The sequence below is a fragment of the Chanos chanos genome, chromosome 1, assembly GCF_902362185.1.
Source record: "Chanos chanos chromosome 1, fChaCha1.1, whole genome shotgun sequence".
NCBI lineage: Eukaryota > Metazoa > Chordata > Actinopteri > Gonorynchiformes > Chanidae > Chanos > Chanos chanos.
Genome location: NC_044495.1, coordinates 23,416,124 through 23,535,955, shown reverse-complemented (window position 1 = coordinate 23,535,955; position 119,832 = coordinate 23,416,124). Strand labels below are relative to the sequence as shown.

At 40.5% G+C, this 119,832-nt stretch overlaps 8 protein-coding genes across 12 annotated transcripts; 4 read left to right on the top strand and 4 right to left on the bottom strand.

The window, feature by feature from the left end:
• Window positions 1-4,079: 4,079 nt before the first annotated feature.
• On the bottom strand, window positions 4,080-5,843 carry mcat (malonyl CoA:ACP acyltransferase (mitochondrial)). The gene is made up of 4 exons (XM_030779010.1): window positions 5,257-5,843; window positions 5,009-5,096; window positions 4,699-4,916; window positions 4,080-4,490 (listed from the first exon to the last, which is right to left on the bottom strand). The coding sequence occupies exons 1-4, from the start codon at window positions 5,692-5,694 to the stop codon at window positions 4,080-4,082; spliced, it is 1,155 nt and encodes a 384-aa protein (XP_030634870.1). The 5' UTR covers window positions 5,695-5,843.
• Window positions 5,844-9,237: 3,394 nt separating this feature from the next.
• LOC115812606 (fibulin-1-like) lies at window positions 9,238-13,991 on the bottom strand. The gene is made up of 14 exons (XM_030775126.1): window positions 13,937-13,991; window positions 13,472-13,586; window positions 12,772-12,904; window positions 12,444-12,513; window positions 11,937-11,996; window positions 11,744-11,833; window positions 11,459-11,596; window positions 11,225-11,309; window positions 10,993-11,186; window positions 10,770-10,895; window positions 10,539-10,664; window positions 10,104-10,235; window positions 9,889-10,012; window positions 9,238-9,619 (listed from the first exon to the last, which is right to left on the bottom strand). The coding sequence occupies exons 1-14, from the start codon at window positions 13,989-13,991 to the stop codon at window positions 9,238-9,240; spliced, it is 1,830 nt and encodes a 609-aa protein (XP_030630986.1).
• Window positions 13,992-14,523: 532 nt separating this feature from the next.
• On the bottom strand, window positions 14,524-21,184 carry trim24 (tripartite motif containing 24). Its single transcript, XM_030773131.1, has 18 exons — window positions 20,750-21,184; window positions 20,324-20,442; window positions 20,071-20,218; window positions 19,677-19,809; window positions 19,381-19,497; window positions 19,144-19,258; window positions 18,875-19,021; window positions 18,669-18,783; window positions 18,116-18,507; window positions 17,555-17,737; window positions 17,376-17,496; window positions 17,209-17,266; window positions 16,957-17,092; window positions 16,584-16,822; window positions 16,333-16,465; window positions 16,115-16,189; window positions 15,852-16,007; window positions 14,524-15,299 (listed from the first exon to the last, which is right to left on the bottom strand). The coding sequence occupies exons 1-18, from the start codon at window positions 21,033-21,035 to the stop codon at window positions 14,982-14,984; spliced, it is 2,991 nt and encodes a 996-aa protein (XP_030628991.1). The 5' UTR covers window positions 21,036-21,184; the 3' UTR covers window positions 14,524-14,981.
• Window positions 21,185-21,861: 677 nt separating this feature from the next.
• Window positions 21,862-24,432, top strand: LOC115809005 (aldo-keto reductase family 1 member D1). Of its 2 annotated transcripts, XM_030770428.1 has the most exons (9): window positions 21,862-22,087; window positions 22,246-22,413; window positions 22,534-22,650; window positions 22,745-22,822; window positions 23,163-23,285; window positions 23,378-23,487; window positions 23,607-23,772; window positions 24,059-24,141; window positions 24,275-24,432. In XM_030770428.1, the coding sequence occupies exons 1-9, from the start codon at window positions 21,995-21,997 to the stop codon at window positions 24,315-24,317; spliced, it is 981 nt and encodes a 326-aa protein (XP_030626288.1). In that variant the 5' UTR covers window positions 21,862-21,994; the 3' UTR covers window positions 24,318-24,432. The 2 variants fall into 2 exon arrangements, with proteins under 2 accessions (XP_030626288.1, XP_030626298.1); XM_030770438.1 differs by lacking the exon at window positions 23,163-23,285.
• Window positions 24,433-26,319: 1,887 nt separating this feature from the next.
• Window positions 26,320-42,549, top strand: kdm5a (lysine demethylase 5A). Of its 2 annotated transcripts, none has more exons than XM_030787759.1 (27): window positions 26,320-26,752; window positions 27,411-27,488; window positions 27,934-28,056; window positions 28,275-28,445; window positions 29,104-29,307; window positions 29,845-29,923; window positions 30,650-30,741; window positions 31,000-31,158; window positions 31,380-31,499; window positions 31,790-31,948; window positions 32,088-32,269; window positions 32,552-32,714; window positions 32,953-33,072; window positions 33,198-33,392; window positions 33,729-33,910; window positions 35,045-35,169; window positions 35,340-35,490; window positions 36,093-36,207; window positions 36,441-36,796; window positions 37,437-37,575; window positions 37,757-37,936; window positions 38,160-38,879; window positions 38,971-39,099; window positions 39,260-39,404; window positions 39,650-39,870; window positions 40,106-40,543; window positions 41,587-42,549. In XM_030787759.1, the coding sequence occupies exons 1-27, from the start codon at window positions 26,606-26,608 to the stop codon at window positions 41,830-41,832; spliced, it is 5,139 nt and encodes a 1,712-aa protein (XP_030643619.1). In that variant the 5' UTR covers window positions 26,320-26,605; the 3' UTR covers window positions 41,833-42,549. The 2 variants fall into 2 exon arrangements, with proteins under 2 accessions (XP_030643619.1, XP_030643612.1); XM_030787752.1 differs by having other exon boundaries at window positions 36,090-36,207.
• Window positions 42,550-45,301: 2,752 nt separating this feature from the next.
• Window positions 45,302-52,315, top strand: LOC115812501 (sodium- and chloride-dependent GABA transporter 2-like). The gene is made up of 15 exons (XM_030775016.1): window positions 45,302-45,308; window positions 45,948-46,133; window positions 46,981-47,115; window positions 47,246-47,386; window positions 47,480-47,567; window positions 47,750-47,882; window positions 48,025-48,159; window positions 49,266-49,369; window positions 49,508-49,632; window positions 49,766-49,878; window positions 50,261-50,398; window positions 50,870-50,972; window positions 51,345-51,445; window positions 51,870-52,040; window positions 52,169-52,315. The coding sequence occupies exons 1-15, from the start codon at window positions 45,302-45,304 to the stop codon at window positions 52,313-52,315; spliced, it is 1,827 nt and encodes a 608-aa protein (XP_030630876.1).
• A 1,647-nt stretch (window positions 52,316-53,962) lies between these two features.
• usp15 (ubiquitin specific peptidase 15) lies at window positions 53,963-71,066 on the top strand. 3 transcript variants are annotated; one of them, XM_030774999.1, is made up of 22 exons: window positions 53,963-54,054; window positions 54,912-55,039; window positions 55,230-55,360; window positions 57,173-57,299; window positions 58,789-58,934; window positions 61,259-61,320; window positions 61,705-61,794; window positions 64,166-64,310; window positions 64,834-65,007; window positions 65,161-65,319; window positions 65,929-66,153; window positions 66,605-66,688; window positions 66,772-66,866; window positions 66,960-67,148; window positions 67,248-67,360; window positions 67,630-67,905; window positions 68,003-68,073; window positions 68,168-68,283; window positions 68,904-69,053; window positions 69,537-69,640; window positions 69,862-69,950; window positions 70,450-71,066. In XM_030774999.1, the coding sequence occupies exons 1-22, from the start codon at window positions 53,966-53,968 to the stop codon at window positions 70,678-70,680; spliced, it is 2,994 nt and encodes a 997-aa protein (XP_030630859.1). In that variant the 5' UTR covers window positions 53,963-53,965; the 3' UTR covers window positions 70,681-71,066. The 3 variants fall into 3 exon arrangements, with proteins under 3 accessions (XP_030630859.1, XP_030630867.1, XP_030630877.1); XM_030775007.1 differs by lacking the exon at window positions 61,705-61,794; XM_030775017.1 differs by lacking the exons at window positions 53,963-54,054; window positions 54,912-55,039; window positions 55,230-55,360; ... (1 more) ...; window positions 61,259-61,320; window positions 61,705-61,794 and having other exon boundaries at window positions 58,912-58,934.
• Window positions 71,067-80,557: 9,491 nt separating this feature from the next.
• On the bottom strand, window positions 80,558-94,785 carry ppm1h (protein phosphatase, Mg2+/Mn2+ dependent, 1H). Its single transcript, XM_030774907.1, has 10 exons — window positions 94,553-94,785; window positions 90,977-91,142; window positions 88,814-89,161; window positions 86,611-86,723; window positions 85,849-85,933; window positions 85,055-85,173; window positions 82,959-83,022; window positions 82,138-82,245; window positions 81,108-81,259; window positions 80,558-80,723 (listed from the first exon to the last, which is right to left on the bottom strand). The coding sequence occupies exons 1-10, from the start codon at window positions 94,783-94,785 to the stop codon at window positions 80,558-80,560; spliced, it is 1,554 nt and encodes a 517-aa protein (XP_030630767.1).
• Between the last annotated feature and the right edge of the window lie 25,047 nt (window positions 94,786-119,832).

The window sequence follows — 119,832 nt, the reverse complement described above, 5'->3', positions numbered from 1 at the left end:
GTTATTAATTCATGTTAAAACATAAAATTAAATAAAAACAGGTCAAGCTGTGCTTACGGTTAGGAGAGTTGTCTCAGGTCTTTTTGAAACATGTCTTCCAAAAATGACCTGGATACACACAGCTGGCCTAAAATATAAGAGCATATTAACATATGGGCTACATTTCGGCACGAAACCTTGTTGTAAATTAATTATTATTTAAATGATCTAAATTGGGCTGGTTAGGTTAGGGCTAGTGTGCCTACAGTTCATCAATGCTGTGTCCCCACTGGTACTAGTGGATGGAACTACATTTTATATCAAACCCGTAGCACATTACTGTAACGCTCATCGTTTTGGTACCTTGCAGCTGCGACTTAGACATTTTGTCCCATGAGTACTTTGTACGCTATCTACCTGTATAACTTAACTATGGTTTGTGTTACTACACAGAACACTATAAGCTCACCACACATTTTAGCGCAGTTGTAGTTTCTCACCATCTCACTATTGAAAAGCTCGATTAAAAAGCCTATTTCTTCAATAACTAAGTTTAGTAAAACTGATCACTAGATTGTAACCACTCGTACAAGTTTGTACGAGTGTACCTCAGCACAAAATCAATGAATGAACCGTATGACGCAGGAAGACAGAACCTTGAATTTCACGCCTTGCCACCCCTCACTGGCCGTCGTAATCACGACATACTAAGTGGTAATTGTGAGATATTAAGTCTTCATTTTAAAATACTAAGTCATAATTCTGAGACATTGTTAATTAACTCGAAATTGTGAGATATGTAATTGTAACTCTGATGTATTAAACACTACTTTTAAGCGGCTAATTTGTAATTCTGACATATTAAGACACAATTCAGATATATTAAATTATAAAGTGAGACATTAAATCGTAACTGTGAGTTACTAGATCAGTTTAGTAATGATAATTAATAAATGCAGCAGTTACAGAAAGGTGTCACAAAGAGCCCCCTTTCATGTTTTGTCATGATAGCACCGAGCGGCCTCCCACAGGGTTTTCTCCCTCTAGTGGATAATTAAAAAAAAAAAAAAAAAGGCACTATGGACTTCCTGGTAGTCAACAAAGGCGTGGTTGTGTAGATGATACTGCTGCTCCATTAGAGCATATACCTGTAAAGAAGAAGATTAAAGGACGCTGCTGTAAGTGTTCTAACAAAAAAGAATAAATTATGTATGTTCATATGAATCATTTGTCAGTTTTTAATGGAAATATTCCTGTTGCAGGGCGGCGTCCTCCTTAATCTACAACTCAAGCAAGGTGAAGTATTACTTTTTTTTTTTTCAATGCACCTGTCCTTTGTCTTTGTTGACTATGTCCTACACAATTCATGGCTACTGCAGAGCACAGCAAAGCTAGAATTGCTCATGTGTAAGAAAACATATGTCAATTTATCTTTTAATGGTCGACAGTTGGGTAATTTTTCATAGCCTGCTAAATATATCTGACTCATTCTGAATAGCAACATGATCTTGGAGATGACCTTTTGTTAGAACTGTTATTGAAAAGATGACATCATCACATTTGTTTTGATAAAACAGGAGAAGCCTGTTTGCTGCTGTATGAAGCTTTAAAAAACATCTCGCCTCACACTAAAAATGGAAAAGAGAATCCATCTTATTTTTATCAGTTTTCAAAGGAACAGCTGTTATATCCATTGTCATCTTTTTGTGTGTCTTATGTTAAATATCTTGCCTGACTAAATTGTGAAACTGAAAAAGTATTCTAAATTTATACTAGTTTCACTATAAATTTATGTCTCCTTTTACATTTGACAACCTCAGTAACAGGTTTAGCTAACTTTGACCTGTTTAACTGATTTGTTATGGAAATGTCTTATTTCCATAAAACCTGGCATCTAACGACATCTGGTGTATTGTGGAGTAATAGTAAACTTGTTATCGTACATATCTGAATAGACGTGTAAAATAGTGGACGAATTTCCAAATTTTCCACAATTTACTATACTGCAATTACTGTCTACGCCATACAGTAAGTTACCCTTTAGTCAGACTGAGGCAAAAACAGTTACTTCAACTGTTAAATTTGTGTATTAGTGAGTGATCTATCCAAGTCGGTATTTACCTCTGCTGCTAAAATAAATTGACAAACAAGAAAAGGGGAGGTTATGCTAATGATCGTCATGGGTGTTCAGTAAAACCTAATTATGCAAGGAAAACATGAGATCATCTTTTCATACACAGTGAACTCCACACCCAGTCTTTCTGGTCACATGACATTTTGTTTACACAGTGATATTGGTTTGTTGGAGTTTATAAAGGCACAGGTCATATGCACACAGACACACACAATGTGAGTTAGTTAACCATTACACATGCTCAACTATCCACAAAAGCCATAATAACAAATATGACTCAAATTGTTGTGGATTAAGTTTTGACAAAAAGAGTTCAAATAAATAAAATATATGAAGAAAAACACAGTAAACATCCCCTACACCTATACCTGCAACTGATTTAAGGATGGTGAGAGACCAATTTCCACTTTTGCTCTATTCAAGAATACATAATGGTGGAACAAGCAAGGACACGAAGAAATGGCATTTCTCTCCAGGCTGGACCTAGTGAGATGGATAATGAGAGTCTCCTTGAAAACAACAGAAGGTAAATCTTATTATTATGGTTGTTGTTGTCTTTATTAATAATAATAATAACAACAACAACAACAATAATAATAACAATAATAACAATCACCCTTTGTAGTCACATATGCTCAGAATGATATGACTCTTTTTTGGACACTGATGCACTTATTTATTGTCATTGGACTTGTTACCAGAGTAGTGCAACTCATTGGGCGTCAGCTAGCACAGATAGGGGATGAGCTGGAGTTCAGGTGGTTTGAGAAACAGACAAACAGGCGGCAGAATCTTCTGAATGGACCACCAAACACTTTTGCACAAACAAGAAGTGTTATCTCAGGGTAAGTGACCTGTTTCAATTCATTTAAACAGCTACACTGCACTCCGTGTCTAAGCACACAAGTAACACAATCTTGCCAGAGACAGACAATGACATTAACCTATCCTGTGAAGGGCTCTGTGTGAATCATATGATTCTTAATTTCAACAGCATTCTTGGCAACCTTTGGAGGGCCAAGATCAGTCCATCAGTAAAGACATCTTGGCTTGTTCCAAAGTTTCACAGTGAGATGTACCAGAAAGCGATGCAGTGGACAGCCTGGGTAAAAACACTTTTCTGACTCCTCCTCACTGTGTCCATTGCTTGAAATAATCACCATTAAAGATGTCGATATATTCAACAGAGAGTATGTTTTATGAAAATGCTTTTATTTGTTTTACAAAAACGGAGGACGGCAGATGTGAGCCAGGATACTAATGCTGATGCATAGTCTGCTTTCGCTGCCTATGTAACTTTTCCGTCTCTTTCATGCAGGTTTCTAACGTGCACTTTGCTGATTGGCCAAGCTGGACCACAGGACTGTTAGTCTCCGCCATGTTACTGGCCACTGCAGCAGTCTTTACTGCACTCTGGGATGACATAAAAAACTAATCATTACATCAAGGGGCCAAAAGCAGGTCTTTAGCCTCAGTATAATCAAACAGAGCCAAGGCAGATTTTTTTAAATTAACAACAATCATTTTTTTACCACTTTTTATTACTGAATCCTGATCCGAGTGCTGGTTCACATAGTAATGTGTTTTTGTATGTTGCAGAACATGTTTGATAAGGCTGTTGCTGGTTTACAGTTGGTTTTATGAAGGCTGGGTTGGTTGCTCAAAAACCAATTCCTACATCACTAAAGGAAGCTGGACCTTCATTTCAAAAATAATTTTTTAAGTAATCTGTGCAACAATAAAAAAGGGGAAAAAAAAGAATTTTGTCTTTGTGTATTTGTCTTGAAAATTAGAATATACTATCTTTTGCATTAAAAAAAACACATAATCCCCCTGGTATGTCTCTTTAGATCAAAAGTGAGGATGAAACCAATTTAGTCTTTGTGTTTTTTATTTTTTAAATCTGTACTTTGACTCTGTGTTCACACAAGTAAAAGTTTATGTGTAGTTTGACATATTCCATTCATCATTCACATGAGAGTACCACATCAATATGTGTATATTTCTTGAACGCCTTCTTGTTGCATTTCTGTAACGTGGTACCCAGCTGTTTCCCTGGACCAACCTCATAAGTGTGAGGAAAGTCCTTGCCCTGGCTTCTCTCATAGATTTCATGCAGTGTTTGCTCCCACTTTACTGGAGAGACCAGCTGCTTCGCAAGGAGCTGTCGCACATGTTTTTCATGCATATAACGTTTTCCATCCACATTTGAGTGCACTGCGATTTCTGGCCGCCGCACCTCAATCTGCTTCAGGACATGCTCCAGAGGCTCCACCGCTGCCTCCATCAGCGAAGTGTGAAACGCGCCGCTCACTGGGAGCAGCCGTGTACGAAGGAATTGAAGCCGTCTAGAGTTCTGCTGGAGGAAATCCAGCGCCTGATGAAGAAGAATTCAGTGAATGGCACTGTAAAGTACGACCACAATAATCACAGTCATCATCATATGTCTTGAACCTAAGATCAGCCAGCAAGAAGAAGTCCTCACTTTACTGACAAAACCTGAGGGTGTCAGTTTATTCCAACTTTATGGATATTTTGTATTTAAAAAATCTTAAGACAACACCAAATCACCCAGTGTGCCCTACCTCCTTATGTCCGGCAATGACTCGCCCATCAGGAAAGAGGTAGTTAGCAACAGAGCAAACAGGATTCGGGAGACCCAGAGACAAGCAATGTTCTCTGGCTTGCTGACAGGCTTGTTTATAATTGGCCTGGGGTCTTCCAATTACTGACAACATCCCGCTTGCAGACTGATCAGAAGCTTTTTGCATGGCTTCTGCTCTCACTTTCACCGCATAGAGAGCTAAGGGCAAAGAGAGGTAGAAGATACACTGCTAAAATCACATCATGACATAGGCCTACAGCACATGACAAAAGCACAGAGGAAAGTTGTACCTTCAGCAAAATCCATAGCACCCGAAAACACCAAGGCAGCAAACTCGCCAACACTGAACCCAGCTGCAGCAACACAATTTTCAATTGCCTGTGAAATATTAGTGAAGTGTCATTGCAACAGCGCGTTTATTACGCAATTTAAGATGCCACAATAGCCCTTCACATATGATTATCATGGCAATAAGAAATAAGTTTCTAAATTATTTTGAGATCAATGTGCAGACGCACAGACTTCAGGCATGTCTTACTGCCGGATTTTCGTGGTTCAGTCTCTCCACAGCAGCCAAAGATGTGACGAACACTGCAGGCTGGCAATGAACAGTCTTCATAAGGTCCTCTTGGGGCCCGTTTAAACACAGAGAGAGCAGATCATATCCAAGAATTTTCTGCGCAACGGAGAACATCTCCTTCACGTTGCCATACTGTAAAAGTCCTCGTCCCATACCCACAAATTGACTGCCCTGACCAGGAAAGAGTAGAACAGACACTTGGTTTGGAGATCTTCTAAGCCTCGGCTCCTCATCCTTGCTATCAGTCCCCTTATCGTTCTCTGTGCTGTCAGATACGGGATGCCCTACGTTGGATGGAGTCTGAACATTACTTGACAGTGTCCTGCAATGGGAAAATGCCCTGGTCAAGACCGGGGGCGCAATCTGCACGCACTTACGGAGTCTGCGAAGTCTCATGTTGTAAGTTTTCCGTGAGCACGGATCAGACACTCAGAGTAACACTCCGATCTGGCACAACTAACAGCTTGAAAACAGTCTTTATGTTTACCGAAAATCAGCCTTAATGGTGGTCCTCACGTGCGAATAACAATGACGAAGGTGGCATGACTGAATAAGGACGCATGTCTTTCAGTTATGTGACTTGAGCAACAGCAATCAATGTCCCAACATGGCCGACAAATAAAGCTTGTTCAAAATAAAAGTCCAAACGCATACGCAGCCTCCGAATTAAGCACCGAACCGAACAGATTCTGTGTAATTACAGATGTAAAATACAACTTTGTTACGAATGCAAACGCTCATGATTTGAAGTTGTGTCCTCACTAACTTTCAAAGAAACATTTTGCCTAAAGAAAATGTAATAAACTCAATCCAACTATAATGAATATGTTATTTCATTTGATGAACCTTTGTTCAGTTTCATTTAACCATTTTAATTAAATATGTAGAAAGCTGTTTGTTTGTTTTAGATTTTCAAGGAATTTAATCAAACTGACTTCTGTTTCCTCAGGTCCAATTTTACTTGCAACACTCTATAAAAGTCCTTAAACTAAGCAAAGTTTACTATCAGTTATTCAGTTATCTGATTCAGAATTTATCCCATCCCAATTTGAGATAGATTTGAGAGATGAAAACAACACTTGAAGAGAGAAAGAGAGAGGGAGGGGGATGTTACTAAGGATAAACTTGCTTTTTCATTTACTAGACACACTCTGTTCTTAGTAACATTTTGTGCAGCAAAGAGAGAGCTTGTTCTTCTTTGTCTGTAACCACCACTTAGCTCCAATAAAAGAAGACCCTCAACAAAGATTAATCTCTGTGTCTCTTTATTATTACAAAGACATAAAATCAACAGTGCCTAACAGGGGTCTTGTAAGAACCTGAAGCCATGCCCTGAAGCCACAAGTCTTTATTATTTAGCTCATGCAAACTTCTGGCTCTAACAATTAGTTACCAAGCAGCAAGCAAAAACCCCCAAAACAAAACAAACAAACAAACAAACAAAAAAACAGCGCATTTTATGGATTACACACATTAGGATTTCATGGCTTCCTTGTGAAACAACAATGTAAATTTGTTATCTGCTTGGCAAAAACTGTCTCTTGAAGGATTTCATCTGTAGGTGTTTTTTGCATCAAGCAGCCAGGATTCTTCACATTCCTGGCCCTCCAAGAAACAATTATAAACAAAGCAAGCCCTGATCAAAAAACATATTTTTGTTGTTTAGTTTAGTGTTGTGGTGATTCCCAAGTTTGGGATTTTTACATTATTTTATGCAAATGATCAGACATGAGAAACAACAACACTGTGACTGATTCATTCCATAATTTACTGAGACCACATTTTTCACCATGAAGTGGGATGTAGTGTCATAAGGACTTAACTGTTTCTACAGAAAAAAAATGAAAAGAATACTGTATTTGGGGATGGCATTTAGAGCTGATGTAGAGCGATGCTAATCAAAATGAGAGTAGCATATAATTCAAAACCATCATTATGCGATGAAAATGTGAATAGCAACCACGCTTCTGTACGAAAGTCTTCCATTCTTTGTATGATTCATCACCACTGCCAGGACTGTATCCACTGGGCCAGCTATGGACTCAACCTGACGAACCATCCCTGCACAAAGACAAAAGGGGATGAGACTGCCATTTAAACAAAGTATGGCATGACACTTGTCTGCATTATATGGTTATCAGCAAACTGGAGAACCGCTGCAACTGTAGCTACTCACCGGCAATCATGCCACTCTCAGAGCCTTTCACAATATCAAAGGAGTTTTGGAGGTTTCCAGGAAGAATTTCAAAAAATACATCAAAGATGGCCTCATAGTGAGAGGTGGGGTCAGCTGGTACCATAGTTCTCAAGAGGACAATGTCTGTGAGAAATACTAGTTAACATTCTCAGACAGACATGATAGCAGTATTTAACTTCTATATGTTACTGGATATTGAAAAAACAAATCTGAAAATAATTTCATTCTTGGTACAGCTTACGTTGTGGTCCAGTGAACTCCTTGGAAATAGGCAGGGAGATGGCTGTATGCAAAAAGAGTTGGACTGAGTACTTAGTACACTCATTGGACAGACAGTCTCTAACACACACAAGTGTATCTGAACTCTCAGGTCTGTGAGAAGACAAGAAGAGATTTTTTTTTACTATAAACACCAAATCTAAAACATTATATTCTGATACATATAACATGAGCACAGTTCCTATACCCATCACTGGAGACCAGACACTACCAGTGAAAAGTTTAAATTAGAGTCCAGACAAAACCAGTGCGGCAGTTCTCATGCATTTGTGTAGATAAAGCTAAGTGTTAAAATCAAAAGCTTATCCTGGGGACTAGCAATACATTAAAAAATTTAGTTAAAATGAATGGACAGACCTTCCTCATACTGAATATAAGACGTGTTTAACAATTATAAACACGGCTTAAGTCTGCACCCAAGGAAGCAAAAACAGAATAGATTTTGTGCAAATGTAGAGGAAAACTGGTCTCTAACTAGTGCATGGTCAGTCTACCCACATTTATGAAATGATAAAATGTCCATTGCAACAAACTGGCTGTTCACGCTTTATCTTTCTAATGTCATGCCAGATAAAATTCTGACAGACAAGTTTGGCAGTTTTTTTTTGTTTTTTTGACAGACAGAAAAGGTTTAAAAGAAGAGAAAATTACACATAGAAGTACTAGCTGTTTAGTAAATTTAGCCTCACACTACATTATAACATATATCACACTGTTACAGAAACTAATTGTAAGAACATCCTGAAGACACTTCTAGAAAAATTCTGTGTAAACCTTAACAACAATAACAGATGATCTACTGATTACCACCCAACACTAACAATGGATCTTTATTAGTTCTCCAAACAGTGATGCTGAGTATACTCTAAATCCCACCCACTCCCCCGAGAGACTCACTGAGTAGCTGTTAGCATTTACATATTCAGTTTTCACTTGATGAGCTGCCAGCAGGCAGGGAAGAGGGAACCTTGGTCTACATTGGCTTACACTGGTCACACACCAAGATCCACAGATCTGCATGCGCAGATTCACAGGATAGTGAGCTTAATTTTCAGTATTACTCATAAATGAAGAATGACTCTTTTCTGGATAGAACACATATGATCAAAGAAAAAATTATTTATATGTAGCTGATTTACAAAAATGAGAAAGCCACACAATTAAAATCCTTTGATATAAATGTAGAGTTAGTAGAGCTGCATTATGATTAAATACTCTGATATGAGTGCCAAGAGGTAGCTTTACATCAGGTCATTAATTCATAGGCACCAGTCTTTCTACAAGGCATTTTTAAATTCAAACAGTTATAGATACATTCAGTAAGCAGTTGTAAACAGAGCTTAGCCTTCATCAATACCAAAGAAAACAACACAAAGGAAACTAGGAAAATATAGATAAATTGAAAGAAATACATTCCACATTGTTGGGCAAATGAGGTCAATGCAAAGTGTTAACCTCAGGGTTTAGTGTGGTATCCTACTGTTGGCTGAGATCAGCTTCTCGTTGGTGACAAACACAGCGATCTTAGCCACAAACAAGCTAACTGTGCTGTAGCGCATCAGCCTCATCTCTACTGTTAGAAGGAAATCATGGGCTTTGGTAAGAGGCTTGCGAAGTACAATCACGCCCCCATGGGAAAGCCTATGAACACTGAAGAAGCCCTCATCATTCCCAGCAGCGATGGATAGATTGACAACATCACCAGGGACAGAGCTGGAAGGTCCCATGCGTAAGATATCAGCAGGTATGGGGATACTGGCGGGAAAAGTGAGGTTGTAGAAAGATATCTGCAACGGCTGGGACAAGCAATCACTAGCCCTCTCACAAGGCATGCGCTCACAACGACTGGAGAGATAGAGCAGGTGATGAAATGAACAAGAGACAACGTGAGTTTAAAAGGCAGACAATAAGGATAAACTTGCGTTTAGACAACAAACTGATTTTAAGCGACAATGGAAGAGAGGCACTCCCTGTCTGGTCCAGTCTTAATACTCTTTCAGCTAAATATATTTATAATTTCCACCTCTTCCAATTTGGACGACACTACATTAACTTGTGAAAACTTTCAGTAGTTCTAATATACATATAGGTAGCCAGTAACCTTTAATACTCACTGTTCTGCAGCACGATGAAAGTTGCGCGGGCACTCAAATGACAGACAGCGAAAGCTGCCTTGTATGTTGAAACAGCTCTGTCCTACAGCACAGGTGTGTGTCCCACTCACACACTCATCAACATCTGACCACAAAGACATTTTGCCAATTGTGTTAATTACACACGACCAGGCACAACAATGAGAAACAACAGAGGTAAATGTGTGCTTATTTACCCTGGCAAGTGAGTCTGTCAGGGGCAAGGATGTAGCCTGTTGCTGGACACGTGCATTTGAAACTTCCAGGTGTGTTCAAACACTGATAAGAGCACAGCTGCCTAATAGCTGACAGTGCACACTCATCAACATCTGTTGAGAGAATAAAAGAAATGTGCAGAAAGAATAAAAAAACTGTTAGTGTTAACAGACAAAAATTCCATTCTCACTTCTTTCATATTTTCATCTATGTCAGTGAGCAAGAGAGACCACAAACACAATGTTTTTCTCCTACAGGGATGGTTCACGCAGTCACCAAGAGTTACCCAAACAATAGGCTATATAATCATTTACCTTCATACAGACGATACATTTCAAACCAATTAGTAAGGCATGAATGGATATCCAGCCAGTTCAGTGTAGAGTCAGTGCAGAATGCAAAGAGTGTAAATATACCTTTACAGTTCCTGCCATCATTCGCTAGCCTGAAACCAGAGTGGCAGCGGCACTTATATGACCCAGGCAGGTTTTCACATTTGTGTGCACATAGCTGACTCGAGTAAGCTCTACACTCATCAAAATCTAGAAGGCAATTTGACAATTACATACATATCAATCTCTAAAACAATTGCATGCATGAAACAGAGGATATAACTTGAATATACTCAAAGTAAAAGAGACGCTTACCTCGACACACCCTTGAGCGGCTGTCATAGAAGAAACCAGGGCGACACTCACAGCGGAAAGAGCCTGGCAGGTTTACACAGCCATGACCTTCACAGATTCCCTTGGATTCCTCACACTCATTTATGTCTGAGAGTAAAAGAGAGGAGCACACCAACATATGAACTGGTGTTTAATTCACTTTTAAAGGGCTCACTGGGTTTCTGTACACATACTGAATGCTTACCGATGCAGTGGTCGCTGTCATTGCTCAGCTGGAAACCTTGTCGACAGCTGACTCCGGTCTTCAGGCAGATGTAGGAGCCCACTGTGTTGATGCAGGACTCGCCTGACAAACAAGGGCGGCTCTCACTCGCACACTCATTTACATCTGAGGATGTGCAAAATAAAGAGAGAGAGATTTGAGGTAGGGTGGAAGCAGTGGAGATAGCACAAGAGAAATATGGGGGGAAAAAAATCACTGGCACTGGAATGAGCCTGGTGTGTTCTGACACCTCAGCTCAGAGCCACAGTCATGGGTTCCTAAACTGCACTCATCAATATCTAAAGAATATTTTAAAAAGTACTTAAAATAAAAAAATACTACAAAAGATGTCCATGCCAAGTATTTCCATTTGAGTGTATAAATGGCCTGGCACCAAAATAAGGTTTTCAATCAAATGTCTGCAGTCATGGACACTACAGAGACTGACCTTGGCATTCATTGGTATCAGTGATCTTGTAGCCTCTGTCACAGTTAGCCTGTCTCTGACAGTGGAATGAACCCTCTGTGTTAATGCACAGCTCCCCCTCTGGGCAGTCATGGCCTCCAACCGAACACTCGTTGATATCTGAGAGGAAACGTTTGTGCCTCAATAAAATAGTGAACAGAATTGAACACTATCAAGGAACTAAATAAATATGTCCTTACATAAGTTAAAAGTGTTTACAGTTCTTCATTGAACATGGAAATTCATGAACTGCAAGTAAGGACACACCTTCACAGCTACGTCCATCAGTCTGGAGTCTGTAGCCCTCATGGCAGGCACAAGTTCCACTATTTAAACAGACCTGTGAGCATCTCATCGCTAATAACACAACATACAGACAACATTTACACAGTGATCAGACATTAAATCAAACTAAACTGCTTCCTGAACTGTATTTGAAGTACAAATTTAATCTGTTTACCTGCACACAATTTGGTTTTATCTGCATCTCCTCCATTTACAGTTGGTGCTGTACCACCAACTGTTAAGAAAAACAGGGACAAAATGTTGACAAACATTTTCCATTATCTCAATGCAGATTCTAGGGAGTGACATGTTTTATAGGCTTTCCTTGATATCGTATGATCTTACGTCTTACAACAAACGCAGCTGACTCCATCAAAAGTCATTAAAAGGACATGTGTCTGTAATCATTTATGCTCTGTGATACTCTGGTATGATCCAGTCGTACTCTCATTCTAAAGAGCAACAGTCAGATAATCCAAATACCATCCGAGACTGCAAAAGCGGCAAAATCAGGCCTTGAAGGTCATCCTGAACAATATACTTGAAGTACACTTAAAGGAGACTTCAGTAAACTCCTTTCTACCACTACTAATGTAGATATTAGCTTCTTTCAGTGGAGTATTCAGTGAGTGTTCATTACCCTTTGTCACTAATGTTGTAACATTTTTTTTGTCTCCAGTACAACATGAGTTGGCTACATCCTGGCACAGGTTGGTAACAGAGATATTCAGCTCACAGTGCAGACTCTCCACCTGAAAATGTATCCCCAGCAAACAGCACTCACAGCACATCTGAAATGAATGGAGTTGTGAAAAAAGAATAAAAGAAAGGTTCATCAAGACAAAAGCAAAAGAAAAGATGAGTCCCAGAGCTCAGTGAGTTACAAAAGTAAAGAACGCAGTCCATCAGTATCTCAAATTCAAGGTTAACAAACCAGAGAACTTTCAGTGTCTTTTTGGAATGTTATTATAAATGCACGACACAGATGAAGGTGTGTCAGTTTCACATACCTCTGCAGTCCTGTTAGAGTAGTAATCTCCATAGGACAGGACCTCACACACTCCCATCTCTTTAGCCTGGGTGATGCCGTTGACACAGGCCACATCTTGCACTGCTGCAATACAGCACTGCTCCTGAGCAATGCTATCAGTAAAGCGGTGCAAAACGATTTAAGTCGAAAATACCTTTTGAAATGTATGAAAACGCATAGGAAGATGTTATTTCCATATGCTAGCAATTACTGTGCCACATCTGTTCCAGGTGACAACTGGGCTGGGGAGACAGATCTTGTTTGACATTTTAGAACTTCACATAGACATGAGAATAGCCTATACCAAGTAGTTTGACCATTAGCAGATTTGGGACTCAGTGATAACTGATGCAGTTATCGTGAGGTTCTTCAGCCTTGTCAGCTTATGGTACTCGTGCATTTAATGATACAGACAAAACACTACCTGCAATGGCCTTTGGAAATATAAAGGAACATTCAGTCGCCTTCAATTCAAGTCCAAGTGCTTAAAATCATTTATCGAAATGCTCTTAGGAGAGGTAATCACCACTCCGTTTGTGTCGGGATCACTTAATTTTATTTTTACACTTATAGTAGTGTAATGGTTGGTTGTTTAAAACGCTTTTTTTATTTTGGTGCTTGAAGAAGTTGATAACGCGAGGCTGATGCTACAGTAACGGCGTCAAATCGACTTTTCTCACCTGCATGCGCTGGAACTGGCTATTTTGGGAAGATGAACGCAGTGGCGCCAGCGAAGACCATAATCACGTCCGTCCTCACAGCATTCCTTCACGATCTGGTGCTTAGACGGAAACTCTGTTGTAAATGTCACATTCACCAGACATGAAAATCTGATGAGTTTGCTTTTGTCTGTATAATCATGACTTGATTTTCAAATGTGAAATCTAAAGTTTTTATGTTAATGATTCAGGAGAAACTGGTGTCTATTTCCATTTGACATACTGCAGACATGCATATATTTAAAAGTAGGCGTACTGCTTATCGTTGTCATTAAAGACTGCAGGGTGTTGTTATACGCACAAACTGAACTAAAATTTAAACCAATATCAAATAAATGATGCCAAATAAAAATTTAAAGTTAAATAAAAATAGTAAATGTTTTTGAAAGTAACCAAAGTGGTCACTTGCAAACAGTAACACTTTACCTTGCCCTTCGGTAAGTCCATACAAAGAGATGAAAATTGTAACCCATGGAATCATTGCAATAAAATGTATTGTTAAACTACAGATCGCAACGAAGACAAGCACTTTTTGCATCGGTTATGAACCAGCCCACGTTCGTGTAGTGGTTGTTAACGCATGTTTTACGCACGCTAAGGAATTAACTGCACAGTACATGAGACTGAGGCAAGTGCTTGTGTCGTCTAGCGACTGTTGTTGCATTTATCACCCCGTGTCTTCGTGCGAAGGCTGTAGCATACTCAAGGTTTTGGCCTTAATCAGGCAACCGTGATACCACCCGCTGTCCGCAACAGGATGGGTGAAAGTAGGAACTCTAATCTGTCAAGGTGCTGATCAAACAACCCCAGTTTAGCTGGCCATCTCTAATCTGAATACAATGTTACATGTTAAAGAGCCGAACGTCATTCCGACTAATACACTCAACTTTGATTTCATTTACACTGACAAGGAACTCAGGAAACTGAAGATAGATCAGCTCTCCATAGGGGAGAAAATGAGCAGTTTACACCTACATTTAAGGAATTTATTTTTGGAGGTTGTCTTTCCAACAGTTTTCCATAAATATAAGGGCTGTACATATACATAACTGAAAATGATTAACTTCTACTATTAGACAAGAAGAACTGTAACCACTCAAATATGTGAAGACCTTTAATACTTTTCTTCTAATGTCTACTTCATCTTTACTTTCCCCTCATATTTCATCTCTATTTTCACCATTAAGTTCACCCCTTAATATTACATACAGAGAACATATAAAGAAAATGTTTTTTTTCCCCCCACAGAGGCATTTATTGGGCCTGTCACAACATATTTAAGTGGCTGTATTGCCCTTCTCCAGAATACGTTGTTACTAATATTTTATATACATTGTTATTGCAGAAAATGATTTAGCACAACATGCTAATCCCAATTCAAATAGTCGAGTGATGGAAAGATACTCTCATGCTTCTTTGCTGTTGTGTTGCTGTACAATGTGTAAAGGATCTGAGCTCTCCACACATGTTTTTACTCCCCAGTCTGTTCCTTTGACTCCTCTTCCCCCTTGGCTGTGCTTTCAGGACTGCTGTTGTCCTGTGTTTCCCCCTCTGTGTCTTTAGACTGGAGTGTTTCTTCAGGCTGCGCATCACTCGGAGGTTCCACAGCTTTCTCAGCAGGGGAAGCAGCAGGTGTCGGACTTGACGTTTGCTCAGGTTCTTCGGGTGCCAAAGGAGCGATACCTTCCTCTTTCACGTCGGGAAAGGTACGATCAGGATACAGGAGTTTCAGCTGCTCCTCAAAGAAGCTCTCCAGATTTGCTCCCACACTAGCCATCTCTGTGTCCTCCTGCAATAGCACATATACAAAGGTATACCATCATTCATTCAAAAATGGCAGATAACTGAGATAATGCAAAATTTCTTTGACGATTTGTGACAGCTGAAATTTACATCAAAGTTTTGCATACTGTTCAAGAAGAATTAATAACTGAAATAAGCTCGAGTCTTTCAAAATAACTCCCATGAAATGGTATATTCTTGTCTTGTATTCTGGTTAACAACTGTTAAACACATGACAAATTTTAATATTTAGATGGACCAATTCAACCTCATTAAAGACAGAATCTTGGCACTTAGTATCAGGAACACTTTCTTATTGCATATAAATTTCAGAAGAACTATGAATAAAACCTATGAAATACCCACGTTGTCTTAAACAGTTTGTCATTTAGATTCTCCAATTCTCTCGCGTCTTTTTGAAAGACTTATAACGCAAACATTATGTAAGTCCGAAGGTAAGCTACCTGCATGGCACAATTTTCTGAAAAAAATGTAGCAAAAATGGGTAAAATTCACTTGACTAGTGTATATAACATGAGTATAGGTTGTGTCATGCTACCTTGTGGAATGTTGCACAGTTTTTGAAAATGAGCCTGACATCTGCCACAAAGTCCTCCGTTCTCTTATAGGCTGGGCTCTGTCTGGACTCCAGCTTACTCTTCACAATGGAGAGATCCATTGGGGTTTTGATGATCTTACTGTACTCAGGCATTGACTGTGTATAAATAAGGAGTTTAGTTAGATTAAGGAACAGTCAGAGGAAAAAAAACTGACTTAACACATAATCATTAGATGAACCAAATGGCGTTACGGGTTCCTTACCGATGGCGTTACAGGCTCCTGAAAGTCAGTGCTAAGTTCATTGCAGTAAATCCGAAGTAATAGTCTTTCACATTTCTGTGTGAAAATTCAAAAGAGATGCAATTGTAAGGTAAATTGTGATTGTTGAGTGCAATGTAAACATTTATGAAAAAGAGAGATAGAGAGAGGAAAGGTGTGTGGGGAGTAAATGAGATCACGAGCATAAATGTTGTCCATACTCGTCTATCCACAGGTGTGAACGTCTCAGAATCTGGATCCTCCTTTACCACTTTGGACTCGCTATCCTTGCAGATATCATACTCCATTTCAGGTGAGATTAGGTCTCGACAAAACGTGCAGAACCACTCACCGCTGCATGCAGGCACAGACACAGGAAATAGGTTAAAACTACTGCGCAGTTTTACATATGCTTTGCATACACAATAAGCTTCAGAAAGCATTAAATCCTTTCCTGAGTTTTAAACCATACCTGGGGGATGCTGTGAGAGTGGGGATGTGACAGTTGAGGTGGAAGACTTTGGGACATTTGTCACAGCAGAGAAGCTCTCCTCCATTTTGACACACAGCACACCAGTCCTCATTTGGGTCTTCGTCAGGCTCTGGGGTCTTTTCTGTCGGCTGTTCTTCTCCAGGAGGGGACTCCTGTTGCGGCGTCTGAGACTGAACCCCTGTGCTGTCTGGAAGGCTAGCTTTTGCACTGCTGTGGACCTGACAGACCAAAGACAAATACTGAAAAATGTGTTCACCCTATTTGATGCTTTCTTTAGTTGCTGATTTCTTTAGCTTCCACCTAATGCATTAATTTCAGAACTTTCCACTCAAGACTCAGTGTAAATAATTACAAAGTGGACTTCGTCGTCATCCTCTGGCTCGTCCTTGATGACGATGATGGGGCCCGGCGATGCTCTTCGTCGTCTTTTTGTGACCGAGTTGGGCGGCGCGCCTTGGGGCTGGTCTGAGCGCTTCAGAGGACCAGACCTTAAACAAACAGGAAAACACAATGGAAAAAAAGCAGAAAAGACAGACTGACTGCATAGCGTGGGCCCGAAGCCCAGAGTTGTGACAGAATGAAAAGTGCATGTGTGTATATTTACCCTGCCTTTCCATCTGAGGAGGTAGCTGAGGACATGGGAGAAATCTGTACTCCTTGTGCTTGAGACAAAAAAAAAAAAAAAAATTAAAAAATCAACAATATATTCAGTTTAGCTTAGTGTGATGTGGCTCTAAAAGTAATTCAGATTCATCCAGCAAACATACTCACCAGTTCTGTCTATAGCAGTGGAAGGCAAGTGTTGTGGAAAACTGGGTCTTGATGCAGACAGAGACACAGACCCCATAGGCTCAGTCCTCTTATTCATGTATGCAGCATCCATCATGTTTCTCTATACAGACCACACAGAACATTTTACCACTGTTTCTTTGGGGTATCCAATAAAATACCTCCAAAATGTTCTGAACGTATTCTAGCTCTTTTTCTGTATCAACTACCTGATGAAGAGAAGATTGAGAATTCATGGTCCCTCCACTGGTGAGAGCTGCATTCTGTGAAAAACGTGATGTGCCCTGGAGAACATCAATGGGTTTGGGAGGGAAGTTTGAGCTGTTGATAAGTCCTCTAAGAGTCTGAGAAGAAGAGTGCATTAAATGTCAGTAAAGAAAACCGTTACTCTCAGTGCAATACTTAAGCAACAACTTATACTGCATTTTATATCTACTTATATTTGGAGATGCAATTTTGACATTTGTAACAACCAGCTAACTTCTCAGAATCAATGGCAGCAACTGCACAGACTAAACATTAAAATAGTACTTAACACAAATACTTGATAACTGGTGCCTCCCTATCTAAAACAGTGCCCTGTATCCCAGTTTCTGGGCTGTATCTCTCCTTTATTATGGTAAAATATCCTCTGTATTTATACTGCACTTATCTTTCGAGAAAGTCCACAGAGAATCACGGAAAAAAAGACACTCAAATCAAATCATCCCCAGTCCACTCACCTGATGAGGGAGTCCCGTGTTCTGTAGCACAGAGGTAGGACTTCGTGGACTTTGGTGCGGAGGGCCATATCTTCGGCCTTGCTGGGTCATGCCGGGCAGGCTCTGTGAGGGTGAGCCGCCCTGCATTGGCCTGGGTGGTGGCCCTCCTGGAAGTCGCATGTTCTGGTACCAGGACCAGTGGTTGGGTGGGAGTTGTCGGTTTGGATGCTGGGCGAGCTTCTCTACCTGCATCTGGAGTTGGGCCAGTGTGCTCTGTCGCTGCTGTTGAGACTGCCCGTCTGCAAAAGCCCCGGAGGGACCCTCAGGTCTCGGACCAGGATGAACGGGTTGGAAAGGGAAGCCTTGCATGCCACCTGGTTGACGACCTGGGGCCTTTTCCACCACCAGTGACCCTGAGGACCAGCAAAGAACAAAAGACATATCAGTATCTGGCTCACTGTTATCTTTATGTGCTGCAAACTGACACTGGTTAAGAATGAACTTATGGAGCAAAGCCAAGACACGTACTCATAGACTCATCCAGTAACTCAATTACTGACTCAGTAACTCTTACCAAGATCAACATTCGAAGCCCAGAAGCCAGAACGACACTGGAACCGAACTGAGCTCAGAGGAACGAATGAAGCGTTGCATTTTGCCCGCATGAGGTATTGTATTTGACACATAATCTGAAAGGGGAAAGACACGTTCAAACATAACTGTAACTGCCGACTCCACAAACAGATATAAACTTTGCAAAAATGAGAGATGAGCCCTTACCAATCGTTTACAATACAGAAGAGCAGTGCCACTATTACTGGCTGTTGCCCACTTAGTGAAGCTGATCACATGATCTAAGTGTTTGGAGAGGGAGGACACATCTTCTTGTTGTTTCTTAAGGACTGTTTCATGGTCTTTTGTGAGAGCCTAGGTAGACACAGCAATAATTATCACTGTGATCACACAAGAAGTGTGATACATTTCAAACACTATATACATTTCAGTATGGAGAGCTGTGGTATGAAAGACACAAAATTCTGTGATAATACCTCAAGCTGATTCACCAGAATTTTTCCCTTTCTGTTAATCTCCATTATAAGATTGCAAATAGACTTTTTAATCTCATTGGTGACAGCCTTTCGGTTTTCATCAACGTGTTGGAGCCTGAAAGAAAAGAATACATTTACACATTAAGGACATTTCATAAAATCGTTACATATTATCCTGTATAAGACCCAATTAATTGCATTACATACTGAGGCATGCTCTTGGAAACTCCACATTACCCGCTGTTTATTGTGTTAGACACGTCCTCTATGGCCTTCCTCTTTTCTTGGAGTTGGTGTGTCATATTCTCAAGATGTTCTCGGTGATTTCTGTAAGCATCCTCAAGAAACTGGTAACTGCATAAATAAGTAACACAAAATAGCACATGAGCAGACTAACTTATTTCTCTGCTTTGAAAAAAATACCAGTTACTCAACAGAAATTGAGTTGCAGCGATAATATGATAAAACACTTATGAGGAAAATTTCTGAGGAAAATTTTTGAGGATTATTATGAGGAAAATAAGATTCATTACTTGTGGTCCTTGTGCTTGAGAAGCTGACAGTCCCGACAGGTGAGACGGTCACAGGTCTCACAGAACAGCTTCAAGGGCTCTTGCTTGTGGACATCACAGAAAACAGGCTTCTGTGTAGAAGCTCCCATTGCCTCTGTAAATAATCATTATACAGTTTAGACACGTGTAACCACTGTCTGCACCCAGCGGCAACAATATATTGATATTATATATTGATATTGATAAGCAAATCATTTTGAAATGCAAAACTTCAGTTAATAAGATTTCATGAAGAATGTGAAATTCAATACAAAGCTTCCACATTAGCTTTATCATAAAAACATCAAACACTTTATCATACAAACATCATCTTGAATGATTATTGCATCTTTAACAAATTCTTTTCTAAAGGTACCTGGAGACATTTCCTCCCTCTGCCTTATTGTATGATCCCTGGTAAACTTCACCCGCTGATGGGCCTCAATGCAGGTGACACAAAGGAACTCAACACATTCCACACAGAAGCCTGTGGCCTCTGTGTTATCATCACAACTCATGCACACCTGCAGAAAAAAAAATAATGATCATGTGTTTCCATTTCAAATGATGTCACAAAATTAACCCAGAGTTACAAGAATCTATTAAACCATTATCAACTGTTGAACCACCTGACTAGTCTTTTCCACTGTACTGCTTGGCACCTCCATAGAGTCCTTTGCAAAGAAGTTATCCAGAACCTCAACCTCCATACACTCTTGATGACACACTGGACAACGGATCACGTTCACTGGAAAAAAAAAAAAAGAGAACAGAAAAATTACCACATAACTTGAAACCATTCATCCGGTACATCAGTGGATTCGCAGAAAGAGTAGGATGAGGGCAACTACACAGCCAAATGATAAAATACTTACTACAAAATATGAGCAGATTACGAACTTGTTTTTCCAGTTTACCAAACGATGGAAAATATTAAAGCTTAAAACCATGTGCATTCAAATCAATCCTAACCAACACAACATTACTTTAGCTGCTTATATCTGGGGGACCATTTCTACGAAAGTCGTCGTGGACATTCACTGTTTTAAACTTACGTGTTTTGGATGTGTTTTCGATTTGAAGTTGGTGGTTACTCCTTTGATCAGAATACAGCAAGTTTCTTGAAGGTGATGGGAGACATCTCTTGCAAAAAGAATGCAGGCAAGGCAAGAGTTTGGGTTCTCTGCTATGGAAATTCAGCTTGCAGACTGGGCAAACATCCATTGTACTTTGAGTAATTTGGTCGTTTGCATTTGCCTCTTGAACTGGCATGCTTTCTGCTTCGTTCTCCACAATAATAACAATATCATCAGCATTTACTTTCTCTCCGTTTCCCTCCATGTCTTCGTCGTTAAATACAGTTATCACTTCACACAATGAACCGAGAATACAGGCGAGACTTGTATCCGACTAAGGAGCGATAGATGACCGATACGCGTCTTTTTTAATGATGACATGATGAGTCCTCCATTGTACTATGATGCGGCCAAGTTAAATTAGTCCATGGATAAAAATTCAAAACACTTTTTATACTTCCCCGCAATAAGCTAAATGATTACATTACTATCTAAAAGACTGCTGATTCAGTCACCATGTTTAGGACCTATTACTAATATTCAGAGTCTCCACTGGCTAACGTTAGTTTAGCTAGCTATCACTCTCAGAAACACTGGTTCACTGGCTACCTGGACAAAACAGAAAAACGACCGAACAAAACACGATTTAATTGATTTATTACTCGTTAATTCTAACTGTTATCTTGGATTTGAGATACAATACAATTGTAAACTGAAATAAATACACCTAGCTGATGCAAACAAAGCAACTGACTCTGGCTAACCCAGACGCGTCCATACACATTTGATGATTAGGCCTCCAACTCGAGTATGGAAAGCAGTGGAGGTCAAACTTAGTGCTCAAATGCGTTTTGTTTTGGGGACAAGGCAAATGTGAGTGAAAGGCGGATGGGATGTCTAAAATTAGTGCAGTCAGATTAAACATGATCGATAGACACATATTGTACGAAAAGAAAATATTTTCTCTTGATATAAAGAGTTCATTGGCTAGCTTTTATCAGATCTCATTGTGGGGTCAATAACCTAGGGCCATGGATCTCAAGAGGCATTATTCATTAACTCTGACAAGGTCCGACCTTTTCACCTACAAACAGGAAGACATGTAGCCTGGAAGAACATTAACCGAACAAAGCCAGCTTATTTTGTCGTGCTTGTTACTCCAGTATCATTTTCATATAAATTGTCTTTGTGTAAAGGTATTAAAAGACCTTCTTAAAAGTGATCATGGAACTGACTGCTGAGAGCCATTCTATTCTCTTGAGTGATGGGAATAAAATCCCCCTCATTGGTCTTGGGACTTACGGGGATCCTCAGAAGGTAAGAGGTAGCTGTTCCATCTGCATTGTCACCATTTAAAAGCAACTTGTGCTCAGTAGCAATGCATGCCATGTCTACATAATTTATGTTTCCAAATGGATGTGAAATACAGCCTTAGGATTGTTGATTGCTGAATGGTTTTCTTGTTTTTTTGTTAGACTCCTAAAGGAACTCCATATGAATCAGTAAAGCTTGCAATAGAGGTTGGCTACAGACATATTGATGGAGCTTTGGTGTATTTCAATGAGCACGAAGTGGGGCAAGCCATACGTGAGAAAATCGCTGATGGTACTGTCAAAAGAGAGGACATCTTCTACTGTGGAAAGGTACATTTGTCTCCTACAAGGTTTGGCCCTCAGCTAAGCTGATTTGTCGCATAATGTTGACTAGAATGTAATGACACAGATGTTATTTGATGACTTTTATTTTAATACCTTCCACAACAGCTATGGAACACCTTCCATCCTCCAGAACTTGTAAGACCTGCATTAGAGAGAACTCTGCAGACCTTGCAGCTGGATTATGTGGACCTTTATATTGTTGAACTTCCCATGGCCTTTAAGGTATGACTATAATTTTGTCATTCCCTGATATGATTGCACCAATAAAGAAACAAAGTCCAAGTAAATGTGCATTTCTTGCATGATTTTCTTTCAGCCAGGAGATACATTCTACCCTATAGATGAGAATGGAAAGCACATTTATCATGAGACAGACCTCTGTGCCACATGGGAGGTAAAGCAATTGCATAAGACTTTAAACCTGAACCCTGAACAGACCTGGGTAGAGTGGATTATACCATAAAATTACAGCAAAAAGTAAATAATCGTGTAACTTTTTTAAATGTAAAAAACTATGTAAGACTGCAGTATGCAAAAAGACTTTATGTAAATAATTAAAAAATATTTTATGTAAATAATGTTTGCCTACAGCTCAAAGTTATACCTAGCAGAGCATAACCTGGTATGATTTAGTTTTCATGGTTATGTGTGTTGTGGTCTGTTGTGAACAACATGCAAGCCAACCTGAATACAAACACGTGTTCTGGCTCATTTTACACTCTTTCTCTCTCCAGGCTTTGGAGGCTTGCAAAGATGCAGGGCTTATAAAATCTCTCGGAGTGTCCAACTTCAATCGGAGACAACTGGAATTGATCCTGAAAAAGCCAGGGTTGAAACACAAACCTGTGTCCAACCAGGTAGTCTTCATCTTACCTTCTGAAGTTTGCATAATATGAGCGAGAACACATCACTGCAAGAGTATGAGCATGTATTTTTTTTCTCAACTCAGGTTGAATGTCACCCATACTTCACTCAGCCAAAGTTGATGGAATATTGTAAGCAAAATGACATTGTCATTGTAGGATACAGCCCACTGGGAACATCGAGAGATCCTTCTTGGTTTGTATATGCATATTGACCCTTATAAATTTGAAGAGAATGAGAAAACAAAAATGAATAACAATCCATCATTCTTTATTGATTCATTTGTTTGTTTCGGGTTTTTTGGGGGGCAATAGGGTGAATTTGAAAAGCCCCCCGTTGCTGGAGGACGAGCTTCTTGTTTCAATAGCTAAAAGGCATAACAAGACCACAGCTCAAGTGGCTCTGCGATTCAATGTTCAGCGAGGTGTGGTGGTCATACCAAAAAGCTTCAGCCCCAGTCGCATTAAAGAAAACTTCCAGGTAGGCTGGGTCTGTGTTCTGGGTAATTTATTGTTCCAGTCATGGGCAATTACAATACAGCTTATTTTTTGTTCTAGCCTGGCATCACCACACTTGATTCAAGTTATATATTCATTACTGAGCCCATGGCCGCATAAACTTAGTGGGCTTATGTTTGGCATTACCCTGAAATATGTGGTTTAGTGGGTCCCCAGGTTTGGAATTGAGGAAAACTGGTCTATGTCACAGTGTTGACTCATGACTCCAGAGGAATAACCAGTGGCCCATGTGGTTTTCTCTTTTGCAGATATTTGATTTCTGCCTCACTGATGAGGAGATGAAAGCAATTGAAGGGCTCAACAAGAATGTCCGATTTGTGGAGCTCCTTATGTAAGTAACATTAATAGCAATAATAGCAGTTGTGTTAGGTATGTAGATGGATAGATAGATAGATAGATAGATAGATAGATAGAAAAAATAAATGATCTAAGAGAGCAAAAATATTGTCGTTCTGTATTTACAGGTGGAGTGACCATCCTGAGTATCCATTCAGTGATGAATACTGACAAATTTAACCTGGGTACTACTGACACATTCATTTTAACATTTTACATTGCTACATTACATTGTCAGGTTACATCCCTCCAAAAGTACCAATAAAGCACATTCATTTGAATATTACATTTGATTTTGATAATCTCACGTCATGATTGTTTAGATATGTGACTTTTCTTGTTGCAATGATTCACAAGGGTTACTTCATACGAATATTAACTAAAATACATGTTGTTGTTTTTTTATTATTAACTATGAAGAAAGTTCCCTTTAAGGTATTACCAGGACTTGCAACTTCAGAAAATATACCTTACACAGAATAAGAGCCATGAAACATAAAATGTGTCATACAATATTTTTTAATATATTGGCAATACCCCACATTTCACAGGATTCAAATAAACGTAAGACTTTACAGTTTAGTTTTTAACCCCAGTTCTACGGTTGAATTTGAATCGATGAACTGACCCCAAACCTATGGAGCCTACTTACCATATTCACTACTTATTGTTCAAATTCAGTTAGAGATAGGTAGAGACTGAAACTCTGACAGTTAAGGTATTAAGGGGCAGAAAGTATATGTTTGAAAAATGAAGTTTGGAGCTACCAGATAGCAACAAACTGACATATATGTGGCTGAGTGGTGTGGCTGATAACTAAAGAAATTTAAGTCAAAGCGTTAAGGCTTATTGTCTGTAATTTCACAAACAGATTTTAATCTAAAGATACACTTTTATAACCTGGAGCAGAAGAAAGGCAATACGTAACGACACAGATTACTGTATACTCGAACTGAAGACACACAGACGTCTGAGCAATCTAATAAGGTATTCGGCACTACCGTATGCACTAACGTCCTGATCACCAGCTCATCTACCCGTACTACTTTCACAAATAAAACGGTGTAACAAATGGAACGATCATGAATCCGGAAGTATTACCTCTGACCTCACATCTAAATTTGATGTTATATCAATACGCTGTGGTGACATTAATGGAAACCAATCAAATTGTGGATATAACCGAACTCTCTTGGGGAAATATTATTATTAAAACATCTCAATTTGATAAGAATTACGTATTTGATAAATTGTCATATTTCCACTTCATAACAGGGACGACTAATCTAATCCTATGAAGCGGAAGGGGAATATGTGTATGGGGCTCGTGGTTCGGTCTTTGCTGGAGAGAAAATGCTTGTAAATGTTCCTGAATCGGGAGGGTTTTTCGAATGACAAAAGAAGCATCCAGTGCATTTAATTATTAGTTGACTGTCGTTGTATTTTCTGCTATGTCTTTCACCCCAGAAATGTAAAAAACTGGCTCCGACGAAGTTCCAACAACAGCAACACTGTAATCTGACCAGCTACTCCTGTAGCCAACAACGAAGCAATTAAGCTCATCATGGCTAACAGCGATGGCCAGCAGGACTAATCGAGGAACGCGAGGAGTAAAATGAATTTTGCTTGTCTGTTTGTTCAGTTTACATCGTCCTTGGGAGAATTCTTGTACTTTAAACGTGGATACGCGTGTCTACAGAATATCATACAGCGGACGAAAAGCAGCTAAAGAGAGTTTGCAAAACCCCACCGGCTAGCACTACAAGCGGAGCCTCTTAGATGTATCAGTCGAGAAGGAAGCGGGTTTACTTCAAGTAGACTCTTTAGGGGCTTTCAAGTGTCCACTGCCTACAGAGCAGCGAATAATATGGTGAAGTGATGGATTAGTTTTGGAATACAGAAGACATAATGGTTCTGTAGTCTATAAGATGTTCTGCAAAATTGACCAGACTGTCATCAAAGACTTTAGGCTTGTTAATATCGTATTCTGTTGAATCTGTATCGTGAATCCACTGCAATTCCATTTATTACTTAGTATTATTGTTTTGTTGGTGTGACCGTAATAACATTTGCTCCGTGCTTCCAGTAGCTATAGCCCTGTAGTCAGTTCATCACATCCGACCGAGTGGTGGGAGTGGACACATACTTGGCCTTCTGTTGAGATGGAAAAGGACCATGACTAATTTAAACTGAGTTTCATTCTTTTCATTCGTCTTTTGGGAAAATGATATCAGTCCGAAATTTTAATGTGGGCCGACTGATGTTGAAGCTTTTGACTGTTTGAAACCTCGATCATGGTGAAGAATGCTGAGGTACTTGAGTGTAACAGCCTTTTTATTTGGAAAAAAATAATCATGCGTGGATGACTCTCATTCGTGATATCAAGATAGCACCATTTTAAAACCCCTTTCCATTAAACAAATCTTCTACTTTTGAAAACATACTCTGGGGGTCCTATCATGTCTGTGTACACTGAATTCGTACCTCCTCCCGAGTGTCCTGTTTTTGAGCCGAGTTGGGAAGATTTTTCGGACCCATTGGGATTTATCAATAAAATTCGACCCATAGCAGAGAAAACTGGAATCTGCAAAATTCGCCCTCCAAAGGTAACGTAATTACTTAAAAAAACAACAATAAAAACGTATCTGTCTATGATATGTATGTATGTGTATATATATATATATATATATATATATATATATAGAAAGAGAGTTCAATGTCTGTAAATTAAGTAGCATTATATATATATTTTCCTTCTATACAGATAAAATTGTGTTGTTAGAGAAAAGTTTTAGTGTTTACTACTGCAGCTTGCTGCTGATGGCATTTTTAGTTGTGGGCCTTAATCCAGGACTAAACTTGTCATGAGAGCATTTTGATCTGGCTAGTGTTTTGGATGTAACAAAACGCGTTTGGTTTCCTGATACTTGTTTAGAGTGATGCCTCTCAATATGTATTTTGAACAATTGTGAAACGATTTTGTAACACAGTCGGTTAAACAAAGTTAGTTGTATTGATGCTTCCATTAATCATATGTACTGGCATTACCCCCATACAAGTCACACATAAGGAATTGATTTTCTGTTATTGTTGTTGTAGTTGTTGTGGATACTTGTTTTTTTATGTGCTGTGTACCAGATGTGGGCTTTAGATAGGATTTTAATCTATGTATTCATATTAGGCTGGTTCATAAATTTGGTCAGTAAAACCTCACATGTTCCAACAACTGATTCAAGTTTAACCACGTTGCACTTTGTTTTCAAGGACTGGCAGCCTCCTTTTGCCTGTGATGTTCGGAACTTCCGCTTCACACCTCGGGTGCAGAGGCTCAATGAACTGGAGGTAAGAACTGATAGTGATTCTCATTCTGTTATGCTCGTTGTCAATGTTTCCTTTAATTCTTAGATTTTTTTTATATAAGAGTGTATAGAAACACAGACATGTACTAATAACTAACCTGTGGTCTTTTGGATGAAGATGAAAGATGGTTTTGTTGACACAGTGTTAGTACTGAAAGAGCATGTCTCTTATATCTCTAAAACATCTTGGGGTTGAATCCTGTGAAACAGATGAGTTTGTGAATAGAACTACACCTGACTGAAGTATGAACTGTAGATAAACTTGCTGAGAAAGCTTACTACATCTAAAAAAAGTTCTTGTCAGAGTAGGGGGTGTGTGTGTGTGTGTGTGTGTGTGTGTGTGTGTGTACCTGTATGCATCCTCACTCAGCCCTTCTCCAATACAGACACAAAGTAACCCTTTTAAATCTTCCCTCCTCATACTGAAGGCACTCACAAGAGTCAAACTCAACTTTCTGGATCAAATTGCCAAGTTTTGGGAGCTGCAGGGTTCTAGGCTACGCTTTCCTCATGTGGAGAGGAAGATACTTGATCTGTATCTGCTGAGCAAGGTAAGATTTATCTCTAAATCAGTAAAATGTTCTTGCACTCATGTTCTACACATTTAACTAGTGGAAAATGTGACATGACTTGGTCCAAAAGGCAAATTACAAGGAACCTATGACATTTTCTTATTCTGTCTTAGGTCATATTATTGTCTAAATTCAGTTGTCAGTTTAAAGTAAAAAATGCAGTAACAATAATGTGTCGTCATTATTCCCTGTTGTAGATTGTGTCTGCAGAAGGAGGGTTTGTGAGGGTGTGTAAAGAGAAGAGATGGACCAAGGTGGCTAACCGCATGGGTTACCCTCCTGGAAAGGGAGTAGGCTCCCTGCTGCGTTCACACTATGAGAGGATCCTTTACCCCTATGAACTGTTCCAGTCGGGAGCCACACTTTCTGTAAGTTAATGCACTCCTACCATATATATAGTATTATATACAAATAGAGATTTCAATCCACCGACCTTTAAAGTGGTTTGATTTGCAGTGTAATTTCAGTATATGTGATGATACATGGCATTAAGAGGATCTGCACATTTTTATTTATTTATATGATTTCGGATTTTAACCCCCTTTTCTTCTCAATTTGGAATGTCCAGTTGTGCTGCTCTAAATTCTCGACCTTGAACTACCGACCTCAGTAGGCATCCTCCAGTACATGTGCTGTCACCTGTTAGTTTGCAAGCATCTCAAGGGTATCACGGTACATGTGGAGGCGCCTGTGTTTGCTTGCAGCCGTTCGCCGTGTCTGGCTCCCAGAACCAATTGTTTTCATTCCAGTGCCTGACGCCGCTGATCACAGCTTAGATTCAAACCTCCTCAGCTTTGTTAGTGGTGTAATTTCTTGTTACACCACTGAAATGCTTTAAGGATCTGATCTGCTCATTTCCAAATCGTAGTAGAATATCACTAATTATAATGAACCTGCAAATATAGTCCGTTTTAAATAATTCTCAAAAATGATCATCTCTGTGTGCTACAATTTATTTTGATTATCGCATCCTGTATGACTTTCATAATGTCTTAAAATATGTGTGTTTCTCTTTCATCCTTTCAGGGCGTTCACAGGCTCTATGAAGAAGGGGAAGAAGCAGAGGAGCCAGATGAAGGCATTGAAGGGGGTGTTGAGGATGAGGAGGCAGATGAAGAGGAAGAGAAGGAGAGAGAAAAGGAAACGAGGGAAAGGGACAGTCTCCATGACAGGCAGCAGATCAAGGATCACCCCATGCCTGAGAGAAGATCACGGCGACTTAAATCTGAGGTACATTTGTAAACGAGGTTGGAAGACGTCATGGACCTGTTTATAAATTGCACACCTCATATAACATTTGCATTTACGTTCCAGGTAGTGCCAGACATCGGCTAAACGATGAACATGTGTTAGTCTGTACTACCATTCTACCAAATGATGACAGTAAAAATGTAGCATCCCTTTCCACTGTATTGTAATTCTTAGCTTAATTTTTGCTTGACATTTGTAGATTATACCTCTTCAGGGAAACAGCGGTGCATGGTTACATCAGTGCAAGTGTTTGGTTACATTAGTGAACATGAAATTTGGAATTTCCTCTCTTTGATTATTTTTCCTCATAATTATAGACAGAGTTTCCTCCCACAGCTCAGTCAGTCAGAACAGGGCAAATCCTAAATTTCCAGCTGCAAAACAGACACCATGAGGAGAGCTGATGTTTGTCATTCCATCAGTTTCCTTCTTTTTCGGAAACTGCTGGAATGACAAACATCATATCTCCACAGGAGATGATCCTTGTGTTGTAATGCTGTTGTTTCTGTTCTTCAGAGAGAGAACAAAGAGCCTAAAGGTCTACAGATCTTCGGCAGCAGTCCTAAGATGGTGGGTCTGGAGATTGTGCCAGCTGGTAAGACTTTTTTCATTCACAGACATTCGTGTTTGTTTGTTCTATTAAAAACAGGTGCTGCTATGTAGAGATTTATAAGGCTAGGTTCACACTGTCAGTCCAAATCCGATTTTTTGCATATCGGATCAGAATCCGATCTTCCTGATTGACTTTTTGCATTATCTATAGCATGTGATCAGATCCGATCTGTGTGTCCGTGTGGCAGTCCTCATTTTTGGTTTTATCCGTATTGGTTAGTAATATTGGTTAGCATTGGTTAGTAATGACATTGCGGCGAGAAGTAGAAGTACTTGATATAAACAAACCAGAGTGGAGAGTACTGAAATGGGCTTGCTGATTTACAATGTGGCAGTGTGGAGCTGCGGCGCAAGTTTGATCAAAATAACGAGACAGCGTCAGAGATGGAGGAGGCTTGCCGTTCTTTTTTTGTGCAGCCGTCACCGCCGGTATCACTGTCCAACGACCTACAACCGCTCATCAATGGCTCCCTCTGCCACCAAACTAGCATGTTTCCTGTACATGTGATGTACATGAGAACTTTACATGGCGTGAAAAGTTAAAAACAGATCTCATGTGATTTTGGGCTGTTCAGACTTGCTGCATGTGATCGGATTCCTATCGGATATGCACGTAAATCGGATTTGGACTGACTGTGTGAACATAACTGTTATTGCCTAATTGTTATGAGAGATGCTAAAGGTTGAAATGTGCTTTTCTTGTTCAAAGATGATGGATTCATCAAGAAGCAACGACATCTCAAAGCTCAGGCATTTGCAATAAAGATGCGGCCACGCAAAGAGACATTGGAGGTCAATTTTGTGAGTATCTTTGAGCTGCTCTTTGTACATGTTTGTCAAGTTATGTGATGTTTTAGGCGTTTAAGGTTTTGGGTTGTTTTAAGTATTTGTTTGTATGAATTTATAAAATCTGAATGCATTGTAAATTGGTATGAGACTTTATTGAACAGTATGTTTGACACACACATTCTTAGTCCTTTTCCGAATTGTGTTGGCTAACATGATATGAAGTGTCTGTGTTGTTTTTCGTAGTATTTCTGACTCACATTCATGTCACAGATTGACCTATACATGTGTATGGCATGTGGGCGGGGCGACGAGGAAGACCGTCTGCTTCTGTGTGACGGATGCGATGACAGCTACCACACCTTCTGTCTGATCCCACCCCTTCAGGATGTCCCGAAGGGTGACTGGCGTTGCCCCAAGTGTGTCGCAGAGGTATTCAAACCTGTTTTCTATATCGCAGCATATTTCTGTTGGTTATAGACACACAACTTATTCTGTTCAGTATCACCCTGACTAAAGATTGAGATATGAGAGTGGGTGTGTGCGTGTGTTTAAGAGATCATGTACATAGTTTGTATTAAAAATACTAAATACACAAGTGGTTTGCAGGGTGTGATGTTTGAACATGTAGATTGAGCCCTTATGTTCCACAGGAGTGTAGCAAGCCTCGGGAGGCGTTTGGCTTTGAGCAGGCCGTGCGAGAATACACCCTCCAGAGTTTTGGCGAGATGGCAGATCACTTCAAGTCAGACTACTTCAACATGCCAGTGCACGTAAGAGTTGTGCTCGCATATTGCGTGATTTTGTAGTAAGTTACCGCGGAATGTGGACCAAACGGAGATCCAAGCTCATTGTTATCACCTGCTCTCACGTTGTTGCGTGTCTGTTTGGAATTTAAGGTCGTAAAGAATTCAAATGATCCATAGTTACTTGTCTTGAAACCAGCAGACATGCAGTCAGTCTTGACGACCAGTGAGGCCGAAAACAGAAAAACGTCAAACGCGGTGAAATAACTCTGAGGCACTGCTGCAGTGCTCATTGCACCTGTCTCTGTTTGACTCAGATGGTACCCACTGAACTGGTGGAGAAGGAGTTCTGGAGACTAGTGAGCAGCATTGAGGAGGATGTTATCGTAGAATATGGGGCTGATATCAGCTCTAAGGATGTGGGCAGTGGTTTCCCAGTAAGAGATGGCAAGAGGAGGCTGTTGGGGGATGAGGAGGTAAAGCCATAGATTTTGTCTCATGAATTTGTGTCTTGTGAAAACTCAGGTTCAAGAACATGTTTTTCATGTGATTGTCTATTTTCATAAAATTGCGTAACATGAGTGGTCAGAATAAACAACCCCTCCATCTTTGAAGGATTATGCCAACTCAGGTTGGAACCTGAATAACATGCCAGTCCTGGAGCAGTCTGTTCTCACTCACATTAATGTGGACATCTCTGGCATGAAAGTGCCCTGGCTCTATGTGGGAATGTGCTTCTCCTCTTTCTGCTGGCACATAGAGGACCACTGGAGCTACTCCATCAATTATCTGCACTGGTGAGTCAGCACACTCTGTGCAGATGCAACCGGCTACCCAAGGCTGTACTGTTTGACAGACATTAACAGTTACGTGTTACATTTAGTCAAGATCCTTGGTTTCCCGTTACTGACTTTTTGACTGCTTTTTTGACAATTAAACCTTTACCCTGTTGGCACAGTACCCTGAGTGTCTACAAAATGCTGTTTTAGCTGTTGATTTTAATGCTGTGTGCCAAGTGCAAGGGTAAGTGCAGGGGTATTTCTAAGTAGTGTTTACATAGTAATTAATGTCTTGATTAGGGGTGAGCCCAAGACATGGTATGGTGTCCCAGCACATGCAGCAGAGCAGCTTGAAGCAGTGATGAAAAAACTGGCCCCTGAGCTGTTTGACTCCCAGCCTGACCTGCTCCACCAGCTGGTCACCATCATGAATCCCAATGTGCTCATGGAGCACGGTGTGCCGGTACGTCCCCTCTCTCTCTCTCTGTGTGTGTGTGTGTGTGTGCGCAGACATGGACATGGTTTATGTTTGTGTAAATGTTTGTCTCTGGCCCATGTTTTAGGACTGCACTTAGCTGACTCATGTCTTCTTTTGGCATGAAATGTAGCCTATTCTGTGCACTTACCAACAGTGGCTTCCAAAGACTGATATCGTTAGTATTGGCTTCAGTGTCATTCATCAGCATCCATTTGTTTCTCAGGTGTTCCGGACCAATCAGTGCGCTGGAGAGTTTGTAGTGACTTTCCCAAGGGCCTATCACAGTGGTTTCAACCAAGGCTACAACTTTGCTGAAGCAGTCAACTTCTGTACTGCAGACTGGGTATGTACAGATTCATCAATCTGTTTCTTGTGTGTTTGACCCATGCAGACCGCCCGTTTGAAGTGAATAAGCTGTGTAAACAGATGTTATTCTGTACTCATTGTAACTGCTTTGGTTGTCACTAGCTGCCTATGGGTCGTCAGTGTGTGGCCCACTACCGTCGACTGCACCGCTACTGTGTCTTCTCCCATGAGGAACTGCTGTGTAAGATGGCGGCTGATCCCGAGAGCCTGGATGTGGAGCTGGCAGCTGCAGTTCACAAAGAGCTGGTGGAGATGATGGATGAGGAGACCAGGCTGAGACAGGCTGTGCAGGAGATGGTTAGAGGCTGAGCGGCAATATATCATAAAAACTTCTTCATTCATATTAATGATGAGTATACAAAAAGCGAGATTTCACTGGCTTTTTGCCAGCAGTACAGTACTATTAACAGTGGATTTCCATAAAGAATTCTACTGGGTTTTGTCCAGTTGGATCCTCAAAAATCTATGGTAATACACAGAAAATCTGACTTCCATATTCAACCAGTTCAGAAGGAGAGCATTTTGCAAATTTTGTCTTCATGTCTTGTTATTGTTATGTGTGTGAATGTTCAGCACACATCTCAGTATGGTCTGTGCAGCTTTACTGATGTGTGTTCCTCTCTCTTCCTACAGGGGGTGTTGTCCTCTGAGCAGGAGGTCTTTGAGTTGGTGCCTGATGACGAGAGACAGTGCTACAGGTGTAAGACGACTTGTTTCCTCTCTGCCCTGACGTGCTCCTGTAGTCCTGAGCGCCTGGTGTGTCTGCATCACACCGCAGAACTCTGTGACTGCCCTCTCGGCAACAAGTGCCTCAGGTGAGAACCGACACCTCCTCTAAACAGGATCTGAGAGGAGAACGCTTTCAGTGGGCCTGCTCATCGATCCTGCCTCATCCTTCCAAAAGGCATTCCCTTATTTAGTGTGTTGGTGATGGTGGAAAATCCTTCCTCGGGCACCGCTCCAGGATCTCCCATCAAACCATTCAGTGAACGCCTGTGTCCCTGAAGATACTGATGTTGGGATGTTGTTTTCCTCCAAGAGAACATTTACCGTTAGGATAGAAAGGCTTTGGGATCTCTCGGCTTTTGTGTATATTTGTGTTCTCTCAGCCCTTTAAGGGGGTTAGTTGCACCTAAACCCTGCCAGGAAAATACACCCAACAGCTGGTCCAGTAAAATATTCTGTACAGTAATAGTAATGTTACTTATATGTAGTAGTAATATAAGTATGATAGTTATAGTAGTATATAATAGTAATATGATTTAAAACCCTCTAATACTTTTAGACGTACTGATAAGTGTAATAATGAGTTTAATGTGCTGCAGCTCATATCTGCCTCTGGGAAGTTCTCCATGGACTGTTGTTGCTGAAACCACCTGCTTGTACCCGAGATTGTTGACTGACTCAGAGTTACTTTTCTGTTTACTCATGTGTACACTAGTACATGGAAACCTGGTCAAGGACAATGCACTCTTGACTAGGTCAGATCCTAGTTTATGTGTTTTTTTTCCCCTTAGTCTTCCATGGAAAACTGACTTTAGTCATTGAATTCTTTTCCTCTAGCTGAGGTAGCCAAAAGTAATGGGTCCATGGTCCTGTCCAACGTTCTAATACTTGACCCAAAACATATTGTAACTGATTAATTGATTAAGCCCACCTATGTGAGCCCACTTTCAGTGTACTTGAAATGTACTTTGTATCCATCAATTACGGACGTGTTTCCTTTGCTTTTTCATTACCTGAGTGTTGCAACAGTATCTGGGAATGACCTGACCTAGCTTTTGATTTTGAATTGAGCAGCATGGCAAGTTAATGTGCTGTGCGCCATTTCCGTTTGTCATGGGTCTGTACTTTAGTGCTGAAGGGATTAGTTGCTTTTGAACATGTTTATGGTGAGTATAATATGCTATCCTGCACAGATGACAGACTTTTGTTGTTTGGTGTTTTAGGTACAGATATGATCAGGAGGAGTTCCCTGCCATGCTGTATGGGGTGAAGTCCCGAGCACAGTCCTATGACACATGGGCCAAGAGAGTCACTGAGGCACTAGGAGCAGATCATAAAAACAAGAAAGGTCAGACATGGTGGTATGAGCGTATATATATGGTTTTTTTCTCAGCATGCTCTTTCTCTCTCTCTCTCTCGCTCTCTCTCTCTCGCTCTCACTCTCTCTCTCTCTCGCTCTCTCTTTCTCTCACACACCTCTCTTTTTTCTTTTGCTCATTGTGTCTTTTGAACCATCAGATCTGATTGAACTGAAGGTGTTGTTGGAGGATGCTGAGGACAGGAAATACCCCGAGAACAATCTGCTCCGTCGACTGAGAGAAACGGTGAAGGAAGCAGACACATGCTCTTCTGTGGCCCAGTTACTGCTCAGTCACAAGCAGAGGCACAGGTCAGTGCTCAGTGTCTGTAGCAGTATCTGTCTGTCTTTATCAGTGTTCTCCATTAATACAACCTGTCAATTAATACAGCCATACATTTATCTCGATTATCGTACAATGTGGGTCCACAGTTATTGTTTTGAACAGGGAGGAAGTGTTTCAGTCAGGGTGACTTTAAATAACAAGCATGCTGTAGAAGTGTCACAATGATTACCTTGCTGGTGATTACCAGGCAGCGTGTTGCCCAACACAGTAGGATGTGGTCTGCCGTGCAATACAGACGTTTGTTTCTTGTCTGTCTGTGTACTCTGCTGATTGCTAATCTTTCTTTTCATTTGCAGAGCTGTTGGTATCTTATTTTTTTAAGGTCATTTTATTGAGTTACTTCCATTCTTAAGACTTTCAGCATAAGAATGGGAGTTTTTTTTTGTTTGTTTAGGAGTGTTAAACTTTTAACCTGTACTACTTTTCTCCTGGAATAGACCTAAGCCTCTGTCTAAATTTTGATAACCATTTAGAACTTCAGAGGTTGGGTCAAGACTTATCTGTGTGTTTTAAAATTAATAAGCTTATTGTGAATGTTTTTTTTTTTTATTGGATGGATATAAAGCAGGCAACGCCCCGAGAGCAGCCGCACACGCAGCAAATTGACAGTGGAGGAGCTGAAGGCCTTTGTGGAGCAACTGTTCGCTCTGCCCTGTGTCATCAGCCAGGCTCGGCAGGTCAAAGTGAGTTTCCATGGTAACACACAGCACCCGACAGCTGTCCTGGGATCAGCTTTCCCGACCTCATAGCTAATTATATCTATTATGAGTTTGGCGAGGCAGACATACAAGCTCAGACTTCAAAAAACAAACAGCCTCACAGTTGAGCAATGTTAGCATTTCTCAGCTCTGTTGTGAAAGATGCAACCAAAAATATTCATCCACCACCTGTTATCAACCTCTCTACTTTCTTGCAGGAGCTGTTGGAGAATGTGGAGGACTTCCACGAACGTGCCCAGGTGGCTCTAGCTGATGAGACACCAGACTCGTCTAAGCTGCAGGCACTGCTGGACCTGGGCGCGGGACTGGACGTGGAGCTGCCGGAGCTTCCGCGGCTGAAGCAGGAGCTGCAGCAGGCGCGCTGGCTGGACGAGGTGCGAATGACGCTGGCCGAGCCGCAGCGTGTAACTCTAGAGCTGATGAAGAGGCTGATTGACTCAGGCGTCGGCCTGGCGCCGCACCACGCTGTGGAGAAGGCCATGGCTGAGCTGCAGGAGATCCTCACTGTGTCAGAGCGCTGGGAGGACAAAGCACGAGCCTGTCTGCAGGCCAGGTACAGACCTGCTCTTCATTGTTTTTAAGCTTAGCACCTGATCAGGGCTCTAAAATAAGATTCACTGGTGGTTGGTTAACTTAAGGTTTGATATAAAAAGAAATCCTGGTTTATCACCTTTGTGCTATGCTGCTTCAGAATGTGACTGTGCTTCAAGACTGCCTCATGTCCCTGAAAAAGCATTTTGCAACCTGAACACAGTGCTCTGTGTCATAAAATACATTTCTTCTCCACTTCTTAACTCACTAAAACTGGTCAGACTCACAGTTGTCAAGTCAAACAATTCTCATGTTAGGCTGGTCTAGAGGCAGAGCATGCTAATTTGACTTTGACTTATGTTGGATAAATAAGAAGTACTATGTTGTAGCCCAGCTGATGGTTTGGTTACGTTTAGTACTGTCTTCACAGAGCACTTCCAGGGTAAAGTTCGTTGTAAGTAAATGCTGCATGCACATGTCCATTTGAAATATCAGAAACAGGCTGTTGTTTCTCAAGGCCTGTGACAGTTTTCACTGGCTTATTACAGCAGCTGTATCACACCTTTTGTCTGTGTTGAAATGCATCACACATGTTTAGCTCTGACACATATCTGTACTAGAGGTTCTTACACTCTTATTATTAACTGTCTTCATTTCCTCAGACCTCGCCACAGTATGGTCACTCTTGAAAGCATTGTTATGGAGGCAAAGAACATCCCTGCCTACCTGCCCAACGTTATAGCGCTCAGGGAGGCACTGCAGAAAGCCAAGGACTGGACGGCCAGAGTAGAAGCCATACAGGTACCTCAGTCTGTGATGATGCTGATTGTAATGACACATGGCAGTAAGAATAGTCGTGTCACACTTCGTTGGTGAAATGTGTTTAACTGAACTCAACCTGGAGCCCTCTTATCACTACACTTGAAAATTTGGCTCTTGTGGATGTTTGCATTGATGACCTGTGGATCCTGTCCTCTGACAGAACGGTAGCAACTATGCCTACCTACAGCAGCTGGAGACGCTGCTGGCCAGGGGCCGCTCCATTCCCGTGCGTCTGGATCAGCTGCCTCAAGTGGAATCCCAGGTGGCATCCGCCCGAGCCTGGAGGGAGAGGACAGCTCGCACGTTTCTCAAGAAGAATTCCACTTACACCCTGCTTCAGGTAAGACTGTGTAATTTGTGAACTTTTGTACTCTCCATGCTGATTTTGTTGTCTTAAAGAAGTTTGTCCTCAGTACCATCTTGTGCCCACTCAGTGGAAATGATTGGTTGGGCTTTCTGTTGAAAACGAAATGACCTGTCTGTTAGCACGGACAAGTCTTAACTCATGCAGCTCAGCTGGCTTCGCACGAAAGTGTACTATGCAGGCTTTTGTCTGTTTTCAGGTCTTGAGCCCACGTGTTGACATTGGTGTGTATGGAAACAGTAAGAGTAAGCGTAAGAGGGCTAAAGAACTGCTGGAGAATGAGCGAGGGCTGGATCTGGAGGGGTTGAGTGACATGGAGGAGAGCATGGAGGACGCCCATGATCCTGCCAGCGTGGTGGCTGCTTTCAAGGCAAAGGAACAGAAGGAGGTCGAGGCAATGCACTCGCTTCGTGCGGCTAATCTGGCTAAGATGGCCATGGCTGACCGTATCGAGGAGGTCAAGTTCTGCCTGTGCCGCAAGACGGCCAGCGGCTTCATGCTGCAGTGTGAGCTCTGCAAGGACTGGTTTCATGGCGCCTGCGTGCCGCTGCCCAAGACGGGTTCCCAAAAGAAGTTGGTTGCCGGGTGGTGGCACAGCAGTAACAAAGAGTCCAAATTCCTGTGCCCGCTGTGCCAGCGATCGCGGCGCCCACGCCTGGAGACAATCCTCTCTCTGCTGGTGTCTCTGCAGAAGCTTCCGGTGCGGCTGCCGGAGGGCGAGGCGCTACAGTGCCTGACAGAACGGGCCATGAGCTGGCAGGATCGCGCCCGACAGGCCCTGGCCACAGACGAGCTCTCCTCCGCCCTGGCCAAACTCTCTGTTCTCAGTCAGCGCATGGTGGAGCTGGCCGCCCGCGAAAAAACAGAGAAGATCATCAACGCCGAACTGCAGAAGGCAGCTGCCAATCCTGACTTGCAGGTGAGACTTTACTGGCCTGAAGATGGGACTTTTATTTCTTGTGTTACAGTCTGTTACCACCTGGTATTTACTTGTCCTGTTGCTGTCTTAGGGTCACATCCAGACATTCCAGCAGGCTGGCTTTAGCAGAACCACATCACCACGGCAGTCTGTGGACTATGACGATGAGGAGACAGACTCAGATGAGGACATCAGGGAGACGTATGGCTACGATATTAAGGTAGAGAGACCCGTATGTCATGTAGCTCAGGAAAGACCTTTTTTTTTTAAGAACCAGTTCAGGTAATTCAAATTCATATGAACATCTGATGATTTTGAGGATCAATGACAACTGCTATCTAATTTTTTTTTTCCAATTTTAATCTTTTGTCATCTATCAGGATTCAGGGGAGGTGAAGCCCTACCTGTTCTGTGATGAAGAAATCCCTGTGAAGTCAGAGGAAGTTGTTAGTCATATGTGGCCAGCCACTCCGTCCTTCTGTGCAGAGCATGCCTACTCCTCTGCCTCCAAGACCTGCCCACAGAGTAAGGCCCCCATGTACAATATCTCTGTCAGTCAGGGATCAAGCGTGTACCATAGCTAAGTAGCTAGTGCCTTGAGGAACTGGCTGTGAATGGAGAATATCCAAGGACATGTTATTCTTTGTTTGACGACTAGGTTTATCAAGGACCGGGTTTAATTACCATTTACTTAAACTGACTCCGGCGCACCTTTGTTTTTAGTATGCCTCACAGCCACTCTCAGCCACTTCCTTCCTGTGTCTCCTCAGATCCGGCAACCCCACGGAAACAGCCACGGAAGACCCCCTTGGTGCCTCGCAGCCTAGAGCCACCTGTGTTGGAGCTGTCTCCCTCAGCCAAGGCCCAGCTGGAGGAACTGATGATGGTAGGCGATCTTTTGGAGGTGTCTCTGGACGAGACCCAGCACATCTGGAGGATCCTGCAGGCTACACATCCCCCCTCCGAGGAGAGGTTCCTTCAAGTCATGGAGGTGGGTGGCCTGTGTTTTGTTTGCATCTGCATCAGAGCTGTCGCAGGAAGCCAGCTGACTACGTCCATATACTGTCTCAGACCTATGTGTTTCATAAATGAAATAAAGTGAATAACTGATGGATAGGAATTATTATGTTTGTGCTTCTATGGGTCATACAGTTTCTTCTCTGTTCCTTTTTTGTGTTCTCATCAAATCTTCCCTTTTCTCTCCGTCTCTCTGTTACTCCTTTCAGCCGGAGGAGGCTCTACTGGAGAAGCCAATGAAGCTGAAGGTAAAGGACTCCGAAAAGAAGCGCAAGAGGAAACTGGAACGGGTTGAGCAGCAGCTGCTGCTAGCTGCCACGGGCGTGGAGGGCCGGCCCAAATCAAAGGAGCTGAAGAGGGCAGTGGATGGAGGGGTCAAGTCCAAGAAGAAAAAACTCAAGCTCAACCCCGATAAAGCCCGTGAGCTGAAACAGCTCGCCAAGAGACTAGCCAAAGAAGAGAAGGAGAGGAAAAGGAAGGAGAAGGCAGCTGCTAAAGCAGAGTTGGTCAAGGATGGGTTAGAGAAAAAGAGAGAGAAGAAGATTCTGGACATTCCCTCTAAGTATGACTGGTCTGGAGCAGAGGACTCCAATGACGAGAACGCTGTGTGTGCAGCCAAGAACTGCCAGCGTCCCTGCAAGGATAAGGTGAGTAAATCCCACTGCATATGAAAGTACATCATGAATACGTAATTTAAAATAAGTCATGAGTTAGGTCTTGGTTTTGTCTCCTAGCAACATTAAAACTAGAGCATGATCAGGCCTTGTGAAGAGTTTTGGGCTACTTTATCTACTTTCTACTTTATCAGATGCACATTACTGAAAATATCTGAGGTTTTAGTTATTGTTTTTTAAACCAGCAGTGATTTATAACATGTTTCTGTCATGGCTCTAGTGCAGGCGGTCTAATTCAGTGAGAGTGTTTCATAAGGAAAGCGTTTCCTCTCTATGTGAGACTGACGTAGACGTCTATCACTGTCTTTGCCTTGTCATGAATCTCTGATCTTTCTTGTCTTCATGTTTCCTGGAAAACCTCTGCCTATGTAATTATTGATTGAGCAAGCTTTGGTACCTGAGTTGTAGTAATTTATTATTATTGCTCACAATTTTGTGTTTCCCTTCTTCACGTTCCAAAAACTGGAATGTTTGGCTGCCAGGCGATCATGTGCCAGGTGTATTAAAAATATTGATAAATTCAGTATTGAGTGTGTTTTTGAACATTGGCTTTGGAAGGATCATCATGGAAACTTAATGAATATCAACAGCTGATAACAGCACTGGAACACCTTAAGGAGAGTTACACATAACGTATTAACTGGATGGGCAATGTCGTGTTCTGAGTTCTTTTACATGAGTTTCTTGGTTAAAGTGTAATCTGCTTCATGTAAAGCAAGTATTCCTCAACATGGGTTTTTGTATCTTTTGATCTTTTTCTCCATGTAATGTCAAACATATATACTGTGTAATTTGGATTCTGCATAACAGACACTGTTTCTGATGTTTTGTCATAGCAGAAGCTCAGACGACGCTTTATTGACAGCTCCGCAATGCGTGGGCTTCTCTCTGAACTCTTCTCTCTCCATGAAATGAATAGAACTCCTCCAGTTGCTGTCCAGCTTTGTGCTGTTAAGTCAGTTATTTTTTATGATTCAGTTTCTCATTCACTGTCTGTCTCTCTGCATCTCTTTCAGGTGGATTGGGTGCAGTGTGATGGTGGTTGTGATGAGTGGTTTCATCAGGTATGCGTGGGTGTATCATGCGAGATGGCGGAGAACGAGGACTACATTTGTTCTGCGTGTTCTCGGAAGAACGCAGCGCTGGCTGGGGGAGGAGTTGGCATCAAAGTTGGCATGGAGAGCGTAGTACTGACACCACCGGTGTGCGGCAATCAAACTCTCCCTGCCATCACTCAACAGGACTCACAAGAGAGCAGCTAGCGCAGGGTCCAGCCACCGACACCCCACGCCAGACCTACATATGTTCTTCACAGCATCTTCAGCAGACCCTGAGCATAGCGGGACCAAAACATGGAGAAAAAGAGAGGTGTAGAAGAACGTTAAGAACTTTGAAGGGAGCCGTTTCATTTCTCTCACATCCCCGTTGAGAGAATGCCAGGATAACTGTTAGAGGCCTTGATAAGTCAGGGATGAAGAAGGGACCTACAGATGTAACTGGAGAACTTTACCCTCTCTGTATCCCTTCTTCTATCTTCTGTCATTATAGCAGTGGAGCCTCTGGGAACTTGGAGCTCTGTGATTTGTCTTCTAGTGGACTGTGATTTCTCTTGGATGTTTGGTCCAGTTTACCTACCACAGATTCCTCCTGCAAGCATACTAACCTGGGTAAAAAAAAACAAAAAAACAAAACATCTAGATTTTAAGTAGTTTGCCTCTGTCACATCCCAAAATTCACCAGTCTGTATTGAAAATGGATAAAAAAAATCAACGCAATCATGACATCTTGTGATACTCAGGCAATCGAACGGTTTGAGGTTTGCCATCAAAAAGAAAAACTGTGGAAGACTACCAGTTTCTCAGTGCTCTCTCCTCTCTCTGTCTGAACCTCCAAACCACTTACAACTCCATATGTAGGACTCACCAAATGGTTGTATGTAGTTGTTCTATTTATGATGTAAATAGGTTTTAAGCAATTAACGATTGGAATGTGGCTGTTTTTTGTTTCTCACCTTTATTAAACTATTCCTAGCCAAATGACGAAAATTGTTTGTGCTTTCTTTGAAATTCACATTTCTTTATAAATTAGGAAGTTTTTCATATTGGCTCTTTGAAGTGGATTTCCGTCAGTGTCCTTGAATTTCCTCAGGAAACCCTTGACTTCCCTTTTTGGGGGGGGGGGGGGTGAACCTGAGTTACATAAGTTTGGCCCCTCACTGTTACATGTTAATCTTAATACATAACTGTTCTTTACTACAACCTGTAAGCAAACAGTGTAATTGAGTGGAGGACCACCCACTTCTGCTTTTCCTGCATTTTTCAGCTATGTTGCCCCTGCACAACAAATTATATCACACAAACATGCTACGTGGTACACACTTAAACATGACAGCTTTCTGCATGTTTTCCTTTTCCATTTTGTTTAATTTTGCTATTATTATTATTATTATTATGTTTATTATTAGAAAAGAAGAAGAAGAACAACATCATCATCATCATTATGGTTGTCATCATTTGAATGTAGCCTAGGCTTATGATTTTGAGACCTTGCTGGATGTTTCTCTCCTTCATGAAGAGTTGATTATTTAGGCCGTGAAACTTTGATTCACCTTTCTGTTTTTGAAGTGAGGACAGGTAGAAGCAAAATATTACTATAGTATTTCTGTATCTTTGAAACAGACTCAATGCTGTTTTGTCTGGACCGCTGTAAGCAGCTGACTCAGATATCAAGAGACCTCAAGTGTCTGAAATATTTTCAAGCGTTAGATTGAGGAGTTCTAAAGTGGAATTTATTTTTGCAGTGTTGATAGTCTGTGTCTCCCTCACTCTGTCTTTCAGAAGGATTGGAGATGGTGGGTAAGATGAGTGGTTTTATCAGGTAAGTGTTAGATGGCAAAAATGACTGGCTCCTCTGAACAGTTGAGAAAATGGCAACTGTCGAAAACATGATGAAAATGAAAAGGCCCTGATGGGCTTTCCTGTAAAATGAAGGCAGGACTCAGAGATGACTATACAGCACATGCCAAAATGTTGAACTGAACCTCAGACCAGTCGTTCACAGACCCTCCTTTCAGAGGTGTCAGGGAGATACCTTTTATAATTATCTGTTCCTTTCACAATCTCAGAATGGTTGATAAAATATTAAAATCTTGAAATTGTCTTCATGTCATTTTGGAGTGTCAAGGACTGTTAGGGCACCAGAAGTGATGATTCTGTCAACATCTCGTCAGAACGATCAAGTACTGTGTCAGCGCAGGCATTTACACAAACATTTTTTGTAAAATGATTGGATTTTTGATATTGCATTTCATTGTGAGTCGGATTGATAGTCTTGTGACCAGGGTCAAGTGACTGGACAAAGGGCAAAGGAGATCTAGTCAGAACTGACTTAAGCTGCCTTGGGTAGGCACTGTCTGACTAGATGAGAGGAAAGACTAACTACAAAGTAAATCAGAAATGCTGAGCATGATGTGGCAATGATGACAATATTTCACTGTTTACTCTAAATTAATACCACCAGCTTTGAAAAGTATGTCTTTTTTTTTTAGAGATAATTATCCAGTTAAATACTGTGAAGATGTAACTGATGACTAGGTCCAGTGTCAAGACCCTCCATTAAATGATAGATTTTCGGTTGGTTTGATCATTTCTCTCAGTCAAAAGTGGGCAAGTGGCATCATGTAATTCTAGTAAATCTTTAAAGGAATTTCAGTGGCCTGTGCTGGTTTGAGTAAGTCTGTGTTGTGTCTCAAAGATTTATGCATCTATTTTCTTTATGTAAACTTCTGAGCCACAGTTAATATGCAACAAATAACAGTAACAGAGTTGATCCTGTGCTGGAGATGTGGGAAGAAGAATCATTCTCTTGAGGATAAACGTTGTCACAATACTAATCAATGTTAATCAAAAACGCCTTTGAGGTAGCAGTTGCTCCACTGGGAGACTTATCTGGTTTTGACTCTGTATTAAAATGGAGAAGTTCACTTGTGTCCGACGTCCAGGTTTGTAGCAGTGCATTACTTTGTTTTTTCATCAAAGTCTTTTATTTGCCTGGACCTCTATTGTTGGCACAATGTAATCTCAGTTTACAGAGCATTTTGAAGAGGCTCTTATGTGTGAACTAGCCTGTGAAAGTTATGTATACAGTTGAGCATTCACTGTTCTCTGAAGTGATTGTGTGATTAATGAACAACCATTGCACATCGTTATTCATTTTTGCAGTAATCCTTTTGGATCTGTCGTGGTTTTTGTCTTAATTGAAAATATTATCAATAATTCATCAGTCTGGGACTGAGTGGGTATGTGCAGATTAATTCAACTGCCTTCAACAGAGACGTTAGCTCACATACTGTAGGCAGACCTTCTCATTATTGTTTGAATCAAATCAGTGATATCCATAAATGTATTATTACTGATAAACATTTGAAATGCATTTCCATGTATGGCCCATGCAGTCAGCAGAGATAACTCATGCCAGTTAAGATTGATGTGAGGTTAATCCTCATATGAAAATGTGACTAGTTAATGACTTAACTGTCACGTTCAGTGGATGCGTACTAACTGTTATGTTTTTGAAGGACAAAATTAAACTGCCTGACAGGCCTGGTGAGGTGCTGAGAGGAGGGTGGGCTAAGACGAGTCCAAACCTCCACCCCTCTCCTCACTCATGTTAAATAGTGAAAGCTGAATGTTTGACTTTCAGTAACTCACAAACAGTTTGAACAGTCTCACTATGAAAGGTAAGCTTGTGCGCTGTCATTTTTCACTGCTGTAGAAAAATTGTATAAGATGGTTAGTAACCTTGTTTTCTCAGAATATCTTTTTTGATAGCAAATGGTTTTAATGGTCCTCCTTGGCATTTTGAATGTTTTCTGAACATAACTCATAATTTTAATTCTTGTATGCTCATTTCATTTTTTGTTTTAGTTTTACAAAATGTGTTGTACAGATACAGGTTAATTGAACTTTTAACTCAGAATTCAACAGACGCCTTGGTTGTAAATGTGCTTTTTTGGTCACTCAGTCTCTTTATCAGGTGCAACATGATCTTTTTTGCTGATTATGATTAGTAAACTGTTTAATATAACGTTCTGTATAGAAGTATCACTTCAGATGGTTCCATCACTGAAGAGAACAGAATGGTTCCATCACTGATTAATACTGAACAAAAAACTAATTTTGTGAGATTTTAGCATATTCACCTCAAAATTAATATTCTAAAACTTTTTGTTTGATATTTTTTTGTTGTGATTAAAATTTTAGTCAAGCTGTAAAAGTTAAGTCAAGATGGGATTTCTGACATAAAGGATGACATACCTCTTACTGCGTAGATGTGTACATATGTGTTCAACTAAAATAATGTCTATGTTGAAATTCAGGAGACGCAGGTCTAGCAGGGCTCCCCGCTGTGAACAGTAGATCCCATGATGTTTCTGACCCTGAGAAAATACAGGAGAGGGGCCAGTGGAGCAATAAACTGGAGTTTGTGTTATCTGTAGCTGGGTCCATCATTGGACTGGGTAACATGTGGCGTTTCCCGTACCTGTGCTATAAGAATGGAGGAGGTGAGCATTACTGTAAATTTAGTCAATCTGCTATTTAGGACGATGCACGTCACTATATGGTGAAACATTTATTAATGTTTCCTTTGACATAAGGTAGTCACAGTTAAGAGAGTCAAAATGTGTTGTAAGGACATTTCTGTGTGTATTGTTAAGATGAATCCAGTTAAACCACTAGAATGACAGTGAACTAGCATCATATGAAAGGAAGAAACTAACCACTGAATGGGTTCCTCTTGAATGGTAAACAACTGGCACATACATATAAAACTTGTGTGTATTACCAGGTAAATTTTCAGAGAGGGCTATGCGAAGTCTGCAAACTGTCTGGATTTTGAAATTAAAATTGTATAATCTGAGCGTATGTAAAAAATAAATCAAATCTCTGAACCCCTGAGGTCTCAATTTCTCTTTTGCCTCTCATGCAAGTTGCATGTGACGTCCTCTTCTTAGGCCACATACGGTGACACTTCCTCTTTATAGGCAACATGACTGTTATTGTCCAGGATTGGTTTATTCTGGTCTCATATCCTGTTTTCTGGACCTCCCTCTTTGGAGACCTTATGGGGGGGTAAGGTCACAATTTGATGATCAGAGAGTGGCAGCTGTTGTTTGTGTCACTTAGCAGCTGTTCACAAGATAATGTGTAGTTCTGTTTTTTTTTTTTTTTTTTTTTATCTGATCAGTCTTTGAACATTTTCAGAACATGGGCACTTGCATTTCTAGTCGAAAAGACTATCAAATATTAATAAATGTAAGGCACTACCAACTAAAAGTGAAAAGCCCAGATCAAATATATCCTAATCTTATGTTCTTTTTTTTGTTGTTTTTTTTTAAACATGTTCATCAGGTGCCTTTCTCATTCCGTATCTGATTTTCCTGTTCACCTGTGGGGTCCCTGTATTTTTCTTGGAGACATCTTTGGGACAGTTCACAAGTGAAGGAGGCATCACTTGCTGGAGAAAAATAAGCCCCCTCTTTGAGGGTAATGCAGCCACTCTTTCATTTTGTTGTGAAAAACGGGCCATCTTAAAATATGAGTTGTAAACACTGAGCTGAGGTCAAATGGACTGAATTTTTAACATGTTCTTGTCTTTTCACTCTTGGGTATTCAGGTATAGGATATGGTACACAGGTCATTGTGGTCCTACTGAATTTTTACTATATCATAGTTCTGGCCTGGGCTATTTTCTACCTGTACTTCTCCTTCTCATGGGAACTGCCATGGTCCTCCTGCACCAACACCTGGAATACAGGTGACATGACTGAAACAGATCATGACAAGAATTGTTATCAGTGTCAACATATGTAGTACGTTTAATGATTCTGAGTGATGTTACTTTTCTTAGAAACTTGTGTGGAACTACATAGAAGAAATGATTCAGTCAACTTTACACAGCCCACCAATGCCACATCTCCTGTCATAGAGTTTTGGGAGTAAGTCTTTCCTTCCTCTACACCCAGGCCTGCTTTTTTTTTATCACACAAAAGCAGTTCCTACAAAAAGAAAAATACATCTTTGTATCTCTATGGTATTTTTAATGTTATTTTGCAATTTGAGGAGTTTTTGGTGCTCAGTAACAGACATAAACCTTTACCTTTCTGTTCATCACCTGCAGGAGAAGAGCTTTACGGCTCTCCTCAGGCATCGATAACATGGGCTCTCTCAACTGGGATTTGGCTCTCTGTCTATTGATAGCTTGGGTGTTGTGCTACTTCTGCATTTGGAAAGGTGTCAAGTCCACTGGAAAGGTGAGTGACCTGATTCATGGCACCTCCAGCCTCTTTTTTTCTCTTCTTTTTTTATTAGTGGATGATTCACAGTTACAGGCTGTCACTGGAAGATATAGTATGACTGAACAGATGTTGATCATGTTTTTTCTCTATCACCAAGGTGGTGTACTTCACTGCTACCTTTCCCTATGTCATGCTTGTGGTTCTGCTCATTCGAGGGGTTACGTTGCCGGGGGCTGCCAATGGTATTAAATTCTACTTGTATCCAGACCTGGGACGTCTAGCAGATCCTCAGGTACAGCCGAAATTCATCAGTGTTTAGTCCCTTTTTGGATTTTTTGAGCTTGTTTGAGCCTATGTCTCAAAGTCCCTCCAGATGCAGGTATCAATCCCCTCTGTTGGAAATCATAGTTTATACAGTACATGGTCCATGTGGGGCCCAGTGATAGAGACTGTAAAGAGGAGGAAGCTCCTCACTGTGTTTGAAAACACTGGGTTTGGCTCTGAGCATACTATCAGCTGCGGTTTACTAATCCAAACAGGTTTCCCTACACAACTCTGGTCAATACAGTTTCAGAACAGTTCAGAGAATCCAACTGATAAATACAATGCAAGAACATCTGGAGACAAAGGGTGGTGGAGAAGAATAGAAAATGAACCTGAAGTTTTTTCGTACCTACAAAGAAAAAAAAAAGAAAGAGAAAAGACAAACAAAACACATCACCTATCTTGATATTGATCCTGAAACTGCTTATTGACCAGTACTGTTTCAACAAGTCTGGTGGCTGTAGGAGCTGGGAACTTGGTGTAGATTGTATGTTTGTCTGCATGGTGTGTGAGCCTGTTGCCCTGCCTCCACTAGAGATCACAGACTCCACCTATCCACCAAGAACTCAACCTCCTCCTCGTAAGGGCAGGTATACCGCATCATCCTCCACCCCCCGCCCCACCATCAACCTGCACAGGTCCAGAGCTGATGGCTGTGCTTTGGGACAGGGGAGGATAAGGGGAACAGGGGTGGAAGTGTTAATCAGTGCTGAACAGCACGAGACATGTAACCACCTGGCTTACGATTGACTGCTGCTGAACTAGTGGTCCACAATCATTAAGTGACCTCAGGAAGAGGTCCCGTCACGTTTTCTGGAAAACAAAACAAACCAGACATTTGTGTTTGTATACTTTAATCAAAAGATAAATGGACCAACACCGAACTGATAAAAATGTAACATTTTGTCTCAAGAAAGTGTCTTCTTAAGAAAAATATCGTATATTTTACAATATATTTGTATATCAAATATTTGGCATGCTGTAATGAAATAATTATGAATGTTTTTTTTTTAATCGCAAGGCTGACTCTGGTTATAGGTTATAGAATACTACTATGTGTTTTTTTTATATCAGGTTTGGATGGATGCAGGGACACAAATCTTCTTCTCCTATGCCATCTGCTTAGGGTGCCTCACAGCTTTGGGGAGCTACAACAAGTATAACAACGACTGTTACAGGTGTGTGCGTGTGTCCATGTGTATGTTTATTTACTTTTAGTTACTGTTTGAACACATATGTGAACTGAACCTCACAGAGTGTAGTTGTGTGCCTGTTTATCACCCTCCCATACAATGTTTTTCTTTACTGTATTGCAGAGACTGCTTGGCCTTATGCTTTTTGAACAGCGGAACAAGCTTTGTTGCTGGATTTGCAATATTCTCTATACTGGGGTTCATGTCTTTTGAGCAGAATGTGCCCATCTCAGAAGTAGCAGAATCAGGTATGTAGAAAACAGTCACGTCAATAACACTTAGATTTAAATATGAAAGCAGGGACTGAAGGTCAAGATGATATTTTCTACCAGTGCAAAGATTCTCAGACCGATGATTGTGTTGTGATGTGTTCTGTCTCAGGACCTGGTCTCGCCTTCATAGCATATCCTCGTGCCGTGGCTATGATGCCCTTTTCCCCTCTGTGGTCCTGTTTTTTCTTCATTATGATTGTCTTACTGGGCCTGGACAGCCAGGTAAGCTTCAATCCATTCATTCCTCTTGGACTTTTCTTAACATGTCATATTGAGCCATGCTGTCTCAGAGCAATACTTCAATGAGAAGACAGCAGTAATTAAAATGGCTTAATGTAAGACTCTTATTATTGTAGCATGCAAAGCATTTACTAGCTGCTGGATGCTTTAAACTTATCTTGGATTATATAGCAACTAACAGCTTGATTGTTTTGCACACAGCTTATGTATATTTGCTTAAAAATAATGAAGTCCAGTTTGAACAGTTTAATATGATGCACTCCGAATATAGGTGGCAATTTGCAGTGAACCAAACCTTGACTAGATTTCTCTTTTGTACTGTTTGTACATACTTGATATGTTGATCTCTTTCTCTTCTGTCCAGTTTGTGTGTGTTGAGAGCTTGGTAACAGCCATTGTGGACATGTATCCTGCCGTGTTTCGCCGTAAGCATCGCAGAGAACTGTTCCTGCTGGCTGTGTCTTTAGTCTCCTTCCTGATGGGCCTAGTCATGCTAATGGAGGTAAAAGAAGTCATGTTTGAATATCATACAGCTCTTTCCAATATATGTAACGCTGTAATGCTTTTCTTGGCACCACAGTGCTCAGAAATTTTCGTACAAATTTTCTTTTGACAGGATCTTAAGTTAGTCAGTATTAGTATTAATTAGTTATTTATATGATCTGTTTTGTTGTGAGTACTTTCTAATGAGTGGTGCCATTGTTTCCCTATTGTATGAACAATGTACAAGGAATTTGATCTAGTGCTTTTTTACAGCTGTCTTTTGGTCATACAATGACTATTCAGTGTCCACCTAGACTTGGCTACATATTTAAACAAAATGTTCAGATGCACAGGACAATGTGTACTGTAGATGGACAGAGAGTAGAAACTCTGTTAATGAGTATCTGTGACATGACCTGAAGAAGTTGTTCCCGTTTAGCTGAAGGTTGCCAGGTGAGACATTAAGCATTTCTCGATGTGTACTCCATAGGGGGGAATGTATGTCTTCCAACTCTTTGACTACTATGCTGCAAGTGGCATGTGTCTTCTCTTCATGGCCATATTCGAGACAGTTTGCATCGCTTGGGCCTATGGTAAGTCAGTGACAAAATGTTACTTGTTGATCATCTGCCCCATTGTTGAAATGAATTATTTTGCTGCAATAAAAAGAATTTGTCATGTTTTCTGAGTGCAGCACAACAAACTTGATTCATCTCATCACGTACTTAAAGAGCTTTTTTAATTTAACTCGCTTATCCTGCACAGAGCAGCAATGTGTTGATGCACAGTACTGTAATCTGAGAATATTGATTGATTTACTGTAGGCATACTCAGCATGGAGAATTACAATAAGCATTTAATAATATTGTTGAAAAGGACAACAAAACTATCAGGATATGGCCAGATTAGTGTGTAATTTTGTTCTGGGTTAATTCCTTCATGAACAGTCCTGTTTCTGTTTTTAGGTGCTGATCGCTTCTATGATGATATTGAGGATATGATTGGCTATCGTCCAGGACCTGCTATCAAATACTGCTGGCTATATATCACCCCAGTTACCTGCATTGTGAGTTATATAAAACCATTTAGAATACAATTATATGTAACTGATCTGGATCCTTCTTGTAATGTTATATATTTTTTCAAGACTGATTGTGAGAGCTCCTCAAAGAACTCTCTTCCTTTGTCACAGAAAACTTTTCCTTAAGTAATCTCACTCTTCAAGTTTTTCAGGAATCATTAGCTTCCCTGTTTTACATAGCTTTCTGAAGTTCAAGACAGTTTTTTCTATCTGGATCTGAAGTTTTATGTAATACAATGTACATTTCTAAACGTTACTGTTTTTTTGCCATTCATTGAAATCAGTTTAAAATCACTTATTTTACCATTCTGTAACTGCCACAAGAATTTTTTAGCTGACTAAAAACATGTGCTGTGTATTAGTGAGGTCCATGCTGAACTTCTTTATTGCTTTCTTTTGTTCTCTGTAGGGGACCTTTGCTTTCTCTCTTATCAAATACACTCCTCTCAAATACAACAATGTATATGTGTATCCTTGGTGGGGTTATATGGTGGGCTGGCTGCTGGCTCTGGCCTCCATGATTTGTATCCCACTTTGGATGGTTTTCAAAATCAGCACCACGGAAGGAACACTGAGAGAAGTATAGTTACACTCTTGCAGTTTGATTGTATAATTGTTCATCACACATGACTGTCTTACTGTGTTTTGAGTTGGGGTTATTCCACAATTAAGAAATCTCTCTCATGTAGTTTTTTTTCTCCTTTCTAGCGAATTAAAATCCTTGTCAGACCATCCTCTGATTTACCCAAAACAAGAAAGGAACAGGAGAGACTTCTGGCTATCTTTGCCCCAGAAGAACCAGATTCTCCCAACAGAGAAGACCTCCCCACACATGAGAAAGACTCCGGGTGTTAGATTTACTCAGAGCTGTGAAGATAGAAATCTATTCCTCTCCTCACCTCACGTGGCAGTTACACAAGTGAAAACAGAGAGCACAAATGTCAGGAAAAGAAGGCGTGTACTGTTTCACATTGTTCATTTTGCCTGGACTTTAAGCAGGTGTTCAGATTTTGAAATTTACTTCGAAAAGTTCAACGCAGTCCTCGAGCCTAGGCGAGGCACAGTTGATCTACACATATCGGTTTTGTTTTTAATTGAGAAACAGCTGATTTAAAAGCAAAACAACATGAAACAAACAAACAAACAAACCAAAAACTTACTCAAAACAAACTGTTTCTCCACTTTTTAAAATAGTGTTAAAAAATGTGTTAAAAACGTTTTCACTGCAGCTAATCCTCTTGGGTTAACAACTTGTTTTTCAAGTGGTAAATCAACCAGTTATTGCAGTTCAGTGCAATATTCCATGCTCATGAGATGTATCATTGTGCTACATTTTGAATACATTTTAAAGACATGTAAGTATATTCAGAGAACTGAAACTATGGGCATTCTTTTGTGAATCTCATGGCTTGGTGTACAATCAAGAAAGTTGCTGTGTGCTCTGGTATTAACACACGATGAATGAGTGGAGAAAGAAAGAATCTCAGTCAAATGCAACCGATGCTTTAATTTGTCTCAATATTACTGCTGTCAATCATTGATTTGTAAATATGAAATGGAATGTAATATGTTACTTAAATTTGTAAGTCACTAATTGTTGATGTAGTCATAATTCAAACACCAAAGCATTTTGTGCAATAAAAACATTTTGCCCAAAATTATAGCATGAATATCAGTGAGATACATGGGACAGTCTTATCATCTTGCTCAAAACCAAGCTCAGTGATATGAACTGGCACTTTCATCACATCCAGATAAAGTCCACACCAGTGATACCTTTCATAAAATGCCTTGGATGTGCTAAAGTGGCCAGGTTTATTGCGATTTAACTACTTAGCACATTCCATCTGACCTGATAGTGTATTAGCACATTGCTTTGCCAAGCCTATAGGTGAAAAAGATTTATGCTGTAATCAAGTCAAAGTAGTGTCCAGACCGTAAGTCAGTAGTGTCCAGTAATAACAGACTACCCCCCTATTTTTATAGATCATTTCTAAAAGAAATCTGAAATACATTTTTTTTGTGGAAAGCAAGCTAAAAAGTAACATATTCAAAAAGATGCTTATGTAGCAAGTCCCAAGTTTTCAGTTTTTTGGTTTAATTATTTTTTCTTTTGCGTCTTTTGCAAGGTTTCTAATAAGAAATGAATTCCTTTATTATTTTGTCCTTTATCATTTTTAAATATTTCATATTTTGTCTTTTGTCATTCATTTTATTTACTCATGAGTTTTATTTACTTCTTAAAAGAAAGAAAGAAAGAAAGAATTTGTTCATGTACTACAGTATTTTACGATCGCGCCATGTAGTTGACAAACACAACCACTAGACGTCGATATTTTTCGTAAAATTTGTTGCATTCTGTTAATTTCGAACTATCCGTTTGGTCTGGCAAGCGCGGCCCGAAACACGTTGATGATTGGCTAAAACCGCTTATCTTTGCACTCGACGTGAAGTGGCGACGCTCGCTCTCTATCCCACAATGCAGCGGGTGATGTCTGAGTAAAGATGGCGGAGGGAGGAGCGGCTGATCTAGAAACTCAAAGAGGAGAGGTCGCAGCGCTGCTGAAAACTCAGCTACGAAAGGGAGATACTTGGTAAGAGTTTACCAACTGGTGTTCTTATATCTAAGGTTGTTGTAGATCACCTTGATTGTGGCTGTCAAAACTGCAAAGGAACAGAAAATAGGCGATATAGGCCATGTTGACAGCTAGCTGACGTTACAGTGTTAGCCTGTCCGATTGTTCGCTATCACAGCATTAAACTAATTTCTGTTATTAACAAGCTTTAAACCTCAGATCTGAACAGTGACTACGTAGGTGAAGGGACTGAGTATATTTGGAATAATTAATATTTTCAAAACCGTGGAGAGATTGTAAGTTATGTCAGGATTTTGCCATGTCAATTAGTTTCCACCCGACAGCGAGTCTGTCCAACGAATTAGGGTGGTGACGGTAAAAACACCTGTCAAAAGTACTTGGTACAAGCACGGACGTGTCATGAGAAACCAATGACTTCTGCGTAAACATAAACGCTTAGTCATTTCTTTACTCGTGTCCGAAAGCGTACTATTCATCATGACTCTGCATACTGCAAATATGTCAAGCATCAGCTAGCCAACTAATGTCAGTGGCACACGATGTATTACATATATTGGATGAGGCCAAATAAAGAGAGTTTAACGTTACAGTTTTGTCAGATCTGCTGAACGGGTTTTTTTTTTCTTACAGTCGCCTGTTTCACTTCTTTTAAGGTATTTAAGTAATTAATCGTTGTGTTTAAACAAAAATGCTCCTAGTAATTGTCTAATATCATGTAATCACACTGCTGAAAATTGATGTCATTAAATACACTTTGTATATTGGTGGATCACAAGTAGCAGAGAACTCCCATAGCATCTGTGTTTATTAAAAAGTTCAGTTTGTGTGACAACTTTCTCATTATTGTACCACAGGTATTTAGTTGACAGCCATTGGTTTAAACAGTGGAAGAAATATGTGGGATTTGACAGCTGGGACAAATACCAGATGGGAGACCAGAATGTCTACCCAGGACCAGTGGACAACTCAGGCCTCCTGAAAGGTTAGAAGCACATGACACCTTGATGAATTTTGTCAATCTGATTTTAAGAGCAAGGAAGGTTGAAATGATTGAACTGCAAAATGACACTGCATCTCTTTTGTGATGACACGAGTCAGGACATGCAGACTGTAAAATCATTTGTATTGTGAACCATTACATTTAACTCTTGATTCTCTTTTTTTTTCCATAGATGGTGATGTACTTGCCATCAAGGAACATCTTATTGATGAGTTGGACTATATCCTTGTTCCCACTGAGGGCTGGAACAAGTTAGTGAGCTGGTATGGGCTCACAGAGGGCCAGGAGCCAATTGCTCGAAAAGTAGGTTACACACACATATAGATGGTAAAACTTATGGGATGTACATTCAGACATGTGGTTTTAGTGCCATTTATGCTTAGTCTGCGCATGACATTTTAAACTCTGTTCTGTTATATAAACCCTCCATATACTTAAACTCTGAAGTTTTATTGAATACAATTGGTTGCAGAGGTAGAATAGTGTAGAAGCTTCTGGCCAGAATTTCAGGATCATCTGCTCTCTTATCCTGTTTGTGCACATTGTTTTATTTAGGAAACAGAAACTTAATTATTGAAGTGTTGTTTTGACAAAAATTATGGCTACATTTTCTGCAATATAAACCTCAGCTTGGAGACAGCTCAGTGAAAACACATTCATTATTAGCGTGGAAGTATCTTTTATTGGTTCACTGGCTGTATCTGCGGACTTAGTAAATTAATACATTTTTGGGGTGTTATATCAAAGAAATCAATTTGAGTATATTCTTTATTGTTACTTGGTGCAGTGAACAGGGTTTACAAAGATTACTAGCTTCACAAAACAACTTAATTAAGTGAAATAACTCAGTCACCAGTCTGTCGGTGTTCAATGTGTTGTGATTTGTGCATCATTCGTTTGCTTTAGGTTTATTTAAAGTGGAATTCAGTCAGTTCCTTTTAGTTTTATCCATCGCTGTTACTCTGCAATCCTACTGTACTTCCGTTAATACTGGCAGCCATGCTGCATTTTCAAATTTACACAGTCATAGCATCATGGCTGCTTCTGTGGTGTCCCTTTACTGCATTGATCCTCCCCTTTTTGCCATGTATGTCGTGGGGGGTATCGAGTAGCCGCAGCGTTACTATTTTCAGAGGGGCTCTGGATGACTGAAACGCTACATGGAGCGATCTGCGAGACACAACATGCAAGAGGTTCTCTCTCTTTCTCACATTTGGGCTTCTGGTTTTGAATGGTGACGAGTGGGATCTGATTTTGGGCTGCTTGTCATGCTGGGTCTGAAGGGGCCTTTGGGCTTGAACGCGTTTGCGGGCGTCTGATTTCGGATGTCCTTGTTTTTAGAGCAGAGGAGTGCCGGCTGAGGTCAAACCGAGAGGGAGCGGTAGAGGATTGAGAGAGTGTGCTGGGGAGAGAGAGAGAGAGTGATGAGTGATGAGTGAGCGAGCACAGACAGTGAACTGGAGAGAATTGTAGACTTGGTTATTTGAGTGTTGGACTAATCTGAGTCTGTAGAGAGTGTTGTTTTTTTTTCTGTGTTGTCTGAAACCCAGAGGCTTTGTATAAAGCAGTGAATCTGAAGTCTTACTGGGACAGTCCTTTTCCTAGTGCTGTGTGGGGCCACAAGTGGAGGGTTCAGTGAAATAAATAGGATGGGACCCTTCAGCTGTCTCTACGCGTTGTTGCTAAATAAAGAGTCTCGTTGACTTGCTTATATCAACAGATTGACAGACCCCTTAGAATACCAAAAAACCCTCAAACTTAGCTTACACCTGGCATTTCTCTGGTTAGAGTTTCTGAAACTTGTGTGCCCTCTGTAGATCTGTTGTGAATTACTGCAGTTGTAATACATGCTTTAAAACATCAGTGTCTGTTCTTTTGAAGATTTTTTTTTTTTAAACTGGTATCCCATGGTAAAAGTGTTAATGTTTTGTCGGTTGACTCTTAATTCTCTTTTTCTTTCCATGTTCATGTACAAAGTAAAAAGAGAACTGCTTCACTCTTTAAGTTAGTACGACACTGAAAAGTGTTTGTTGTATTTCATTGCAAAATCCGTATGAGTGGAAGTCACATGAGATTTTGCACCCTGAACATGCTGTCTCATTTTACTCATCACAGGTGGTGGAACAGGGTATGTTTGTGAAGCACTGCAAGGTGGAGGTCTACCTCACTGAACTGAAGCTATGTGAAGACAGTAATATGGAAAATGTCGTCACTAGGCGTTTCAGCAAAGCAGACACAATAGGTATGTTCATCTCCTCTGTCTTTCGTGCAGCTCTTTTGTATTTGTTTGTGCCAACCAAAATGAGATTTCTCTGTTCTCGTGTCTAGTTAGAATCAGTGTCTGTAGTGAACCTATTAAAATGTAGTTTTAAACTTATATATTATAAGTTACTATAGTTTATTTTTTTATTTTAATGGTAGAACAGGAAGTTGGATGTGTGATTGCTACCACATGCAATTAGTTGAAAAAGCAGACTTCAACATGCCACTTTAAGACTTTTCTCTGGGCAGTTATTAGTGAATCTCATGAGGAATATTCTTCGTGTCTTGTACTGAGTTGTGTTGAGTGAAGTCATGGATTTCTATCTGCTAGAGTCACTCTCATTTTTGCTGATAGTCACTTGATTTCAGCCACCTGTTTAGCTTAAGGTGTTTTGTGGTAGGCCTTTCTCCAGCTGTTTTCTGTTGCTCCATGGTGCTACTCAACTCCACCCGAGAAAAGAAGCAGTGGCATCGTAGCAGGCTTCACAAATTTAGCATGTACTAGCCTCATGTATCTTGACTTAGATGGCTGCTGTCTCAGGGGGCCACCTGTGGTTAATGGATAATTTGAATAATGGGGGGAAAACATTATGCACTGTAAGAAACACCTTAGACCATGAATTCTTTCTGTTAGCATTGATTCAAATTTCATGTTATTAATTTTTACAAAAAGAATATGTCTACTTCAGGCCCTGAAAGAAGTATTTTAAAGTGTGAATTCTTTCACATCTGTTAGTGTTGATTCATATATTCACACTTAATATTTTAAACAAAAAACATGTCCTTTACAATTCTCTGTTTACAATTCTTCAAAAGTCCTCTGCTGCAAAACTTTCAACCAACCTTCAGATTCTTTTAATAAAATAACAGAAAAGGTACCATCACTGTGTAGATTATGAACCACCATAGTGTTAGTCTTTATATTGGTTCACAAAATCCAAGGTGGATTTCTAACTGGTTATTCACCAGGCTTTAAACTAGAACGAGCCATCCTCTCCATATCCTCACGTGGTAAGCTTTATGTTGTTTCTGAGTGAATGTTTGATGTTGACGCTAGTCCTTTCAAACATAGCAACAGAGAACCTAAAACGAGTCCTCACTGTTAGATATTCATTCATTTTGTTCACTTGTGTTACCTCCATTTCACTGAAATTTTACCATTCAGTGAAGTCAAATTACGTGATTTGTTTTTGTTTTGTTTGGATAATTTAATCAGTAAATGTAAAAGAAGCCTGCTGTGGTTTCTCTTGTTCTCACTAATGTATTTTTTTCACCAGTCATAGTTAGGTTGTTGGAAAATTCAAGATGTGTAAGTTCTGATGTTTGACTGTAATCTTTTTATATTTGATATGGACCTAGTCACTCCTTATGCTGCATAGCACCATTGAGAAAGATCACCCTGTTTGTGGTAGGACTTGTTTTTTCATACAGGTAAAAAAGAGAGAGTGTTTTTTGTGTTTGTCTTACAGACACCATTGAAAAGGAGATGCGCAAACTCTTCAGCATTCCTGATGAGAAAGAGACCAGGTTGTGGAATAAATATATGAGTAACACATTTGAGCCTCTGAACAAACCAGACAGCACCATTCAAGATGCTGGTCTCTACCAAGGCCAGGTACAGAATGGTCCTCTTGAACCAAAGACTAACAGTCTCACACATGCCCTACACATCAGTCAATACAGATAAAGTAGAGAATCCACATTATCAGCTTAAATAATGTTCACATGACTTTTACTCGGTGAGAGAACACTTCAGTCTTACCATATTTGCTTGGTAGTGAAACAATCCTCTTGCAATTCTTTTAGAATGATGCGGCAGAAGGCATTTGTTTTTAATTAATTCTTCATCATGCATTTTATGGCTGTGCAACATGGTCCTAAAATCATATCAAGATTAGTTTGGCACTTATTGCGATTGTGATTATGACAAAACTGATTGTGACGCATTTCAGATATGTCATGTTACTGCCTATCAAGGCTAAAAGCACACGAGAACATAAAGTCACACCGTAAAAAAAGGATATTTTGAAATCTTTGTCACCTCACTACAAAACTAAATAAGTACTAAATAACAAAATGAAAACACTGTTTATAATTTAAAAAAAAGATGTTCTATACAGTGTCAACTCAAAGGTCACTTACCAAAGACTTAAAAAAAAAAAAAATGCAAGCTTTGTACATATTTGCTCATTCCTAATTGAGTCGACATAAAAACAGCAAACAGATGCTGTTTTGTCATAGTATCAACTTTCTAGTCACCCCTTCATTGCATTCTTAGCTGAAACAGTGTGCGGACATTGCTCAGCTATACCCTACATTATCTGTAAACATGAGACCCCTTATCTAACATAGACTCCTTATCACCAAATATTTCTGCTAAGAATTTCATGCCTGGGTATGGGGGAGAAAGACTTCATTTCTTGTCAGTCCTCTTGTTGCAGCATTTCTTTCAGTGTAAATGTGAGACATGGCCAGCACGTTTCTGTTATGGTACCTTTACTTGGTACTTCATTCACAATTCAACGAGTCAAAATATAGGTAATTTAGTGTTCCCGAAGCATATTTAAATCCTCATTCGTTTTTATCGATTTTGTTTAGGTAAACATTGTGTTGTGTAAACCTAGCAAACAGCCGTTACTGTTGTTTACTCCGGTTATAGTTACACGCCTTTCACGGGCAACACCCACTGGTGGTGTGTAACGCATGGCTGGGTATTGTTTCTCTTTTATTTTTTTAAAATAAGTAACATGATGGTGGCGTGTGATGTGCATCAGGGGGCGTCACTGAGTAAATGCTCATGCCTCTGTGGTATTTCATGGCGTCTGTTCTGTTTAGAAAAGGTTTGATTAACTGTTAAATATTTCAGTGTACACATCGTTTTTATCACAAAATACCAACGCACAAAAATGTAAGACATAGCAGAGTGGTCTTGATGGTGCCAGACCAAAAATAAATAAATAAATAAATGAACTTTGTAAAAATAATGAAGTACATAAACAAGCACAGGAACACAAGATAGATGCTGGAAGCTAAATCAAGGTGCTTATCAGACTTGTCAGCTTGTATCAAAGCCTATCTTGAGTTCCCGTACTTGCTAACATGCTTGATTCCTTTTGCACTACGGAGGCAGATTAAATATTTAGTTTTGTAATTAAGTGGCTTCCCATTCCCACCCTTCTCATTGTTAGTTTACACTTGGCCTTTTGTGAGCCCTTTTCTCCCGCTGTTTCCCACTGAATGTCTAATGAAAAACATCTTCTTTATATGGTCTTACAAACATCATTAACACGTGTCCTTTGTATGGTCAAGATCATTGTTTAGAGAGGCAACAGGTAATTTCAAACTAGGTTTTGCATCGATTGTGATATGTTTGAAACAAAGAAAGAAGATGGAAATTAAAATGTTGAATCATACAGTATGGATTGAAAATCGATCAAGAGAGTAAACAGTAACACTAGTAAACATGTTAGAACGGAAAACTGGACCAAAATACCCTTTTCAAATGTAAGCTTAAAAAATAAAATGAACAAATTTTCAATGAAGTTTTAAAGTTCGTAACTATTACTGTACTTAAATTTTCATATTTACCGCAAATGAATATCAGCCATAAGTATTAGTCACTGGTCCCCTTGATTACTAATATTTGTTATCAGTACTGACCCTGAAAAAAAAAACAAAAACCCAAAAAACATAATGGTTAAGCCCTTCTTTAGAACCACTGCAATGGAATATTAACTCTTTCTTATTTACTTATTAATTTATTTATAAGAAGTATTAACTGCATCTAATTAAGTAATTGATGAATTCATATGGAATATTAACTGTACCTAATGTGTTTAGTAATTTATTTTTACTGAATATTAACTGTATCTAATTTCCAGTTATAGCAAGTACTGTGTATTTACTGTGAGTATTTAAAATGCTTATATCCCCTGTCAGGTCCTTGTCATAGAGCAGAAGAATGAGGATGGAACATGGCCGCGAGGTTCCTCCACACCCAAGTAAGCGGTTCTGATCCTTCACTCTCCTCCTTGTGTCTGTTTCAGCGTATCAGACTGCTTGATGTGTTCCCATGCCCCTGATATGTTGTGTTTGTGTGTGGATTTGGAACTGCTGTGATAGAGAAAGTCACTCTGACCTTGAAGATTTGTAGGTGGTTTGGCTCTATCTGATGCTAATGTTTAGGATTTTTACCCTTTACCTGCTGCATTTCAGCCTTTTGTTTTTATTCCAAGTATTTCTCATTATATATTTGCTCTGTACGTATTTTGCCTTGGTTGCTGCCATAATTCTCTAAACCCATTTCATATTTCTGTATGATTAACACTCACTCTGAGTTTGAATCCTTTTTTTTCTCTAATTCATGCTATTCTTATCTTTTGAAGGTCATCTGGTGCTTCAAATCTCTCTGCTTTACCAAAGATCTCCCCTTCATCTCTCACAAACAATCATAACAGCAGCTTCAGCAGCAGGAAGTAAGCGCCAATGGGCGTGGCTAAGCGGGTGGGGGGTGGGTCATAGTGACGCATGGGGATTCTTTGTGTCTTTCTGGTCTTGTCCAAATACTCTTAAAGTGGATTCTGTTCTTCATTTTTTGGTCTGGGGTGGATGTGGCTGATTTTAAACGAATACAAAAACGGAGATGGTTTTCTGTTTATGTAGTGTAGTGTAGTGTGTGTGCTTTTATCCAGCTGACCATTTTCAGCTTACATCAGTGCTACCAGATCTTTAATAATTGTGAGATTGGAGGACACCATTTGGAGTATTTGGATGTTTTTCAGTATTTCTCTGCACAGGTCACAGAGTGTCAAGTTGTATGCTGATGCTCCCTGTTGTGGAGGGCCACAATGATTTTACAGTGGTATCAGACACTAAGAACATAAGCCAAACAGCGGACTTGTCCTTTGAGACCTGTCAGAGAGCGCTAGTATAGATTTAGTTTGTGATGTTGAGTAGATCAATAGATTGGCTTTGTTGTGGCCACTCCTGCACCACTGCATGCTGAAGCAAGGGTTCGGCAGGTGTAGGCTGTTGACTAAAATCTGCTCTCAAACCCAGCTGGTGTGTTGGTGTTGTCCAAACACACAGACAGCGTTTTGTTACTGCATGCAGTATGTATTGCAGATCATCTAATCCCTTAAGTCACTGCTGATGATATTTTGAAGTTCTGTTTGTGATTGTGTGTTACTCGATTTGCAAAATTAGGTGGCCCTACAGGTTGTTTTGATTTTATTCTGATTGTGAACTTTTAATATGTTATTGCTCAGAAAAGCAAGTGGTGCACAGTTGGGTGTGAAAACAGTGTTGTGTAGCTTTGGGAAGTGTTTTTGAATGTAAGTTCATAATAAGGAACAGTGCTGTGGCTAGGTGGACTGCATGTTAATTGTAGCTTTACCTGTGAGTAGATACTATAAGGCCTCCCATCCGCATTTCTCTTTCTCTCTCTTCTACTCAGTGCCTCTTTCTGGCTCTCTCTCTATCCTTCTCTTTCCCCCCCTCCCTCCCCTCTCTCTCTCCCCCTCCCTCCCCATCTCTCCCTCCCTCTCTCTCTCTCTCTCTCTCTCTCTCTCTCTCTCTCTCCCCCTCTCTCCCTCCCTCCCTCCCTCTCTCTCTCTCCATCCCCTCTCTCTCTCTCTCTTTCTCTTTCTCTTTCTCTCTCTGTCTCTCTCTCTCTCTCTCTCTCTCTCTCTCTCTAAGCTGCAGTCTCTATGACCTTCAGGATCTTGAAACTGGTCCCTTATTTGTCCGGCACCATCGAGTCTAATATATGCTCAATCGGTTTGATGATAACCTGTGTTCACCTATGTTCTTCCTCCTCCATTTGTGGAATAAAGGGGAGTTAGCATAAGGCTCAGAGAAATGCTTAGTCACACGTTTAAGGCTGTACTATGAGGTCTTATCCGGATTGCTTTGCATACTGCAGGCTCAGCCAGCATTAGTGTATCAGCTGCGCCCCCCCCCCCACTCCTCCCCCTTTCCTCTGTCCCTCTCTCTCTCTTTCACTCTCTCCCTCCCCCTCTCTTCTATACCACTGGCTCCTGAAGCTGCCTCGCTTGCTTTTCTCCTGCCGTTGCTATAAATATCCCCCGTGCAAGCGCATCCAGGACGGGACAGTGAAAATGACACACTCGGCCCGGAAAACTCCGCTTTTTCATTTGTGACTGCCTCTCTCTCCGGAGCTCCGGAGCCTGGAGGCCTCTCCCCTGGCTGTCTGTCTTCCCGTGCGCGTGGGCTCTGAGTGGGGGGCCGGGGCATGGAGCGCGCTCTAGGAGGGAGATGCTCCTGTGCTGCTGGTGGTGCCTGAGACCAGAGAGGGTAGAGTTAGAGAGGAGGGTAGAGAGAGTGCTGAGCACCGAGGCCACGTCGGCTGATCAATGGGACAGAGCTGTGCACTGCACCCGCAGGTCTGCTCACCGCTGCTCCTGCTCTTCTCAAGCAATATGGAATGCAGAGCTTTTACTGGAAGACATTTCAAAAGTCGTACCGAACTTGTAGCTTTATCGCGTGGAGCCGAGTTCTTTCTCGCTACTGTTTGTAGGATTTCAGGGGTTTTTTTGTGTGCGCGCGTGTGCGTATGTGTGTCGGCACACACACGTGTATGTGTGCGTGTGTTTGGGTGTGTGTGCGTGCGTGCAAACGCAGCTGAAGTTTGTGTTTTAATGAGTGGCAGTGATTTTGTGGTGTCTCTAAGACCATGGAGATCGAACAGTGACTGTTTATACACGTCTGCTTTACGATTTGGTGGTTCTATGCTTGTGATGTGTGACTAACTGAAATTCATTTTTTATTCCTGTAGGATCCTTCACTAAATGTTCCTCTTTCCTTCTGCTGTGTGTCTTTCTACAGTGTAAAAAACTCTAGCTATAGCCTTCCGTCCTATCCTCCTTATAACAGCTATGATTACTCAGATCATAGCAGGCACAGTGAACGTCCAGGCCTCTGTGGACTCTCCAACCTGGGAAACACCTGCTTCATGAACTCAGCCACACAGGTACACAGGGTCCTCTGTCACCTCCTACCTTTAAACGGGCAGAGCTGTCTGTATGCACCTGCTTATAGAAGACTTCTCATCACATCCTCGAGAGAATGAAGTCAAGTGTGTACTGTCGAATGAAGTACAATAGTTGTCATAAATTTGTATGGAATTTGTGAAATGGATTTGCTACCTTAGTTTCTATTACTATTATTATTATTATTATTATTATTTTTTATTTATTTATCTTTTTAATTTTTTTTTTTTAATTCGGTTTTTGATACAAAACCCTCAGGTTGTTATGAGCAGCGCAAAAGATATTTTATGGTTACTTTAGAGCAGGTATTATGGCAGACTATTTTAATATTATTATATGGGTTACTCTGTCATTTTCACTGTTTATCTGTGAATAATAATACTGAAAATGTATGCTGACTCCAAGTACCAAATAATGCATTTCTTTGTTTTGGTTGCTCAGCATTTAACTCTTGTTAAATCTCCTTCAGTGCTTCCTTATACCAGTTCTTGTATGGCCTTACAGTGTTTAAGCAATATACCTCCGCTCACGGAATACTTCCTGAAAGATAAATACCAAGATGAACTGAACGAGGACAACCCTTTGGGAATGAAAGGGGAGATTGCCAAAGCGTATGCTGAGCTCATCAAACAGCTCTGGTCTGGCAAATACAGCTACGTGACGCCGCGGCCTTTCAAGGTAAACAAGCTGTCCAGTACAGTCATCATACGACCTCTCTGCAATGCTTGTGTAACCGAATCCTGTAATTTTGGTTCACCTCCAACACCGTGTGTGTCTGTGTCTGTGTTTGTGTGTGTGTGTCTGCGTGTGTGTTTTCTTCTTACGCCGTAGACCCAGGTAGGCCGATTTGCTCCTCAGTTCTCAGGCTACCAGCAGCAGGATTCTCACGAGCTCCTTGCTTTCTTATTGGATGGTCTTCATGAGGACCTAAACAGAATCAGGAAAAAACCCTACATCCAACTCAAAGATGCTGATGGAAGGCCAGACAAGGTTCCTCTCATTTCTGCTGATCTCTTGGCTCAGAATTTTCAGATAAAACGATTTTACAAACACACTTTGTGTGATTTATATTAATTATTGAGGAAATTATCTTTACATGTATTAAAAATGAGTTTTCAAATCAAATCTCAGTGGTGGCATTAACATGCTGATAAGAGTATAAGTGGGAAAAAGTGAGCGAATAAACAAATAAAAAAAATAAATACGGAAAAGTAAATCAATAAAAAGTTAGCTGAATTTTTATCCTTTTGTAGAATGTTAAGTAATTTATCATCCTATTTTTTGCTGTTCTGCAAATTCCTTTATTTTTTAATTTTCTCCTATGTAATAATATATATTAGATTATGTAGTTTTTATTTATTTACTACTACGTGTTAAGTTCTTAAACGGAGCAACAGAGGTATGATTTGAAAAACAATCAATATAAAATGTATTTAAGATCAAAATTTAAACAAACAGCCGTGTATACAAAAAGCAGCTTTTCTTTTTTTTACTTATTCCTTCTTTTGTTTATGTGGCCGTTCATTTTTTTTTTCTTTTTTAAATTCAACATTTGTACCTCCAAAACTGACACAGAACCATTCGTGTTAACTCTTTTAGGTTGTTGCTGAGGAGGCTTGGGAGAACCACATCAAAAGAAATGACTCCATCATAGTCGACATTTTCCATGGTCTCTTCAAATCAACCTTGGTCTGCCCTGTTTGTTCTAAGGTCTCAGTGACCTTTGACCCTTTCTGCTACCTGACCCTCCCTCTGCCTATGAAAAAGGAACGCACTTTGGAGGTCTACTTGGTGCGATTAGACCCCCTTGCCAAACCCACTCAGGTATTAACATCTTCATACACCAGTGTGTAGAGCAGGGGTGGGCAAATCCGGTCCTGGAGCGCCAATGTCCTGCCGGGTTTTTGTTTTCACTTCTTAGTTACCTGTTAATTTTCACCTTGAAAACAGGTGTGCATGCTCTTCAGCTAATCACAGACTGTATTTAGTTAGTCGACAAGAAAAACAGCAGGACCATGGCCCTCCAGGACCGGATTTGCCCACCCCTGGCGTAGAGCAACTAAGACATATAACTTTTTGACTGATTTTTATATTTTACCATGATTTTTCTTCAGGGCATTAGTTCTTACCTGCCAACAAGAGAAGTTATTCGTGTAGGTGAAAATGTTTAAGAATCAGTTCAGTCAGCCTCTTCTAATTGTTCTGAGTGTCTATAGTTGGAGTGATTTGGCTTTGGAGAGAGTTTTTGAGTCATACTCTTGTCTTTTCTTTGCAGTACAAACTGACTGTGCCCAAAGTGGGCTATATCTCTGACCTCTGTGCTTCACTCTCTGCCCTGTCTGGTGTTCCTGCTGAGAGGGCAAGTATCATACTCATTTCACCCAAACACTGTCTTCAAACTCCATTCCCCATGAATAATAACGCCTGTTTTTTCCTCTGTAGATGATTGTTACAGACATCTACAACCATCGTTTCCATAGAATCTTTGCAACCAATGAAAACCTTAGCAGTATAATGGAGCGGGATGACATCTATGTGTAAGTTACATAACCTTCAGTCTCAGTAAACCGTGAAACGTGTCACCAAAATGAACAACAGTGTTTATTCTGTGTTCCACTCTCGACATGTAGTTTTGAAGTGGCCGTGAATCGGTTGGAGGACACGGATCATGTGGTCATTCCTGTGCACCTGAGAGAGAAGTATAAGCAGTCTGGGTATAACCACACCAGCACGCCGCTCTTTGGCCAGCCCTTTCTCATCACTGTACCACGCACCCTGAGTGAGGACAAGTTCTACAACCTGCTGCTGATGCGTCTGTGGTAGGCCCTCTAACTCAGTCTGTCTCTCTCTGTCTCCTCCCCCAGGTGTAACTTTAACCTTTTAGTAATTTACTATGTTTGTGTGTTCCCTGCTTCCAGTCGTTATGTACGCTCTGCCCTGGATGACGAGGAGTCTGATGACACTCACTCCTCTAAACAGCACACCATCAATGGCAATACCACCAATGGTCTATTGGAGGAGGGCTCACCCAGTTAGTATACATCTGATTATTGCACTTTTACTTTTATTTGGGGTCGATACAGAGCAGTGAAGACTTTCAACATTATTTCTTTCCAGAGTATACAGATAGAGAATCTGACAACTTTATGTATTTAAAAGGAACTTATAGCTGGTTAAAGAAAGTCGTCCTTCTTTAAAATGTGAAAGGGTTCAGCTTGTCATGCGATTATGGGGATCCCAAAATAGGGTGGTCAGCATTAAAGGATTATTACTAAACAGTCCCTTTCCAACTCCTTACAGGTGAAATGGAGACTGATGAACAGGATGATGAGTCCAGTCAAGATCAAGAGCTCCCCTCTGAAAATGACAATAGCCAATCAGAGGACTCTGTGGGTGGAGACAATGACCTTGAGAATGGTGTTGGCCCAGAGAACTTGACCAAAAGCCAACAGCTGACAGGCCATAAAAAGCGTCTTTTTACATTCCAGTTTAACAACATGGGAAAGACAGATCTTAGTTTCATCAAGGAAGAACCACGACAGATCAGATTTGACGAGGGACACCTTCGACTCAGCGGTGTGAAACCTGCAGAGTATTTACAGTGAAGATATACAGAACAGAAACCATCAAAAGAATGTTAAACAGTTTATTTTTGTTTCTGTTTCTCTCACAGATAGATCCTATCTCTCACTGGACTGGGAACCAGAAATGAAAAAGAAATATTTTGATGAAAGTGTAGCAGAGGTACGTTGGAAAATTGTTAGGGCTTTTGCATCGTTGTTGTGGTCATGTAAATGTCATAATAAACCTGCTGTTTAATCTGTCTGATTGAATGTAGGACTTTGAGAAGCATGAGAGCATGGAGTACAAACCTCAAAAGAAAGCCTTCTTTAAACTTAAAGACTGCATTGAGCTCTTCACTACTAAAGAGAAGCTTGGAGCAGAGGATCCATGGTGAGACAGAAAGTTAAACTTGAGCATATTAACATCCATCCAGTAAATATATATATAAAAATAAGGAAGAGTGAGGCTGATGAAGCTCTTTAGAGAACATGCATCATTGATTCCAACGAACCTTTTAAAACCATGATTAAAACCCTAGTAAAAAATATTCAAAATTAATCTTTCCGTGTATAACTGTCCATATAAGGATGGTAGTAAATTGATTAAATTAATCTGAAAAATGAATACATTGCCTGAATATTCACAAGAACCCCTGGAGAGCAGAAAAGTTGTTTTCATGGCAAAATATAGACTTCCTGTGTTGTGAGAATCGTCTCACAGAGATTCCAGTTTAGTGTAAAATACTGCACCTTTCAGTGTTCTCATATGTCATGCTGTGTTTGTTTCAGAAATAATTCTGTTGACTTTGAACTTCTGCTCTAAAGATGAAGTAATCCACTGCTTATTGTTTTTGTAGAAGTTTAGAATGTTCTTAGCAGACTTTTTAAAACCCTTAAATTATGAACTTTCGAAAAAAAAAAAAACAATAGATAAGTTGAATATGCATTTTTGTTCAAAAACTTTTGAAATGTCTGTGTGTAATTCCTCAATATTGTGGGATGTGATCACAGGTACTGTCCTAATTGCAAGCAGCATCAGCAGGCCACGAAAAAGCTGGACCTGTGGTCTTTGCCGCCGGTTTTGGTAGTCCACTTAAAGCGCTTCTCCTACAGCCGCTACATGAGAGACAAGTTAGATTCCCTGGTGGATTTCCCTCTCAGGTCAGTCCTGATTCATTATCAGTATTACCCTGCCAATGTCATTTGATAGCTTAGTCTGGTCACACTCTAGATATAGCTCCAGGCCCGTTCAGTCTGACCCCTCTCAGTGTACAGAGTGGTCACTGGTGTTGTGTGTAAAAGAAGTGAATGGCTTATTTAATATACCTGTTTGCCAGGGTAGTTGATTGCCTTTGTCCTCTTGTACTTGACACAATTATGGAAATGCTCCTTCCTTTCCTAAAACCACTGTGCCAGACACTGATCCTGTGTGTAATGCTCAATATCCACATTTCCATACATTGCGCTACGTTGATTATGAGGAGGAGGTGAATTTTTTTTTCCCCAACAGTGTTCTAAAAATTCTTGAATACTTTTTAGAGTTTAGAGTGAAACCACATGTAAGAACAGTTGTATTGGGAACAGCACGTGACCTGAACAAAGCCTTTGATTTAAAGTTCATGAAATAACTCTGATAACCTGCAGTGATCTTGACATGTCGGAGTTCCTCATTAATCCCAATGCTGGCCCATGCCGCTATGACCTCATCGCTGTGTCCAACCACTATGGAGGAATGGGAGGAGGGCATTGTAAGTACTCAGCACTCAGTCAGAACATTGACCTTATGTACGTAGTGTCTGACCTCTGATGTGGTTATCCAAGCACGTTAAGCTGTTTAACTCTTGAATGAGTTACCATTTTAGGTTATTCAAGTGAATCTGATCTACCTAATAAACCCAGACTGCATGTTCTGTATTGTCTCACGTGTAACACAGACAGATTAATTTTAAATTCATATTTTGATGATCAGACACTGCTTATGCAAAAAACAAAGATGATGGGAAGTGGTACTACTTTGATGACAGCAGCGTGTCTCCAGCCAATGAGGATCAGATTGTGGTGAGTGCTCTTTCTCTCTCTCATGTGGAAACAGTGTATTAATTTGAATAATCCAAATAACACTATGTGTTATGAACCCAGATCTGTAAAAACAGCAGAAACAACTGTTTCTGGTAGTGCTGGGACAACTTTCTGATAAAAGCCCTGATCAGTAGGTCACTGGTCCCTGTAGAGTTATATTTCTGTAGAGTTATATGGCTTCACACAGAGTGGATATGACTGTGATAAAAATAATTCTGTATTTAATCTGTATTGTATTGATATAACTACACTGAAAAGTGTTTGACTGGATTATAAAATTCTGTACGCTGCGTAAAATTTAATGGAATGAATACTGTTGAACACTTCAGCTACAAAGAAATATAAACATAAATGATAAGTATCGTTTGTTCTTCATAGTGAGCATGACAGTCTAAATGAGATTCTTATCAGCCATGTTAGGTCTGACTGTACTGCTATCACATGAGTGTTTCTGTCATGTTTGTCTCTGGGTATGCAGTCCAAGGCGGCATACGTGCTGTTCTATCAGCGTCAGGACACAGTCAAGGGAACAGGTTACTTTCTCCTGGACCGTGAGGACCATGACGAACAGGAAAGTAGTTCTGCCCAGGGAGCAACTGTCCAGAGCGAAGAGGATGAGGATGAAGAGGAAGACCTGAATGACAATGAAAATGATGAGGAAGAAGAGGACCCAGAACCTAACCACGACATCACCATGAACACCAACTGAGGAGGGAGGGATCCTGGGTACAGGGGGACATCCAAAGCCATATCCGCATCTATCAGTACAGACAGGCGCCGGACAGCTCGGCTCACAGCGGAGAGTGTCCGTCAGGGTCCAGACACAGAGGGACTGTTCTGGAACGGCCAAGATGAGGAGTCAGGGCCCCTGTCAGTGGTCTCCAAATGTGTCTCATGTTTTCATCTTTAATTTTCACTGGATTTTTCCACTCATTGGGCAAACTAAAGCTTTGAACCCCTTAAAACAACAAAAAAAAGCAAGAGTGATGAAGTTGAGGCATGTCAGTGCCTAAAAATATCCTAGTGTATAATTTTTGAAAATATTGCGCTTTTTGGTTTTTCCCTCCTGATTAGTTTTGTTTTTATATTGCAAGAGTGAAAGGGAGAGTGTTGCATATTGTTTCACTCATGTTATCATTTTGCCTTGTAAATAATTTTGAATGAACACTCGATATATGGGTTTTCATGATGTGCTGATATGTATGGACTGCTCTTGTTCTGTTGCACAATCACTCTTTTTTTTTATTAGTAGTATAAATGCCATGTACTGCAAATGTGTTAAAGCTGCTCAGTGTCCTCTAAACGATATGCTTTTAAAGCTGCCTTTAAGCCACTGGCAAAAGTATTGACAGACAGCTCTGCTTAACTGAGAAGAGTAACATTGTGTAACATAGAAACTATACAGTCGCTGTAAGCCTAATACTGACATTTTCAACTCATGACTAAAATGTGTAATGTGAGCCAGGAATTCAAAATCTCCCTTTTTTTTTTAAGATCCCTTAAATTTGAATGCATTAAAATCACTCTGTGCAGGTTTTGTTTGACCCCCATAGCTTTACCAGAGTTGCAGGTATAAGCCTCAGTTTCAACCATATGTTTTCATTTTAGAGTAGATAAATGAGATTATGAATTCTGGTGATGTGATAGATGTCTTTCTCTTGTTTCAGTCACCACAGCCTTAAATCTAATCTCAGACTGTTGCCTTTTCTTCACATATCTTATCAAGCTGGCTGTCTGCATTGACCATATACACAGACATAGTCATGCATGCATATACACACATGCATAGACATAGAGGCACTGCGACTGCTGTGGTATGAAATCAGCCAGAATGTATACTGAATGACTGATGCTTTGACTGATGTCCTGCTTTTGTTGTAGGGCAAGGGCAGAGGGCCCCCCCCCCACACACACACACACTTTTCATTTTTGCTTTGGTTGAATGTGAGTTGGGAAATTCAGTAGTTTATTGCCTTTGATATTAACTATACAATTACTGGGTACTGCTGTATGTGTCCTACCAAGGTGAATGCTTTATGATGATCCTGTAGCTCAGGATTCCTCAAACCTCAGTCCTGGAGGTCTAGAGTCATGCTGCAGTTTTTTTTTTTCTCTCACCTCATAACTGGAGGCTGATGTTTACTTGGGAAACAGGTGTGTGTACACTCTTTGGCAGTGTTTGGCTGATACAAAAAAAACAAAATAAATACAGCAAGATTTTGGATCTACAGGACCAGATTTGAGGAAACCTGTTCTAGCTGGAATGTAGAAAGTGATCTTCTTTCTCTTTGGGGGAATGGAAGGTGGCGGGAGCTATCTGATTGCATAAGACTGATTACATAGGCTTTATAAATACTGTATATAAGAGTTCACTCTGTGAGTGCACATTTGATAAATTTATTTATTTATATGTATTGCATTAAAACGATGTCTTTAAGACCTTTGGGAGGGCAGATGTATGAAATATGGTGTTAGTCCCGTAGTTCAGAAATCTGATGTCTTGCCCTTGACCCTTTGGGTTTGGGGTCTTTTTGAGGATGCTCTATCACTGGGACTTTTTTTAAAGTTAGCGAGACATCCTTGCATGATAAAGGGGTTTCAAAGTTTGGCTGCACTTGAGTTCACTTGGGTTTACATTTGAAATGTGCATGTGTATTTATATATGGACTTCAATAAAGTTGTGTAAATCTTTGTGCCATTTTTATTTATACATACTGACCCAGACCCAGGTTGTGTAAGCAGTGGTTTTAATTAGGCAAGAGACAGTTTCGTTGTGTCGAACTGTAAGTAACGAAAAGTATTTCAGCGTCTCTTTACATCCTAACAGTTTTAAGAATTATGTTGAAAACTAAAAGACCTGCAAATCTGAATGTACAATGTTTAAATGAATTACATGGCATATTGGTAAGACAGCTGTTATTATTACTGCTCACGTGCGGATTCTGAGAGCGTTATTATGTTTGAGGACGGCGGAAAAGGGCAATACGACTATGACTGCACTGTATAATCATTTTAGCGATTAGCTTGTTGAAAACAAAAGGGCTACTAGATTTAAACGATTCATGTAAAGAACTGTAAAGGACTGTGATTTTTTATTTCATAGTGATGGTGATTTGCTGTTGTATAATATAGTAAACAGCGAAAAAAAAAACAATTTTAAAAATTACATTTGTCGTATTGCAGCAATTTGGATTTGGGAAAAAAGGGCTGTGAAGCTTATGTTGGGAATATGAATAGTATCGTAGTTTGAATTTATGTTTGCTGCTCAGACTTAACCAATAGTATCAAGCTAGGATGTCATTAAAATTTGCATGCCCGTGTAGTACGTCAGAGCATTAACTCATTACATTACTGGGTCCATTTAACAGTCGCAGAGTTTGTAATTTTAATATCTTTTTATTATAATGAAATAAATGTAAATACCAGAAAAGGGTTCTTTGTCAGTTTAGCCTACTGGCGCATTTGTCGCTCTCTACTGGTTGCTTAACATTATACATGCAACAAATACCTTTCACCACTAGGGAACAACATTGTAACTGGTGTGAGCCTAAGTAATCGGGGTGAGCCTATATGAATGTATTGCAAACTTAAAAAGAGAGAATACTTTTGGCTTAAAATAAATTTGACTCCATTCTAGGAACCAATAAAAACAGCGCTCAGCACGGCCAAAATAGGTTGTAGGACTTGTTTTTAAATGATATACCTGTCATACAGATTTTAGTGTGAAATGCAAATCACTTACGTCAAATAGGTATTACAGATTGTACAGATTATGGTAATATAAATACATATGTTTTCTTATTTCATAACTTATACAAATCGCTGCAGATTCTTAAAGGAAAAAAGAAAATGCAAATCTTCATGCAAATAGAGTGGCAGCAGCATTGATGGTTTTTACAATCCTCAATTCGCTTTACTTAAGGCTCTCCTAAACATGCTGGACCATGGTTGTTCTTTCAACCTTAAGTTCTGGCTTGAATAGTTTGTGAATAGATTTTCTGTATTTTGCCGCATTTCTAAATTAAGCACATAGTCTTTATATGCTTGCCAATGTCATTGCCACTTTCCATTACAGTAACACAGGCTGTACTAAATAATATGTGAAAATTGTTGTGGCACACACATATGATGATACAGAATAATCATTAAACGAACAAAATATATTAGGATTCACTCAACGCAGGAACATTTATTTAGACTTTCCTTCTGAAAAAAGGATGCAGCCTTGTACTCTGAGAAATGTGAGCTGGGAATTACCAGTTAACTTCGAACGAAAAGAAACAACTAAAGATGGGAAAATGTCTGAGTACTTAACAACTGTATCCTGGGACCATCCGTTTGAGGCAGATTTGTGGTAGATACATGGGTGCCTTGCAAATGGACTTGTCTTAATGTCTAACGGATTTATAAGGCCTTATCGTTTTTTAATTGTGAAAGGGAATATTTATTCGATGTAAGTATACTGAATGAGTCCTTTCAGAATCAAATAACCACTTTTGCATGGTATGGCCTAACTGTGGGATGATGTCGTAGTTGAGTAATTTCAGTAAAGGAAAAGCTAAATGAATTATTCCAACAATAGGTTAGAATGTGCAAGGTGTAGTGACAACAGGCTATAAACTGCGAAGTCTGCCTATAACAGTAGAAAAAAACTTGTAAGAACAAGATCAGATGTTTAAATTACTTCGAAGAGAAAAGCGTAGTAATCCAAGATGTATTGTTTATTACATTCGCACATTACGGTTAATTCCTGTTAGGAGAGAAGCTTACAACAAATTAGCTGATGTTACTTGATTCAGAAATAACACTTAGCCTATATGTGCTCTTACCTGAAATAACATTAACGTTTGATGGTGTCCTAATTTTTTGGATACCACGATAATAAACTAATGTTGCGAGTGACTGCAAAGAAGTGGTGGTGACGACAACGTTTGCGAAAGAACGCAAATGTAACTTCACTGATATAATTTTTAACCACGTCCTCTCGGAAGCTCTGCAGAAAAGAAATACCCCCTTACAAAGGCATTATTGTGCTCACATGCTGTACTCCGTTTCCCATAATCCAATGTGGGCAAAATAAAACGTAGCGCCTCTCGGGCTCTGACGTCATCCCCGAACTTTATGCAGCACTGGCTACTCCGCAACTGAGGAAAACAGTTAGTGTTGCGTACGTATAATACTTTCATGGAAGATATGTCTAGCAGTCGCTAGTGGTGGCATGCAAAGGTGCCTCTGTGGATTTTTTCTTTTATCCAAAGTTGTATACCAGAATACAAATTGATGCAGCGATATACAGTTATTTTTGGATTTATATATAGCGAAGCGACTGGCTCGTTCATGGATGTAATGAAGGATAACGCATAAAATAACGAATGAACGTAGATCACATAACTGTGCAAGAAATGCAGGCTAGTAAACAGTTTTTACTATTGCTCATATGTCATACATCTGTTTCCATTCGTTTTACCAAAAGAGGGAGAGTGTTCCTGCGTTAAACTTCATTTTGTGTTTTCGGTAAGTCAAACGAAAAAGATGTATGCTATTCTAGTGTAATTTGAGTAGAATATCCTTAACGTCATGACAAGTTATTTCTAAAACAATCTCTGTGTTTGAGTGTGTCATAAGCGTAATGTCGGTTAGTAGGATGTGGGATGTTGGTTGCAGAAAGCCTACCCTTTGGTCTCCTTAAATACGACGACTTGATTTGCAAACCCAGAAACTTATTTTCGCCTTTACTCATATTTGTACGTCTCGCAAAGATGTTTCCATGACAATCATTTTAGTCTTTCAGATGATCTCAAACGAAAAACGAAATTAATACGCCCACATTCGTGGGATTCTTCGTGCCAAATTCGAGGTCAGTGTGAATAGCGAAGAAAGGGGTGAATGGGATACTTGTTGGACACCGTGTTCTGGCTGAGGTAGTGGTTTGTGCTGTTTGTCGGGTGGACACGTTGCCCGCTATGGAGATGACTGCGCAAACCACTGCCTTGCCAGAGCTGGTGATAAATCGCCGAGGAAGACGCTTTGCCATCGTCCTTTACCATGTAGTGTATAAATAAGACAGGTATCATGAATTTCATACGAAGCATCTTTTGAATTGTGGTGCGCGCTGTCAATATTTCAGATGAAGCTTTTGAAAAATGCACCCAGTCTGATTGAGGGTCATAATTTTGACTATTTTGGGTGTGTCATATATGCTGTTGCTGGCTACAATGGTTTACACCTAAATACATAAAACCTTTTTTATCTCTGTATATTGTATACCTGTTGGTGTTGCTATTTTGCACCACCGTGGCACACAGCTGATCAAAAACGATTTTTAAGTTTTAGGCTAAGCCTCCTGACACATAGCCTAGAGGTTACAACATAAAGGCAAAGCCTAATATTTCAAAGATATTAACCAATGTATTGTAATATCTCAAAAGTAAATCAGTAACATTTTTATTTCATTTGAAGGATATTTAGCTGCTAGTATTGAACAGATTGCACTGATATTAAAACTTCCTTTCATGTAAGAGTTCTCTTGCTGTGAAAGAAGCTATGATGTAGAAATTCCTCTGTTGTACAAAGATGAGAACTATCATAAATATAAGCTCACAACTGAAACATGACTTGTAAAACAGTAACCGTATTCTTGCTGTTACAGAACCATTGTAAGGGAGGGGCACTGGACATTAGTAAAAAAAAAATGGGGCTTGAAATTGTGTTGTGATATTAACTGAGGCTCAACCACATAAATTTGCACACACTAAGATGAAGAACCCTGCTGAGGAGTTTATATCCTGACCAGATGGCTCTATGATCTCAGGCAAATTCAACATCTCCCTTAGCAACACTGAGAGGACTCTAAAGGCATTCAGTGATAGTTCCATAGCTCCTCTTAGAATGTTACCTCTATGCTAAAAAAAAAGGAAAAAAAAACACCCACCATCCATTGGTGACATAATTTGGTCTTTTTCTGTTTCAGTGTAAAAATGGGGGTAAATTGAAGCATAAGGAAATGTCCAACTGTAACTACATATTTTAGTGATATCTGATTGGTTAGGACTGGTCCAAAAACTCTTAAATGACTCTGCTACTTCATTTAATTTTTTCTGCTGAAGTTACTAAAATTCTAACAGGACTTAGTGTGTTCATGCAATCCCAAACAGACATTACCTGAATGCCTTACAGAGTCTTCATCAAAATATTATTTATCCTATTAATTGAGAGTGTAAGTGCAGAGGGGAATGGAGCTCAGACAAGAACTGGCTCAAGGCTCAGTAATTCAAACACTTCAGGTAATTCATGGGCTCAAGTCTTTTCAGTATTTTGCACTATTAAAAAGTAAACAGCAATCACAATACATTTATGTAAGCATACATGCCTGTGAATTTTACTCTGAGTAAGCAGATTCCAAGTATTTTAAAAGGGACACTAGTGTTAAATGACTACCATAAAGGCTAGATGGACATCTGCCTTTCAGAATCAATGCTCTTACCTGGTCATGGGAATCTGGTACTGCACATATTTCATAATAAATATATTGTAAACATGACAAGTGTCTTGTTAATATGCTGATCACACATAGTACAGAGCAGTGAATCAGTGTAGATTCTCCAGCACAAGTAGATCATCAACTCCTCCACTGAACTCTAATGACTAATCACAGGGGTATCCTCAAATAACTCCTCACTGACGTGCGCAGTAACCAACAAGTTCATTATCTGCGGTGAAAAGTAAATTTTGCAATCAGCTAAGCACCGACAGTAACCTTAGAAGGCAAATAGAGCTCTAAGTAAAATAAGAAGACAACACACCTTTTCCTCATATATTATCCTCTTTTTATTTTTGGAAAAAAATGGAGGTAAGCATATTTTTCAAGATCCTTTCAAAGTAATTGCACATAAAATACCCATGACATTAAAAATATCTTCTGACTTCAGTTATTTGTTTACAAAATGTACACTTCACATTCACAAGGGAGAAATAATTATCAATAACATCAGTTCAAAACTGTCTTCAAAAGCATAATCTGTGCTTTTGTATTTCAATTTTTTATCACTTTCATAGAGTACATACAGAAAACCCCACTGAACCAAAACACTGCCTTCTCACTGAGTGTCAAGTGCTGAAATTTTAAGTTGATATAAATTAAAAAAAGGGATAAAGAAAGAGAACTGAATTCAGGTTTCTGAGTGAAAATCAGTGTCAGGTTCAAAGATCTTGCAACAAGTCATGCTAAAAAGGCCAGTGGACTTCATTTGAGAACTCACTGAGTAATGTCTTTACACCTTTTTCAAAAGAGTTGCATAAAAATTAGTGTATGTGCGTGATTGGAAATTCGATATCACCTTGTGCACTTGCTGACTGAAATGAACAGTAGTATCTAAGGGCATTAGAAAAGAAAAGCTTTTGGTCAACTCGCTAAAGATTCACATGTCACTACTTGAGGGAACCGAGCCCTTCACAATCTACAACATACATAAAAACTAATCTTATCTGAGACTATCTTCCAAACATTCTCTCTCATCACGTTTACCTTTCATTAGGTTTATGAGAAAGAATCAATCGAGTTGCATACAATGGTGATAATTTAATAAATCAGCATTAATTACATTAATCCTACTGAATTATAATAGTATATTTCAATATAATTCATGAGATCAGTAATGTAAATGGGTGAAGCAAAACCTCATATGTGCCACTTAAATAAAAAGGAAACGGATTTCTATTACACGAAGAAGCAGCATGAAGAAAGTTAGTGATTACTAATAAATAACTAGTAAACTGAATGATTCAGGGGTACAGTGTATAGGGTGGGCCATTCTCCTTAAGCTTCAGCCAGTGCCCTGGGCTCAGCCACTGAGTTCACGTTAAAACCTGAGGTGAATATCTTAAACATATAAATCTAACCCAGAATTTATGAATAGCCATATTTAAACCAAAATGCAGCTTGTATTTTTTTTTTTTTTTACACATTTGGTTTTCAAGTGGCAGTCTCCAAACACATCTCCATTTTTCTCACATTCTTTCCATAATATTTTTTTTCAAAACATTCTACATACCATTGCATACCACAGTTTAGGGATGAGAAAACAGTAAACTAAAAACAATAAAACACTGGTTACAGTTGATTCATAGTTTCTTACACCTGACGAGAAGGTGTATCCTCAGTGTATGCCTTATGATGAAAAGAATCTACAACACGAGGTCTAATACATTCATTCATTCAGGTCATTAAGCTTGCATTTGGATTGGAATCAATGTTGAGCTGCAAAGTAGTTTCATATTCACAACAAAACTGTTTGATAGGATTAGGCAGATCTTTGTGCACATACATGAAAAACCATTTCAACAAAGCAAAGTCAATCATCTCTTCAAACAAACAATACATATGGAACATTGACAATACAGTAACTGCATTAATTATTAATGCAATGGAAAACAATCATAAATAATGAATAGATCAGAGAACAATATACCACAAACACTAAAAGTACATGAATGTCTGACACCAGGACAAAAAAAATTAAAATGTTGTAAAATTAAGTGGGATAAAACCAAGAGAACTGTCAATTGATACTATAACATGCAAAGAATGGCACATCAGTCAGTGGCAAATGGCTACACATGTTGTTATGTGAGCAGTGTATTTTCAATGAAGTCTCATCCTGAGGTTTTTCTCCCTTTGGTTACTGCAGAAGGTTAAAAAATATCCCAGAGAATATAATGTGAAAATGACACAGTAACATAACATCAAAAGAAAGGTCCAGCCATTCAACAGTACCTGACTATACAACACAACTCTGAGTCCCAGTAATACAACAGTGAGACCTAACTGCCTTTAACTCTCTCAGTAGCGCGTGCTCGTTTAAAAGGAACAAAAGAGGAGCAAAAAAGAGGAACAGGAGAAAAGCATTACTGTACAAATTTGACATATTCTATTTATACAATATACAATCAATACAAACTTCAAGGATTACATTTTAGGAAATTTTCAGTGTTCACTACTGTGACAATTTTTAAACATGAAAAAATACAATGGAAAATACTTAATTATATCAAGCATTAGAAAACAAACCCAGAACTGTAAACCATTGCATTTTGCTCTAAATTTCCATTACCCTCACTGCAATAACAACCCTGTAAAAGACAAGCCTTAACTCCTACTGAAGACCAGAAATGTAAGAAGTGCTTGAAAAATGGGACTATTCCTATTTTGCCTTGGTCTGGTGAATATTACTGCACTAAGGTCTTCATTTGGGATCTGAGGGGAATATTTCATTATAGAAAAACATCCTCCAAGGCCATGCAATGGCAAAGCAGGAATTTACAGGGGGTCAGTCTAGAGTCACTGATAAGGGAGTCAAGTCAAATGACATAAGTACCATATTTTCCTTAGGTCACGCCTGCATAGACTGCAGTACACTGTACACTGCACATAAACTGTAGTACACTGTACACCTTATATCACATGGTAACGAAAGCTCACAGGTCTTGAAGGAGAAATGTGGAGTTTGGGAATCAGTTGTCATTCAGCACTTACAGGATTCTGAAGGAAGTGGAGGCTGGAGGTCATGTGATGGCAGCACAGGCTCCCCTCATAGAGGCTCCCTGCATTCAGGCTGGCGGTTACCGTACATGAGGGGAATGATATAGACCGAGATGTCGTCTCCAGAGCCCAGACGGTCGTTGGTTATCCTCCAGCCCCGGTCTCTGAGCACACCCCTCGCTCGCATTACCAGGTCCTGAGCAGCCATGGTGTATCTGTGGAGCATGAGGAACAAGCAAGAGACTCAGCATTCAGTTTCTGGGAAGTTTTACAGAGAAGCTCGACAGTAAGTGTAGAACAATCTATTGTAAGTTTTTTTTTTTTTTTTTTAACTCTGTCATTTCTTGGAACACCACGGTTTGAATGTGAAATGTGTGGTTGTATTACAGAAAAGCACAACCACAAAATGAAAGCAGTTACTTGATTCTGGGAAATCAAAAGGGAGATTTTGAGCCTGCAGTTACTGTAAAGTGAACTGAGAAATGCAAATCATACACAATGACTCTTGTACGCAGTATACAAGTTAGAAGAAACTGAAGGAGAAAAAAACATCTAAAACAGTAAGAGTCAGAAACACAAACAAACTCAATGGCACATGCCTGTGTAGGTCATCGGGATCACAGTTGACGAGGAAACTGATGACTGATTCTGCTACTTCCTCATTTGAGAGAACATCCCAAAGGCCATCTGTGCCCATCACCAGGACATCATCCGCTCCATGCTCATAATGGGTCAGATTATACACTTTTACCTGTAGGATGAAGCACATTGTTCATTAACATTCAGTTCACTTTCAGATCAGGTATACATCTTCTGTCTTACCAATAAATATGCTACTCTTCATGTCAAAAAGACATGTCCTGAACAGTGTGAGTATAACAGGAAATACTGACAGTATTTACTAAGACTCTTCAAGACTGCTTACTGACCCTCACTCTGTAAGGTGTAGTGATCACTAGAATGTTTTTTCTCTGATGGAGTTTGCTCAACTTTTTCAGCCGTGTTGGATAGTCACATCTTCACTTCAAAATACACAGAGCATGTACTGTGCAAGTTATCAGAATTAGTGGAGACTGACTTAGAATACTTTTAGTACACATATGTTAGTCTTCACTGTCAAAGATCAACAAAGAGAATTAAGAGACCGTGGCTGAGACAGAGAACAGTACAGGGAATTTATGATTACAATTTCACAGAAAAGGGGATTAGAAAACAAACTGAAAAAACGTAACAAATGATGACTCTTTCTTGAACCCTAGTTAAACCCTAGGTGTGATGAATTAAAGATGAAGTGAGCTGTAACGGGGAAAAAAGATCAGACACACTGGAAGATGAGACGAGAGCCTACAAGGCTTTGAAATTCTGAGACAGAAAGTGTATAAAAGTTCAACTGAAATAGGGAATGGAGACGCAGAGACTTGGGGAAACTCAGCTGTTAGCCCACCAGTGCATTTTGGATGTTAGGTAAACTGGTTTAGTTTTGAATAGGCATTTTTTTTGACTAAACATCAAACCCAAAATTGTAATTTCATATTACTAATTTCAATGAAGTAACATGATCTTCAGTTTACTGAGACAATAAAGTTGCAGGCACATTACAAGTTATGGCTGACCTTTAAGATGGCTTACCTCTGGGACACAGGAGAGAAAAGGTTTTATGTAGATGTTTGAGTCATGTACTTTGAGGTCGTGGTCTCCAAGGCCACGAGTTACCCCTATAGTGGCCATTACTCGGGCCTGTAAGAAACGGAGCTGAAGTTGCTGTTTTGGTAGAGCAATCTCTACAGTGTACTATACACCATGCACCGTTCATAATTTATCATATTTATTTGATGTTTTTGAACTGTTCTAAAAAAACATGTTAAAATATTCATAATTGCACAATGAACAGAAAAGTATCATTCCATATATTTTGTATAATGAAACTGTGTCATTTTCCCTTTTATTAAGTGACACTAGACTCTTTTTACACTATACAGTTAAGCTCTTTACCACCTTTCTAATATGGGCTTCCTTTTTAACTGCAAAGGATTGTTATATTGAGCAGTCAGTCTGAAGCTGGTTTGATCATCTATGGGATCCTCTATGTCAGACAGACCATGACTACAAGCAATCCTTCAAACCATCTACTCATCAATACACTCCCATGATGCTGAGTGGATGGAGGAGAGAGGTGAAGAGAAAAAAATGACTGCCCCCAGAGTAAGAAGGGGAGTGAAGGCTGAGTTCTGGCTGAAGGAGAGGCAAGGCATCTCTCTATCTGATTACATCTCTCGTTTCTCCTCATCTCATTTTTTTCTTTCTCTTTGTCCTTTCTTAACTGTGCCACAGAAAAACTTGATTTGGATTCAGGTTTCTGTACTTTTTCCCTCTCATCCTTAGTTTCCTTCTCTAAGACTCCTTCTATTCTCTTTCATCCCCCAAAAACAGCTGCTGTTTCCTTCCCTTACCTTCTTTCCTTCTCCATAGATTAAGGGAAACTTCAGGTCATCATCTTCAATGGTTTTATATGCCCTGTGTAGAGAGAGCAGGAGAGGTGGCAGGTTGAGGGCTGTCAGGTGTGTACAATGTTATATCCTAAATATATTCCAACAGACACGTGGCTTACAGTCCTCAACAGATCAGTACAGAGGGAAGAAAAAAAAACTATATAAACTCAAGAAACTAAGCTGTCTCTGTGTCACTTCATGTCGAGATTGTTAAAAAAAATTACCAAGTAGGAATCTCCACTTCTCAAAAAAAAAAAAAAAAGAAGAGTCAAATGTCACATGTCTACATAGCTTCAAAAAGTCTGTGGAAAACTCTGAAGCTCTACAGGACTATTGACAGGCCAGAGACCAAACCATACAGCACTGATTTGGACATGGATGGAACTGTGCCATTTAGAAGTGGTTGTGGATAACCGAAGAGGGCTTACGATATCTTTGCGAGAGACATAACTAATAAACTCCCACCGTGCACTTACGGACAGTCTCATATACATAACTACTGCTCAGACAAGAGCATCACCATTCTTGTTTACTCAGGTTACATTGTCTATCGTAGCTAGGAAATACATGGACATTCTGCTTAGATTCACTAACTACGCTACTGAAGTTTTGCTCCATTTGTAAGACATATCAATATCTCCATTCAGTAACTAAAGCTGCTGCAGGATCTAAAACATGCTCCAGTTAATCCTTTATATAAAAAAAGCAAAAACTTGGTCAAGCTTGAGTAGTGTCATCACTCTGTATCCAACCAAAAGTTTTAGAAAGAGTAATTCATGAATTATACACCAAGGGATACAACATTTTAAATGATTTAGAAACTGGTATAAAAAGCTGCTATTATAGGTGAACGCACAGCTCTGAGACTAACTGAAAAGGCCTGTACAGGAGGGATTTTAGCAAGACTGGTGATAAGGAGATCTGTTGATACAGAGAGACAAAAGTCACAGAAGATAGTCCATAGCTGAGCCCCAGGACTTACACTGGTCTGCATGAGTTTATGGAAATGCAGTAGTGCTGTGGAGATAAATGTGCAGCATATGTAAAACTTGTGGTTTAAAAAACAAAATTCCATAGCCACTTCCTTTACTGTTTTTCTAATCATTTCAGTCATATCAGGGGCTCTCATAGTATCAGAATCATGACGGGCAAAAGTTCATTCCTTGACACAGATGCAAAAGCATCAAGTGGATTGGCCATCAAAATCAAATCCATTTCTTCTCACGGGGCTTTAAGAAATATGAAATTGGCAACTGGGGCAGAGCACAGTAGGAATGCAGCACTTTTTGACTGCGATTTTTAGTACATACTGTATACTGCACTGGAAAAATCTACATTTTTATAAATGTGTATAGATATTTATAAATTTATATACTTATGAGTTACTAAGAATAATTTGACTTTCTAGCCAGCAAAATGACAAAGCCCCTAAATGGAAATAATGTTTACCTTTGTGGTATATTGTAGATTTTAATTTAAGAACTTAGTTCAATCCATTAATCACTCATGTTCATACTCCAAGGGTTTTAGGGAAACAGTTTCATGTAAAACTGATTTTGTCCAATCCAAAATCTGAGACATTAAGTTTATACTTTGGGATTAAATACTTTAAGAAAGACAGAGAACTAATGCAACTGTATGGAGCACTCCTAAAAGCAAGATTTACCACATCATCAGTCACTAAAACATGAATGGAAGGTCTTTGTTCACATGTTATGATGCTGTAAAATGACTTGTCCCCTATGGTTGAAAAAACAACAATTAAACTAGCCCAAAACCAAAAAACCCCTGAATAATGAAAGTGATTTAATGTTTAGCAGATAATGCATTCATGACCTACAGTAAGGTTTCTGGTGACTCACTAGACTGCAAATTCTGTTTAATTCCATGCACCTGTACACCTGGTTATTGGCAGTTGTGACATGGTTGATGTGGATTCAAAGCTGGTCAGACAGACAGGCACAGCAGAACCATACTTCAGGCTTTCACTCTATCAACCATTGCTGGAGGGACACATTAAAGATATAAGGCTGAGAGATCAAATCAAATGTTTTTACCAGCCAGTCATAGAGAAATCCCTGTAGAGCATCCTCTTGCCAACCTCCTTCCTCTGAACCCGCCTTGGGAACTCCAAGTGAGTGAACTCATTTCCTAATAAGTGAGGCTGCATAAAGCCCTGCAAAATCAGAGACCGAACATTTAGCAGAGTAAAGAACAGGCTGTTCATCACACTTTGCCCAAAGACACATTTCAAATGTGAAATCTGAATACAGATGTATCTAGTTTGGATTCAACAGAATATACAGCAGTGCTATTAGTTTTGGTTTTATAGATAAGACAAATCACAGATAACTTTCATCACATATTCAGAGACAAACAGACATAATTCTTTGTATTTGCATACCTGAAATATGAATGACTACTGTGCTGTCAGTAAATTAGGCTCCCTTAAATAAATTACATCAAGTAACTGATAAAGCTATGGACAAAGGCAGCTTTAATTCCTCACAGGATGTTATTGACTAAATAAGTAGTTCCAGTGTGGTGCTGAATGGATGGCAGTAAATTAGACTAACAGTGCACCTTATAGATATATGCACATTCCATTTCCAAAATGAAAAGTCTGTTCATGCACAACTATCAATCTGTCCAAACACATGTGCTTATTTAATCCACCAAACAAGTACTCTAGGTAATAATTTATCTTGAACACCTACGCATTACACATATATAATACGTTATATATTTACACAACATTTAAAAACAAGACACTATTCACAACACAACAAACATTTGGGTGCACTAGCACACAGCTAACATCATCCTGGAAATGGGAACATCTCAGACTCACCAGGAACTGCAGCCTCTGTCGCTCTGACTCAGGAGTAAACTCTGTAGACATGGGGATTATCTCCCCATTTCTGATTATGATGGCTCTGGAGGGGCAAAGCAGAGTGCACACACACATGCACACACACAGAAACTGAGCTTCTGCCATGACAGAGGAAAGAACTATGTTCACAAATACTGTAATACACTCTGTTTGATTTCTGCAATGCTTTCAGTTCAGTGTTCATGCTTTCCTCTCCGGTGTGGTCTGAGAGAACGGTCAGTAGGGTCAGGATGTATTCAGGTCACTAAAGCTAATAAGCAGGTCCACATCCTTACTCATTAACATCTAATGCAAGAGTCATAGCCAATCAGACAGCTCCTACAGAAGTTGATGAGGATATCTATTTGGGGCTGAAGTACTTGTGTTGTTATGGTAAATTAATGTGTATGTATGCAGAGCAAGCAAATACTCCCATATCGCAAACTGCATAAACATTTGTTGTATGAGTGTATGTACCTTTATTGCTAGAAGACATAATGTTTCATGAGTATACACAAGCTGAACCAAAAGTGTGTATACACAGTGGATTGGTAATTTACACACAGTGTCCACCATATAATAAGCTAATGAAGACCTACTGTGCAAGTGGATATGAGTGGGCTTAAATATGACCGCTGAACCCTGTGACACAATTACCCGCTCAGCCTGCACCAGTGACAGCGACAGTGGTTCAAACAGCTTTTGTAGGTAATTCCAGCTAGTATCCAGGAGAAATCTTACCTGCTGTCCCCAGCATTTGCTACGTAGAGCTTGCCGAGGATGAAAGCCACCACTAGTGCAGTACACCCTCCAGAGATACTATACACAGTCTTCTCTCTCTCGATCTGAGCATCCTGAATGAGGGAGGAGCAGAGAGAGGACAGAAAGAAAAGAGAGTGATCAAAAGAGCTGCAAATCCTAAAACAAATCGCAATACACCATTATTGGGCATGCAATAAATCAGAGACCAGATAAGTAAATTTGTGTCGTCTGAATGGAATTAATATCTGTGTAACTAAACACTGGATTACATGTTTGGATTCTCCGAGGGAGGAGCCTTTTAAAATGGCCTATGTTTCCACATGCCCACATGTTTTATTCCTCTCGCCGTGTGCTTGGGAATGTAAATCCATTCATGCCTTCTGTCCAGCATTTGTCACCGCTCTCATCTGATTAAACAGACTATGAATGAAACTTTCAGTATAATGCCGCTACACTGTTATCAAACACTCTACAGCGAAGAGTGTCAGACTCGATCATCAGACAGAGCTGATCAAGTCCATCCTGTGCATTGCTCAGAACAGAAGAGAACTCTGAAAACTCTTCAGAGACAGATGAGTGGAGGCCCTCGGTGTACAGTCTGAGAAATGAGCATGTAGGGTGGGAGTAAGCAGACAGCTGCTGTGCAGGAGGGGGTTCTAGTGTTAGCAGCTGTGTCACGCAGTGCCCTGGTTTCTAATTAGCTGAACCCGCTAATACCAGAGGTGAGGTCTCATCCTTGCTCCTCAGTTTTCAGTCTTGGCATAAAAATGGATACAACTGACAAAACAGAGAAAGGATTTGTTCCCCATGAGAGATTCAATTTCTCAAATCAAATTATATGAACCGCTTTGCCCAATCTACCATGTTATCTTGTTGTGCTGTGCAGACGAGTGAAAACGTCACAAGTGCTTTTGAAGCCAACCAGGGGAGCGGTTTTATCACCCTCATGTCTTCCATCATATACCCCAGCCAGGACATCATAAATCTTTGAATGAACTTTCACAATAAAACTGCTAATGCTCAGATTAGGATGTGGCAACATCAGGTTATTGTCCAGCAAGCCAAATTTGTCATAAGAGGACCCTAAATCAAGTGAACGGACAAGGGCAAACTCTCACACTCTCTCTCTCTTTCTGCCTCTCTCTCTCTCTCTCTCTCTCTCTCACACATACATAAACACACACACACACACACACACACATACCAGGACAAGAATTAATGAGATACAGTGCTAGTCTACACTACCATCTAGTGGCAATGCATTACACTTCCTTCCACATCAGAGAATGACCATCACATTAAAAAGTAAGCAGTGATTTTACACAAATAGACACAGTACAACATCCACCATCAGTGCAGGCCCTGCAAACTAATGAGGCACCTGTAACACAGATGTAGATGAATTTGAAACTGGACACTACAGAAGCAACCTCTCATATACAACCAGCACAACTGTCTAACAGGGAACAAGGTCACATCCAACAGGAAGTCAGGAGATATGAAATCAGGCTATTGAGGAAGTGATTTGAATCTATCCAGATTATTAGTCATTACATTTCAGAGCACTCAAACCAGAAATGAAAGACTCTATGTACCATGGAGTCACTGACCTTTGAAATGCACTGCTAAACCATACACAGAATCCTTTTACTACAGTTATAGCAAATGTGTCTGAGCTTTTTGTTCATATGAAACAGATGGAGGCCATTCTCCCTCTGGGCAGGGATACGGGTGAAGTTCAATGGAATAGATCACCGCCATATGTGAGCCATGTAAAATGGAACCATCACAGATCGTGAGAGAGATTAGTTTTAGTGTGACAGAGTATGTTGGGGCCTTCTTCCCTCTGCAGCGGTAATACTACAGGCAGAAATATACACAATCATGTGACAGATTTCTCACATCATATGCACGTTAACGCCCATAGATTAGGTATGTATTTGAACTACAGACATCAATGTGCTAAATTTCACCTCTTTACAGTAATCTCTTACAATAACTGAGAGCGCCTCTCTTATGTCTGTATCAGATCCTGACATTTCAATGCAAATATTAACCTCTATGTCTTATCTTAGAATGGGTCAGATTCAAAGAACCCTTTCTGAAGGCTATCCAGTTCCGACCCAAAGGCCCCTCTTAATAAATAGTCTCTGTTAAAGTCAAAGTTGCTGCTGAAACTCACCATCTCTTTAAATGCATTTTCCATTGCGCCGATCACCAGACTCTCGTGCTGGATCTTTTTTTCGGTGAAGAAACGTGGGGGAGGGGTGCAGGGGGAGCCCGGAGCTCCAGCAGCTCCCCTTAGGGAAGCTGCCCGAGTGAGGGCGCGGTGCGTGCCTGGGGTTTGGTGGTTGGGCTCCTCTCCCAGGACAGTAGGTGGTAAAGTGGCAGGGTTACGCAGGACCTCCAGCACGCCCTGAAGCTGCTCCACAATGTGATGCTGCAGCAGCCTGGAGGCGACCACAGCAGCACCTGAGCCAGCATGACCATCAAACAGAGCCCAGTAGTGGAATGATAGCCCCTCTGAGTCCTGGGTGCGCACACACACACACACACAAAAACACAGACACAGACACAGACACACAGAGAAAGGACAAAAACACAAACTATATAAAACACAACTGTGATACATAAACACAAACAGTTTTGTATGTCTAAATACACCAACAAAAACCAAAGGAGCCAGCAGCATTTTTACACTCATTACAGATGAACTCAAAGTAGACAGACTTATTGATGAGAAAACAGACTAACTCTGACTTTATGCTGATTGCGGATGCTGGTGGGGCTGACTCTGAACGAGGTAGGAGTTTGGTTAATAAAATAAACTGCAATGTATATCAAACCATTTGAAGCATTACCACATGAGTGTTGGCTATCTGGATAAAAACCGTGGGTTTGTCCCTAGAGGGGCAACTACAAGAGGATTACTTTGCACACATCAAATGGGTGAACAGGCATCAATTCACACAAGTGTTTCTATAAATAGACTCACCACCCACTAACATAATGTGGGATGAGTGGAGTTACAAAACAGGTGAGGATTGTACCTGTAAATTATGACTGGGATGAGGAGCCCTAGCAGATATCAAAGTCATGCTGAGACTCACATTAAAATGCACCCTCACATGCTTTAAAACACTACTAAACATGGATATGGTCATCAGCAACTCTGAAGTCAGAGTTCCATGGCCGACCTGAAAAATCATTTTTAAAATCATATTTCACCCAACACAAATATAAAATAGTCTCATATACCATTGCCACGGGACGATTGTGTTTCAAACTGCTTGGACAGAACAGAGAATGTTTAAGCAGGTACTCACGAGAAGTAAGAACAAGGCTGTTTTTCTAGTTATCCTGTTAGACCTACAGTTTTATAATGACTCATCTGATCTTCAATACCAGCTTGAAGGCATTGTGGGTGAAAGGAATCATGACTCATGTGAGCCAAGGCTTGCGTGGGTACAAGAGAGGTCAAACTAATCAGAGAGTATCTGCTTGATGTAGCTGCCAAGTCTGAGTAAGGACAGATAGTGCCTGTGGAGAATGAAGCTTACTAAGATTCAGACAGGATAACGGGGGATGGTAAAGACAGAGTGAGAGTGAGGTGAGCTAAGCAGTTCAGAATGTAGGGAATCTGCACGTAGGGAATATGATGCAGGTATACAAACAAGGGATAATGTGCAGTGAGCCGGTCATTATAGCGAAATAAACCCGACAGGGTGATGCACGGAGGGGTCTTGAATCACCCGGAAGGGGATTATTTTGCTATAATGACCATCTTGCTGTACATTATCCCGCTTATTACACAGCTACTTATGAAAGAAATCAATAATTTGACACAAAATATTGATTTAAAAATTATTTTATTGCTTCCGCTAAGAAAAAATAGCTCCATAGCAACAGTCTGTTATTCATAGCGGCGGTCTACTATTTAGAAATAACAGACCGTAGAATGTCGTAATTGACCAATCACAATTGAGTATTCAACAAAGCCATGTAATAAGGAGAATATGAAGGGAGAATAGAACATAGAGACGAAGTATAGAATAAAATCAATAAAATGATCAAGAGGACATTGAACATATAATGAATAGGACATATAGAAAAGGATTTGGGAGCAGGATAAAACTGAAAATTTGTAAATGCAGAGGACAGGTTAGGTTTATTTGGGAGACAATACACAAGGTAAACACATACACAAAAAAAACCAAAACAAAACTCATCAGTGGCTCATCTGTTCAGAGGAGAGATGAAGGAGAGAACAGCAATATACAGACAGCTGAGTGTGGCAGCAGAGTAGATGGGGATGAGACAGAATGAGAAATGTACAAGAACTCACTGGGTTCTCCCGGAGCCCTAGGCCTTCTCCATTGGGCAGGGATGACCTCCTTTTAGCTGTAGGGGTTTTGCTGGGCGTGGAGGATCCTCCTGGCCTTTTCTTCACCACCACAACCTCACAGCAGGCCTGGTCCTCATTAAGAGCACTCTTCCCAGCATTTATCACCCTGCACAAACACACAATCAGCTCATGGCTCTCTGCCCTGCAGAGCTGTGTACAAGATACTGCGAAGACGGTATGTGTGATGTATGAGTGCAATCCAGGGTACTTTAACAATATGATGAGACAAAGACACATATTAGTAACGGTTTACAAGCGATAATTAAAACAGTACACTGCCTTTTAAAAGTTTATAGGCTTAAAAATAGCAGTCAATTTAAAACATATAAATGGAAGTAAAAGCTAGAAAATCACTGGTCATAATCCCTATCTGGTAAAAAAAAAAATCTGATCTGAGTCACACTATGCTTAAGGCAGAGAGCTATACACAGACACTGTGTGATCCTCATCACGGCTTACAGAACAATGAGGAACTAAAGCACAGCACACCTATTCATGCAGTGTGCATAACACTGCGGATAGTCAAAACCTAGCACTACATCCGATTTCATTTTCTGCTGTGATGTCTTGGAAACAGTGCTGAGATGACTCAACATCTAGTCTCAAACCACTGTATTGGCCTTTGTGTTGGTGGGCTCATTAAGCAAGTGGTGTATAAGTGAATTTTTGTGGTTTCAGGCTCTGGTTTTTGCCTCTTGTCATACTGACACAGTATCACTTCCTCTTACTAAATAACAATGCTGTGAGGAAACATCAACTTCTCACACACACACACACACACACACACACACACCCCATCACTGCCAGCAGGCATCTGTTAAAATAAAGGTAGGGGGAGGCAGTGGAGCACTAAATCACAAAACAGCAGAATGATCTCACAAACAGAAAGAATCACTCTCTTAACAGGAGGTGTTGTCATCAATTAATGTGTCTACAACCAAAAATCCTGCTTATTAGTATGAACAGTCCAATTCCTATTAAGTTCAAATCAACTCCAACAACTCTACTCGTCTTTGAGATTATTAGGAACTAGGGCAGAAATTCTGTTGGAATGAAATGCAAAATAATATTACAGTGATTCCCGAGGATTCTGTACATTAGACAGGCAACAATCTCACACAACATGATGGGAAAAATGTCCTATTAGAGAGTGTCAGTTCCATAACACTAACAACCAACGCACATCCCATGACAACTTTAACCCCACACACGACCATACAGACAAGTGAATGAGATTAAGAGAGACAGTAGATTTATGACAGTGACAGCCCATTGTGACAAGCAGGCTGTGAGTCATTTCAGAGAGTGACGGGGACTATTTTTTACCAAAGATGTGCGTGTATAAGTCTGTGATAGGCAGCTCCTCACCCTCTTCCCTGAGTCTCGTGTTTCTTTTTTTTCTTCATGTATTCAAGCTCAACTTGCTAACTAACTAACTAACTAACTAACTAACTCTAACCCAGTCAGCACATTACAAAGGAGTAGATTCTTCTTTTTCTTTTTTTGAAAAGAAAAGAAAGAGAAGAAGGGAACGATGGAGTCAAGCATATTTCTCTACACTGTGTGTCCAATATATCAAAAGGGCACTGTTATGTAATTACTCATTAAGAATTCACACTGGGGTTGTTTAGTCTAGCTCTCTGAGCTTTCCAAATATGTAAGCATGGCATTGTTTGGGATTTATGACAATGAATATACAAGCAGAGAAAGCTTTGTTTTTCCTCACAGTTTCTGTGCAATTCTATAAAGCCACATTTGATCATCCTCAGTGAGAATAAAACCTAAAAAGTTTGAAACATTTATTTTAAAGTTTTAAAGAGCCTTTGAACAATGACAAATAACTTCAAATTGAATCAAGTATGTTCCTCTTCTCAAAGGAGTCCTGTCTGAATTCCCAGCATCATCAGTGTTGTTACTGTGCCATGCTTTACACGCTCTGAGCAACACTGACTCTGTCCATGAAGCTGGACCCATACCAGGGAAGGTCTCCAGGGAAGCCTGTTAAATAATGAAGTACTCGCTATCCACTCTGCTGAAATTTGATTACAGGGCAGAATACTCTCCTTCTCTGCTTTTCCATGTGATACTAGTCTTTCTGTCAATATTTTTTTTTTTTTGCATGGGTAGATCGTGGGCAGATGTTTGAGAGAGAAAAAGAAAGGGGGAATATTTTGCTTTTTTGAAGCCAGCCTCTGAACAGGACAATGAACGGCACGTTTCATGTAAAGCAAGACGGTTACTGTTTCAGTCATACAGATGTTATCACATTTACATGTGTCCCTGAGACTGCTTAAATGTTAACTGGACACTGTGGCCTCTAAATCAGAGACGGTTTAATGAGCCCGTCACTGCATAAAATTACACCTTAATTATGTACAAACACAGACATTTATATTTATGCATCACCCTGGCAAATGCAAGATGACCAGCTCTTGTTAGCTTTACAATAGGTTATTTGGCTGATAACTGTACATTGCCTACACTGTAAATCACAGGTAAAATATGCATCTCAAACCTTAAACTGGCACATTAACTCCATCAACCCAGTTCTACCAAGGGAATCAAATTCCATGCATGCTACCAACGCACATATCTTTTTTCTTATCAAATGCCAAGACTAAATGGGCAAACCCATCAACTATATTATTTCAGTGTTATGATAATTAATCAATGTATGCCTGTTGATATATGGAGGAGAGATTATGTTTTTCTTGGTTTATATCAGTGTTGTTTGAGCTTTGTATGAGGCTTATGATCCTACTGTCAACATCGTCCTTACAGCTGCATTTCACTCGCTTTAGATATTGGGCAGTGATGCATACTAACTGACGTAATCGAACGCGCTCAGTTTTTGCCATGTTGATGTGGACTTATGGGCACCAGACAAAATCTTATAAACGGGGTCCTGTAACGTAACATTACCTACACATTGTACAAAATGTTTCATGCATTCCGTGAAAAAAGTGATGTCTCGTGTAGGTTACGCAAGCTTCCATGTATAAAGTATCACGCAATCTCGCATTATTACGGAGAACACATAATACCACAGATGTCGCAGGACGGGTTATCTTCAGTTATCCTCCTGTTATTCTAGTAAGAATTTGCTTAGACACAGTTAATCTAACAATGAAGCTCAGCGCTGAAGACCAACGTAACTGTATAGATGTATAATATGCAAGAGACAAATTGTCAGTTTACATGCAACTGCTGCTCTTGTGTGCTATAAATAACCTAAGTAGACTATTTGTTGCTGCAGAATCTCTCGTGCAAATAAATCCATCAACACGCACATTAAATAAACAGACCTTTCGTAAATAAAAAAGGGGCACGACTGTACATAGGCCTTCGTTTGTCGATAAACCATTTTTCCTTTCATGCATATGATCAGTATTGTAGTTTATACTAATATGTTCTGATGACTCACAGGGTGCAGATGCCTTTGCAGGTCCAGAGCACGCCTGAAACCACCTAGACAGCTTGCAACATTAGTTTAAGATGGACGTCTATGGTACTTACTCTGCATAGCCCGTGGCCCACGGTAATCGCTTCGTCTCTTTAAGAATAAGAATTGGCCGAGCTATATGATCTGCGGAGCACTCAATTTCATCCTGAGACAGTCCAAGAAACTCGGGTCTCATGTACGGGAATTTAAGCGGTAGGTCTGGACCACATAGGTGATCACCATTGGAAGTACCAGCCATGATGCCTCCCATAAAATTTGCCACCGCGGATTTTACCCGTGTGATCATATTTGCGCCGCGCCGTGTGTCCGTGCGATGAATTGCGCGGCTTCCCTTTCCCGAATTTCCCCCCAGCTCGCCGACGCGTTGTGACAACAGCAAATACAGAAAATAAACCCACTCCAAGGATTCATTCAGCGGTTGCAAGAGCCCTCGTGAACGCGGAAATACTCTCACGATTAGTGATCATGTGACTCAGCAAGCGCTGGATTTGGTCGCAGGAGCGACTGCTCTGAGCTGCTTAGATGACAGCTGGGGTTCAAAGGTGGCCCTTGTCCTTGACCCTTTATGTGTTGTTTACAACTTAATCAGACATTATGACTTTTGGCCATCAATGCCATGTTCTCTTGGGGAAACCACAACCTGACAACGGTAGCAGCCTTTGAAGAAAAAGGTCTAAAATATGTGGGCTATACACAAATCCAGATTAAGGCTCTACTTAAGGTCACTCATGGGCTTAAAGATTTGGGAGAACCATTCTTTTAGAGAAAACATCCCTATAAACCTGTAGTCAGACATTTTTAAGGAAGGCTGGATTCATTGTAGATACTGCACAACTGTGAATAAGTGATGAAGGAACAATGAATGTCAGGATGATATGCAAAATTATTTATTACAAGTGTTTTAGCAGACAGAGTAAATGATTAACAATCATCAAAATGATCTGGAACAGCAAACAGCCCTGTTCTAAACCTAAAATAGCAGTTAGCAGTTAGATTAGTCTGTCAGGTTTTTTAGACATATCAGATGGTGAAGGCAGCATTCCAAAAGACACACAAAACATGTCAAAAGACAAAGCTCTCTCTCTCTCTCTCTCTCTCTCTCCCTCTCTGTCTTCTTCCTCTTCTTCTTGCTCTTCTTCTTCTTCTTCCTCTTCGTCTTCTTCTTCTTCTTCTTCTTCTTCTTCTTCTCTAGACAGACAGAACTACCCATACATTTCTTTGCTGTGTTTATTTACTTTCCAACCAGGAAGCTGTACCTGAGCTATGTCCACATGTAGGCTCAGTTCCAAAGAGTGTATTGTCCATGTATAAGTGTTCAGTGAGCCTTGTGCTAGAGAACCTTTTTACCTTGGGTGTTGTCAGAACTTCCTGATGTAGCAGTGAAGTGAATCTTATAGTTTATATATAGTTTATATATATTTAATATGCCCTGTCCATTCCAAGTTTCCATTGCATCATAATGCTCTGGTAGAGGAACCCTCTAATAAGGTGTGCTGGCGTCATTTACAAGCACTACAAACACGGATAATACCATATGTACACACTAAGGAAAACGAAAAAAGGAACAATCAACCGTAATTAAAAAACAGATCTGAAACCTGTCCTAGAACTGGGCAGGTCAAGATTGACACAGGAACAACATCAATTAGATGACTGCCATGTAGGTCACTACAAGAAACATTTAAATATGTACAAAATAAAGACAACATAAAATTTGTGCTCTAGACAGCACAATTAGTCTGGCAAGCTATAAGGAATACAAGAAATGACAGGATAAGGCAAGACAAGGGGGAAACAGTGTCTACTGTGTTACCTCCACTTATAAATATTTTTGTACCTTTCATCAAGAGGGGAAAAGAACCATTTGCAGATGAAGAAAATCCTTAAGTAGTACTCTGGGAGTAGCTGTTATGACATTTTGGGGGCATTAATTTTGATTTTAAAAGGTGCCACAGATTACATCTTATTGTCCTGGAGCCTGAAGTAACAATTGTCCTGTGCTTGTGAACACACTCCAACATGAGACAATAGCATCCAACATAGCTTCCAGGTTAAGCTGATGAATTTCCGGTTTAGTATTCCATGAAAGCAGTCTTTCAGCAGCATTTCCTAACGGACCAAGATTTTAATGAGGCTTTCATCAGTTATGGGTGGCCAGGTTTATTGTCTCCATAGTGACATTTACAAATTGACCTGTTTATAGCTCTTCCATAATTGGAAAGTTTGCTGTGGAGACCTAGGCATTACAACCGTGGTGCATAAGCCTCCACACTCATGTGTTTTTAAAATTAATTAATTAATTAATTTTTATTAATGATGTTTTGAAATTTGGTTTTCAAGCAAATGCATCACACCCCATTCTCCAGCAGATGGAGACATTTCCCTGAAATTGCAGCATGTTAATCGCACAATAAGTGCATACATTTGTTATATAGATGGGAATGTGTTAGCATTCAAGGACAAAGCATGAGTCAAGGTTAAAGCTGTGATGACTGGTTGTAAAGTAGTGCAGAACAAAATATAAATAAAAGCAAATGGAAAGATTTTATTTCTTGTTTTATGTGTTTATGTCCATATTATTTGGCATTTATTACTACACTTATTTTTAAGCTATGTGGTGTTTACCCTAACTTTAACCTCTAATGTTCTAACCCATGACTGTCACAATCTGGTATTATGGCTCAGTGTGGTGGCTTATTAATTTTATTGCTCTTTCCCGGTGACAGCTACTACAATTTTTCTTTTAAGTTAGATCACACAAAATGACAATCACAGGCATGACAAAACCGAAACAGAAAGTTACCCTTTCTGAGAGCAGAGGAAATCTTTTTTGAAATTCCCTTTTTCCTTTAGTCTGAAGTTACATTATTTGTGCAAGGAGTCATTCAGGGGCTTGTGAAAACCTGTCACTTATAGTCTTGGACACCACTGTATTTCCTCATCAGTCAGCAGCATGTAAATGGTGGAATTTTTTTTGTCATCAAAATGCTACTGTTAAATGACTCCTAGGACTGTTAGATACTCAAGGTGATTTCAGATAGTATGTGTTAAAATCCATGACGCAAGAAAAGAAGAACCATCTATGGTTATGAAACAAATTATCAGCCTCAGGTACAAGCCTCTCAGAGTTTCCTTTTATGTTTTTCCCCTTTTTGTGCAAACAGACGATGAAAAGGTCTTCAGATTTTCTGACTGGAGTACACAATTGTATACAACACTGACCTTTCAAAACGGAATCAGTAAAAATAATGAAACAGCTGTCAATAAAAGAGTTCCGTGTTCCGACTTGTTCCTATTTTGACTGAGTGAAATAAGACATACCTATAAAAATGTTTGATGTGTCATATTTCTAAATACTAGATGTATACACTATGTAAAATTTAAAGAAATGTAAAATATGTAAACATGGCCAAACTTTGTATGTGTGCCAGTTTTCAAAGTGACCACTGTTGAACACTTGTTAAGTCAAGAAAAAATGCATCGTAATGATGAAAAAGGAGCTTAATCATTTTCCAGGTTGATGAATGAGAAATGGGTTGGCGCAACATGACATTTCATGAACTTGTAGATTCATCAAAGTTAAAAACACGCTAAGACTTCTTGTTATTACAGGGGAAGACATAATGTAGTTCTATTCACGCTAAAAAAAAAATAAAAATTGCCACAGAGCAGTGGAATGGAGAGAAAATAGCAGGGGGTGGTGGGGTGGGGTCGATGGGGGTGGGGGCAGGGCCAATCAGGGGCGGGATCCCAGTGAAACACTTATTAGGAGCTCCTCGCCTGTACTTAGGTTCAGTCAGAAACCAACTTAGAGTCCAAATAACTTTAACCAGATCTATTTATAACTCCAAAGCCTGTGGCAAGGATATACACACCACACAAGATAAATAGTCCTGATTACCCAGCAGGAGTCAGTGTGTGAGCCAGGGCTTCAGTGGAGTTCACTTATAGCAAAGGTTGTGAGGATGAAGAGTTTGGTACCACTGGTTCTGATACTCTGTGGCTCAATAGCCCAAGGAAACAGTATTGAGAAGATTCAGAAGTGTGGGATCCGCTGCACTAAGGTATCTTTTTTTTTTAAAATAACAATTACCACCATTCACATAGTGACTTATACTTCCTATGTCTTTATTGCTCCTGTAGAGATTATTATCATTTCCAGGGCTGTGAGAATCATTGTGAGTATTACTTTTTCTAGTGTTGGTGCACTCTTACTGTTTACATCAGTTATGATTAACACCACTCCAGTTGTCTGGGGTCTGTTGAGGGCAGCCTGATGAATCGTCAGATCTATTATGTAACTGTATGTCATAGTATTCAACATAACTGAGGTAAAATTATAGTGTTCAGTATGGTATGATTTCATCCTCCATGTTTATGATATATTTCTTAGCACGTCATTGTGATGATTGCAAAAATCTGTATCGGTGTGGAAAAGTGATTCATTTACTGTCAGATTGAGTCACACCCACGCTACATTTGATTATAGATCTACAGATAGTTGATAGTTGCCTGCATGAAGGTGCCAAAATGGACTGAATGGACATATTTAAATAGTCTTCACATACTGTCAAACACACTCACATCACAGAAACACACACACACACACACACACACACACACACACACACACACACATAAGGTGCTAGGGTAATAAAACATATTATGCCACATAAAGCTGCTACAAAATAAAGTCACCTTTCTGAGAACTGCCTACCAAATTCTTTGAACTACAAGGAACTAGTATACTTTTTATGACTTAATGCAATCTATCACTTCTGAAGTGATCTATCTTGTTTCAGCATGGATTAGCCAGTCAGCATCTATCTTATGCACACTCTAACCTTGTAATTCATTATAAATTGTCCCTCCCAGAAGGAAAGAATGTGACAGACAAACTGTTACACATAAAGAAATTATGCCCTGTGTGCGTGTAATATTACTTTAATTTCCTTAACTTGTTCCTGTCACTGACTATGTCATTAGGTGTCCACTAAAATAGAAGTATTTAGATGTCCATACATCATACATGTGTAGTCTAGACAGGCAGATCTTTTCACTAAATCCCTGTAGTGACTCAGTATGCATATACATTGCCTATGTTCAGCTCATAGCCATATAATAATGGTTTTATTTTAGGGCATCCCCTGTATGACAGACAATACTATCTGTCTGATTACGTCTGCAATAGCACTGTTCATTGAGACTTAATGTGTTCAACTGCTGCTGCTGTCTAAATGAGCCACCCGGTTGTGCCTTTCATTTCTTTCTTTCTTTTTTTTTTTTTTTGCTGTACTATTTTTGGCATGAAAAGTCTCTACCCCGCCAGCCTACAGAAACCACAGTTAGTCAATAAATCAACCTGTTATGCTCGTAAGTCAAATGACGACATATTCAAAATAATATGAGATAATATGCTTGGGGAAACCTCCTTCTGGAGGAAAAAAACATCTATTTAGGACTACCTTTTCAAAGAATACTCCATCCTGTCCTCTTTGATTTTAATGACTTAATTATGGTGGACAAGATTAGATAACTATGGTCACACGACAAACATAGTGACAGTTGAGGGATAATACTTCGACCAGTAATGGAACCAGGATATACGTGGTGAGAAGCATGCTGGGAAATCCCCTACAGTTGTCACAGTTTCCTTTTGGTACGGCTAATGGTCATAGCCATTGTTGTGATGTCGGATTGCAAATATTTGTAATTCACAGGTATGTGTGATTCTCATGCATTACAACTCATCTTAGCATGCCTGAAAAGCTGCTGATTGTGGTTAATATCTCTTATACAGGGACTACACTGCAGAGCAAAGCCCCACTGTGAGTACACACACACACACACTCACTCAACACTCACTCACATTATAAAACACGTGCCAGACCAAAAGCTGATTTCAGTGTTGTCAGAGGCACAGCAATATCACCAACATAAAGACTCATGACTGTACTTTTTTTTTACACAACAATGTGTGTCTTAAAGAATGATACATTATTAGGTTAACTTGTTACATAGTGTGGTACTCATTATGCTTCATATTTTTAAGTGTCTTTTGGACAATGCAAAAACCAGCCGAGGGACATGAACACCACCATCTTCACCAATATGACCGTGTCTACTGTCATGAGGTGTGAGGGGAGGCAGAGGTGCTCTCTTCATCTTAGAGTCAGCACTACTCTACAAGTCAGCGGTGCGTAGCTCCCTGCCTCACTCCTTCACCACATTTTGACTGGGTGTTGACAGTGCACCCACACAAAGAAAACATCGGCCCAATCCTTCACCTCAACAATAGGAGTAAATTTGTGTTATGAAAATGGTATGAATTACGTAATCAATTTTACTCATTGCCTCTTATCCTTGAAGTAAGGAAGCGACCAGTTGATTAGAATAAGCCCTCAACTGGTAACTTTTAAAAGAGAGTTGTGCTTTAGCTCTTGTCTTGGATTAAACTCTATTAGTGTTGTTCAGGATAGGGCTGTTTCTACACACATCCCCCTTGTTTATCAGATGGCTTAAATATGTCGGTGGAACACTGCTGGATAGTCTCAGTGATTTTAGACAGGAGCAGGGTGCTGTCGGAGTGAAGCTGTTTTCTTTCTATAAATATCTCAGAGATTACAGCAACACTGTTTACTCATTCACAATCAAAATAAAGCCTCACTGGAAGGCATAAGCTCCTGCAAATTAGTTATCATCTTGTTTATCTTTGGGTGTCTGTGCAGTTAGGGGTGAGAGACGTCATGTTTGAGGAAAATCTCCTTTGATTCTGTCTGTGACTGATCACGAAATCAGACTTTAAGTATTGTACATCTACATGATTATACCACAGACACACCTCTTGTCACATGTGATTCTTTGTTGCACTGTCAAACATTAAATGGAGTACAGGAAATAATAACTCAACAGTTTCTTCCGCAGAACCCATCCAGGGCATCACCATATGTATATTTACAGTGGGGATGATGGAACGTTGCAGGACCATAACATTCCCTGCAGCAGCGAGAGAGAGATTGGCAGACGAGCAGGTATGCACGTGTGCTCACCACGGGTAATGGCATGCACGCTATATACATATCAGCATTTAAACAGCCTGCATTGACACTGTGTTTACTTACACCACACCATGTCATGGTATTTCCCAAGCACACGCCTTGTACTACTATGTCTAGCGGTTAAGATAATCAGAGCCTTGGTCCTCCCACCCTTTTTCCATGACAGAAAAATGTTTCCTTTGAATCAGCTGACGTGAAATGACACGTGCAAACTTATTTGAAATACCGTGATTTGCCTCTGATTTCCTGGGTAGGTGGAACTTCAGGACAGCTGCCTAGAAGTCGCACCAGGTCAGGATATTGATGTGACCCTGAAAACACTGCCAAAGTACTGTGAAATGACCCTCACAAAATCATACTCTGTCCCACGTGAGTACAAAAAATATGGGGAGTGTATCTAAGTAATGTCACATGTGTTTAATGTGGTATTATTGGTAATTATAAAATATGCTTTCTTTGGAATCTGACCATTATGGCATGTTCTATATCATAGGGTATTTATGTAAATATAACTTATTATAACTGTCAGCATAAATTTCACTGGAAATCTTAAACACGGGACACAGTAACGGTCCCTGATGGGAACCTAAAAACCAGATGTTAAACCCATAGTTCTGACAATGTAACATTAATCTGCTTCTTGCAGACTGCAGTAATGAGAATCTAAGACGTCATGTTCCAGAATGCATCAGTAAGTACTTTGGCCTGCTGCAGCATGAATTTCCTGAAGCTCAGCTTTAAGTAACGGCCTTACTGACAGACCATTTCTTTAACTGGAAGATGAGGTCATGGGTTGAAAACATATGGTCATTCTTGATGACAGCAGGGAGGATTGAGTATGAAGTGGACTCCACCAGGAAAGAGCTGGCACTGACCGTTTCAGATATGCTAGAAGATAAGGACTACCTCTTGAGGCTCTGTCACAAGGGTTACACTTGTCGAGGGGCTGGAGCACGCACACTGGTGAGACTCTATTAAAACTCAATATGCAAAGTTAATGGAAATCTGTATAAGCATTATAAGAACAAGTTTTCACAAAGTTGTTGTGTATTTATTTATTTATTTATTTTGGCAGGATGCTGTCATTCTTTGCCATATATTGTCAACGCATTGACATTATAATCTCTGCAGGTGGAGTTCACAACTTCCTATATAAAGAATAAACACTTTTACAATGTCTGACGGGAAAAATGCAAGGAAAGTAGGGCACTGTCTGAACCACATGACTTTGCAAAATTGTGTAGCACCCTGTAAATCTTTTCTGTTTCCTGTTTCAGTTAAAAAAAGAGGATCCCTTTAAGCATGCTATTCTCCCATATTCCAGACCTGTTCCCTGTCTGTGCATTGAGGTATTGAACTTTCTTCAATGTTTTATGCAACTGCACATACTCTTCTTCATTGTGTTAAAGTGATCTGATCATTATGGTACTCTTTCACAGGGCTGGTCATTGATGACTGATGCCCCAAGGGTCCAGTTGTGCCCATTTGAAAACAGTAAGGAATTCAAAAGACATTGTTAAAAAATACTTAAGATCCTTGTTCATGAAAAACCCACCACACCTGAAAGTTGATCGGGAAAGAATGACTTAAACTATTTTTGTCCAGATGTTGAGGAGCTGTGGAACGGGATAACTTTTGACCCCGTGGAGGAGACGCTGTCATGGGAGCCAGCGTGTCATGTTGAGGGTTTTATTACCTTGTGCCAGGCAGTGGCTGCCAATGTGTGCCAGGACCTCCCGAATTCCTTGCCGACAAGCACTAAAGAAAAAGTATGACTCACTCTCTAATCTTTGTTAGATCTTTTTTAGAGAAAAAAGAGAAAGAATGGAGCATTTAAACACAAATGCTCTTGCAAAATAAAAAAATTAAGTATTTTATTCCCTTTATTCTCATACACGTCCTCTCTTCGAATATCTCATCAGGTTACATTCACCACAGTAGATCCACATCCTCAGCTTTGCATGAAGGTAAGTATAATTATCCACATTCAGGGCCTCTGATTCAGTGGTTTAATTGTTTTTGTAAGGGCATCCATTGACACAATACACTATTGAACTTTCTGTGAATTGTTGCCTCCAGGTAAACCACATTTGCTACCTTGGAACATAAACATTGCCATCCTGCCCACACACTCTCTATCTGGCTGAGGGTTTTGTTCTCATGGTTTATGCTCTTTCAGTTTACCACAGAGGCTGGCTCCTGGATAAAATGCCCGTTTACTCAGGGGAATTTCCCAGGTAAAAAAAAAAAAAAAAAATGCAATTACAGGACCATTGTTTGAAGACTATCTTCAGAATATATGCTCATAAGAAATGAAAGATACCTGAAAAATACATAAAATTAGTGTCCCCGGCGTTCACAATCTTGAGCTCTGTAAAGACCATATACCTGTTGCAGCAAGTCTTGTGAACTGATTACCATGGTCGTTTCATGTTTCTACCTGTCCCTCATTCATTGTCAATATTATTCCACAGAATGGACCCTGGGAGTTAGCACTCAAGATGGTAAACAGGAGCTTGTGGTGACATCAGAGACAAGATCCATCATTTCTCTGAGCCTATGTAGCAGAACTGGGCATTCTTTATGTGAGGAGAGCAATCAAACCGTCTCTGCTCTTGTGGTGAGTCAATTTCCACATACATGCCTGAGGTTTAGATACATAAGGCAACTTTTCCCTTGCAGTCATCAGAAAAACATGTGGGTTTTCCAACATTCAGGTTTGTCAGGTGATATGAATGACATATGAGTTATCCTAAATGAAAGTTTAATGTATTTGCGAAATCTCAGATGTCTCTAAAAATTCTTTTTAGATGAGACTTACATTTTGTCCTCTGATTTTGTAGGAAAGATCCAAAAATTTTAAACAAAATATAGTTAAGGACCTATGCAACCCAAATTCCTGCATCATGGTAAGTTTAAGAAGCATAGAATATGCACCTATACATACAATATGTACCTATAAGGTAAAATGCCTGAATGATCTTATCTCTGTGTTTCCACACTTCACAGGCGAAGAGAGTTGATGTTAAGTATGCAGTCACTGTTCTAAGATGTCACTTCCAATGCTGTAAGTCCAGAACTCCATGCTTTGAAATGTATTCTATTTCGAAACTTTATAAATGGAGAGTTTTGTCAATAAACCATTATTATCTGAGGGCAAGATGGGCCTAGAAAACAAAATATCACTTAGAAGGATTGCTGCATGTACTCAGTGTTTGATGGTTAAATTGCAAATCATCGACAGTGTAATTCTTTTACTGATGTGCTTGGCTTGGGAAATGCTCCTGTGGGTATAGGGTTGTTTCATCATAGCTCTGCTCGTGTTTACATCTTTGAACAAGATCAAACTTGCTTTGTGCAAACACCTTTGATGATTTTCAGTGAAGGTGCTTCAAAACATGAAAATAATCTGGAAAACTCTTCAGGACCCCCCCCCCCCCCCACACACACACACACCGCCTCTCTTTCTCTCTCTCCATCTCTTTCTTTCTTACTCTTTGTTCCTCCCTGTCAGTCTTTGTCTTTTCCTTTTTCTCTTTCTGTTTCTCTCCTTGAATGCTTAACTGCAGGTCTTTGACAGTTTTTTCAGAGAATGAAGGCTATAGTACATGAAAGCTGAAGTCTTGGCTCATATTTGCTTGTTTTCATGTTTGCAGCTGTAAAAACAGAGGTCCTGTCTGAATCCATGTCCAATAACAGTCAGAGCCACTGGGAGTTAGTGTGGTTGGTGGCTCCGGGAGTTGCCTTAATGACAGCTACGCTGGTTGCAACAGTAGTGACAAGTGTGGCTATAATAGGTATCCCCTTTTTCATTGCTCCATGAGAGATGCATACAGAGCGTTATAATAAAAATGATATACAGATTATATTGTCATAAAAAGTTTGCACATCAAACTTGATCTCTAGTGAAGATATTTTAATATTAAGTGTGTCAAACAGATTGACTGAATTGTAAGTATTCATCTCTGGCTGTGTTCAGTTTATCAGGTAAGACGCATAAAGAAGGTTCAAAGAGAGGTCCATTTACCACCTGGATACTGTACAGGTAAGATGTCCAACGTTAGCAGTGAGTTCCTTGAAAAAGCTGCTTGTAATAATGCTTTAGTTTAGAGGATTAAGAAAGTGCAATAATGGGCCACAAATGAGACCCTTTTTACGCAGTCATTAAGGTACAGCATTCTACTTTGGGCTGAATGACCCCTGAAAATAATATTTATATTATGTCGGCGCGTAAAGTGTTTTGAAAAATCGATAGCAAAATCACTCTCGGTGTTCCACATCCGAAACTAAGCAAGACGTTTTTTTTCAGGTGTTTATTGTCAAGCGGCCAACACGCTTACTGAAAACCTCATGGTGAAGAGCGTCCCACACGAGCACCACAAAATGCAAAATGCAAACAACCCACCTTTTGAAAACTCGGAGAGAAGAAATTTACTGGTAGAATCTACAGAAGATTTAAATGTTTAAGACTTAAGAGGGTGAAAGCACTGTTTTTAACGTTAAATTTTTGGTATTTTTCATCGGTAGCTGTTAACATGTTTTCCTGGTACACTATATGTTGTAAGTGATGTTGCAAAATATTTTTCAGTGTGAGGTTTTTTTGTTTCCTGAGTGCTTTTGAAGTTGTAATTTGCTTATGTAAAATACTTCAGCAAAATGTCATATTTATCTTTTTTAACCGTAGTTGTATCTGTATAATGAATGTATTTCAATGTTAACTCTTTTTGTTACAAAGTGAATAATGTTCTCTTTTGTTACAAATTTGTGAATTGTTTTTAATGTCTCCAGCTATACTGCCATTTTACATTTTTTAACATTTGAAAATAAAATCTAAACACACTTTTTACCCTGACACACTGTGACTCTGTTCCACAGTGTAAGGTTTAGAGTGAGATACATTTTTGGGATGTGCCCAAGGCAGAAAAAATAAGAAATTACATTTGCACTTTTAAAATAAAGATGATAAAATACGACTTTACCTATTTTCAAACAATTCATTGTAATTATGTATGACACCTCATATTTTTGGACAAAGAATACTCTCTTGCCTGCCAACAAAAAACTCACTTAACTTGGCCTGGAGTCTCTTAAATCATTATAAATGAAGCACACACATGTCAGGAGGACTGATAGAAAAACAGATATACCGAGAAGACTGATGGAAAAATGGTCACACTAATTACTGTGTGTGTGTGTATGTGTGCATGTGTGTGTGTGTGCGCATGTGCGTGTGTGTGTGCGTGTGCCTGTGTGTGTGTGTGTGTGTGTGTGTGTGTGTGTGTGTGTGTGTGTGTGTGCGCGTGTGCGTGTGTGTGTGCGTGTGCCTGTGTGTGTGTGTGTGTGTGTGTGTGTGTGTTTTTAACCAATGCAGTCTGCTGCATGTAATAAAAAGCAAGCATTTACAGTCTATGAAAATCACAGTTTGTTTTGCTAACAGGGTTATCATAGACACCACTGAAACTAAAACAGAAACTAACCTTAAATAAACATAAATCTAACGACCTCAAAACTAAATTAAATCCAAATCAAGAATGTTTTGTGCTAATATCAGTACTACAGATAAAAGGTAACTTTTTTCAAGTGTTAAAAAGCTTTTTTCCCTCTAGGAGAAGGTGTAAAACACTGCTCTGATTTTTCCAGATCCTGTGTGATGACCTATTAGTGGCAACTACAAAAAAGCAAAACACTGGGTATGTACATCGACTAGCCTAAACATAACCTATTTCTTCTGTTGAAAGTTTTACATAGACCTGGCAGCAGTTTATCTTACATCAAACCATAATCAATATAGGAAAAAAGCCAAACTCATCGTCATGAAAGGATATCCTCTGGCAAGTCTAAGTGTTTTATTCATAACAGATAAGAAACTGCTGATTTGGTGAAACCTGATGCATCCAGGGTTTGATAGAAAGAGACAAATATCTGTGTGGGAGTTCTTTCAGTAATTTTCCACATGTTAGCATTTCCACATTCTTTTTTTGAAGAAGAAGAAGTTAAAGATTGATTGAGATTGTGCTGAAACATTAAACTTAAAACGAGAACTGAATGAAATGACAAAAACTAGGTAAGCGTGGGTCACCAGAATAAAACCTAAATAGAGACCAACTGGCATAGTATTATCCTGTCTTATTGTCTCTGTTTAAGCAAATCCTTTGGCCTGCTCAGAACTGTAACAGGATGAAAACACTGGTTTCCCTGTATACTGGTGACGTACAAACAAACAGTGACATGCTTGTTTACGAAGGTGCAGCAGCCAGGTTGGATTGCCACATGGTAAGAGATATGTAGTTCAGCAAAGAGGTGCTTCCTGTAAGCTGTAAACAGATCCTGAAAGAGGGCAACTTATTTCCTCATCTCTACTGTAATGACATCTGACGCTAACCTCAACAGATTTCAGCATGTAAATGTTACTCCGTAAATGTAAAGTAGTACCAAACACCTTTCATTCACAGTAATACCATGTTTTAAATTGTTTATTTTTCCATGAGGCTAAATGGTGACTGTGTCCTTCTTGTTTGTTTTGAGATCGATTTAATAACACAGAAACACCAACACGAAGGTTTAACGTGTCCAAAGTCCATCAGATGTATGCACAAGATCATAGGAGAGCTTGACAGGTAAATGTATCTTTTAAAAAATTAGAGTTACTAGTGCCAGAAAACAAGAAACTTTATGTCAGCATTACGGCTCAGAAATTACATCATCAGTGAAAATATTATCACGTGATACTAAGCCTTGTCTTCCCTGTCTGCAGTTATCAATGTCAGTTTGTTTGCTGTGCAGTGTCCATGAATGAAGACTGGTTATTATGAGGGGGACTGTATTGCTGGGTGACTTGAAAGACAATTATAGCTGATAGCTTTTGTCAAAATACAACCTGTTGCTTTAACAATGATGGTCAAGCAGCAATTGGCCAGTGGAAAAATCCTGCTCCAAGTAAGAAAGGGGAGAAGGCAGAGAATAACAACAACAACAACAACAACAACAACAACAAATTCAATTGAATTCCATGAAGTATCTTGTTCTGTCAAAACATTATTAGTCTCTGTTTGACAAAGCTTAATTTAGGTCATACAGGCATTAATGATGTTAAATTTCCCTCTTCTTACTGAAGTGAAGAATTAGAAAGATGATTTTGGCTTAATGAGTGAATTTGACTTTCAACTGAATATGAATACATCAAAGTCTTTCTGTCGTCTTATCAGAAATATAGATAAACTCTGCCACCCTTTGGTGACTGCTGCAGTGACAAGAGCTCCTGTTTCTCGCAGTCTTAAGATATCACACTCATACCAGGAGATGGCAGTATCGCCTCAAACAAAAATTTTAAATAATCGTGGGAGGGGGTTTGGGAGACTATTTTAACATCAAATTCATGAGCAGTAAAAAAGAAAAAAAGATAAATAAATTTTGAGCTCTATGAAATTTAGCACATTTTTGGGCTTAATCTGACCAGTATGAATCACTGGATGTTACACATTGTTTTTATTCATTAGACTTCACTTGTCTGTGGAGAGACTGTGGCTAGTCTGAGAGACATAGTGAGCCGTAGAACGACTGACCAAATAGTGAACCAATAACATGAACAGAACAGTGAGTATGATGTAAACAAAGTGTGACCTCACTGTAGCCTTAGTGATAGGCAGGAAGACACAGGGATCAGAAAGCTTCAGACGGAGACTCCCATGGTGGATGGAGAAAAAGCTCTGGTCCGCACAATGGGCTAAAGAATCACAAACAGGGCACTGAGACAACAAGCGGATGAGCTAATCCATGTTTTTCAGCATTCCATACATGCCAGTGTGCTGTTATTGCAGGCTGGCACTCACAGGCATAGGGTGACGAAAACAGGAGAGCTTTACCGCTAAACAAGCAAGCGGAATCCACTGATGTCAGCGGGAAGGAATTTTCGGAGTTTTGAATTTTGGAAGAGCGACGAGATGGAGAACGAGAGAGAGAGAGAGGGAGAGAGAGAGATGGAGATGAAGGCTGTGAGGTGGTACTGCTGATTGATGGGGTGACACAAAGACACACATACAAGCACACGCGCACACAAACACACATACACACACACACACAAACAGAGAGAGAGTGCTCATCCTTTCTTAATTACCTTTTCCGCTAGAGGAAATTCAAAACCAGACTCTGCAAAGCAATGGCCTCAGGTGAGCCTATGCAGACAAACATACTTGCCCGCATATCCAGGCACAGAAAATTGGGGAAGCTCTTGTCAACTCAACAAATAAATCAAGCTCAGACATTTCTCAGAGATAATGGGAGACAGGCCCACAGCTGAGAGCTGAGAGAAGGGGGGGGGGGGGGGGGGTATGTCACAATCTTGTGTGTTATGCTGCCACAACTCTTTCCGTGTGATCTGTCTGTAAAGATTTAAGGAAACTATTCTGCAGGGTTTTTTCCATATCCCTAATCCCCCTCAACCTCAGGAGCCTTCAAACATAGACCACAATCACACGCGCAGACACATGGAGGTACAATAGAAAATAATCAGAGGAGAAATTATGGATGGACATGTCTGTGGAAAATGTACAATGATCAGCAATACAACACCCCATACTAATTTTTAACATCTTCACCATGAGCCATTCATGGCATAGAAGCTTCACATTCTCATCTTAATGAAAATGAGACTTTCGTTTTGACATTTAATTGTGGTATTTGTTTCCAAGGCTGTTGTTATTGTATAACAACAAGGATATTGTATAACATTGAAATAATGTTGATATAAATAATTATGTTGGTCTCCTGAGTTTTATGAGTGTTTGTATAACAACAAGGATATTGTATAACATTGAAATAATGCTGATATAAATAATTATGTTGGTCTCCTGAGTTTTATGAGTGTTTCTTGTTAGATGTCATGAATACTTTACATCTTTCTAAAAGTGTTGCCAAATGGTCTCTATCCTATGCTTCAAAACAGGATTTGGCTTTTTTGTGTGGTCGGAGATCTTTTATCTATCATCTAGTTTGTCTAGTTGATCAGTTGGAAAAATCCAAAGAGACTGACTAATTAATGCTGGGTCACATGCTGCAAGCCAATAAAAACTCATGAAAGGACTATGGCCTCTAGAAGAGCTGACCTCAGCAGAGGAGAATGGCTTTGTGGCCACTGTGACCTTTGACCTCGCTGACCCTGGCACACGTCGCACACTTCTGACCTCGTGGATGTGTTTGTTGTCACATTAGCCACGTGAGTGCACAACGACAAGCTCTTTTCCCCTGTAACACCACAGAAGAGAGTGGCCATCTGCTGGAGGACACGGCATGACCTACGGATGACCTGTGTCAGTGAAAGTGCCAGCATGCTTACAAACATCTGCAGGGCTGACACACAACCCTGACCACATGTGCCAGACACAGGTGGGGTCAGCACCAGCTGCAGATCAAATCAACCCATCGTAATAATAAAGAGTACATATCACACGTACACGTACAGAAAAGCTGTGTGACGACAGCTTGTCCTTTGGTAACTATAAACATTTCATCTGCTTTTTTTTCTAGGCAGGCTCCTCAGTGTTTCATTTTGCCATACTGTGAATCAGCACAATCAAGAGAACCAGGTTTAGAAAGATCGAGAGAAATGAGAGATAGTTGTAAAGAAGGACATCAGTTATGAGACGAATCCACTTCAAACACTGACAGGGTGTGTGTGAAGGACTGTGTGTACTGCAGAGGTGTGAGCTGAACAGAAAACCCCCCCCCAAAAAACAGTGAGTACACTGAGTTCCGACACACACTGAGTTCTGACACAGACTGATAGCCCTCTGCATGACTGAGAGAGCTGTCTCTGTGGCTGTGTGGTAAGGAAGTTAGGCCCCTCAAATACACAAATGGACAGCCTTCTACATTATTTTCAGGAACATCGTGGTTATCAGTTTTAGAGTGATAATGGCTGCCTGCCTGTTGGCACAGCATCACACACCTCAGCCCCTCGGAGCCCCTATACACAATGGCATTCCCTGGCAGCGTGGGCCTAGAAAAGATCAGATGGATTTAAAAAGTGGAAGCACAAGACAGCAGGGTAGAGACAAATAGATTTCTCTTAGTCTGGAACCTCACCATAATGTTACTGCCACACACTAGGTGTTTGTGTGTGTGTGTGTGTGTGTGTGTGTGTGTGCCATGTGCATGTGTGTGTGTGTGTGTGTGTGGGGTGGACATACTCTATACTTTTCTGGTACGCTATACCTGAACTCATTTACCTCTAATGTAATCAGTCAGACAGACACCCAGAAGCACATTATTTTGAAAGCATTTTGGGGAATGAATTTTTTAATGAATCCCTCATACAAGAATGTTAATCCAGGTATAAAAACAAGATTCTAGGTTCCCAGGTGATTTAATGTTACCCTCTGTTCTCCCCCTAACACTGCACAAGATCTAAATCTATCCCATGGGGTCTGAATGGAATCCCCACATAGTTATCCTACAATTCCCAGTGGACAATAGCAGCATTTAATGCCTTTGAGTATTCGTAGACAAGCTGTTAGTACAGTGGAAAGCTGTATAGGCTCAGTACATGTTCAGCTGAAATCTGACTGTGGTGTATTAGAGAGAGCTTACTCCGCAAAAAAAAAAGAAGAAAGAAACAGAAGAAGAAGAATCTGTGAATGGCTGGAAAATCCATGACAGACTGAATGCTTACTCCAAGAGGAGGAAAGGGAAACGCATAAGAAATATTTCATATAATGTTGCCACCAACAACATATATCTTCAATACTGACATAAGGGGAAATTTTTTTCAAATTGAAAGAGTTTGCGCACGTGTACGTGAGTCTCTGGCCCAGTCAGCATGTTTAAAGAGCGACCACAGCCCCTCAGCTCCTCTCTGTATTGTCCTGTCATTCACAGACTAGGGCAGAGTGTCTCCTTTCTCATGGGGGAACAATACGGCAGGCACACAATGGAGACAGACACTTGTTACAAGACCTTTGTCTGTCTATCTGTGCATGTGACTGAGTGTTGGCACATGTTAATAATACAACTATGTGCATGGCTGAGTTGGCCTGGGATTTGGGTGTGTCCATATTCTGTGATGATCCACAGCAGTGGTCCCATTTACTGAGCCAAAAGAAGGGAAAGAAAAATCCCAGAGGACTATGGGAGGTGGGGTGTGGTGAGGTTGAGGGTCAGGAATTGGAACAGATGGTACACAGAAGCCAATCCCCTCTACCTTTTACCCTCCCCCATCTAACGTGTGTGTGTGTGTGTGTGGAGGCGGGGGGGGGGGGGGGGGGGGGGGGGTTAAGGGAGGTGTTATGGAGCCAGGGCAATTAGTGGTGAACAGAAGGGGGTGGGGGAGGGGACATAATGCCATAGACGAGCACTCCATCATTCCCTCCCCAGGGGGCTAAAGAGCCTGTTCTTCACTGCTCCAGCAGCTCACTAGAGGCAGGTGTGGGGTGTCACCTGTCAGTCAAACATCACACACACACACACACCCACACACACTCACTCACTCACCGGCAGCGGCCCTGCAAATCGTCATTGTGACCGGCATCATCCTCCACCCCTATCCCCCCACAACTTCTCTCATGCTGTCAGGTGGTCCCTGTTCTGCCCCACTAATGAGTTGTATGAAGGGTGAGTGAGAGAGAGAGAAAGAGAGAGAGAAGGCTTCAACGGCGTTTGGCATCACATCACACTGCGGGTTATACTCGCACCTCCTCCTAATGTTATTACTGCTGGCAGTTAATGGTCATCCAGATGCAGAAAACAGTTTTTTTCCTTTTGGGATTTTATTCAGCAGTGGTTTCCGGCTCCAGTCCTGCTGACCCCCTGCACTGCATTTCCCTCTTTTAACCCTCCTTTAATGAGAGCAGTGATTCTCAATCTGTCCCTCACACTTGATTTCACCGGTCAGGTGGTCATCAAGCCCTTGATCAGCTCAATCAGTTGCGACAACGGAGAGTTAAAACAAAGATGTGTACAGGGCAGGGTGTCTCTAGGACTGGAGTTAAAAAAACACTCGCATACAGTATATGTATCGAGCTATTACATCGGGGCAGTTTCAATGAAAATGTGAAAGGAAATGGTTGATAAGCAAACCATTCAGCTTGTCATGTCACCTTCATCCATGCATCACTTCTTCACTTTCTTTCTGCCACTGCCCTTTGTCGTCCCAGAGGCTTTGCTATCATGTCAAGCCTATGATTAGGATAATAAGACCAATTAAATCCATATTGCCATGCATCTCTGGGACCCAAGCAGCACGTGTGTGTGTGTGTTCTGTGTTCAGTCACGCTGAGAGATTTGAGGGCTTCTGTATACACATACACGTGCACACACACGCACACGCACACACACGCGCACACACACACACACACACACACACACACACACACACACACACACACACGGCACACACACACACACAGAGAGAGACTCACACACGCACACACACACACACACACACACACACACACACACACACACACACACACAGTAGAGTTTTGTAATGAAAGAGGAATTTTTCCTGCACACCCTTCCCTCTCTCTCTGTTTATATTTTCTATTAAACCTGTGGGACAGACAAGGAGAGCACAGGGGATCCCCGGCCCTGCCCACCCTTACACAAAGTGGTATTCTACACCTCACCATACACTCACGCCCACTCACACTCACAGCACAGTAACGTTGGTGTGAGAATGCCCCCCCACCGGTGTAGTAGACTGCCTGTCTCCATGCTGTGGTTAGAGGCTCTATGGGTCTATTCAGCAGGGCCACGCAGTCAGTGTGTAAGCAGAGCTTTGCTGTTTATGCCCGTTTGGACGGAGCAGCTAATTGAAACGTGTCTCTTTTTCCATTTGACATTGTAAATGTTTGGGGTGTTCAAAACAAAACTCCACTGTGTGTTTGTGTGAGTGTGTGTGTGTGTGTGTGTGTGTGTGTGTGTGTGTGTGTGTGTGTATAAATGTGCGTGTGCGTGTGCGTGTGTGTGTGTGTGCTTGGTGTCAATTAAGCATACCATGTGGCTATCAGACACTCTATGAATTGCTCATATGCATCTACAGAATCAAAGTATGAGAACATTTACCCACACAAACCAAATATATTTGTGAGTTTTGTTCTTAAAACCAAATGAAAAACTGTTTTGCCACTCCGTTCACTGCTATATACATATTGTATGTAATTATGTAAGTAACTTGGCCGTCTGCCACTGTGCAGACTTTTCCCACACATCTCAAGTCAATATTTACAAACACTGGTCTGTGAGTGTGGGTGTGTGTGTGTGTGTGTGTGTGTGTGAGCGTGTGACAAAAAAAAAAACCTAATTCATGTTGTCACAACCTGCACCGCCATTTTGGACTTTTGGTTTGACATGTCTTTGTGCTCCTGTTCTCTGTGTCTCCGCCCCTCACCTGTACCTGTTTGTCCAATTATTACCTTGTTAATTTCTACCAATCCTGTGTTGCCCTGTTTAGTTCTCCCTCTATTTAAGTCCTAGTGTTTGCCTTGTACTTTGTCTATCGTTGTTTGTGTATTTTGCGCACTGTCATGCTGCACCTTTTTGTTATCGGCTTTTGTTATTTGTTTGCACTGTATTATGGTCTTCATTTTAAGTAAAGCCTTCCGTTTTTTCACCTTCAACCATCGTGTCTTTGCACTTGGGTCCTGCACCACACCACCAGCCGTGACAGAACGATAGACCCAACAAGGACCCAGCAGACACTTCTGTCTCCCAGGCAGAGACGGCTCCAGCTCCTGACCTGGGTGCGGCGGGGCTCCCTCTCTCGGTAGGTTCTCCAGCCCCTAACCCGGGGGGGGAATTTTTTGGGGGGGGGCTCCCAGCCCTAGACCCAGGCACCACATGGACTGTGGTGCTGGGCCCAACCATCTCTAGGGCTGTGTCCGCTCCTGGGTCTCCTGTCTCTGCCACCCTGAATCCCCCTCTTCAAGCAGCGACTCCGAAGGCTCCATGGAGGGTGCGCTGCCCAGCGCGAGGATGCGCTGCCCGGCGCACCATGGAGGATGCGCTGCCCAGCGCGAGGAATGCGCTGCCCGGCGCACCATGGAGGATGCGCTGCCCAGCGCGAGGAATGCGCTGCCCGGCGCACCATGGGGAATGCGCTGCCCGGCGCACCATGGAGGATGCGCTGCCCAGCGCGAGGAATGCGCTGCCCGGCGCACCATGGAGGGTGCGCTGCCCAGCGCGAGGAATGCGCTGCCCGGCGCACCATGGAGGGTGCGCTGCCCGGCGCACCATGGAGGGTGCGCTGTCCTGCCCTGTTCCCGAGGCCGCTTTCCCGGCCCAGGTCGGCTCCCGTGCTGACGCCCTGTCCTGGTCGGCTCCCGTGCTGACGCCCTGTCCTGTTCCCGAGGCCCTTTCCCCGACCCAGCTCAGCCCTCTAGCCAACGTCGAGGCTGTTTTGAAGAGTCTGCTCCGTTCCTGTTCCTCTGCCAGTTTGGAAAATCTGTTCCAGCCAACCCCTCACCTGCTCGGCCGCAGAGGGGGCCCGTCGGCTGCAGCACCTTCGGTCATCCCTCTGTGCGCCCCCCCACCCACCCGGTCTGTTCTGGACTTTTGTTTTTCTTTTGGGCCGTCTGGAGCCGCCCCTTAAGGGGGGGGCTCTGTCACAACCTGCACCGCCATTTTGGACTTTTGGTTTGACATGTCTTTGTGCTCCTGTTCTCTGTGTCTCCGCCCCTCACCTGTACCTGTTTGTCCAATTATTACCTTGTTAATTTCTACCAATCCTGTGTTGCCCTGTTTAGTTCTCCCTCTATTTAAGTCCTAGTGTTTGCCTTGTACTTTGTCTATCGTTGTTTGTGTATTTTGCGCACTGTCATGCTGCACCTTTTTGTTATCGGCTTTTGTTATTTGTTTGCACTGTATTATGGTCTTCATTTTAAGTAAAGCCTTCCGTTTTTTCACCTTCAACCATCGTGTCTTTGCACTTGGGTCCTGCACCACACCACCAGCCGTGACACATGTCTACCCCTTTTTTTCCATTTCAGATATTATAGGTTTTAAAACAGCTTCTACCCACCCACTCTGTAAACTACTTTTGCTTAAACTCTAATGGAGACATTATGGATCCAGTTTCCAGTGAATTTATTCATCATATCATGAGAAATATCATCCCATATGAACAGTGTATTTCAATTTTTAATATATCAGAAAAGCTTGAAATACCCATCTCTTAATTGTTGTAGACTAGACCTCGCTAGACTAAAGAGTATGAAAATGTCCAGTAAAAACAGTGTCATAGTTACATTCAATCTATCATTTATCATCCTTTGGATCTGGCAAACAGGAAATTTCCTATTTTGTTCAAACCCAAAAATCCATGAAACAATGACTAGCTCTGCCCCTTTTTTGAAAAAGACTGCCATGCAGAGCACTGCCAAAATCAATAGTGAGATCAGTCCTGAGGTCAGTGTGAGTGATGGATGTGACAGGATGAAGGCTGAGTGCTGAGCTGACGCGTGGCCGGCGGGGCGGGGCAGGGGGTGGGGGGGGTGGTTCAGTGTCTCATAGACTGATAAGAGAATCTGTGATGCTGGGGCTCAACAACAGCACCCTTAGCCAGGGTCACATCAGGAAAGACAACAAGAGACGGAATCAGATGGCGTTCAGAGTGACAGAGAGCTGCCCAAAGGGACAGGGCATTCAGTTAGACGAGCTCTCTCTCTTTTTTTTTTTAAGCATATGGGTCATCTCAGGTGAATGTTTCTTTGGTGTATTGATGTAATATCATGTTGGGTCATTACAATTGCGACACCCCTCCCTCATCTCATTTTGGGTTGTTCGCATTACATTTGTTCTGGAGGTACAGCTGATTGTGTTACAACTCCTTTGGGTCAGTCGGGTTCAGTGAGGGTTCAGCTTTCTGTTAGATCTCAGACTGCGAGGGGCTGAATTGATTTGTTGTCTGCTAGGCTCTGGTAGGACATGGTTTTTTTGTGTGTGTGTGTGTGTGTGTGTGTGTGTGTATTTTGATGCGTTACATTTTGAGATTCAGGGTCAGCGTGGGTGATCACAAAGCTCTTCACTTCAGTTTAAGGCCAAGCTGCCCTGGTCAATACAGCACACGGTCAGGTCAAATGGGTTATGGAGCCAGCCCCCTGTAATGTGCTTTTTACTGCTTTACGGTGTCATCCAATGATGAGCACAGGGAAGGACAATAGGTAAACGGAGGATAGAATTTGCTGTTCACCTCAGCACCTCAGTTCAAAGGCCTGAGGACATGGAAACCATCTGTAGTCTTTGTCCTATTAAGGTACAAACCTCTACAGAGCTCTTTTTGTAAGTATGGCATTGTTCCTCTGTTTAGGTAGCATCCCCTAATCCTATTAGCACCTTTTCTGCACTGTTGTACCATTCTTAATACATCGTTGGTCAGTGAATAGGTGGCACACACAAGCCTGGTATGAAAAAAGGCACTTTGGCAGATATGTTATGAAAAAGGGGAGGAACTGGAGAGAGGTACAGTTGTCATGACATCTGCCAGCCCCCAGTGAATGTGTATTGCTATTGTCAGGTTCCAGTGCAGATCACATGACTTCACACAGAGTGTGAATTTCTCTGAAACCTCTGTGAAATCATGCAAGTGTCATTTTTTTTCTTTTGAGGGATCTAAAATTCCTCACAAGAGCATGAGGGCATCAGAGTCCTGCAGAGTCAGTGACCACCACTGAAACTATAGCCAACAAGCTCATATAATTGCAATGGTTCAGTTTTGACTGGAGCAATATTGACAACAGACAACAGACTCAGACCATAATCAATTCAAAGTACTAATCCCTGTGCTTTAGGCGGGTATCCAGGCAATTTCTCACCTTTAGAGGGAGATCCATATTTAAAAATAAGTTGGTGGCACAAAGTGAGGCAATAGCTCCCATTGGCAGCAGCTAGCTCAGGGTGTACAGCTGACCCAGAGTGGATGTAAATAAATGATTCAGCGTTTTTGTGTACGAAATACTGCAGAGCACAGGACAGGCTTTTGCTTTTGATCTAAAGTCTTTCGAGCTTTCCCAGAAGGAGCTAGAAACAGAATTGCGGGCAGACGACGGGAAATCTGAAGAATGCAGCTGGACTCAGGACCTGACTCAACTATCAGAGCTTGTCAAGCATGTAGAAGGGCCCGTGTGCACCAGAACATGCATGTGAATGAACTACACAGCATCAGCAGAAGTACTGCTCTCACAGTTGGCCACACAGCCGACTGTCTGAGTGTGTACATGCCATCTACAAATAAACTGGTACAAAACAAACAGCAACTTCCTGTTATTACGTTACTAATGCCAACTTAATGAATATTGATAAAATATCTATGTTCACCATTTTGAAAGGAAAACCACCTCCTTTAATGATGTGATCTTAAAAGTTTCATAATCCCCCACCCAAAAAAGACCTTTAAGTTGCTATGTTGCACAGCCCACATTAATGGGTATTCTGGCTCAGTACTATTACATAGATCATTCTGTCTGAAAGGGATATTAACCAAATAAACTGTGGAAATAACAGAAAGTTTAAGTCCATGTGTGCAGAATGACTGGGCTGAATAAATCACACGGACATGAAGCAGGCGAACCGACAGACACAGATGGATGGATAGTCATACTGGGGGGAAGAAGCTCAGCTGGTAGGTTAGAAAAGTGAGATAAATTGACTGATAGATAAACTGACAGTGAGATACACAAATGTTTGGTTTGATTGACACATTGGTGTCAGATGTGACTGATGTTTGCATTGTGTTGTAGATTACACATCCTGCCAATCACACTCTTGCCCCCCCCCCCCACCCTTTCCACTTAGCCCTTGCTGGGAGGCTCCACAAGCCAGGATTGTCATGTATAATGCAGTAATGCATGCATGTTTACACCCTCTCATTCAGCCAATCGATACTTTCATGAGTCTCTGTTGCTTGTACACATCAAATTGACTTAACCACACACAGGAGACTAGCTCATACACTTAAAGATGAGCATACTAAGAGAGATCGTCTTAGATGTGCGGCTATGTGGCAGAGAGAGCAGCACCCACCCCCCTGTCCCTGTGACCTTTAAACCAATTGTAATATCCAGTAAGGATGAGAGAGTGGGAATATGCCGTAAATGCCACTGAATGCTGACATTCATGCCCCACAGGTTAAAGTAAGGTCAGGTGTCTGCCAGGGAAAAGAAAAGAGGATTTAGTTGACCTTTACCCCCCCACCCCTACCCCCACCACCCCTACCCCCACCACCCTCAGAATACACGTGCACACACACACGCGCACACACACACGCACACACACACACACACACACAC

Coding starts and splice junctions, on each gene's coding strand:
- mcat (XM_030779010.1), bottom strand. CDS start 5,694: ATGAGACTTCGCAGACTCCGTAAGTGCGTGCAGATTGCGCCCCCGGTC. Junction 5,097..5,256: donor TGAACCACGAAAATCCGGCA/GTAAGACATGCC, acceptor AATATTTCACAG/GCAATTGAAAATTGTGTTGC. Junction 4,491..4,698: donor TCATTGCCGGACATAAGGAG/GTAGGGCACACT, acceptor CTTCTTCATCAG/GCGCTGGATTTCCTCCAGCA.
- LOC115812606 (XM_030775126.1), bottom strand. CDS start 13,991: ATGATTCCATGGGTTACAATTTTCATCTCTTTGTATGGACTTACCGAA. Junction 12,905..13,471: donor GCCAGTTCCAGCGCATGCAG/GTGAGAAAAGTC, acceptor CTTTACTGATAG/CATTGCTCAGGAGCAGTGCT. Junction 10,013..10,103: donor TGACAGACTCACTTGCCAGG/GTAAATAAGCAC, acceptor CTTTGTGGTCAG/ATGTTGATGAGTGTGTGAGT.
- trim24 (XM_030773131.1), bottom strand. CDS start 21,035: ATGGAGGGAAACGGAGAGAAAGTAAATGCTGATGATATTGTTATTATT. Junction 19,259..19,380: donor TCTAACACAATAAACAGCGG/GTAATGTGGAGT, acceptor CTTTTCTTTCAG/GCTCCAACACGTTGATGAAA. Junction 17,497..17,554: donor ACGTTCAGAACATTTTGGAG/GTATTTTATTGG, acceptor TGGTCTGTATAG/AGAAACATGATGGATGCTGC.
- LOC115809005 (XM_030770428.1), top strand. CDS start 21,995: ATGGAACTGACTGCTGAGAGCCATTCTATTCTCTTGAGTGATGGGAAT. Junction 22,823..23,162: donor ACCTCTGTGCCACATGGGAG/GTAAAGCAATTG, acceptor TTCTCTCTCCAG/GCTTTGGAGGCTTGCAAAGA. Junction 23,488..23,606: donor ACATCGAGAGATCCTTCTTG/GTTTGTATATGC, acceptor GGGGGGCAATAG/GGTGAATTTGAAAAGCCCCC.
- kdm5a (XM_030787752.1), top strand. CDS start 26,606: ATGTCTGTGTACACTGAATTCGTACCTCCTCCCGAGTGTCCTGTTTTT. Junction 29,924..30,649: donor TCTGGAGATTGTGCCAGCTG/GTAAGACTTTTT, acceptor TCTTGTTCAAAG/ATGATGGATTCATCAAGAAG. Junction 36,797..37,436: donor CGAGCCTGTCTGCAGGCCAG/GTACAGACCTGC, acceptor TCATTTCCTCAG/ACCTCGCCACAGTATGGTCA.
- LOC115812501 (XM_030775016.1), top strand. Junction 47,116..47,245: donor AATAAGCCCCCTCTTTGAGG/GTAATGCAGCCA, acceptor TTGGGTATTCAG/GTATAGGATATGGTACACAG. Junction 47,568..47,749: donor CCTGTCATAGAGTTTTGGGA/GTAAGTCTTTCC, acceptor CATCACCTGCAG/GAGAAGAGCTTTACGGCTCT.
- usp15 (XM_030774999.1), top strand. CDS start 53,966: ATGGCGGAGGGAGGAGCGGCTGATCTAGAAACTCAAAGAGGAGAGGTC. Junction 58,935..61,258: donor CTGGTCTCTACCAAGGCCAG/GTACAGAATGGT, acceptor ATCCCCTGTCAG/GTCCTTGTCATAGAGCAGAA. Junction 67,361..67,629: donor ATTGGAGGAGGGCTCACCCA/GTTAGTATACAT, acceptor AACTCCTTACAG/GTGAAATGGAGACTGATGAA.
- ppm1h (XM_030774907.1), bottom strand. CDS start 94,785: ATGATCACACGGGTAAAATCCGCGGTGGCAAATTTTATGGGAGGCATC. Junction 82,246..82,958: donor TCTATGGAGAAGGAAAGAAG/GTAAGGGAAGGA, acceptor CGTTTCTTACAG/GCCCGAGTAATGGCCACTAT. Junction 80,724..81,107: donor GATCCCGATGACCTACACAG/GCATGTGCCATT, acceptor CATGCTCCACAG/ATACACCATGGCTGCTCAGG.